The sequence below is a fragment of the Coregonus lavaretus genome, assembly GCF_964263955.1.
Source record: "Coregonus lavaretus genome assembly, chromosome: 1".
In the NCBI taxonomy this organism is placed as follows: domain Eukaryota; kingdom Metazoa; phylum Chordata; class Actinopteri; order Salmoniformes; family Salmonidae; genus Coregonus; species Coregonus lavaretus.
The window spans coordinates 40531158-40675336 of NC_139988.1; the positions used below are offsets into that span (position 1 = coordinate 40531158).

The following is a 144179-nucleotide window of genomic DNA, read 5'->3' on the forward strand; positions in this document are numbered from 1 at the left end:
CACAATCCCCCGACCTCAACCAAATTGAGATGGTTTGGGATGAGTCGGACCGCAGAGTGAAGGAAAAGCAGCCAACAAGTGCTCAGCATATGTGGGAACTCCTTCAAGGCTGTTGGAAAAGCGTGTGGCGGTCCTCATGAGAGCCAGTTCCATTACTGTGCTTGATGGTTTTTGCGACTGCACTTGAAGAAACATTAAAAGTTCTTAATGTTCTGTATTGACTGACCTTCATGTAATGATGGACTGTCGTTTGTCTTTGCTTATTTGAGCTGTTCTTTCCATAATATGGACTTGGTCTTTTACCATATATGGCTATCTTCTGTATACCCCACCTACCTTGTCACAACAACTGATTGGCTCAAACGCATTAAGGAAAGAAATTCCACAAATGAACTTTTAACAAGGCACACCTGTTAATTGAAATGCATTCCAGGTGACTACCTCATGAAGCTGGTTGAGAGAATGCCAAGAGTGTGCAAAGCTGTCATCACGGTAAAGGGTGGCTATTTGAAGAATCTCAAATATAAATTATATTTAGATTTGTTTAACACTTTTTTTATTTACTACATGATTCCATATGTGTTATTTCATAGTTTTGATGTCTTCACTACTCGAAACGTTGACCATGACTCAAGGGGTAGATAGGGGACTGTTGACTACCCACCAAAATGTCCTCCGGAGTCCCTACAGTGTATGTTAATGTTAATACTGTTGTATGTCCCGTGTAGCTCAGTTGGTAGAGCATGGCGCTTGCAACGCCAGCGTTGTGGGTTCGATTCCCACGGGGGACCAGTATGAAAATGTATGCACTCACTAACTGTAAGTCGCTCTGGATAAGAGCGTCTGCTAAATGACTAAAATGTAAATGTATTCTACAATGTAGAAAATAGTAAAAAGAAAGAAAACCCTTGAATGAGTAGGTGTTCTAAAACTTTTGACCGGTAGTGTGTGTGTGTGTGTGTGTTTTATATATCGATAACAGTCACTTATTAATCATTACCTCATCAGTCTCATTCTGAACGTCACATAATCCTTGAACCTGCAAGAACCCTAACCTTACTTATGGGTCAGCAATATACACATTGGCTTAATTATTTATTTACTAGTTAACCAAGTAATAACACAGAATACATACATACTTAATACATAAGTAAAGTCCCTAGCGGACTAACAACAGCATGACTGCTTGGTTATCTAAAAGGGTCAATAGAAGGAGGGATAAAGGCACAAAGAGAGTCAAACTTATCGTACGTACATTTGGAAACTACGCTCACGGTAATCAGAATACTTAGCACCCTAACCACTGCCTGTTTGGGTAACAAATGCAATGTATTTACGCGTAGAATGTCTTCTCCTATGGGTGTAAGGCTCTGGTTTGTCCACCAGAGGTCACAATGTCCTTTGTAGAGCTTCTCTGGTAGTGAAGTGGTTGTTATGGCCAGATACTTCAGATGTATCAACGGTTATCTGAGATGGGGTTATCCTTCCCAACTCGTGTCTTTAGTGAAAGTTCTAGACTACTTTACATGCCAGCTGCAGACTGGTAATGCTACGGTCAAGTGAGTTTCTTCTTCTTGTGTAGAGATTGAGAGTTTGAGTTTCTCACCATTTCAAACATGTGGACTAACGTCTCACATTTCCTGGTCTTACAGTGTCAACCATTTGTAACGTTCAGCTCCCACTGCACGTCTGCTGGTCTGTAGCGGTTCAACCATTTGTAACGTGAGCTCGTGCTTTACGTCGGCTGGTCTTTCTGGTTTAACCATTTTAAGCCGTGTAGCCACAGCTCCATGCTTCCTGGTCTTTCTCATTCAAAGTTCTAACCATTCTAAACGTGCAGTCACCACTCACGTTTTCTGGTCTAATGTAAATTTCGTTACCAAGGCTTTTATATTCGGGTAAAAAGGGGACGTTCCATCACGCCAACACAATGTCTGTGCTGACTGGGCAAAAGTTTATATAAAACAATTATTCATCATATATTTTATACTACATTTAGATGTAAACTTGATAACTACAATGTGTACGCTTTCAGAGTTACAGTTATTTATTTATACCATCCTTAATGACATCACAAATAATAAACAATATGCCATGATTATTATTTAGGGCCCCACTGACCATTCCAAACATTTGGACGTCAGGAATAATGTTCCAAACTATTTATGACCGGTTGTTAAGAGTCATAAAACCGGCCCAACACCCCCCTCTCCTCTCCTGTGGGAGAGAGGGGGGGTCTGGCTATCTGTCAGTCATTTGCCAAGCTGATCTGGCACCTTTGATCCTCACCAAGGAGAGAGTCATAATATCATGACAATAGTCATGACACAAGTCACATACTATACTTGCATAAACAGCAATGTGGTGCTTTGGTTGACACCATAGCTACAGTGACTTCAGAAAGTATTCAACCCCCCTGACCTTTTCTACATTTTGTTGCATTACAAAGTGCGATTTTAAAATGAATTTAATTGTTATTTTTACACAAAATACTCTGTCAAAAATGTATGAAAAATAAAACCCTAATATATCCTGATTTAGATGTATTAAACCCCTGAGTCAATACATGTTAAAAACACCTTTGGCAGCAATTACAGCTGTGAATATTTTTGTGTAAGTCTAAGAGCTTTGCACACCTGGATTATACAATATTTTTGTAATATATTTATTACAAAAATTCTTCAAGCTCTGTCAAGTTGGTTGTTGATCATTGCTAGACAGCCATTTTCAAGTTTTGCTATAGATTTTCAAACCAATTTAAGTCAAAACTGTAACTAGGCCACTCAAGAACATTCAATGTCATCTTGTTAAGCAACTCCAGTGTAGATTTGGCCTTGTGTTTTAGGTTATTGCCTTGCTGAAAGGTGAATTTATCTTCCAGGGTCGGAAAGCAGACTGAACTTGGTTTTCCTCTAGGATTTTGCCTGTGCTTAGCTCTATGACGTTTATGTTTATCCACAAAAAAACTCTGTAGTCTTTGCAGATGACAAGCATACTCATAACCAGATGCAGCCAGCCACCACGCTTGAAAATATGAAGAGTGGTACTCAGTGTTGTGTTGGATTTGCCCCGAACTTAATGCTTTGTATTCAGGACAAAAAGTTCATTTTCTTTGCCTAATTTTTTGCAGTATTAATTTAGTGCCTTCTTGCAAACATGATGCATGTTTTGGAATATCTTTATTCAAATCCAATAACATTTTATTTGTCACATGCTACGTAAACATCTGGTGTAGACTAACAGTGAAATGCTTACTTACGGATCCTTTTAACAAGACATTTTTTTTAAAATAGTGACACGAGGAATAAATACACAGTGAATAACAATATAGAGTAAAAATAACATGGCTATATACAGGGAATAGCAGTACAGAGTATTCTGTACAGGCTTCCTTCTTTGTTTTAAAATTACTATTGGCCCACAGGAGGCTGCTGAGGGGAGGATGGCTCATAATAATTGCCGGAACGGAGCGAATGGAATGGCATCAAACACATGGAAACCATGTATTTGATACCATTCCACCTACTCCGCTCCAGCCATTACCACAAGCCAATTAAGTCCTCCCCAATTAAGGTGCCACCAAACTCCTGTGTATTGGCCTCATGGTGAAATCCCATAGCGGTTTCCTTCCTCTCCGGCAACTGAGTTAGGAAGGATGCCTGTATCTTTGTAGTAACTGGGTGTATTGATACGCCATCCAAAGTGTAATAAATAACTTCACCATGCTCAAAGGGATATTCGGTGTATGCTTTTATTTTTATTTTTTGCCGATCTACCAATCGGTGCCCTTTGCGAGGCATTGGAAAACCTGAACATCTGCTTGAAATTCACCGCTCGACAGAGGGGCCTTACCGAATTCTATGTCTGGGGTACAGAGATGGGGTATTCATAACTAAAATCATGTAAACCACTATTGCACACAGTGAGTCAATGCAAGTTATTATGTGATTTGTTAAGCAAATATTTACTACTGAACTTATTAAGGCTTTCTAGAACAAAGGGTTGAATACCTTTTGACTCTTCAGCTTTTCATTTTTAATGATTTTGTAAACATTTCTAAAAACAAAATTCCACTTTCACATTATGGGTTATTGTGTGTCACTAATCTCAATTTTATACATTTTAAATTCGGCTGTAACAAAACAAAATGTGGAAAAATTCAACGGGTTGAGTGAAAAATAGTGATAATATGATTCTTGAATTGCTAGCTTTTTTCCTGTTTCAGGCTGTATGTGGAGAGGTTGAGCAGAGTGAACGTGTGAAAGAGAAAGTCCAGGAGGAGGTGAACAAACTCAAACAGCAAATTGTTCTCAGGAAACGAAAAACCACGGAGGAAGAGAGAAGTATGTAACTTATTTGGGTTTGAATTTGGCTGCTCAAATTATTGAACCTGTCTTTTAATCTTAGCCTATTTGTCTCTTTCTGTCCTTCAGGACTCCAGGAGGCGCAGAACCCTGAGCCACGTCCCACTCCTGAGGAGAACACAGAGCCCCCGGAGACCTCCCTCCTGTCCAGAGTGGCCTTCCACTCCCCATCCACCCCCGAGCGGCCAGGTCCTTCCGCAAACCCTCCTGCCTACGCAGACTTCCTCTCCTTGCAGGACGACTCGCTTCTCCCCTCCTCGTCCTCCCCTACCAGTGCTGCGCTGCTCCCCCGGCCCCAGGCTGTGGGCTCCCCAGGCCACCCTTCTCCCAGCCCACTGGGTCTGGGCCTCAGTGCTGGTCCAAGCCCCAGTACGCCCTACCTGGGAAACGGGGACGGATCCAGCTCTGACTCCCTGGACAGACAGGCCGCAGGGCAAGAGGATGACGACGAGGAGGAGGAAGATGATGATGATGATGATGACAGCAGCGAGTATGAGAACCTTGTGAGTGAGGTGGGGCAGTTGCCCCCTGTTACCGCCAGTGTGTTGGCGCAGGGCCGCCCAGCCGCCCTCAGTCCGGACGGCGACGCCTCAGTCCGTGGCTCACAGACCTAGTAGATGGGGGGTGACAAAATTAACTGACGCACCGGGATAGGAGGGCGTCCCAACCAATGAAAGATAATTATTCTATATTACAGAGGACGTGCCAGCCCTGAAAATAAAAGGCATGCGCAGGTGGTATATTCCGCTGTGTATATCTGTTTGTCTTAGTTTGATCTCTATTCTGGGGGGAATGTCAGGCATCATGGGGTTTAACTTTTCTGTCTAGCATGGAAAAGCTAGTCCGTTGGAGCCTGGCTCCCTTCAGTGGATGTGTTTTGATTTAGGGACGGAGGACGTTATAATGGAATAAACGCCAACTGGTTTGTCCGACCTCTCCGTATGGATAGACCCACTCCGCTTCTCCTGGATCATGCTGCGTCACATCTGCATCACCAACTTTAAGCATCCAATTGTACCATTACCTCTTGCACTATTTTTGCTTTCTTTTAACAATTTAAGAAAAGCAAAAGGAAAATGTCCTGCGGCCTTCAAACCTTTTTTTTTGTGAGACATGCAAGTGGTTATTATTTTTTCTTTGTTTTTTTTGGGGTGATTTGCTTATTACAAAGAAAGAGAGATGCAGGTAACTGCCAAAGTAATGGAAACACTTGAGTAAATGAGAGGTAGAAAGTCAATTGAAAGCAGGTGCTTCCACACAGGTGTGGTACCTGAGTTAAGCAATTGTCATCCCATCATGCCTAGGGGTGTGTATAAAAATGCTGGGCAGGCCATTATTTTGGCTACTATGGCTATGCCACCATCCACAGGGCACGAGTGGTTACTGAATGGTTTGATGAGCATGAAAACAATGTAAACTATATGCCATGGCCGTCTGTCACCAGACCTCATCCCAACTGAACACTTATGGGAAATTCTGGAGCGGTGCCTGAGACAGCGTTTTCCACCACCATCAACAAAACACCAAATGATGGAATTTCTCGTGGAAGAATGGTGTCGCATCCCTCGAAGTTCCAGACACTTGTAGAATCTATGCCAAGGTGCATTCAAGCTGTTCTGGCCCAACGTCCTATTAAGTCACTTTATGTTGGTGTTTCCTTTATCTTGTCAGTTATATATGTAAACTATAATTTTGTTAGCCTGCACGGTTCTGACACTCAACTTTGAACTGTCATTATTAGGAATTAATTTCCTTTAACAAGCGATGTATTTTTATGAATCATGCTGTTGCCTATTTTGATGACAAAGAATATAGTTTTTATTCAAAGTTTTCCTTTGCCACTACTATAATGGGTGCTTATATTTGTTTTTATGACAATAACTGTTATTAATGTCACTCGATGTCTCATTCTTCTATAATAACACTGAATCTGTATGCGCATTGCTGCACTTAACAAATTTAGCTGATTTCTTTATTGTGCTTTACCAATGGAGTTCAGTTGTGCCACTTGAGTAATACACTTTGACCACCTGAGCAGAGCTAGCACAGCTTTTGTGCATTGTATGGGGTTGACAGGGCGAAAACACAACGTACTTTACTAACCAGACAACGCTGCTGCATCAGAGCTACCACTAAACAAGAAACCGCTTCTACAAAGACCTGTCTGCTTCTTCCACCTCTTGTCCTTGCACTGCTGGTTGTCTCCATTACTGCTGGCACTGACTAGAATGGCTTCTCCCTAGGTAATTCGGATAGAAAGGTTTTCTCCCTGTAGTGTCTATATGTGTGTTACAGCCTGGGAGCAAGGCATCGCCTGCTTGTCTTGTCAAAACCAATAGACCTTACACACTCAAAGCTGATTGGGCTAAATGTGTATGGACCTTTTGATAATGTGACAAAAATGACCTCAATTCAGAGTCCAGTGCCTTCCATTTTGACAGTTACACCGGCTCGTAACTACACACACACACACACACACAATTAAAGCGACTGGAAAGAAGGTTGTTCCAATTGTGGTGAGAGGATCCTTTACCCTGCAGTGTTATCCTACGCCTTGTACATATTTGTCGTGTTGTGCCCTGCTTACCCCACATCACTTTTGGTTCAAATTTGGTTGTTTACTGTCACGTTAGTTAAGCTAACGTAGCAGGCATTAAAGAAACACCTGAAGCTAGATTCCCCATATACTAGTCTTGACTAGAAGAAAAAACACTGTCGGGGGAGGTTCTCTTCTCCACTGTTCAACCATTCCAGTAAATGTGGAGGAGGAGTTAAGATGGAGTGTCGCCTTGTTAATGTCCAAAAGCAGAAGTTGCGTCACATGCTCTTTTTCCATTTCCCCTGAAAACCGGAACATCCGGTTGTTGGGGACTCTGCAGCGGCTACTGTCACGTTGGATGGGTACTGTTAGAAACCAACTTTGCAGTAGACTTGCTTCCTTGACCCTTCAAAGAATCCCAATATTGCTGTTTGAAACTGGAATTACACTGAACAAAAATATAAACGCAACATGTAAAGTGTTGGTTCCATGTTTCATGAGCTGAAATAAAATATCCCAGACATTTTCCATATGCACAAAAAGCTTATTTATTTTGTGCACAAATTTGTTTACTTCCCTGTTAGTGAGCATTTCTCCTTTGCCAAGATAATCCATCCACCTGACAGGTGTGGCATATCAAGAAGCTGATTAAACAGCATGATCATTACACAGGTGCACCTTGTGCTGGGGACAATAAAAGGCCACTAAAATGTGCAGGTTTGTCACACAATGCCAGAGATGTCTCAAGTTTTGAGGGAGCGTGCAATTGGCATGCTGACTACATGAATGTCCACCAGAGTTGTTGCCAGATAATTGAATGTTAATTTCTCTACCATAAGCCGCCTCCAACGTTGTTTTAGAGAATTTGGCAGTAAGTCCAACCGGCCTCACAACCGCAGACCACGTGTAACCACGCCAGCCCAAGGACCTCCACATCTGTCTTCTTCACCTGCGGGATTGTCTGAGACCAGCCACCCAGACAGCTTATGAAACTGAGTATTTCTGTCTGTAGTAAAGCCCTTTAGTGGGGAAAAACTCATTCTGATTGGCTGGGCCTGGCTCCCAAGTGGGTGGGCCAATGCCCTACCAGGTCCACCCATGGCTGAGCCCCTGCCCAGTTGTGAAATCCATAGATTAGGGCCTAATAAATTAATTTCAATTGACTGATTTCCTTATATGAACTGTAACTCAGTAAAATTGTTGCATTTAGCGTTTATATTTTTGTTCAGTATACATCATAGTGGGAAGAAACCCCATACACAGACGGAGAGATAGGTCTGAGCTTGTGAGTCAAGCCTAGAACGATGAGAATGTGACACATTTAGAGATGGCCCAGTGACTTTTTAGAGATAAGCTAGTGAGTGAGGGGAGACTGCGTGAATGTAGGGGACCTTGCATGTTCGAGGCAGACAATGACACAGCTCAATTCTCTATGGATGGGTTTAAGCACTGGTAACTGAAGGACATTTAGCATGATAATGTGCAAACAATAATCTGCAAATTGGCCAGAAGGGATGTAGGGAGGAGGTTTACCATGTAAAGCAGTTTTTCCTTTTTACTGCAGCCAGCTTTTCCCCTGTACAGCCCATGTCTTGTATGTTGCTCTTTCTGTCTTAAGGTCATCTAGCTTTCCTTCATCTCTTAGCCATAATGTCAACTCATAGCGTGGCGGACTGGTACTCCATTTTTTTTTTTTTACATATTAATCACTGAATGACAAAGTCACAACTGATTATAATGACAAAATCGAGAGTGAAAGGAGTGGTTTCCACTTGAGCACTGGAATAAACAATGGGAGTTAAGAACAAGTAATCAATAATGTACACTGTACAGTAGATGGGAGGGGGTAGCATTCAAAAAGCACTTATTTATGAGAATCTCAGTCAGGATGAAAGTGGCTGGCTGGAGAGGAGGGTGAAAGTACTCTAAACAACACGGTTTGGCCCCAAGCTGAAAGTGGCCCCTGAGAGCCTGTAACTTCTCCATGATGCACAAAGTCCCATTAAATCCCTGATGTCTGAACATGTCTGTATCATAGGTGGGACAGGAATAAGCCAAGCTCTTTTGGTCACAGTTGTTCTCTCACAGAGAACACAGTTCTTAAATGGGGTGCGATAAAATAGATATTCTTATTTATTTTGCAGAGTTATTTGTTCAACCTTTCTGCCCACTTTTTTTTAGGCCTGAGTAGAGGGTTGTTCAGAAAGACCAACTGTTAAAGGCCCAGTGAAGTCAAACTAGATTTCCCTGTGTTTTATATATAATTCCACACTATTAGGTTGGGATAATACGGTGACATTGTGAAAATTATGATAATACCCTTTAAGTGTAAGAGCTGTTTGAAAAGACCGCCTGAAATTTCAGTCTGTTTTGGTAGGATGGAGTTTTGGCCTTCCATTGTGACGTCACCATGTGGTAAATTAGTTAATAGACCAATAAGTAAGAGAGAGTTCCAAACCTTTCTATCAATAACAGCTAATTTTCAGTTTTCCCCTCCCCACTCCCAGACAGTCCTAGCAAAATTATTGCCTGAGAAATTACTCTTTGCTAAGAAGCTATTTTTGTTTCTTTTTGACCAATGTAATTGAAAACAATCACAGTAAGGTACTACAATGTTACCCAGAAATGATTTAATATTGAGAGAAAAAAAAAGCTGCGTTAGACTTTTAACAATTCACATCTCTCACATACAAATTCGGTAATTAATTAGTGGGATTTCTGAATTACGGAAAACGATTGTCATTCTCTGGAGTTATTGAAAAAACTTTTTTTTATATAAATGTCCAAGATAATGCTATTATTATTATTCATTTGAGAGAAAAAGTCAAGAGATTGCATGTATTTTTTAAAGAAATCATATGAGCAAATATTACATTAAATACATATGGCATTTCTATAAAACTTTTTTCTGGATTTCCAGAGAATTTCAAGATTCCGTGCGTTCCTATTGCTCTGGACAGTTCCAGAGAACTGAGTGGTCTTCTTCAGGCATCCATATCCCAGGTGGAAGGTCATATATATAGGGGCAATACTCAGTGACATCACTTCCTGAAACAGGTGGTAAAAAATGTATAACGTAGGTTCACAATATTAACATTCAATGTATCAAAATATATGATCATATACAAGGAATGCAATCAATATGTACAGTAATATACATACAATATTCACACAATGTTCATTTAGGATTTGTTTTTAAACACACAATTTGGACGTAATGAAACTATAAAACCGGTTTCAAGTCAAACTCCTCGTTAAGGCCAAGAGGAGACAGTGTGTTGAGCCTGTGGATCCAGAAAGATTCCCTTTGAATAAGTTTCCTCTCAATGTCCCATCCCCTGCGTGACATCTTGACCATTTATATTCCAATGTATCTCAGAGAACTAATAGGATGTCCAGTTTGTACAAAATTAACATCAACCGGATGTTTTGTCTCACCTGTCCGTATATTGCTGCGGTGCTCACAGATCCGTGTCTTAAGGCTTCTGTGGGTTTTCCGTATGTAAGACAGACCACAAGGACATTTCAACATGTAAACAACATTGGTGGACATGCAGGTAATCAGGCCTTTGATCTTAAATCTTTGTCATGTGCGATGTCAATGCTTCAAATAAGTTTAAAGCAGGGTCAGTCTGTCGTTGGCAAAAGAGTCGTGAATGCTATGTTGATTGATGTAGGTCTAGAACTTCCATCGATTACTTTTTTAATAACCACAAGCTGCCCTTCACTGCAGACTGCTGCAGTATTTATTTTTTTCTCCAAAAGATGACGTCAACCTAATATCGCTTAAAGATAACCAGCTGAGATACAGACATGAAACAAACGCCATGATGGTGGCTCCGGGAATGGGGTGTAATGCAATATTCCGTGGTTCATAATTTGAGACAAGACGGCAGAAATGTATTACAGTTTCATATTCTTTTGACATCAGAGACTGCTATGATAAAGCCACAGATATTTCAATGAGTTATACATATATTTGATAAAGCTTTTTAACTATTGGCAACGAAAGACGTATATCATAGGCCAACAGGAAGAATACAGAGAAACTATCCAATCAGCTTGCCCGGTGAATCCAGGTGGTAAATCCTCCTGTTTCTCTCTGGAAGTGTATTTTTTTGGGTTTTTCTAGCTTCCCCCACGCCGCCATTAAAGGCAGACAGAACGGCGGTTGGAAATTGGGATTAAAATGATTTAAAGCCCCGGAGAGACTGCATAGAAGAGAGTGGTTGTGCTATTGCACAGGTCTCGTAGATCCAGACGAACGGAGCACGGAAACGTAAATATGCGGCTTTGCACAGGTCTCGAAGGTCCGCACAAACGGAGCACGGAAACGTAAATATGCGGATTTTGACCAAATAAAAGCTTGACTTCGGGACATACAGATTGGGTTTCGTTGGGAAAGCTCGAGCGATAGAATGTTGGTCTGAAGCTCAAGAGCGGTTTGTTGTGGTTGCGCCTGGAAGAGGAGTGTAAATACAGGAAAAGGTAAAACACAGATACATCTTTGGTTAAGACCAGCAGACTCCACTGTTAAATGTCAGTCACAGTTACGTCTTGTATGAGATATTGTTTAGAACGTAAGCAATAACGGTACCTTTAATGCAATCATCATAGCTACATTGAATAGCTAACGTTAGCTGGGTACTTCACTGTACTGTAGTTGGCTAACCAAACTAGATTATTTTCATATTAGCTAACGTTAGTTAGAATTTGACTTGTCAAAACAAATAGTTTCGCAAATTAAGAAAGACTAACGAGCACAACATTGATTTTCTGTTGAGAAATCTTGTCTTAAACGAATGTGAATTTCGCCGTACATATTAGACAGAGGCTAGCTACCATAGTTTTTTTTCTTCTAGTTATACTTTTTTTTTTACCATTGTTACTTTGTAAATAGCTAGCTATAATCATTGTAAATTTTATTCTACACGCCCAGCCCAATATGCAGTAGCAAAACTAGCTAGCTACAGTAGTTGTCTTGTTACATTGCAATCTACAATAAGTAGACACAATGCACAGATTGCTTAAAAAAATAATAATAATCAGGTACCAATCCAGGCAATATAGATACACACACACACACAGCGAGGCGTGGCTTCACGTGACAACGCCCCCGAGTAGGGTACAGCCATAGGGTATTCCCGTTACTCCCATGTAATTAGCCTAATTTTGGCGGCATCCTAAGCAAACTACTGACATTTTTTTTGTCATTTCAATGAACGTTTTCAGCAGCCTCAAGTATCGTTATTAACATACTTGGCTGTCACAACAACAAATGATTTGCATGATACTTATTCAGCCACTAATTTGTCACCTGACCTGCGAACACTGACAGTAAAGATAGTAAAACTGTCGCATTATACTTACATCAGTTTGTTTACCCCTAGCCTTTTTGTCAGTTAGCTGACGTTAGTTGGCTGGCTTGCGAGAGAACTTAATATCGATCTAATTCCCTAGTCTTAGATATGTCGTAACTACAGTCGTGGTGAAACGTTTTGAGAATGACACAAATATTAATTTTCACAAAGTCTGCTGCCTGTTTTTATGATGGCAATTTGCATATACTCCAGAATGTTATGAAGAGTGATCAGATGAATTGCAATTAATTGCAAAATCCCTATTTGCCATGAAAATGAACTTAATCCCCCCCAAAAAAATTATACTGCATTTCAGCCCTGCCACAAAAGGACCAGCTGACATCATGTCAGTGATTCTCTCGTTAACACAGGTGAGAGTGTTGACAAGGACATGGCTGGAGATCACTCTGTCATGCTGATTGAGTTAGAATAACAGACTGGAAGCTTTAAAAGGAGGGTGGTGCTTGAAATCATTGTTATTCCTCTGTTAACCATGGTTACATGCAAGGAAACACGTGCCGTCATCATTGCTTTGCACAAAAAGGGCTTCACAGGCAAGGATATTGCTGCTAGTAAGATTGCACCTAAATCAACCATTTATCGGATCATCAAGAACTTCAAGGAGAGAGGTTCAATTGTTGTGAAGAAGGTGTCTGGGTGCCCAAGAAAGTCCAGCAAGCGCCAGGACCGTCTCCTAAAGTTGATTCAGCTGCGGGATCGGGGCACCACCAGTGCAGAGCTTGCTCAGGAATGGCAGCAGGCAGGTGTGAGTGCATCTGCACACACAGTGAGGCGAAGACTTTTGGAGGATGGCCTGGTGTCAAGAAGGGCAGCGAGGAAGCCACTTCTCTCCAGGAAAAACATCAGGGACAGACTGATATTCTGCAAAAGGTACAGGGATTGGACTGCTGAGGACTGGGGTAAAGTCATTTTCTCTGATGAATCCCCTTTCCGATTGTTTGGGGCATCCGGAAAAAAGCTTGTTCGGAGAAGACAAGGTGAGCGCTACCATCAGTCCTGTGTCATGCCAACAGTAAAGCATCCTGAGACCATTCATGTGTGGGGTTGCTTCTCAGCCAAGGGAGTGGGCTCACTCACAATTTTGCCTAAGAACACAACCATGAATAAAGAATGGTACCAACACATCCTCCGAGAGCAACTTCTCCCAACCATCCAAGAACAGATTTTTATTTTTTTATTTCACCTTTATTTAACCAGGTAAGCCAGTTGAGAACAAGTTCTCATTTACAACTGCGACCTGGCCAAGATAAAGCAAAGCAGTGCGATAAAAACAACAACACAGAGTTACATATGGGGTAAAACAAAACATAAAGTCAAAAAAAAGAAAAGAAAATATATATACAGTGTGTGCAAATGTAGCAAGTTATGGAGGTAAGGCAATAAATAGGCTATAGTGCAAAATAATTACAATTAGTATTAACACTGGAATGATAGATGTGCAAGAGATTATGTGCAAATAGAGATACTGGGGTGCAAATGAGCAAAATAAATAACAATATAGGGATGAGGTAGTTGGGTGGGCTAATTTCAGATGGGCTGTGTACAGGTGCAGTGATCGGTAAGGTGCTCTGACAACTGATGCTTAAAGTTAGTGAGGGAGATAAGTGTCTCCAGCTTCAGAGATTTTTGCAATTCGTTCCAGTCATTGGCAGCAGAGAACTGGAAGGAATGGCAGCCAAAGGTGGTGTTGGCTTTGGAGATGACCAGTGAGATATACCTGCTGGAGCGCATACTACGGGTGGGTGTTGCTATGGTGACCAATGAGCTAAGATAAGGTGGGGATTTGCCTAGCAGTGATTTATAGATGGCCTGGAGCCAGTGGGTTTGACGACGAACATGTAATGAGGACCAGCCAACAAGAGCGTACAGGTCACAGTGGTGGGTAGTGTATGGGGCTTTGGAGACTAAATGGATGGCACTGTGATGGACTACATCCAATTTGCTGAGTAGAGTGTTGGAGGCTATTTTGTAAATGACATCGCCGAAGTCAAGGATCGGTAGGATAGTCAGTTTTACGAAGGCATGTTTGGCAGCATGAGTGAAGGAGGCTTTGTTGCGAAATAGGAAGCTGATTCTGGATTTAACTTTGGATTGGAGATTCTTAATGTGAGTCTGGAAGGAGAGTTTACAGTCTAACCAGACACCTAGGTATTTGTAGTTGTCCACATACTCTAGGTCAGACCCGTCGAGAGTAGTGATTCTAGTCGGGTGGGCGTGTGCCAGCAGCGTTCGATTGAAGAGCATGCATTTAGTTTTACTAGTGTTTAAGAGCAGTTGGAGGCTACTGAAGGAGTGTTGTATGGCATTGAAGGTCGTTTGGAGGTTTGTTAACACAGTGTCCAATGAAGGGCCAGATGTATACAAAATCGTGTCGTCTGCGTAGAGGTGGATCTGAGAGTCACCAGCGGCAAGAGCGACATCATTGATATACACAGAGAAAAGAGTCGGCCCAAGAATTGAACCCTGTGGCACCCCCATAGAGACTGCCATAGGTCCAGACAACAGGCCCTCCAATTTGACACATTGAACTCTATCTGAGAAGTAGTTGGTGAACCAGGCGAGGCAGTCATTTGAGAAACCAAGGCTATTTAGTCTGCCAATAAGAATGCGGTGGTTGACAGAGTCTAAAGCCTTGGCCAGGTCGATGAAGACGGCTACACAGTACTGTCTATTATCGATCGCAGTTATAATATCGTTTAGGACCTTGAGCGTGGCTGAAGTGCACCCATGACCAGCTCGGAAACCGGATTGCATAGCGGAGAAGGTACGGTTTGATTCGAAATGGTCGGTGATCTGTTTGTTAACTTGGCTTTCAAAAATGTTCGAAAGGCAGGGCAGGATGGATATAGGTCTGTAACAGTTTGGATCTAGAGTGTCACCCCCTGTGAAGAGGGGGATGACCGCGGCAGCTTTCCAATCTCTGGGGATCTCAGACGTTACGAAAGAGAGATTGAACAGGCTAGTAATAGGGGTTGCGACAATTTCGGCAGCTAGTTTTAGAAAGAAAGGGTCCAGATTGGCTAGCCCAGCTGATTTGTAGGGGTCCAGATTGTGCAGCTCTTTCAGAACATCAGCTGTCTGAATTTGTGTGAAGGAGAAGCGGAGGGGGCATGGGCAAGTTGCAGCGGAGGGTGCAGAGCTGTTGGCCGGGGTAGTGGTAGCCAGTTTGGTGACAAACAATGCCTTTTCCAGCATGATGGAGCACCTTGCCATAAGGCAAAAGTGCTAACTAAGTGGCTTGGGGAACAAAACATCGAAATGTTGGGTCCATGGCCAGGAAACTCCCCAGAACTTAATCCCATTGAGAACTTGTGGTCAATCCTCAAGAAGTGGGTGGACAAACAAACACCCACAAACTCCAAGCATTGATTATGCAAGAATGGGCTGCCATCAGTCAGGATGTGGCCCAGAAGTTAATTGACAGCATGCCAGGGTGGATTGCAGAGGTCTTGAAAAAGAAGGGTCAACACTGCAAATATTGACTCTTTGCATAAACTTAATGTCATTGTCAATAAAAGCCTTTGACACTTATGGAATGCTTGTAATTATACTTCAGTATACCATATTAACATCTGACAAAAATATATAAAAACACTGAAGCAGCAAACTTTGTGGAGACCAATACTTGTGTCATTCTCAAAACTTTTGACCACGACTGTACTTCCAGTCTTCACTTGCCCTTGAACGGTCTAGGTATTTAGAAAAGTGTATTCTTGTTGGTTTGCCTATATGGCCTTTCAACTTGCCAGAGACCAGCTGGGGAGACAACCCTGCCAAATGGCCCAAAGTAGCCTATAGCGATATCTACACCTACTTGGTGGAATCTCCAGTTTTGCATAAATATAAAAATGCAGAAGAATATTATAGCTGTTATTTGGACGGATACAGCTCACTAGTCCTAATTACAAGCTAACTAGCAAGCTTTATGGAATACATATAGCTAGTTAGATACAAACAAGTGTTAGTGACTTACTGGTGATTTTTAAGTGCTTCGAACACACAAAAATATTCTGGAGCCCCAGCTTTCCATCATGATCATGGTATAATATACTGAAACCATGAGGTTCGTCTAACCTGGTCCTTGGGCAGTTGATTCAACTTAATGATAGTGTTGGAGACACCAAATTAAGTTTGCAGATGTTTGCAAGATGGCGTATTGAACACACAGCGGTGCGAATCACCTCAAGATAAAAACGTAATATTCAATATCAGTAAGTTAGACTAAATATTAGCACTTCATATACTTCATTAAATCTGGATAACAAAACAAATCATAAGGCTAGAGAAATGTAGCAACAAATATTGCAACACTCAAACATGACGGAGGATAAACGAGGAGAATCAATCTCCAAGAGAACGCGACTCCTCAACGGATACAGATTTATGATTTTCACCACTGGGACTGGTAAGTGTGGAAAACGATCTGTTGAAGTTGATAAATGACAAACTGCGCAGTTGAAGGCGAGTCTTGAAATGAGTGACGAAAAAGCTGTGATAATGGAGAAAGATACAAAAAAGCTAAAAGGGACAGTCACTAAGATAGAAACTGACGTTAAGGAACTTAAAAAGGAGAACAACTTTCTGAGAGAAGCCTTACTAGACATACAGACTAGATCGATGAGAGAAAATCTAATACTTACGGGTATCCAAGAAGAAGGAGAGGTTACCGAAGAAATTGTGAAGGACTTCTTTCTTACAGCGCTTCAAATCCCACTCGATGCTGTCGATAAAATCCAACTCAAACGTGTACACCGTTTCGGACAAAGAGGACCGAGATATGAGCGTCCAATCGTTGCCAAATTTGCTTTCTTTAAGGATAAAGTAATGGTTAAAAGGTAAAAGACTTGCTGGCACGAAAATAGGCATGAATTATCAGTTCCCGAGGGAGATTGCAGAACGGCGCAAAGTTCTGTACCTAATCTTCAAGGAAAATAGGTTAAAAGGGAAGCGTGTTGCTCTCATAGTCGATAAACTGTATAATGACAACCAAACGTTCCATGACACAAAGACTACTCCATGGCTATTCTGAAAGTTCTAATAGAGGAGTCGAATAATGGAACACCCAATACTAGCCATGGTAGGGATTGTAATAATAAAACACATTTATAGTATTTTATAAAGGGATAAGACGGTATTACAAGAAAGGATGACAAGCAAAATAATACATCTTCAAAAATAACTAATTAGAACACAAGTACTCAATCAACATAGTGGAGATAAAAACATAGCAAACCGAAGACATAGAAGGCACAGTATGTGGGTATGTATTGTGATGGAAGTTGTGGTGTGTGTTTTTGTGTTTGGAAAAGTGTGGTGTTAAGTGAGTGAGAAAGGAAATGGTTGCATATCCCAGAACCAATTTGTGTCTGTGAGCAGGGTTTGTGAGAGAGCGCTTTCAATTTTGTGCAGATGAGGGATATACTTTAAAAAATAAAGTATACATCTAATCTATTTTTTTATTGTCCTATCATGATGGAACGGTCCCCAACCCTATATCCTAGACACCCACCTGAGTGATCCATACACCAAAGACAAGTCCCCATCTGTTTTATGGCCATGCTGTAAGTTGCCTATATGCAGCCAAAAAACCAGAAAGATAAATGTGGTCAGAGACCTACTAGAGCAGCACTGACCCCTCAAGATTCTGAGCCTGCCTGGCAGGGTTGGTCCTACAAAGCCAGAGCACCCTGATGGGAGAGCATAATATACAAGGAAATTCTCAAAGCTGCTAATGAGAACCTTGACGACCTTGTACAGTGAGGGGGAAAAAGTATTTGATCCCCTGCTTATTTTGTACGTTTGCCCACTGACAAAGAAATTATCAGTCTATAATTTTAATGGTAGGTTTATTTGAACAGTGAGAGACAGAATAACAACAAAAAAATCCAAAAAAACGCATGTCAAAAATGTTATAAATTGATTTGCATTTTAATGAGGGAAATAAGTATTTGACCCCCTCTCAATCAGAAAGATTTCTGGCTCCCAGGTGTCTTTTATACATGTAACTAGCTGAGATTAGGAGCACACTCTTAAAGGGAGTGCTCCTAATCTCAGTTTGTTACCTGTATAAAAGACACCTGTCCACAGAAGCAATCAATCAGATTCCAAACTATCCACCATGGCCAAGACCAAAGAGCTCTCCAAGGATGTCAGGGAAAAGATTGTAGACCTACACAAGGCTGGAATGGGCTACAAGACCATCGCCAAGCAGCTTAGTGAGAAGGTGACAACAGTTGGTGCGATTATTCGCAAAAGGAAGAAACACAAAATAACTGTCAATCTCCCTCGGCCTGGGGCTCCATGCAAGATCTCACCTCGTGGAGTTGCAATGATCATGAGAACGGTGAGGAATCAGCCCAGAACTACACGGGAGGATCTTGTCAATGATCTCAAGGCAGCTGGGACCATAGTCACCAAGAAAACAATTGGTAACACACTACGCTGTGAAGGACTGAAATCCTGCAGCGCCCGCAAGGTCCCCCTGCTCAAGAAAGCGCATATACATGCCCGTCTGAAGTTTGCCAATGAACATCTGAATGATTCAGAGGAGAACTGGGTGAAAGTGTTGTGGTCAGATGAGACCAAAATGGAGCTCTTTGGCATCAACTCAACTCGCCGTGTTTGGAGGAGGAGGAATGCTGCCTATGACCCCAAGAACACCATCCCCACCGTCAAACATGGAGGTGGAAACATTATGCTTTGGGGGGTTTTCTGCTAAGGGGAGAGGACAACTTCACCGCATCAAAGGGACGATGGACGGGGCCATGTACCGTCAAATCTTGGCTGAGAACCTCCTTCCCTCAGCCAGGGCATTGAAAATGGGTCGTGGATGGGTATTCCAGCATGACAATGACCCAAAACACACAGCCAAGGCAACAAAGGAGTGGCTCAAGAAGAAGCACATTAAGGTCCTGGAGTGGCCTAGCCAGTCTCCAGACCTTAATCCCATAGAAAATCTGTGGAGGGAGCTGAAGGTTTGAGTTGCCAAACGACAGCCTCAAAACCTTAATGACTTGGAGAAGATCTGCAAAGAGGAGTGGGACAAAATCCCTCCTGAGATGTGTGCAAACCTGGTGGCCAACTACAATAAATGTCTGACCTCTGTGATTGCCAACAAGGGTTTTGCAGAGAGTTCAAATACTTATTTCCCTCATTAAAATGCAAATCAATTTATAACATTTTTGACATGTGTTTTTCTGGATTTTTGTTGTTGTTATTCTGTCTCTCACTGTTCAAATAAACTACCATTAAAATTAGACTGATCATTTCTTTGTCAGTGGGCAAACGTACAAAATCAGCAGGGGATCAAATACTTTTTTCCCTCACTGTATGTATATACAGTTGAAGTCAGAAGTTTACATACACTTAGGTTGGAGTCATTAACTTGATTTTCTACCACTCCACAAATGTCTTGTTAACAAACTATAGTTTTGGCAAGTCGGTTAGGGCATCTACTTTGTGCATGACACAAGTCATTTATCCAACAATTGTTTACAGACAGATTATTTCATTATTAATTTACTGTATCACAATTTCCAGTGTGTCAGAAGTTTACATACACTAAGTTGACTGTGCCTTTTAAACAGCTTGGAAAATTCCAGAAAATGATGTCATGGCTTTAGAAGCTTCTGATAGGCTAATTGACATAATTTGAGTCAATTGGAGGTGTACCTGTGGATGTATTTCAAGGCCTACCTTCAAACTCTGTGCTTCTTTGCTTGACATCATGGGAAAATCAAAAGAAATCAGCCAAGACCTCAGAAGAAAAATTGTAGAACTCCACAAGTCTGGTTCATCCTTGGGAGCAATTTCCAAATGCCTGAAGGTACCACGTTCATCTGTACAAACAATAGTATGCAAGTATAAACACCATGGGACCACGCAGCCGTCATACAGCTCAGGAAGGAGACGCGTTCTGTCTCCTAGACATTAACGTACTTTGGTGCGAAAAGTGCAAATCAATCCCAGAACAACAGCAAAGGACCTTGTGAAGATGCTGGAGGAAACAGGTACAAAAGTATCTATATCCACAGTAAAACGAGTCCTATATATCGGCATAACCTGAAAGGCCGCTCAGCAAGGAAGAAGCCACTACTCCAAAACCACCATAAAAAAGCCAGACTACAGTTTGCAACTGCACATGGGGACAAAGATCGTACTTTTTGGTGAAATGTCCTCTGGTCTGATGAAACAAAAATAGAACTGTTTGGCCATAATGACCATCATTTATGTTTGGAGGAAAAAGGGGGTTGCTTGCAAGCCGAAGAACACCATCCCAACCGTGAAGAACGGGGGTGGCAGCATCATGCTGTGGGGGTGCTTTGCTGCAAGAGGGACTGGTGCAAGTCGTCCAGGTCCTGAGGCAGCAAAGCATCCCCAAACCATCACACCACCACCACCATGCTTGACCTTTGGTATGATGTTCTTACTGTGGAATGCAGAGTTTGGTTTTCGCCAGGCATTACTGGAACCATGTCGTCCAAAAAGTTATACTTTTGAATCAACTGTCCATAGAACGTTCTTCCAAGAGTCTTGATGATCATCCAGGTGCTTTTTGGCAAACTCGAGTCAAATTTTTGGACGCGATGGGTCCCATTATGCCTGGCCGAAAACCAAACTCTGCATTCCACAGTAAGAACATCATACCAAAGGTCAAGCGTGGTGGTGGTGTGATGGTTTGGGGATGCTTTGCTGCCTCAGGACCTGGACGACTTGCCTTAATAGAAGGAACCATGAATTCTGCTCTGTATCAGAGAAATCTACAGGAGAATGTCAGACCATCCGTCTGTGAGCTGAAGCTGACGTGCAGTTGGGTCATGCAGCAAGACAATGATCCAAAACACACAATCAAGTCTACATGAAAATTGCTAAAAAGCAACAATTTGGAAGTTTTGGAATGGCCTAGTCAAAGTCCAGACCTAATCCCAATTGAGATGTTGTGGCAGGACTTGAAACGAGCAGTTCATGCTTGAAAACCCACACGTCACTGCGTTAAAGCAGTTCTGCATGGAAGAGTGGGCCAATATTCCTCCACAGCGACGTGAGAGACTGATCAACAACTACAGGAAGCATTTGGTTGGAGTCATTGCAGCTAAAGGTGGCACAACCAGTTATTGAGTGTAAGGGGGCAATTACTTTTTCACACAGGGGAATTGGGTGTTGCATAACTTTGTTTATGAAATAAATGAAATAAATATGTAATTGTTGTGTTATTTGTTCACTTATGTTCCCTTTATCTAATATTAGATTTTGGTTGAAGATCTGATAACATTCAGTATCACAAATATGCAAAAGTAGAGAAAATTAGAAAGGGGGCAAATACTTTTTCATAGCACTGTATATGAGAAGAAAAAAAACATGAGGGATTGGAAATGATCCAGACAATTACATTGATGGAAGTTACAATCTATCTGATATATTAAAGCTGATCTATCCCCCCCCAAAAAATAAGAACAAATCTATTTAACAAAAAAAAAAGTTGGCCGATGACACAACATTGGTAGGCTTGATCACCGACAACGACGAGAGCCTATAGGGAGGAGGTCAGAGACCTGGCCGTGTGGTGCCAGGACAACAAGCTCTCCCTCAATGTGATCAAGACAAAGGAGATGATTGTGGACTACAGGAAAAAGAAGAGGACAGAGCACGCCCCCATTCTCATCGATAGGGCTGTAGTGGAGCAGGTTGAGAGCTTCAAGTTCCTTGGTGTCCACATCACCAACAAACTAACATGGTTCAAGCACACCAAGACAGTTGTGAAGAGGGCACGACAAAACCTATTCCCCCTAAGGAGACTGAAAAGATTTGGCATCAGATCCTCAAGGTTCTACAGCTGCACCATCGAGAGCATCCTGACTGTTTGCATCACTGCCTGGTATGGCAACTGCTCGGCCTCCGACCACAAGGCACTACAGAGGGTAGTGCGTAAGGCCCAGTACATCACTGGGGCCAAGCTTCCTGCCATCAAGGACCTCTATACCAGGCGGTGTCAGAGGAAGGCCCTAAAAATTGTCAAATACTCCAGCCACCCTAGTCATAGACTATGTGCAGAAAACCTGCATGTCACTGTGAGAGCGAAGTATTGCATCTCGCTCATCGCAACATCTACGGTGTTGCTCATGGCAACATCATTTTGCTGAGTCTACCTTTTTAAGGTTCATTATTGGTATGAGTTTGAGTGTTGTCTGGTGTTTTGGTTTCATCTCTCCAGGTAACACAGCTCTTTGCTCTGTGTCTACGGATGCGTTTACGGTGTCAGTTTTAAGAGGCATGGAGGCAGAAGATTGGGTTGCAGCCTGCTTCTCTTGGCTTCTTTCTATGTGGGTTCAGCTGCACTGAGCCTCTCAGGCTTTGATTTACCGTACTGAGAATTAGTGCCGGGTCAAGAGTGCACATCGTTTTAGCTGTTTGAGCAGGGTTGATATGAATGCGAAGGCTGTTTTTCATGACCTGCTCCCCCTGTTTGACAGTGTTTAACAATGACCCAGAAGTTGTGAAATACAAGTGGTAGTGTAGCTTTCTTAGTTTTTGTGTCAAAAAGAGTTTTGAGGTCTCTAATATCAGGTCTGTTACTCTATCTATAATAGTAGGCTTAACTAGCCAAACTAATGATGTTCTTGTTTTACTTATGAAAACATTTCCTTTCAAAGTTGACATCCATTTAAAGTCTAAATGTGTATATTAGGTCTATCTGTGATCTTTATTCTGTGTGTTTCTGCATAATGTGTACAGTGCAGTCAGTCTGTGATGATTACAGACCAGTATTGCCCCTCCTCACCCTATCCTGTGTTTTGTTTTTTCCCTAGCATCCTGCTTGCCTGTGTGATCTCCTTGAGTGGAGCTGCTAAGCAGAGTCCCTCCCAGCGGTGGAGTGACGATGACCGAGCTGGGTGCCAAGTGGGCCTGTGAGTACTGCACGTTTGAGAACTGGCCTTCGGCCATCAGGTGCACCATGTGCCGCGCCCAGAGGCCCAGCGGGGGCGCCATCATCACCGTGGAGCCCTTCCGGAGCAGCCCTGGCCTGGACGCCAGCCGCCAGTGGGAACCCCTGAGTCTGAGTCACAGCAACATCCTGCCCCAGGGAGGCTCCAGCCTCCTAATCTGCCCAGACTCCAGTGCCCGCCCCCGTGTCCGCATCAGAGACTCCCCCGAGCCCCTCTCCAGCAAGTGGTCCTGCCACATGTGCACCTACTTAAACTGGCCCAGTGCCATTCGCTGCACCCAATGTCTGTGCCAGCGGCATCAGGGACATCAGCAGGAGCAGCGCCACCAGGGGTTGGCGCAGCAGCCACGCAGCCCCACTGAGTCACCCCAGACCTCAGGCTCAGGATGCCGACCCGCACCCCCCTCCACCCCTACGGACCCCTGCGAGGAGTATAACGACCGCAACCGTCTCAACACCCACGCCCAGCACTGGCCCTGTGCCGCCTGCACTTATGCAAACTGGCCCAAAGCGTGCAAATGTGTGGTGTGTGACCACTCCAGGCCCAATAGCTTGGCAAAACCCATCGAACTGGCCTCGAAGCCCGAGATCCTACCACCCTCCATACTCAACAAGCAGGACAGTGACAACAGGAAGGGGGGTGGGGGTGTGAGTGTGGGAAGAGGCGGAGGTGGAGTAGTGGGGTGCAGCGGTGGCCAGAGAAGGTCCCCACACACCTCCAAGCGGGAGGCGGAGGTTAAAATGGACTTTCAGAGGATCGAGCTGGCATCGGGAGCCGGAGTGGAGAGCATAGAGGAGCGGCAGGTGGACTTTAAGAGGCTTAAACAGATAAAGAACAGGATGAGGAGGACTGACTGGTTGTTTCTCAATGCCTGTGCAGGTGAGTCAGTGCGTGAGTGGATGCAAGGAAATCAATGTTAACTCGAACCCTGTTTATGTCTCTGCATTGCCTGCTGTGGAGAATGAGAAATAACTCCCCTGTATTTATGTACTTCTGTTGTGAAATGGGAGTTCTTCATCTTGTGTGGGAAAGTATTCTATCTCTGTTGCAACTTAGCAACAATTAGCAGTAAGTGTTATATTATGCATTTTATGCAGTGAGTTAACAGCTTCCCTGCTCATGCTGTGAGAGGAGAGGCTGCCGCCTGTGCAAGCTGAGTGGGTGGATGGATGAACAGTTGGGAACTGCTGTGCTTTGTTGACTGGAGCCAGAGGTTGAGTTCCTGTCTGACTACAGTGCAGATGAATGCCGGATAGGTACCATATCAGCTAACCACATCATATGATATACCAATCTGTCAGGCAGGAACTCGACCATAGTCTATAGGTTCACTATGTTCCTCCAACCCTTATCCTACCCTCCTCCCCCAACAGATATTCTCGTTTGCTAGACTGAACAGCATGTGGGTTGTTCTATAAACCAGGGTACCAGTGAGGATTTCCTACACTGGACAACTTGTTACAGCTGTTGATAAATCATTGATGATAATCTGCCAATGTTTTCATTACATTAAGATTAAATCTGCTGTTTTAACTCTTGTTTAACACTTTCTCATGGTTTGTGATTTGACGGATTTGTCAAATCATGTGACAATACTTTTTAGTTTTCTGTCCTTGTATTTATGGCAGTGTAAGTTGTCGTTATATCATATATTAATCAGTTAAATTAGACATTGAACTTGAACCCTGTGAGAATCCTGGATGTAGCTGAACGGACCGTTTTTGTATGGAGATTTCAGAAATGCAGTGTAACTACCTAACATTTAGTGTCTCTTTATGTTACGTGGTGAAAACAGTTTTCATGGGCACACGCATCCCAAAAATGTTTGCGATTGCAAAATCGAATGCTTCTATCGGAAAAGGTTATTCTTCAATAATTATGCATAATACTTGTTGGATGCGCATTTGGTGTCGCGCTGTTTAATTACACTGTGATATTTTCACACCATCTGATCCAGGAAGGAGTTTTCTGAATGACAGTCAAGTGACAAACAGCTGTTGTGATAGCGCATGTGATGCAACAACAGCCCAAGTGCTAGATAAAAAGGTGTTTGCGAGGAATCTCCCAAATATTTTGGTGTATCATTCGTTACGCCGGTGTGCCTGGATCCATGTTGGATCTAATATCCCTAGCGAATTAATGTTGATCATCTGTTGTCTGCTTGGTTTATAGCAGGTTCTCATTATATTTAACAGAGAAAGCATCAACGTAATGAGTTCATGTTTTCATATGTTTTTGTGCCTCGGATTGGACACTGTCTACTGTGCGCAATTGTGTGGGATAGACTATTGCGCAACACCCAATGCTATTCCTATGAATTATTCTGGATATAATGACAACAAATTACATAGCCTAGTAGGCTTATTCATAATATGAACTGGTAATGAAATAACATGACAAATACATTTTGTTTTCCATGTTAGACCTGCAATTTTAAACAATATAAGGGCCTTGAAAAGGCCAATTTGAATTTGGAGCCCAGAAATTCAAATACTGGAATAGTTTTACCTTAAAAAATTCAGTGCTTGAAAGTCTTAGTAATTATTGTAGCCAATTTATAAGTTCTCCTGCTCCCTTATAATTATCAGTGATTTCATTTCTGATCAGTTTTTATGAGAGATGTGGTCACTTTCATTTGTTTCCCGCCGCTTCAATTGAAGTGTGTTGCGTTACTCTGTTGCAGTAAAACCACGTGCGGGTATTATGAGGACATCTAATGCCAGCTTCAACTTAGCTTTCGATGCATAATCCTTCCATTACTAAAGGAACCTGGTTTTTGGTTGCTTTCTCATTATAAAAACAGCGATGGTGAGATTCAAATGGTGAGATTAATGCTACCACTATTCATGGCTTTATTATGTGTTTCCTGCATCGGCCACATGGGTTACAGAAAGATCGGCATCCAATCTATTTAGTCAGGCAAGTCCACATTCTTTTCCACATTTTAGAATGTAATAATAATTTGAATATCAATGCATTGGCAAAAATGCAGTGTTCTTAAAGCGGTAATGGCCTACTTATTTTACACTTTTTTGGGGTGGTGGGGAGTCTATATTAGGCACTATATAAAAAAAAACTATTTAATGTATATTGTTTAATTTTAGTGACCTGAGTCTTTTAACCAAAATATCACAGATAAGACTAAAATGTTCACCTGCCCCTTTGAGGGTGGGAGGTTACCGTGGTAATGCGACTCAAGTCATGTTTGCTCCTATGCGATTGAGTCTGACTAGTAGAAGCTCTTCCCTAGCAGTTGAAACTCAAACATAGAAAAACAACCTAGCTTGTGAACAAAACAATAGCCAAGAAACACAAGGAGAAAGTCTCACAGTAGACTTTAGTTTCAAGTAAATTAGACCAACTTTTATGCCTGTGCGCAGCGCTTCTAAAAATGAATCTTTCACTCACTGCTTCACTTGCGCACAGCCCCCAGCCAGGCAGTGTTGCAGCGCGATGTGGAATGGGCTGTGTAGGATTTGTAGTTCTTTGACTTTGTGCGATTGAATTTACCAGCTATGAAACAAAACGGTGGAAATACTTTGAAAACAGCTACTGCAGCATTTATTTTACTATACATGTGATTATACTTGACAATTTCTATTGTCAATTGGGAGTGAAATGCTTGCACTGTGGAGCCCTGACCACCAGTCAACGTGGCTGGTGAAATTGACATCTTACCCGCCAATGCCAAAATCTACCCGCATTTGGCAGGTGGCGGACCAATTTTAGGCCCTGCGTGCAACTATGTAGTTTTTCTATACAAAACATACATTAGTGCAACGCATTCGGCAGAATTTGTTTCTCCATCAGATGACAACAGAAGTGCAAAGTGATTTCGCTAACAGCCACAAGTAAATTAGCTTACATTGAAAAAGCAAGGAATTGTTGGCAAAATCGATGCATGGCCATCATATGTCTAATGTTTATCATAGAAAGAATGTAGCCAGCTACATTTCCTATTGTTTAACTCAAAGTTAATCTTGCATTTTAACTTGCTACCAGAGAAACTACACCGGAGGAAAGTAATGGAGAACAGTAGCCAACAGGTCAGTCAGAGCGCTCTCTGGTGATCCAATGATGAGCGCAAAGATATTTAATCAGAGTGGAGAAGTGCAATTGAAGCACGAAATTAGTCCTTTTACGTTCATGATTTGCAGCGACCCTGACTGAAGCCGAGCAGAAGCATTTTAGATCTGCATTTAGAAAACGCAGCAAGATATTTTCTCTGCATTTTATCTTTCCTTCTCTGCATGAAAAACGCAAAATCCTTCGTTAACGTGACCCCTGGTCCTAGGCCCAGGGACGGCCTGTTCAATAGGGCGATATGGGCGACGCACTGCCAAACGGGAAAAGGAAGGGATTTTTTTCTAATCAATTATATCACGGCAACAGTAGTTATCAGTGTTCTAATCTGATCTGACTGCCACTAAATGTCAAATCAGGCTAAAGTCGTGCTTCAAATGGCCCCGCCCGTTTTTGGGGCGATTTCAGTCAGGTTGAAAATCGCCCAGAAGTCTCTCATAGCCTGTCATGTAAAATCTATTTTTTTCAAATTTCAAAGCTTTCAATACATTCTCTATGGGTGTCTGTGGGCTTGCACTTACGCGCTTTCGTCATACGTGACTTAACCATGAACGTAACTAAGAAAATAGCGGCTAGCAGCGTCTCTGTTGCGACCTGCAGTGTGGCGTTATTTTATGTTTTTAATTTGTAGACTTAGTTTACAAACATTCTGCCAACCATGGATTTCCAGTGGTGGGTTTTGGACTGATCTTGTTGATCGTGTACATACCCGCTACGAACGGACTAAATAATGAAAACGCTGCTGGCAGCGGAATCCAATACAGCTGGGAGACTTGGCTGGATGACAGAGTCCCGGACAGAGAAGTGGAGCCGGCCGGCTTCACCCTGGTCAGAGCGGACCGCGATCCTGGTAAGAGAGCGACTCTGTACCCCCGACATTGAACTGCTTTCTGTGTCACTGCGACCTTACTATCTGCCCCGTGAGTTCCCCCAATTGTTTGTTACCGTTGTGTACTGTTGATAATCACAAGTTTACTGGAGAACTGAGACCAAGTAGAGACTTTGGACAGGGTGGATATGGTATAATAAAGGCAGTTTATTCAGAGGTAAAGATATCTGGAATCGCGTGCACGGACCCGTTCGTCAAACTCTTAGGGAGCTATCTGAAGAGAGCCCCGAAAACATTGTGTGCAGACATTTTATACAATAAATGATGTAGGTTGAATCTAGTAGTTCTGATCTTCTGATTGGTCCTGATGAGTTGGGCGAGGTCCCCTCCACTGTTGCATTGGCTCTGAGTCGGGTTCTCTGTCTTCAAATGTTCAGCCTAAAGAGAGGGGATTTTTGTGTGTGTGTGTTTAACAGTGATGATGTGTGTGTGTGTGTGTGTGTTATCAGTGATGATGTGTGTGTGTGTGTGTGTGTGTGTGTGTGTGTGTGTCCTCAGAGCAAGAACTCGTGAGTTGGAAGAACTGAGAGACCTATGGCGTGGGTGTTGTCCTTGGCCACCTGCTGACAAGGCTGACAAGATAGGACTCTTTTGTCCATTGTTATAGGATAGGAACAGCATTGATTGAAAACAAACGCCCAACACAAAATGGGTCATGCACAAGATTTTAGTCAGACCAAGCTATAACATTATATATTTACTACGACAGTACATTCAACCAAAAGCTAATATAACAAAGGCATCAGAGATTATTTATAATCTGTCACAGAAACTGGAATCCATCTCCCCAGATCAGTCAATAAATGCTTCTGGTATTGACTTATATGCTGCCCCTGTCTTCATGTTGTTGCTGGACATATCTTTTTTTTAAATGTGTGTAGGTCACCTAAATCATCAGAAAAATTGCCCCTCCTGAGAATTTTTTCAGGAGCCGCCACTGCCTAGGCCTATGTTGTATTGGTGGAGTTATGGGCTAATTTGCATTCCTCTAAGTGCACGTGGAACTGCATAATCATTTTTATTTTTGTTTCAAACCATTTTAAAATGTGTATCCCAATGTCACACATTAGCCCCATTTTTATTTATAGAAAGACATGTGCGAGGCAGCTATATCTATCCCCCAACCTCTATCATGCACAGTCTAGCGAGCCTGTGTGATGAGTGAAGAGGATACTCTACCTTCCCTTTCAGAGAGTGTCCCTTGAAGCTTTGAATCAAGGGCTTGTCCAATCAGCGGCACTTCTCCTGAAGTTAATGAAGGCAAGCCTCATAATGGTGACTGAGTGAATTCCACTGCTGCTGTCTGGACTACATGGCAGAGAGGATTCCATTGGCTAGCTAGCCTCTCTGCTGTTTATAGTGGAGTTGCTCATCCCAGTCAGTTTGTCAGCTGATGCAAAGGACTCCCCATAGCAAAGACTGTTCTCCCCATTGTCTGAGGGGACCCCACTTAATACTGTGAAGGGGAGGCCAGCATGTCCGTTGTGTGCTGCAGGGGATCCCTCACTCTCAACACACACACACACACACACACACACACACCCTGCCCTTCAGTCCCAGGGGCTGATAAACAGTGGGCCCAGCGTGCGGTGCTAGACAGCCTGGAAGCCCGCAGGCCTTGCACTAAAAATAACTGACTGGTGCACAAGTCAAAAATATACAGGCGTTCACATCGAAGAGGACGTTCAGCCTGCTGTTTGCATGACCAGAGCCCTGTTACGTACCCTCTGCTGGTTTAGCGTTACATGTAATTTGTGTACATGTTTAGGCTACTTGTTTAAACAAGCATCTCACCTGGACTTAATGAATTACATATGAGCCTACGTTAGCTTCCAGATAGTATTTTTCACAATGATCCTCAGTAGAAATGTGTCATATAATTATGTAGGCTAAGCTTTTGAATGTTTGTTTAAAACAAAGCAAAATCTGTAAAATGGGGGCATTAACAATGCATTGTGGGATGTACCCTGCATAAAAATTGCATATCCAGGAGCAGTTTTAGTCATGTTGCTATGATACACTCCAAGCCTGTACTCTCCAGAAGCTAGCGATTGAGGATGTTTGCTCCACTGTAGGACAAGATGCCCATTTTGTATTAAGGGCAGTCTGCATGACTGAGGGCCTCCTTGTCTGCTTTACAGCCCACTGGCTTGTTCCACAGCAGGTTTATTAGCTGAGTTTCTCATCTTTTATTAGACAGACTCTTCATTGCCTGAACACAGCATGCTGGCTTCAAGTGGTCTCTATGCTTCAGGAAGCTTTCGCTGACAACCTGTCTTTCTGTGTGAGTGTGTTTGCAAGTTTCTGTTCTACATAAGGATGTGTGTCTACTTGCCTGTATTACACCTGAATGAATCAGTAAAAGGAGTGAATGCACAGAGGCTGCAATACTAGTCTTGTTTGACATGTGTGAGTGGGTAGATCTATTGGTACCAAGAAGAAAAAACCCATAGACGCGTCAGCCCAGAAGGACTGGAGTTGAATACCCCTGGGCGTAGCTAGCACATCAACTAGGCTACATGACTTGCCTGCAAGGCTGCAACACAACCTGAAACATTAAATATGATATAATTTGATAAATTATTGAACAGGAATCGGTTCCGCGGGAAGAACCTGTTTGGATAAACCCACTGTATGCAATCTATAGAGCAAGTCATCTATTTTCTTTGGTTGCTATCATGAGTAGTCCTAGCCCTGAATCACACACTACCTAACCTAGGCTATATCATGCATACTATCAGTAGGCTAATTTAGCCATGAAGCCATTGTGGAAAGAAGTCGTAAATGGGCACAAACTGATGTAGATGGCATGTTGCCCCCTCTATTCTGAAGTGCTAGCCTGTGTGTCACTGGTTGTCACAGGCTACTGTTGTGGCAGAAGACCTGTGAAGTAGTGCCGACGCTGCCAGTTGGAAATCTGTCAAAGCAATTGGGAGGTACAGTAACACACAGGCCTGTTGCTGACTGTTCATCTGGACCTCTGTCTGTACTTCTTCCTTGACCGACCATTGAGGGCCCTGGGTTTCTGCTGCGTCTGAGATCAATCACAGACTCCTATGAATGCAGGCTCATAGCCAGCCTTTAGTTAATTCAATTGATTTGGTGTTACCGTAAGGGGAAATTCAATCAAAAATTGGCTTTCTCGTAAAAAGTGTGTCCTGACTCTGTCAAATGGAGATCTGGACACACAGGAGAGATAACAAGGAGAGGGGACTGGAGAAAATAAAGGAAAGTGGTAGGTCTAGATGCTTTGTGCCAGGTGAAATTGTATATATTTTTTTGCATACATACAGTGGGGAAAAAAAGTATTTAGTCAGCCACCAATTGTGCAAGTTCTCCCACTTAAAAAGATGAGAGGCCTGTAATTTTCATCATAGGTACACGTCAACTATGACAGACAAAATGAGAATTTTTTTTCCAGAAAATCACATTTGTAGGATTTTTTATGAATTTATTTGCAAATTATGGAGGAAAATAAGTATTTGGTCAATAACAAAAGTTTCTCAATACTTTGTTATATACCCTTTGTTGGCAATGACACAGGTCAAACGTTTTCTGTAAGTCTTCACAAGGTTTTCACACACTGTTGCTGGTATTTTGGCCCATTCCTCCATGCAGATCTCCTCTAGAGCAGTGATGTTTTGGGGCTGTCGCTGGGCAACACGGACTTTCAACTCCCTCCAAAGATTTTCTATGGGGTTGAGATCTGGAGACTGGCTAGGCCACTCCAGGACCTTGAAATGCTTCTTACGAAGCCACTCCTTCGTTGCCCGGGCGGTGTGTTTGGGATCATTGTCATGCTGAAAGACCCAGCCACGTTTCATCTTCAATGCCCTTGCTGATGGAAGGAGGTTTTCACTCAAAATCTCACGATACATGGCCCCATTCATTCTTTCCTTTACACGGATCAGTCGTCCTGGTCCCTTTGCAGAAAAACAGCCCCATAGCATGATGTTTCCACCCCCATGCTTCACAGTAGGTATGGTGTTCTTTGGATGCAACTCAGCATTCTTTGTCCTCCAAACAGGACGAGTTGAGTTTTTACCAAAAAGTTCTATTTTGGTTTCATCTGACCATATGACATTCTCCCAATCCTCTTCTGGATCATCCAAATGCACTCTAGCAAACTTCAGACGGGCCTGGACATGTACTGGCTTAAGCAGGGGGACACGTCTGACACTGCAGGATTTGAGTCCCTGGCGGCGTAGTGTGTTACTGATGGTAGGCTTTGTTACTTTGGTCCCAGCTCTCTGCAGGTCATTCACTAGGTCCCCCCGTGTGGTTCTGGGATTTTTGCTCACCGTTCTTGTGATCATTTTGACCCCACGGGGTGAGATCTTGCGTGGAGCACCAGATCGAGGGAGATTATCAGTGGTCTTGTATGTCTTCCATTTCCTAATAATTGCTCCCACAGTTGATTTCTTCAAACCAAGCTGCTTACCTATTGCAGATTCAGTCTTCCCAGCCTGGTGCAGGTCTACAATTGTGTTTCTGTTGTCCTTTGACAGCTCTTTGGTCTTGGCCATAGTGGAGTTTGGAGTGTGACTGTTTGAGGTTGTGGACAGGTCTTTTATACTGATAACAAGTTCAAACAGGTGCCATTAATACAGGTAACGAGTGGAGGACAGAGGAGCCTCTTAAAGAAGAAGTTACAGGTCTGTGAGAGCCAGAAATCTTGCTTGTTTGTAGGTGACCAAATACTTATTTTCCACCAGAATTTGCAAATAAATTCATAAAAAATCCTACAATGTGATTTTCTGGATTTATTTTCTTCTCAATTTGTCTGTCATAGTTGACGTGTACCTATGATGAAAATTACAGGCCTCTCCATCTTTTTATGTGGTTGAACTTGCACAATTGGTGGCTGACTAAATACTTTTTTCCCCCACTGTAACTCCATGCGGTCATAAGAATGTTGTTGTAGTTTATCTTCTGAGTGTTCTGTGTTTAGTGTAGGCCTACTGATCTGCACCTACATGTACCTAGATTGCTGATGCTAATTTACAACAATGGTCCTCTGTAGCTCCGTTGGTAGAGCATGGGGCTTGCAACGTCAGGATTATGGGTTCAATTCCCAGAGCCACCCATATGTAAAAATTGATGCATGCATAACGAAGTTGCTTTGGATAAAAGGGTCTGCTAAATTGCATATCAATATCACATCAACAACATTTATGGATGTAAATTGATTTGAAAAGGCCCGTTACATGGACATTTTCTGTGGGGGGAAATGAGCACGTTCATTCATTTTCTGTCTTCAATATTTCTCAATGTTCTCCACCCTTCCAAATATAGAGCAACTCTTTTGTATCCATTTCCTTCCTAATGTTTTGTGTATGTGTGCTGTAAATGATGTGTGAGTGCAGGACGGCTGGCAGGCACACCCACTAATGGACTGCTGTGAGAAGTGGTTGTGGTCCTGTCTCTCACATTCCTGTCTGAGCTCTCTCTCCCTCTCTCTTTATTACTCTCTGGCAAGCTCCGAACAGCACAGTTAGTCCTCCCACTCACTTTTTGTCTTGGTTCCTTTCTCCATGTTTCTACTTTTTACTGCAGCTAAAACACACACCCATATACAGAGCATTAGGAAAGTATTCAGACCCCTTGAATATTTCCACATTCTATTACGTTACAGCCTTATTCTAAAATTGATTAAATAGTTTTTTTCCATCATCAATCTACACACAATACCCCATAATGACAAAGCAAAAACAGTATTCTATAAAATTTTTGCAGATTTATTAAAAAAGCTGAAATATCATATTTACATAAGTATTCAGACACTTTACTCAGTACTTTGTTGAAGCAGCTTTGGCAGTGATTACAGCCTCGAGTCTTCTTGGGTATGACGCTACAAGCTTTGCACACCTGTATTTGGGAAGTTTCTCCCATTCTTCTCTGCAGATCCTCTCAAGCTCTATCAGGTTGGATGGGGAGCGTTGCTGGGGAGCGTTGCTGCATAGCTATTTTCAGGTCTCTGCAGAGATGTTCGATTGGGTTCAAGTCCGCGCTCTGGCTGGGTCACTCAAGGACATTGAGACTTGTCCCGAAGCCACTCCTGCGTTGTCTTGGCTGTGTGCTTAGGGTCGTTGGCATGTGTGAAGGTGAACCTTCGCCCCAGTCTGAGGTCCTGAGCGCTCTGGAGCAGGTTTTCATCAAGGATCTCTCTGTACTTTGCTCCGTTCATCTTTGCCACGATTCTGACTAGTTTCCCAGTCCCTGCCGCTGAAGAACATCCCCACAGCATGATGCTGCCACCACCATGCTTCACCGTAGGGACGTTTGGCATTCAGGCCAAAGAGTTCAATCTTGGTTTCATCAGACCAGAGAATCTTGTTTCTCATGATATGAGAGTCATTTGGGTGCCTTTTGGCAAACTACAAGCAGGCTGTCATCAGTGGTGGAAAAAGTACCCAATTGTCATACTTGAGTAAAGGTAAAGATACCTTAATAGAAAATGACTCAAGTAAAAGTGAAAGTCACCCAGTAAAATACTACTTGAGTAAAAGTATTTGGTTTTAAATATACTTGAGGATCAATGGTAAATGTAATTGCTCAAATATACTTAAGTATCAAAAGTAAAAGTAAAGGGGTAAATCCTTTCAAATTCCTTTATATTAAGCAAACTAGACGACACAATTTTCTTGTTAATTTTTTAAAATGGGATAGCCAGGAGCACACTCCAACACAGACATAATTTACAAACAAAGCATTTGTGTTTAATCAGTCCGCCAGATTAGACGCAGTAGGAATGACCAGGGATTTTCTCTTTTTAAGTAGGTGAATTAGACCATGTTCCTGTCCTGCTAAGCATTCAAAATGTAATGAGTACTTTTGGGTGTCAGGGAAAATGTATGGAGTAGAAAGTACATTCTTTTAATTAGGAATGTAGTGAAGTAAAAGTTGTCAAAAAGATCAATAGTAATGTACAGATACCCCAAAAAACGACTTGCAGTGAGGGAAAAAATTATTTGATCCCCTGCTGATTTTGTACGTTTGCCCACTGACAAAGAAATGATCAGTCTATAATTTGAATAGTAGGTTTATTTGAACAGTAAGAGACAGAATAACAACAACAAAAATCCAGAAAAATGTCAAAAATGTTATAAATTGATTTGCATTTGAATGAGGGAAATAAGTATTTGACCCCCTCTCAATCAGAAAGATTTCTGGCTCCCAGGTGTCTTTTATACAGGTAACGAGCTGAGATTAGGAGCACACTCTTAATCTCAGCTTGTTACCTGTATAAAAGACACCTGTCCACAGAAGCAATCAATCAATCAGATTCCAAACTCTCCACCATGGCCAAGACCAAAGAGCTCTCCAAGGAAGTCAGGGACAAGATTGTAGACCTACACAAGGCTGGAATGGACTACAAGACCATCGCCAAGCAGCTTGGTGAGAAGGTGACAACAGTTGGTGCGATTATTCGCAAATGGAAGAAACACAAAAGAACTGTCAATCTCCCTTGGCCTAGGGCTCCATGCAAGATCTCACCTCGTGGAGTTGCAATGATCATAAGAACAGTGAGGAATCAGCCCAGAACTACACGGGAGGATCTTGTCAATGATCTCAAGGCAGCTGGGACCATAGTCACCACGAAAACAATTGGTAACACACTACGCCGTGAAGGACTGAAATCCTGCAGCGGCCGCAAAATCCCCCTGCTCAAGAAAGCACATTTACAGGCCCGTCTGAAGTTTGCCAATGAACATCTGAATGATTCAGAGGAGAACTGGGTAAAAGTGTGGTCAGATGAGACCAAAACGGAGCTCTTTGGCATCAACTCAACTCGCCGTGTTTGGAGGAGGAGGAATGCTGCCTATGACCCCAAGAACACCATCCCCACCGTCAAACATGGAGGTGGAAACATTATGCTTTGGGGGTGTTTTTCTGCTAAGGGGACAGGACAACTTCACCGCATCAAAGGGACAATGGACAGGGCCATGTACCGTCAAATCTTGGGTGAGAACCTCCTTCCCTCAGCCAGGGCATTGAAAATGGGTCGTGGATGGGTATTCCAGCATGACAATGACCCAAAACACACGGCCAAGGCAACAAAGGAGTGGCTCAAGAAGAAGCACATTAAGGTCCTGGAGTGGCCTAGCCAGTCTCCAGACCTTAATCCCATAGAAAATCTGAGGGGGGAGCTGAAGGTTCGAGTTGCCAAACGTCAGCCTTGAAACCTTTAATGACTTGGAGAAGATCTGCAAAGAGGAGTGGGACAAAAACCCTCCTGAGATGTGTGCAAACCTGGTGGCCAACTACAAGAAACGTCTGACCTCTGTGATTGCCAACAAGGGTTTTGCCACCAAGTAGTAAGTCATGTTTTGCAGAGGGGTCAAATACTTTTTTCCCTCATTAAAATGCAAATCAATTTATAACATTTTTGACATGCGTTTTTCTGGATTTCTTTGTTGTTATTCTGTCTCTCACTGTTCAAATAAACCTACCATTACTATGAGACTGATAATGTCTTTGTCAGTGGGCAATAACATCAGCAGGGGATCAAATACTTTTGATCTATTTTACAATAAGGCTGTAATGTAACAAAATGTGGAAAAGGGGAAGAAGTCTGAATACTGATTATGCTTCAAAGCATTTTGTGTGTGAGTGTGGCCCTTTTTGAGTGTTAAACAATAGTTAGCCAGGGAGTAATGTTGTGAAATATGCCAGAGACTGCTGCATGGGTATTCCAGAAATCAGACGGAAAATGATGAGGCTGGTAGTAGCACTGGAAATGTTCTCTACTTTTATCTTCCCCCACACTTTCTATAATGTTGTTCTTTTTCAAATGGTGTTTTTGTTTCAGTACTGTAGTAGTAAAACTACCGCAGTGTCTATGTGGTTTTGGCAAGGAATAGCCTACAAATGATTGGGCAAACTCTAAGAATTTCCACCACGTCCAATGTACAGATAAACTGAGTGTAGAAAACATTAGGAACACCTGCACTTTCCATGACAGACTGACCAGGTGAAAGCTATGATCCCTTATTGAAGTCACTTATTAAATCCACTTCTGTCAGTCTAGATGAAGTGGAGGATACAGGTTAAAGAAGTATTTTTAAACGTTGAGATTGTATTGTGTATGTGTGCCATTCAGAGGGTGAATGGGCAAGATAACAGATTTAAGTGCCTTTTGAACGGGGTATGGTTTTAGGTGCCAGGAGCACTGGTTTGAGTGTGTCAAGAACTGCAATGCTGCTGGGTTTTTCACGCTCAACAGTTTCCCGTGTGTATCAAGAATGGTCCACCACCCAAAGGACATCCAGCCAACTTGACACAACTGTGGGAAGCATTGGAGTCAACATGGGCCAGCATCCATGTGGAATGTTTTCAACACCTTGTAGAGTCCATGCCCCGATGAATTGAGGCTGTTCTGAGGGCAAAAGGGGTTGCAACTCCAATATTAGGAAGGTGTTCCTAATGTTTTGTGACCTTTACACTGAGTTTATGTAGTGTGTGCTGTGTAGCTTGTGTTTTTAACTCCTCACTGATTCCCCCCCTCCTCCCCCTCCTCTCTTTCTGCAGGTGTGGTAGAGGGGGACCTGGCTGCAGTAGAGGCCTATAAATCATCAGGTGGGGACATCGCCAGGCAGCTGACGTCCGACGAGGTGCGTCTTCTCAACCGGCCCTCTGCCTTTGACGATGGCTTCACCCTGGTCCACCTGGCCATCCGCTTCCAGAGGCAGGACATGCTGGCCGTGCTCCTCACTGAGGTCAGGACGACATACAGGCCCTGCCAATGTGTTAGCTGTAATGGTACAGGTCAAAGACCGTTGTCTTTATTCTGCTGTACCAGTTAGTGTAGATTAAATGTATTGGTTAATAGTCACTCCATCTCCAGGTTGAGTTAGGTTCTGCTTATCAATGTTTTGAAGATACCGCTGATGAGCTTTGTTAACCTCTATCTACCGGGAGACGACATAGTGGATGGGATGTGGTGTATGTGTGGCAGATCGATGGGTGCGTAAACATGATCCCAGTTTATCCCGCTGCTGACAGGAGGCTCTTATCCCAGGGTCAGTGAGTGTGTGTGAGCCCTGGAAGGACCGGCAGGATTATGTCCCCTAAGGAAGGACGGGACAGGGCAGGGTCTACCTGGGGCCTGTTCAGGAGGGTGCAGTGTTACTGAACGTTCAAATGGATATGGATTGTGTTAAACATATGATTGAACAGGGAATCGAGTCAGGGATTCTACTCATTACATTTCTCTCTGCAACACTCTGAATGTTTCACCTGGGTTTTATTTGCAGTAGGAAACATTTTATCATTTCTGTGTCACTGTCTAGGTGTCCCAGCAGGCAGCTAAGTGTATCCCAGCCATGGTGTGCCCTGAGCTGACGGAGCAGATACGCCGTGAGGTGGCTGCCTCCCTGCAGCAGCGCAAGGGAGACTTCACCTGCTACTTCCTCACTGACCTGGTCACCTTCACGCTGCCAGCAGGTCAGCCTCCCTCTGACCTACTATATACTTCTGCAGTAGTTTTATTTCGCCTAGTTACTGTGTATAGTTATGTGGCGTCAACTGTTTTGCTGCTCTTCTACACTAAAGCTTCATGTCTTAGGCCTATATGATGGTAGAATACATGTTTTGTGTTAGGGAATTGCATAATGGTATGGTTGTTTCCAACTACTCTTGAGAAAAATATTTTCCCTGGCACCATCTTAGGGTATTGTTGTGTGGCGATTTGGTTGCGTATTTCCACCCTTTGACTTGGCTGTGCGAGTAAAACATTGAATTGCTTGCATCTGTGCGAGCTGCAAATTCTAGCTAGTCATTTCTGTCAACATTTTCTGTTTTTGAGTAGGCTACAAACATGATTTGGTGAAACACAAGGCTCCAAACTGCAACTATTTAGTCACATTTTGCAATCCTTTGACTTGACTGTGCAAGTAAACTTAATTGGACGTATCGGTGCGAGCTGCACATTCAACATGATCACTTCACTCCAAACTTACTCTATTTTTTTTTATGAGGCTAAAACCATGATTTGGTCAAAAAGCATTATCCTCATGATTCCTGTAATGCAAGTGTCTGCCCTGTGCCTGTTTCGCTGGGGCCTGCTGCTGTGATGAGCGAGCCACTCACGGCCTGTCCCCCTATTAGTGCTCCGGGACAACAAAAATACTCTCTGATCGAATAACATTTCAAAATCCAATCCACTCCTTTTTTCTATTGTGTGACGCCGCTGCAAAACTTTGGTGTGACCAAATCATATGCTGGTGCCACCAATTTAAAAACCAGGGGGAAAAGTTAGTCTGGAGCCCATAGGTACAACGTTTTTGGTAGGGTACGCAAGGTTGAGTCTACAGCTATTTTAGTTGAATTCCTACTTGAGAAATAGGCTACGTTGTGGTTAAAGACGAGAACTGCAGGGCTGATAAGCAGTGATGTCTGGTATGCAGAGTATTTGGGGAGCATGCAGATGCATTGGCTTCTGGCCATTATAGAAGCCCCTCTGTTCTGTTGCACAATGTCAATGCATTCATTTATTGAGCTGAAGAATAGCCACTACTGTTGTCAAGGGCTCCAATCACACACAGTAGCCCTGTAGCTTTATTGTGGAAAGAAAAGGCAACACAAAACAAAACATGGTTTGACATTGGATAGAAAACAGTCAAATGTGGTGTCTGTAGTTTGCAGAGACGTCAGCTTGTAGAGTTACAATGCAGCATTGACTCCTGCAACCTCAGGATATTAAACCCTAATCACTTCAGCCTGGCTTAGTTTTTAAGGCGTGTGCAGGTCAAGAGGTGAAGACGGATTCACTTTCTTCTCCAAGCCCTACATTTCATTTCACTGTTGTCAAATAAATACTTGCCCTCTAACTTTCCCTTTTTGGGAAGTTTTTGGATGATGAACTGTATCATGTCTTTTTTGTGTTGTGTATCTCAAGCAATTGAATGCCACCCTGTGTGTTTTTGTCTGCAGATATCGAGGACTTGCCCCCAACAGTTCAGGAGAAACTGTTTGACGAGGTGCTAGACCGAGATGTACAGAAAGGTGAAATATTGACTTACTTCATGTGAATTTCAGTAACTTACAGTGGTTTGCGAAAGTATTAACCCCCCTTGGTATTTTTCCTGTTTTGTTGGCTTACAACCTGGAATTAAAATGGATATTTTGGGGGGGTTTGTATCATTTGATTTACACAACATGCCTACCACTTTGAAGATGCAAAATATTGTTTTATTGTGAAACAAACAAGAAATAAGACAAAAAAACAGAACTTGAGCATGCATAACTATTCACCCCCCCAAAGTCAATACTTTGTAGAGCCACCTTTTGCAGCAATTACAGCTGCAAGTCTCTTGGTGTATGTCTCTATAATCTTGGCACATCTAGCCACTGGGATTTTTGCCCATTCTTCAAGGCAAAACTGCTCCAGCTCCTTCAAGTTGGATGGGTTCCGCTGGTGTACAGCAATCTTTAAGTCATACCACAGATTCTCAATTGGATTGAGGTCTGGGCTTTGACTAGGCCATTCCAAGACATTTAAATGTTTCCCCTTAAACCACTCAAGTGTTGCTTTAGTAGTATGCTTAGGGCCATTGTCTTGCTGGAAGGTGAACCTCTGTTTCCCTCAAGAATTTCATGTGTGTATATATGCTGAGATCATGTGACACTTAGATTGTACACAGGTGGACTTTATTTAACTAATTATGTGACTTCTGAAGGTAATTGGTTGCACCAGATCTTATTTAGGGGCTTCATAGCAAAGGGGTTGAATACATATGCACGCACCACTTTTCCGTTATTTATTTTTTAGAATTGTTTGAAACAAGTTATTTTTTTCATTTCACTTCACCAATTTGGACTTTTGTTTATGTCCATTACATGAAATCCAAATAAAAATCAATTTAAATTACAGGTTGTAATGCAACAAAATAGGAAAAACGCCAAGGGGGATGAATACTTTTGCAAGGCACTGTACAATACCACTATTTTACTGAATTTTGTGTGTGTGTGTGTGTGTGTGAGCGAGAGACCATTGTCATAGTCAACAGTGGGTGGCATCTGTATAGCTTCCTATCCCTTCTCTACTACATGAGAAGGCTGCTGTATAGTGTTGTATTACAGGTCTATTCCCTGCCTGCCATTTTGCCTGCCATTATCGTGTGTGCTTGCATCCATGCTAATCATGCTAATTGAGTTTTAGGATTTCACTGATCCCTAAAGGGCTCTCCACAGTGATTTCACAGTCTACGCAAACGGAGCTACGGCATTTGCGTCGCGTAAAAAAAATTCTGCCGCACAAAAGTACTTAGAACTACGTAGAGAGCAATGCAAACAAACCTCAGTCGGATCCGTTGCGTAGACTGTGTAGAGGCCTTTAGTGAATGACTACTTCCTCCAGTACCTTTAGTAAATGACTGTACTTCCTCCACACGCCGTCAATGGTACTTTTCCACACTGATTGCTCACACTCTCTAGGGTGTCTTGTGACCTGTTTAGCACACCAAGGGTAACAAGCCAGTGTATGGAAGACCAGGTGACCAAAGTCACCCTAGTCACCTCCAAACGCTCCTGTCTTTCGTTCTGCTATGATGAAGCTGCAAGTGCAGGTGTATCACTTTTCATCACACTCGATCCCCTCTTTGAAATATGATCATGCTGGGGTCCTTTCCAGTGCCATCACCGGTCATGTAGAATCAAGGTGGCACCTTCAGCCATCCGCACCTTGTCGTTGTACATAGTGCAAGCCCAGCATCACAATGGTGTCCTTGCTATCACTGTTAGTGATGGGAAGTTCAGCTCTTTTTACTGACTTGGATCTTTTCAACTCATTCAGTAAAAATAATTAATATTTAGACTCATTTCAAATGATGAACTGAAAACTCGAAAGAGTCATGATTCTACAAGCCTGTTGTCGTTCACCATAACGGGCTTATGGAGCTGTCATTTGTGACAGACTTTTAAAATGTGCTTTAAACAATGTGTACATTTGTTGATTGCTATGTATACATTTGAAACAAAGTTGTGGCCGCAAACGGACAAGATTGTGAACGACTCTTGGTGGAATGCATTGCTTGAACGAACTGCAGCACCCCAAACGATTCGTTCTCAAGTTTTTTTTATAGCAAAGACAGTGTATGTTTTGGTTCTATCATAAAATTCAAGAATCAATCAATTCCATTTATTCTTGAACCATGCAATCAATTATGAGTTCTAAACATGTCTTTTTCTTCTCTATGCTGTTATTGCTGCCTGCAGCATGATCTATTTTAGAGTTGTTGGTCGGCGCACGTCTTCGGAGCCACTGAGCCGGAGAAGCGCGTCTTAATCCTTCTGTTGTAATCGTGGCCAGGAGGTCAAACGAACAACAAAATGAACGAAAAACGAATCATGACTCTCGAGTCAGTAAAGAGTCGTTACAAAAGAATGAATAGTTTGCGAACTGCACATCACTAATCACTGTACATCCCTACACATTACAAGACTTGATTAATTGAACAGGGATGTTAGTTCTGGGCTGGAACAAAAGCCTGCACACCATGTAAAACCAAAGAGTGCCCTTTGAAAGCCTCACTTTCCCTCTCTCTCTCAGAGCTGGAGGAGGAGTCTCCCATCATCAACTGGTCTATAGAGCTAGGAACGCGGTTGGACAGCAGGCTGTATGCCCTGTGGAACCGCACGGCCGGGGACTGCCTGTTAGACTCAGTACTGCAGGCCACCTGGGGCATCTATGACAAGGACTCTGTCCTCCGCAAGACCCTTCACGACACCCTGCACAACTGCTCCCACTGGTGAGGCCTGGGTCTGGGGTGTGACTTTGTCTGGGCATGGGGATAGGATGAGAAGGCTATGTTTGTTTATGCAAACCAATTATTTAATTGTGGAAAAAGGACAACCGTTCTCATTGCAAAAGGGTTTAAAGCATTTGAGTAACAATACTTAAATCCAAACTGGTTCTCTAGCAAATTAGTAAGAATGTCTCACCCTATGTTCAAGAATGGCCTTTTTCCCCTTTATTCAGATTACAACCTCTCACTTTCAGTTATCTGAAAAGGAAATAATCTCCCAAATATCACCATTTCTAAAACAAGCCAAAGAAAGTTGGTTGCAATTACAATTTCATCCACCAGAAACTACAGAACAAATAATACAACAAATATTGTGATTAAACTCAAATATACTAATTGATAAAAAACAATGATATTAGGATTATTAAAAAAAAAAAAGTATAATCTTCGTAAATGATATCATAGGTAGGACTGGTGGAGTTATGTCGCACATGCAGCTAACAAAAACATATGGAAATATCTGCTCTACCCAAAATTACAACCAACAAATTGCAGCATTACTGCAAGAATGGAAGAGGAATGTGGTAGGGGGAAAAAGTAAGGAACTTGTGTGTCGGCCCTGCATTAAAGACCATAATTGGTTAAAGAAAATTGTGATAAATAAATAAATATACCAGTTTCATTCAAGGTCCAAAGATTGACAGCCATGCCATATAGATTACAAAATTGTTGGGAAGAGATTTTTGACGTACTGATTCCATGGCACATGGTTTATGAACTGATAAGCAAAACGACGCCGGATTCAAAATGTATAAATTTCTATTTAAATTATTATACAACATTCTTGCAACCAAAATAATGTAATTTATATGGGGAATACAACCTTCCCAGCTCTGCAGATTTTGCTGCGAAGAGATTGAATCATTAGATTGTTGGAAAAGCATTCCAGGTGAAGCTGGTTGAGAGGATGCCAAGAGTGTGCAAAGCTGTCATCAAGGCAAAGGGTGGCTATTTGAAGAATCTCAAATATAAAATACATTTTGATTTGTTTAACACTTTTTTTGGTTACTAAATGATTCCATATGTGTTTGTTCATAGTTTTGATGTCTTCACTATTATTCTACAATGTAGAAAATAGTAAAAATAAATAAAAATGAGTAGGTGTGTCCAAACTTTTGACTGCATCACTTTGATGCAGACAATTACAGTGATGGAAGCTACAATCTAGCTGCAATATTAAAGCTGTTCTACCCCCCCCACACACACACACACACACACACACACAAAACAAAACAGAGGGTCACTGACGTGTGTTCTGTCTGTCTAGGTTCTACACGCGCTGGAAGGAGTGGGAGTCATGGTATTCCCAAAGCTTCGGCTTGCATTTCTCACTCAGGGAGGAACAGTGGCAGGAAGACTGGGCTTTCATCCTCTCACTGGCCAGCCAGGTACACAAACACACACTCACTAATTTCCTTATGCATACATACATACATAAAGCTTTAAGCTTTTTAGGTGGAAGGACTTGACTTGGGATCAGCAGTGTACAAATGTAGAATCTTAATTTGATCACTGTTTTGTTGAGAATTATATATAAAAAAGATTGCACCGCAGAAAATGCAGATGAGCTTTGTGATTTACATAAATTCTGAAAACCCACTCTAACACAAGGTTATAATAACAGTATTGCACTTTTCATGGAACCTACTTTTGGGCTGCTAAAAGCCTAACCACTGATCAAGCAACATTATAGACTAAACGTTCAAATCCTGTTGCTGCAGGATTATTTGGCTGTGACAATGTAGGTGAAATTAAGATCCTACATCTGTACTGTAATATGCTAAAATATGAAAAGCATTTACTGCCCATGAATTATGCAATGCCATACTGCTCTGACCATATAGAAAACCCCAGTGTATGAGAGCCCCCACTGTCATTTTTATTTGACAGTTGTGTAACCTCAACTGTTCCTCTACTATATTAATCATTTAAGATGTAGAACCAACAGAGGCATTGACTTAAGGTTTTCTTTTTAACAATCAAATTATTCTTGATCACATATTTATGGTATAAAGGCATGGTTTTAAGACTCCGGCTTACAGTATTGCTGGATGTACGTCCAATCAGGTTAGCCTAACAGCTAATAGTAAGTAATAGCACAAATCCTAATAGTATATTTTGCAGCTATGCACCACAAAGGTAGTTTGACGTGCCTCTCTCTTTGTGTTGTTTCTCTCTCTACAGCCTGGAGCCAGCCTGGAGCAGACTCATATTTTTGTTCTTGCACACATTCTTCGTAGACCAATCATCGTCTATGGAGTGAAGTATTACAAAAGTTTCCGTGGTGAAACACTTGGGTACACCCGTTTTCAAGGTGAGATGATGTCTGTTTTCTTTGGCCTCAGTCTTCAATTGGGCTGATTTTTAAAGGCTTTTTTCTCTCCCGTTGATGTAGTAAGCTTTGTAGTAATCCTGTCAAGCAAAATGCTCTCAAAATGCACAGTGTTGCAGATTTATCTCTTCTTGTCCAATTAGATTGACGGCCCAGTCTGTGTCCATGGGTTGGACAATATCTGCTGGGTCAGACAAAGCCCTTCTGATTTGAATTAGCCCTAGCACATGAATCGTGGCACAAGGATGATGCTAATTTTCGATTGGGTTTGCTGATTTGAGAGTTTTGCTCAAAGGTCAGTATTCAATCAATAATGGATTTCCGGATAGCACTTTCAGAGGTGTTTTGATTTACACAGCAGTGTGTCACAGGTGGAGGGAGTTGACACTTGATTTAGAAATTGTCAGTCTCGTGGCATGACCCTTAGCATTGCAGATAGAACTGTATTATAAGACACGATTCCCTAATGTACATTACAGAAGAATGTGTTTTCCATAATATAACCTATTCCTTTCTTACTCTTCTGCACGTTGCACCCCAGTGAACACAAGCTGTAGTCCGTATTAGGGGTGTGAGCGTTAAAACATTGTAATGTTTCAACTAAATGCAGATCCTTAATGTTAAGAATCCCTAACCGAAAAACAACTAGGAGCATTGAAGCACGAGGCTCAACTTCCCCACTGTTTTGGTGCCCTGGCTACCACGCTGTGAGCAGTGTGAAGCAAACCTGTGCAGATACTGTGTGTGACAGAGTAGTGTTGCATCTCGCTCATCTCATGAGACCCAAACTGTTGCTGGCAGCTGCATTATCAATTCACATGGAATTTTATAAACATTTCTTATAGTTTTAATGAAAAACTGAGTTTAAACATTAAGAATGTTTTTCCATTTGTCACATCCCTAGTTTGTAGCTGTCCACTACTGAGCCTAGGTGCAGAGTCCCAGTGTGAAATGCCACAAGCGTGTCTGCATACATCCCATTGCTCACATAATCTGTCTTCTCATTCTTACAGGAACTGTAGCCGCATCAAGAATCAGTCCAAGTAGATGATCTGTTTAGTAAAGGGAGGGTGGTTACAATTGTTCGTTGGGATTGTTCCAATGCTGATACAGCATGCATGTGACTCTCTCTCTAAAACCAGTCGAAGAACAATTCTGACAAAATAATCCCACCCCCTAACTATGAAGCAATGCAGGAGCATGGTTCACTGTACATACTGTTAAAAGTATGTCTCTCAGCATATGTTAGCCATCATGAGAAGAGGGAGTGGTAGTGTAAAGCGGGCGTCCAATAAGGGCTGAGGGCGGGGTCCACCTCCGTGGGCCCTAGTAAACAGTCTGGCTTTAATTAGCCTGCAGAGCCCGTGCAGCCATAATAAAAGCTCTCTAACGATGGGCTGCATGTGGTAATGGAGGAATGATATAGGCTACTGTTTGTGTTGCCAAGGGAAGGAGAGGCTTATGGGTGTCCATGGAGGGAGGGAAGGAGAAAGCTCAGTTTTAAATTGGTTGCCAGGTGAACCCAGTAAACACACAATGGCAGACGGTTGAACAGTGAGGGATAGTAACTGTTCTAGATGCTCAAAAACAGTGGTTTGTGGTTTAAGTTATGGTCACAAGGTGAAGTGTCCCATTCACTTGTAGATGCTGTCTAGTGGGTTATGAGGCTGATGGAATAGTCTCAGGGAAATTGTCCATTGTGTTTGGGAAACTGTTGGTAAGCAATATGTCAGCCTGTTTTGACATTTTGGTTTGTCATCTCTCTCTATTTCTCTTTCTTTCCTTCCCCATGTCCCTTTTACCTCCTCCCTTGATTTCCCCCTCCTCTCTTCCTCCTTCACCTCACCCCCTTCCCTCCCTGTCCTCTCTCCAGGTGTGTACTTGCCCCTGCTGTGGGAGCAGAGTTTCTGTTGGAAGAGTCCCATCGCTCTGGGCTACACCCGCGGCCACTTCTCTGCACTGGTGGCCATGGAGAATGACGGCTTCGACAATCGGGGTGCAGGCGCCAACCTCAACACAGACGATGACGTCACAGTCACCTTCCTACCGCTGGTAGACAGTGAGAGAAAGTTGCTCCACATCCACTTTCTCTCAGCACAAGAGGTAGGAGGGAGCTCCCGCTGTGGTATCATGAATATTTATATGGACCCCGACTGGCTGCTTTTCAAGGATTCTGTCATTCATGCTAATTCAAGCTAAGTTCGCTATTCATGCTGATTACACCATCTGCTAAGTGACTATAGTGTAAAACGTATGTAAGTATTTTGCTATTCTCGTGAAGTGACTGGAATGTGAAAAGTAAGGGAGATTGGCTGCACTAATTGCGATTTTCTCAGTATGAGAGCATTCTCTAAAGTATGAGATGTAGTCTCATGGTTGATGGTTTTCTTGTCTGTGTGTGTCAGATGGGGAATGAGGAGCAGCAGGAGAAGCTGCTCAGGGAGTGGTTGGACTGCTGTGTGACAGAGGGTGGAGTGCTGGTGGCCATGCAGAAGAGCTCCCGCCGGCGGAACCACCCCCTGGTCACACAGATGGTGGAGAAGTGGCTGGACGGCTACCGACAGATCCGCCCCTGTGCCTCGCTCTCAGACGGTGAGGAAGATGATGAGTAACAAAACGGGAGTAGGCGGGGTCCCTAGGGGCATGGACAAACTGTGAAAGGGGAGGGAATCATGAGCCTCACTCTACCCTGGCAGAGGACACACACTTAGAGCTATCTGGACAAACCTGAGACTGACAGAAAAAATAACTAGGGATGATCAGAACTAAAGGATTGTAGTTTTCAAATGCTATTGATCTTTATTGATTTTCATGTAAAATCTTTAGGCAAAAGTGTAAATGCATGTGGTTGTTTAAAAAATAAGTATAAGGAAATATACCAGCATCGATTCAAATCAACACATCTTTATATCGGTTTATTATGGGCACTGCCGAAAACACACCCAAAATTACTGTCCTTTTAGTAGTTTTTCCAGTTGAAATGGTTGTCTTGTTTTTTGATGGGCAGGGTCTAGGCCAACATATCTTTGGGTCAGGGCACCCAACAGAGAACTGCTGCAATTGTGTACTATGAACTTAATTCTTAAAGGGATACTTTAGGACGAAGCCCTTTTGTCAACGAAGCCCTTTATCTACTTCTCCAGAGTCAGATGAACCATTTACATTACATTTTAGTCATTTAGCAGACGCTCTTATCCAGAGCGACTTACAGTTAGTGAGTGCATACATTTTTTGAACCCACGGGGATACCATTTGTCTCTGCATCCAGTATGAAGGAAGTTAGAGGTAGTTTCGCGAGCCAATCCTAATTAGCGTTAGCGCAGTGAATAGAAGTCTATGGTATCTGCTAGCAGTTACCAACTTCTTTCAAACTGCACGCAGAGACAAATGGTATCCACGGGTTCATCTGGGGAAGTAGATAAAGGGTTTCATTGACAAAATCCCCTTAGTATCCCTTTAATACTAAGCACTGCACATTTATGACTAACTGCTTGAATAAAGGTAATTTATGAAGCTTTGAAAAGGAAATTCCCTTCACCTCAAAGCTAGTGTCACTAAGGTTTAGGAGATCCAACACATTGATGATTAGTTTACCCTTTTTCCCCAGAATGGCCAAAATGAAGTCTTTATTTTCTTGATCTCCAAACTAATTCTACATATTTATTTGTTTGGGAGCTTTTGAGCTGAGATCTTTGATTCTCTGTATTTCTTTTTGTGGTTTTGTCATTTCTTTCAATCCTGATGAAGACGTTTGTTGCACAAACATTTTTGCTTTGAGGAAAATAACCATTATGAAAGTTTACTTCAGTTCTCATGTAATTTAGTACCTCATTTGGATGTTTGGTGCTTTTTTTGGAGGAGAGAGTAAGATGCATTCAATGTCGACATTAAAACAGAATCACACTAGTTTCGTCATGTTTCTTTTTCTGTCCTGCTATTCTTCCCTGTCAAGTTTAACCCATGGTACCTGTGTGTTTCTCCTCTAATGTATGCTTCTTGTCTATATGTGAACCCATCTTGAATTAAGTTTAAGGTATTTGTGAGACTGCACATAAACCAAAGAATCATGAGTGGTCATACTTTTGCAGTGAAATACCTTTTTGTTGGGTTTCCTTGTCATTGAGTTGAGTACTGTAACTTATTTTGGTGTATTACAATCTAGTTATACACACGTTGAGCATCATGTGTATGTTGCTTTGTAGTTATGCAATAGTTGTGGATTTAGGTAAAAGCCTGACCTCGCTATAGTGCGTGTGGCACAGACAGGGGAAAAAAGAACCTTTTTAATGTCCAATTTATGAAGTCTATAAAACTTCAACTCTATGGTGTAGTTTGAACGTTTCAGTATGCATTGACTCGTGTGGTGCACCTGGTTATACATAGTACTCTCCTTTTTAGACATCCCTATATTAAAATGTAGACTATTTATCCAAAATTATATAATGGTACTCATTTTTATAAATTCTTATGGGAACATGTTTCTAGCAACCCCGTGTGGCCAGTAAACCCATTCCACCACAGAATCCAGAAAGGGTCAACTGAAGGTCATTACATTAAGTTATACATTGGTCTATAAACCGTATGCATAAATAAGCAGCAAAGAAACACTTTCACAAACCTTTCACAGAGCATGATAAAACAGCATTTTTTAATTTGAACTGCACTGAATTGTACAAATACTCACACTAGCAAGACAGGGCTGCTAACAGATTGTTTGGTTTTTAAAGTCAGGGCACTAGGGATGTTGCTATTGCTCACAGAGTGCATGATGCCTCCAAGAGCTTCAACTGGCTTTCATTATAAGAACAGAAAGAAAAGGGTGGTTCACATAATACTATCATTATAAGAACATTTAACTAGGCAATACAAATCTAACAGGACTCTGCAGAAACCTTGAACACCAAAAAACAGGTTTGATTTATAAAAATACCACAATGAAGAAAAGGTGGAAACACGTGAAACGATCCAGACTTTTTTTTCTTTCAGACATAATTTGGGGGAAAAGATTTCTGCAAAAGTTATTTTTCCTGAGTCAGTAACCTCAACTTCCAAACCCTTTCCTGTCTGGCTGGTGCTACTGTGTAGGTCCTTTTGGTGAGAAAAAAAACAGGACATTTTAAGAGAGCCCTCTAGCATACAAACACCTGTGACAATGTCCAAATCCATGATGTGGAGGTCCAGGTAAAAGCAGAGGTGCTTTTGCATGCATTTCTTATTTTGATATTTTTGTGACATACCACCACATGTAATTACTGAATCCGGAGTTGGAATGAAAGGCAATTAATCAACTGTTAAAAGTTTACATTGTCTAAGATTGCGATCATGACCTTTACAACAACAGTCTCTCATCCCCCTTGTGCGTCAGAACCTGGAGCTTTGAAGAAGCTCCTCAGAGAAACTAGATGTCTAAAAAGGAGTATACCAGATCAAAATATTCTCTATAATACATTGGGTGTTCTCAAGGTTTTCAGGTCCCATATTCACTTAAATTGAGTTTGGTTTCTGGATGGCAATTTGGGCTTATTATTTTTGTCTCGTACTGGTCATGAGGCTCAAGAGATCTGGCAACCCTGATGTGTCCATCAAATCCTGTCTGTACATTCAGGAGCCAGCAACCTACAGGGTGAGAGATGGACTAGGACAGGGTATAGAGGTCCCAATTGAGACTGCTGATGCCATTGGCAACACCAATTGTCTTTTTCTACTGTCTGAACTATGTCATTTCTTAATCATTTCTTTTTTCACATTGAAGAACAGAAAGACCGATATTCACTTGTAGGGTGGTCTCAGAACAGGGGAAAGAAAAATAGACACGTGAACTGAAATGATGGAATGGGGCAGGGTGGGGTTGGAGGCTGGCCAGTAACAGATGTCATTGTCCTTCCAAGCTCTCCTATTGGTGGGTCAGTCAAGGTGGACGGGCCGTAACTCTGGCATGCGGTAACAACGTGTCCCAGAAAACAGGATTTATTTATTTTTTTAAGAAAAAAAAAGAGGATCCTCTGAACATGAGTTTTGACGGTCCCCACTTTGGACTAGCAGTTGTGAATATATTCACTGTCCCCACTTGGTTCCGGTGTTCTGTGTGAACCCTAACGATCAGTCTGCTGGTCTAAGAGTGGGTGGGTCAGTTGTGTATATATGAACTCCTTCCTCTCTGGATGCAGAGTTATGGCTCGGTCATGTGCTCTCTCATGGGCTCCCCGTGTTTGGAGGGTTGGTTGGGGGACGGGGCCTGGGTGGGGTGGGTACCGGAGGGAAGGGTGTGGGCGATGGGCACCCCCCCCAGGCACCATCCCCTCCATTGGCCCATGGATCCCACCAGAGGCCACACCAACCACACCAGGGGGGTACCTGTGCCAGGGAGACATTGGTGAGGTCACATGGTACCATAACAATACCTCAGGTTACAACAACCTGATAAGCTACATTTAAAAACATGTGTTGCCTCAGTTTAGAAATGAGGCAAAGGATCAAATTCAGTGGTGAGAAAGTGAAGTCACACATTGGAGAAATAGTGTGGTGCAAAACAGTCATCATGAAATCTGAAAACTGATTCAACTCTTACATGTCAATTCTGGATTCAAAACGACCACAAGACCTCATCTGTTGTTCTTGGGAAACTGATAAACGTATCAGAGAAATATATCTTGATTTACTAAATCACTCAGATAACAAAATATAGTTCTATTTGGCATAAGGGAATGGTGTAGGACTAGGGATGGTAGGTCAAGGAAAGATTCCTGACAGAATATTTCAGGGGACAGACACTGAACTGTGTGAGAAAAAGGGGGGTTTAGAGGGAAAATGATACAAATGTCACAAATATACCCAAGTAGACCTCATACTTCCTGTGCAGGAATATGGAATACAACGCTGACTGTACCTACAATCAAATGGTTGCCATTATGTGCTACCTTGTAATAGATTTTTTAAATTATTTGTCATGGTACAAGTGGCTAGGTTTGGCCACATTTGTTGGTTTTGGGGTAGGAAATGGGGGGGTGCAATGAGAGGTTGGGCAGAGCGGGTATATTGGGTGGGAAATAAAGCAGACACAGACTATACTTTTCAGTATCATGAAAACCAACAGCAGTTCCTGCTTTGATCAGCACAGGTGGGCCTGAGCCCATCATTGTGGGTCAGCATTGGTAGTATTTACCTGGTTCTCTATTAGGTATATAATTTGTCTTGCATTCCCCCCGTTCCTATGGCCTGTACCATGGTTTGGTTGACTCGGCTGTGTAAGAGAAGTAGTTCAGTCCAGTTGAGACAGTAGGTATAGGGTGAGAGACAGAGGTCAATACTGTGACTTCCTGACAAATAATAGCAAGGGATGGTAGTTAGTAACTAATCAATGTTTCCCCCATAGCGCTTCATTTCCACTATATGCCACTACGGAAACTAAAATACCACCAATGTTAAATAGAAAAGACAATAAGTTATCATATTGAATACAGGGAACAAAACAAAACAATTCTGAGCTCGGAAATGACTCCTGCTGTACCAATAAATAATTGTATCCCCCTTTTTATAAAAAAATTTAAGTCCTGCTTATGTGGAATATATACGCAAGAGGAGGTGGACCTGACCAAAAATAGGGGTTCCCTACATAATGGTCTGTTTGGTTGTGATTGATACCTGTATGCGGCACCGTTGAGTTCGGGGTGCATTTGCTGCTGCATTTGCTGCTGTTCCACTGTCCAGGGAGCTGTGGTAACAAAGAACTCCTTGTTGACACAGTTTCGTAAACTGTCTGGGATACGGCCTGCATCGGAAAAACCAAAACATTCCAGTAAAGAATCAGCTCCAAATGAGTTTCTAAGTGTGATAAGTGTGTGTGTGTGTGTGTACCAGTGACGGCTCTGCGTATCTCTGTGGCGGCTGCCTCTCTCATCTCCAGCGAGGCCTGTTCACTGTACCAGGCCGTGTGAGGAGTACAGATCAAGTTAGGAGCATCCTTCAGAGGACCCTGGGTAAAACTACACACACCAGAGAAAGAGATTGGCTAAGGTGAACTGGATAATCGAGTTGATTAACTTATCTATTCACACAGATAAACACACACTCACCTGAAGGGTTCTGACTCATGGACGTCCAGGGCGGCCCCCCGTATCCTGCCCTCTTTCAGGGCCTGAGCCAAGGCCTTCTCATCCACCAGACCTCCCCGCGCAGAGTTAACCAGGAACGCACCCTGACGCATCTTAAACAAAAGTAGATATCTGCAATGAGATTAAGTGACATTCCCTCTCCTGGAGAATACACATGTGGGAGCCCACTTGTACAGTATGTGCCTGTAGTGGTGCTTTCAACCATAAAGCCCCAAGGTGCCCTGCAGTATGCTCCTCGTAACAACAGCTTAGATTCAAATCCCAAAAAGCAAATGGAATAAAACTTCTGTGTACCAAAAGATAGAGACAGAGATTCATTGAGCGTGGATAAAAGTGATCCCTTCATCTTGACAAAAGCTGAAATTCATTAATTAGCACATTAACCAGGTTCTTCCTTGATGAGACCGCCCCTCACATTTCAAAGAGGAAATTGATGTTAGACTTCTATAGCAGCATGCAGTATGAAAAGCTGACTGTAGGTGGCAGTGCTGATCACCAACTAGGCCACGAGGCTGGGTACACAGTACTGTACTGTGCATGGTAAATGATGGCCTATTTTAGGATTGTGTGTGTGTGTATGTTTGCATGCATGCATGCATGTGAGTGTGTGTACCTGTTTGATGGTGAAGTCGTTGATGAGGTGGTGGTTGTGTTCGTTCAGGTTGCAGTGCAGGGAGACACAGTCACTCTGGTAGAGCAAGTCCTGCAGGGTGTAGACACGCTGAACACCTAGCGAACGCTCCAGACCGTCCTGCAGGTACGGGTCGTAGAAGATCACGTTGAAGCCAAACACCTTGGCCCGCACCGCCACCGCCTGCCCTGAACGACCTTTAGACATACACACAAATACAGTGTCAGAAGCGGATCAGAATGTTATGGCTGTGTGGTGTGTATGTGAACCAAGGACTATCACAACTGAGTGCGTTACTGCCAAAGACAGACATCTCCTGTGACTCACCAAAGCCGATGAGGCCCAGCGTTTCTCCTCGGATCCTGGCGGCTCCGGACGCCACCTCTCTGATCTGCTCCACACTCTGGACCCGTGTACCCTCCCGGAGAGCCTGGTACAGCCAGGTGTTCCGCCGGTACAGGTTGAGAATATGGCACAGAGTGGAGTCGGCTGTCTCCTCCACCGCTGCCGATGGGATGTTACACACCGCGATGCCTGGCAAAGAGAGAGGGAAGACAGGATGAGGGAAGTAGAACACCAAAAATAAGTAGAAGCCCTGTGCACAGCAATGTGCTGGTTATGGAAGGAACAACTAAGTATCCAAGAAACATGTAGAAACATGTACCCACTTGGAAAGGCAACGAGTGACATTCATTCAAATTGAAGCTTTTCATAATAATAATAATAATAACAGTTAAAAAAAGGTAAGATTAAAGACACGTTTCACACCAGGCTACTATGTTTAATGAGGATTTTTGTTTTAATTATGAAGTGACATGCCTGGGGCAAAAATGAAATCTGTGGGGGAGTATTTCTTATCAATGCTTTCACAGCTGTTGTCTGTGTATTTAGGGGATAATGCTTCAACTACATGGTATGTATTGAAGTATACAAGTAGTGTTTGGTTTGGCTACATTCCATAAAGTCTTGGCTGCAGTGGGTTGTTGTTGCTGTTTCTATGTTGTGTCGGTCGTATTGGCCGATGCAATAAAATGTCCCCTTAGAGGATCAATACAGTTTGATCTTATACCTCTCTCCTCTATCCTCTCGGTTTCTCTCTCTTACCCATCTCTCCGGCTGCCTTGATGTCGATGTTGTCGTAGCCGCTGCCGATGCGGATGATGATGCGTAGAGCCTTGAATTTCTCCAGGTCTTCTCTGGTCAAGGTGATGGTGTGGTACATCATGGCCCCTACTGCCTCGTTCAGCACCTGATAGAGAAAAGGAGAGTCACCTTCATCATCATCATCATCATTAAAGGCATTTCATCATTATCTTTAAAAATTTTGAATAAACAAATCAAAAGCCCTGCATTATCAGAATCTGTATATGGAAACAAGGTGAGGGTGGAGACAGGCAGGGTCATAAACTGTATTGATGGTTATCCAGATCCCCAGATAGCATAGCAAGTGCACCCTGTCAGGCGCTTTGGGTAAATAATAGCTTTAAATTCTCCTCTGGCTAACTGCATTAGCTTGGCCTGCCAGATTAGCATAGCTGTGACTTTCCATAACATTTTTATTAGAGCTAGCTCGAGTCAGCACTAGATGGTAATTCAAGGTTAAAGCTCTCCTCATGCATTCATCTAATTGCTTAGGCTGTGCTGCTAGCCAGAGGCAAGTTTGGCTGGAGACAACACGTCCTGTGGGTTGTAATGACCAATGCTGTGTGAGTCATTAAGCAAGAGGGGTAATCGCTGAGCAATGTGTCAGACTAAATGGAAAAACTGAACGAGTGATTATTTTTTATAATGATGGTGGACCAGTATTAAAATATACAGTAGTTGTAAAAAAGCAGTTTGGTGTGGAAACCAAGAGACTGCCAGGACAGAGGCTGTTCTGGCGCGAGGGTGCGGGGGGCTCTGACTCCCACAGTGAGACCTGCTCCGTGGGCCATGCTGAGGATCGCTCCAGGGAGGGGGTCCCACAACCCTCCACACCCACCCCACCTTCCCCTGTCCCAGACGAGGTGGTTTCCGGGGCCCCTGAGAGCCCAGAGACCTCCCAGGTGTCAGTTGAACCTGAGCCCACGCAGGAGGGGAGCGAGGTGGGTACACAGGAAGGGGAACAGAGTATGGAAGAGAAGGAGAGACAGCCTGAGGGCCAGGAGGCAACAGGGGAGGCACCAGTGGAGGAGACAGGCAGATAGGACAGCCCCCAGGGCAGGGTTCTTTGAAACAGGCTCCGAGAGGTTCCAGGCCAGTCCAGCAGGTGTTGCAGAGCAGGGATTCATTCCATTCTCAAAGAATTCTCCCTTGCCTCTTTTCTTGACAACTGTCTCCTTGTAGATCTGAAGGGACTGGGATGAAAGATAATTAGATAGCAAAGGGTTCACTTAGACTACCAGAAGGGTAGGGAGTGCTATTGTCATTTTATCTCTTCTTTATTCTTTATTTCCAGTCCCATGATGACTGTGAGAGGGAGAGGTCAAGGGCTGAGGGAAGGAACCAGGATTTCAGAATGGAATCCAGCCTTAGTCTCTAGGGTTGTTTCCACAGCAGTCCAGAGATTGTGTCTGACTGTCTGAGGACTCGATCTCTCAATGGGTTAATAAATAATTATGTAGGAATAGAATTCAGACACCCTATAGGACCAGAGTTCAAGCAGGAACTACACCTGGGGCTGGGAGTCAAAGGTGAAGGGTTGTCTGAGGACTTCCTGGTTCATGGCCTCCACTCTACTTCAGTTGGTCTCGTCATGGCCCGGATGTAAAGCAGCTTATATGCAAGCCAAGTAACGTGTGACTAATACTGGAAATAAAACAATTTTAGATTGTATACACACCTTCTATTTCTATCCACTCAATCACCATGATGATCAGTAAAACCAGCTCTATATAGAGGGAAATGTAGTAGAACAAATTTAAGCATACTGTGATATGACTTGAACAAGAAAGAATACACGCATCCACCTGCTTCTGATCTTTAAACACTCCCACAGTATATGTGCACTACCCCGATAGACCCTCCACGGTTTGTCAAACAACCTCCTGTTAACATTTGCACATACTTGGGTCTGATTGGTGTACAATGTTTTTTTGTTTTTTTTTACAATATAAATGTATGTTTTTAATAATATTACCAATGGTGCTAACGTTTCCTTACGTCCATAAGCAAAGTCTTGCTTAACATGCATTCTGAGGAAATACTTAGTGGCTATACTGTATGTTGATGTTTCCTGTGAGAAAGACATGCAGTAGCCTAGTAGCTATTATAATACCTAGAATGAAGATAGCATATTTGCAGGTTAAAGGATTTGGTTTCAATGCAGGGTTGTAAAAAAAAAAAAAGAAGATAAAAACAGATGTATTCCATTTGTTCACTACCTTATTTAATGTTGCACATACAGTGGGGGTAAAAAGTATTTAGTCAGCCACCAATTGTGCAAGTACTCCCACTTACAAAGATGAGAGAGGCCTGTAATTTTCATCATAGGTACACGTCAACTATGACAGACAAATTGAGAAAAAAAAATCCAGAAAGATTTTTAATGAATTTATTTGCAAATTATGGTGGAAAATAAGTATTTGGTCACCTACAAACAAGCAAGATTTCTGGCTCTCACAGACCTGTAACTTCTTCTTTAAGAGGCTCCTCTGTCCTCCACTCGTTACCTGTATTAATGGCACCTGTTTGAACTTGTTATCAGTATAAAAGACCTGTCCACAACCTCAAACAGTCACACTCCAAACTCCACTATGGCCAAGACCAAAGAGCTGTCAAAGGACACCAGAAACAAAATTGTAGACCTGCACCAGGCTGGGAAGACTGAATCTGCAATAGGTAAGCAGCTTGGTTTGAAGAAATCAACTGTGGGAGCAATTATTAGGAAATGGAAGACATACAAGACCACTGATAATCTCCCTCGATCTGGGGCTCCACGCAAGATCTCACCCCGTGGGGTCAAAATGATCACAAGAACGGTGAGCAAAAATCCCAGAACCACACGGGGGGACCTAGTGAATGACCTGCAGAGAGCTGGGACCAAAGTAACAAAGCCTACCATCAGTAACACACTACGCCGCCAGGGACTCAAATCCTGCAGTGCCAGACGTGTCCCCCTGCTTAAGCCAGTACATGTCCATGCCCGTCTGAAGTTTGCTAGAGTGCATTTGGATGATCCAGAAGAGGATAGGGAGAATGTCATATGGTCAGATGAAACCAAAATAGAACTTTTTGTTAAAAACTCAACTCGTCGTGTTTGGAGGACAAAGAATGCTGAGTTGCATCCAAAGAACACCATACCTACTGTGAAGCATGGGGGTGGAAACATCATGCTTTGGGGCTGTTTTTCTGCAAAGGGACCAGGACGACTGATCCGTGTAAAGGAAAGAATGAATGGGGCCATGTATCGTGAGATTTTGAGTGAAAACCTCCTTCCATCAGCAAGGGCATTGAAGATGAAACGTGGCTGGGTCTTTCAGCATGACAATGATCCCAAACACATTGCCCGGGCAACGAAGGAGTGGCTTCGTAAGAAGCATTTCAAGGTCCTGGAGTGGCCTAGCCAGTCTCCAGATCTCAACCCCATAGAAAATCTTTGGAGGGAGTTGAACGTCTGTGTTGCCCAGCGACAGCCCCAAAACATCACTGCTCTAGAGGAGATCTGCATGGAGGAATGGGCCAAAATACCAGCAACAGTGTGTGAAAACCTTGTGATGACTTACAGAAAACGTTTGACCTGTGTCATTGCCAACAAAGGGTATATAACAAAGTATTGAGAAACTTTTGTTATTGACCAAATACTTATTTTCCACCATAATTTGCAAATAAATTCATAAAAAATCCTACAATGTGATTTTCTGGATTTTCTTTCCTCATTTTGTCTGTCATAGTTGACGTGTACCTATGATGAAAATTACAGTCCTCTCTCATCTTTTTAAGTGGGAGAACATGCACAATTGGTGGCTGACTAAATACTTTTTTTCCCCACTGTAGTATGTCTTAATTTAATTAAAACCTTTAAAATCATTTATTTTGAATTTTTTATTCTCAAATTAAGAACAAAATCTATAATTTGTCGCAATAACTACTTTGATTAAGAATTATGATTCCTGACTTGAAATGACACAACGATATTTCCGTCCTGCTTCCATTACAATCTCTATTTGATTTCACATACATTTTCTCTAAGCTCTTTGTCAAGGATCCAGTTCTATGTTCCTTCCATACCATTGTCTTCAAAAGGGAGATGTTATCTAGGCCTCCTGTAGCTCAGTTGGTAGAGCATGGCACTTGCAACGCCAGGGTTGTGGGTTCGTTTCCAACGGTGGGCCAGTAAGAAAAATGTATGCACTCACTAACTGTAAGTCGCTCTGGATAAGAGCGTCTGCTAAATGACTAAAATGTAAAAAAAATGGATGGACTCAACCCAATAGATGTTAACAGGAAAGTTTTTCAAAATTATGCGAGGAGAGTTTGTGTGGGGGTGGAGTGGTATCGGTACACCACTCTATTGTACAGATAAAAGCTGATATAATGCTAAAGACTCATTTGTATCAATTCACTCACTAACTCATGGTATCAAGTCCACAAACAGATGGTTAAACTTCTTACATTGTTCTGACATCAGAGGGAAAGATAACATGCTAGCATGCTAACCCTTTTGCCCACACAACACAGCATAGAGTGATAAGTCAGCACCAAAACATGATGAGAGCACGCTAGCATTGCTTTGAAATGAGTGAGTCATTGTAACATACAGATTCAGGCTCCTGTCAGGGAACTAACTTGGCTCATCTTTCTCAGGCGATGCATGCAGAGGCAGCAGCGTGTGTGTTTCAGTATGTATGATGAAAGTGTGTGAATTTGTGTGTATGAGAGGTGAAGTGTGTGTATGTGTAAATGTGAGTCAGCATGTGTGTGTATGAGTTTGTTTGTATTTGAGCCTGTGTGTTTGAGCCAACGTTAGTGGTTTGTTTGCATGTGAGTGTGGGGCCATTTCTCCTCTCGTGTGTGTGAAGTGCAACTTCTGCTGTCTCTGCTGACTCGTAGACAAAGGCGGGAGCTCTGTCAATATCTCTACACCCAGGCCAGGCAGCCTCGCTGTGTAATGTATGCGCAAACAATAGCTGTTTGGACAGAAAGGCCTTGGTGTGTGTGAGCAGGGGAGCGGCCAGGGTCCAGAGAGAAGCGTGTCAAAAGTGGTCAACAGAACCCGGGTCCTATTTTTCCTCTCACTTTCTCCTTCCTTCCCTCCATCCATCCAACCCTTTCTATTTTCCAATCTCACTCGCTCTCTCTGTGCATCACACCCAAATATATATTTTTTAATGGTTCAAAATGTCCTTTGCTGACAAAAGATATGTCAACAAACCGTGTTAACAAGAACACAGGCAATTTGATTATCACTGATTATTAGGGTTTTCAACACTGATAAACTGTAAGGTCAACATACACAATATATGGAAATTGTTTTGCTTTGTTAAAGACGCAATATGCAGAAATCGCTACGCTCTAATAGTTCACCTAATGTCAGTTTGTGACAAAACAAGCAGTCATTGTGTAGAGAATCATTGTACCATCTAAACCGCTGTGCAATATATTTTCTATAACCAAATTTGTATTTTCAGCTGTTTGAAGCTGGTGAACAAAACTGAAAGCAAAAGATGCAAAAACTTAACTTAAGAACGGGAAGCATAGAAATAGAGCACATGGAACAGATCTACTGCTTCTTAGACTTGCTTTCAATTATAATGATTTATAACTCACATGTGAATTTGGTTGATCGCCCAAAAAGTGACATATTGCAGCTTTAACAACCTTTTTGCACATTTAGTACTTTACATGAAGAGGGGAAGATTTTATTTTGCACTGGTATATTGCAGATATAGCTAGCTCAGTATACTATGACATTCCTTTCTCATAACCAGCCTCTCTATTTAACAACCAGAGGAGAGGAGGAGCACACTGACACCCAATGACATGAAATCATAATGAAATCACTGGGAGAGCCAATATACTGTACTGCAATATCAGTTTTATGTTACAGAAAGAGAAGAGTGAGAGGAGGAGGGGTGAATAAGGGGGAAAAGGAGGAGGAGAGGGGGAGGAGGAGGGGGGGGGGGCATGAAAAGAGCTACAGTTTGAATTGAGGGTATGCACATTGTTAAGGCTTATTCTTTTGTGGAAGCCCATGTAGTCTCAGTGTGTAGTGTGTAACGTGTGCCTGTATGTGTGTGTGTGTGTGTGTGTGTGCGTGTGTGTGTGTGCGTGTGTGTGCGTGCCAGCGCGTGAAAGAGTGGGCGTACGTGGGTAAGTGTGTGTTGTACCTTCTCATGGATCTCCTGTGTGGACTGGGCGTCACAGAAGGCGACAGTGGCCAGGTCTTTGAGGATAGGCATCTCGACTGTACAGTCACGTCCATCCAACAGGGCCACTAGGGGGCGAGGGTGCATGGGCCCATTCATGATCTGGGGCCGGATACCTACAAAGCGAGAGACAGAGCGAGAGAGAGAGGGAGAGAGGTGTTAATTATGAAGCCTCCCTAAAGCACACACAGCAGTTACAGTAGAGTACTGTAAGACACACGACACAGGAAACCTAATGAAAACCTCAAGGGTCAGAACATTGTCAACAATAAACCACATGGGAGTATAGATTGCCGTGTGTGGAGTCTCTTTTTAACAGGACAGAACCTTGTCAAAGACATTGGATGTGCGTATGCAATCTTCACACGCATGCACATGCACATACACAAGATATTTACTGTGAAGACTGACAGTTTGGTACAATGAATGCTCTAACTCAAACTGAACTGAGTGCTCTTCACTACCATCTCCCTCTAACCTGGTAAGACAGATCAATAACACACTCAACACTTCCTGAAATAACCAACACCTCTTCTGTGTCTCATGATGTGACTCCCGGTAACTCCAGACACCAGGGAACAAGGCCTTTCACCTTATGAGGTCACTCCCACCATTTCACAACCCTGCAGGGGCAGTTTGTGTGTGTGTGTGTGTGTGTGTGTGTGTATGTATGCACACACACCTAAGCAATCACACACACACACTTGTCTTCTGTATCTGTTACAGTCTCATACTATAGACCACAATATCTCGACCTTCTCCACACACCTCATAATAACACCAATGAATCATCCCTGGAGCTTCAACGGTAACACACCAGTGAGCTACAGTACCTAGCCAACTCCAGAGATACAATTCAAGAAGAGACAGAGAGAAAAAGAGAAGAGTGACTGGACAGAATGGAACAAAAAAAAGGAAAGTGGGGAAGTTCACACCACTCCTCCATCGCTCCCTCGCTCCCTACTGCTGTTGTCATGGTGATTACAGGATTTGGGCAGGATTATGAAATATTTTATTTAGTGGCATCTGTGCTGCTGGGGAGCAGATCTGAGATTTTCTCTCAGCACTCTGTCGCAAGAACTGTACCCTGTGCCCGTTGAATGAGAACACAAGATAGCATCAGGAATACAAAAGAGAATACATAGAAATGTGTCAGAATGTAACACCAAAATAATGTGCTTTACGATAACACTCTTTGGTTTTCCATTAGTTTTTAGCAATAACAAAACCCAGCTAACCACAACATCCTAAACTGAATCCAGCCTAATAAATGTATGAAATTTGTCTTGGTGGCAGGAACCAGGGAGGTTAAAATCATAAGGTGATGGTAGGGATAGCGCTGAATGAGAAACATATTTTCATACAGTACACCCTATAGAGCACCTATAGACATCCTGTATAATGTCACAGCTGTGACAGACAGCCAGTATCCACTGAGGTCACCACTAAGCCATGTGAGTGTGGAGGAGTTGGGAAAGGCTAGTGCATAGATTTGATCATGGGCTAGTGTCTCTGTGCCTCTCACTGTGTCAAATCAACTCTCACAGCCTTGTACATGAAGGAGCGCCGAGGAAGGAAATTGCCATGACAATATTGCTCTTTACAATTGAGTGAATAGGGCACCTACAGCATCAATATCCCTGGAAGAGTGGTCAATATAGCTATACATTGCACAGTTCAGGGACTATGCAGGGTGCTCTGAAGTAAAATACTGTTCCACAGACACACACCAGAGTCTCCTAATACCCCCCATTAACATAGCACAGATAAAAACAACCTCTTTCAAATACCCTATTAGCCGGGAGCAGAGGGTCTCTCTCTGTCTCACTGAGCTCTTAAGTACGGGCCATTCTACTGCCAATGTTTGTCTATGGAGATTGCATAGCTGTGTGCTCGATTGTATACACCTGTCAGCAACGGGTGTGGCTGAAATAGCCAAATCCACTGATTTGAAGGGGTGTCCATATATCTTTGGCCATGTAGTGTATTTGCTGCAGTGTGCAGGTCCTATAGGCCTAGTGGTTGAGAAGATATTTTCTCTCTCTCTCTGTATCTCTCTTCCCCCTACTTCCCTCTCTCTCTCTCTCTCTCTCTCTCTCTCACACACACACACACACACACACACAGATAAGAGGCTGGCGGAAAACTGGCAACACTGTAGGAAGTGGGTCAATATACTTATGATTCATTATTACCTTGTGGCTAATAGACTTTCAGCACCCTAATAAGACCGAATAAGAAGCTGTGCTAAATACATGATAAATTGCTGGTTAATTAGCTACTAATGAGAGCCTAATGAGGACCTAATACCTGGTCAAAAATTCTGAAGAGCTTCTTAAAGCAGCCTGGGAGAAAACAACATGAGGCAAGTCACGCCTCCACCTTCTATGAAAGGCAAGTCACGCCTCCACCTTCTATGAAATGCAAGTCACATCACGTCAAATGTGCTACAGCTCCATACTGTACCAGTATGTTCTTAATGCCATAATGCAATACTAATGTATGCATACATGTTCTGGATAATCTGAAAATAGAGTGAAGATGAACAGATACGCACACACACATGTGCAAAAACTCACCAGCACACACACACACACACACTGCTCACAGGCACGCACACACAGTTGGAGTGGATTCATCCAGTCCAGCTGCTCTTGTTGGCTAGCTCTGTTCCCCATGGGATCCCACATCATTACAGAACTGATATGTCCTCTGGGATCTCATAACCACAGCTGGTCCAGGACCAGTGCTTATGCAACCCACGTGGTTCTATGAACCACACTCATGTGATAAGTAACATTGCCAGAGACACCAAGACTTGTGTTAGCTACCCAAGCAGTGATTCTCAACCAATTTGCTACCAGGAACAGACAGCTAATAGGGTCTGACTCTCTCCCTTGAGGATCACTGAAATGAAAACTAGCTCAGGAGATCTACATTTGTGCCAGCTAACATCCCAAGGATCGGGTGCAAGGCCGTACCCAGGGCAAACTGTGAAGTTCCTAGTTGTGGGTCCTGATATCCGCCGCCAGGAACCTGTGCATTCCGGGAACCAAACATGAAGTTACAGTTGTGTGTCCAATCAAACCCACCACCACAGCTGGTCCTGGATCAGCACTTACAGACTTATAATCCAGCCTGGCAATGTGTCTCACCCTCCTCTGTGCTAAATGCACTGGTCTGTTTAGCACCATGGGAATTTGGCAGACTAGCCTGAGCCCCACCCAACACCTGTGTCATAGGAAACCAGTGCAGGGGTAAACACTAGTCAAAACAGGGTGGAGAGCCTACACAGTAGACAAGATATTAGGCTCATTTTGAGGGAGAAAATATTAAATGAGCCCTTTGTTTTAGTGGATAAAGATGCCACTGTAACTTTTGAAGCCACCAAGTTGATACACTTCATAGTTAATAGATAATCATTTACTACACCCTGAGCTACGTAAATACAGGAGATACTATTTGGCCTATGGTCTATGTGCTTAAGTGGAAACAAATGTAGACAATTTTACTCTATTTCCTCTGCATTATTATCAAAGAACACTAACACAACCAATAGATGACGTTGCTCTGAGACTCACAAGGAAGTGTGTCACCACCATGCAGTGTGGTTGTGATACTGCTCCCGAGATGAGCTTGAGATTGACACCAGGCCAGTATGAACGAAGCTGTCAGAGAGCAGAGAGACATGAGCATCCATCCACAGATAAAGCCCAGATGTTCTGCCACTAAAAACCTTTTTGGATTCTGACAAAATAAATAGAAAAAACATTCATAGAAATGTGCTTTTCCCTCAGAGAATACGATGGGGTGTCTAGTTCCCATTTGGAAGCCTGATCATAGTTCTTATTCTCCGCTGCCAGAGGATGAGTCACAGATGAGAATAATTTCCTAAAGAGAGCAAAACAATTGAGAAACAATCCCTCATTTTAATTTTCTCATCAGTTTCTCTTCCGTTTCTCTTGGAACTTGAGTTGTATTTCATTAGTAGCGGCCATACTATTGTATGCCGTCATTTGTAAGCTAACTCACTTTGTACCCTTCTTTAAGTACCCTTCAAATAACAGAATGAGTGATATGCTGTGATATTTCTGTGTGTCTCATTTCACATTTACTTTAAAAGACTAACGGTCAGCTGTTAGTACAAGTTTCCTGACAGAAGACCCAGCTTTGAGGTAGAAATGGACCACCTTGAGACACCAAAGACTGTCTCACATACCCGATACGTTGTTGTTTACATGCTGCATAGTTCCAGTAACAATGTCCTATCTGGAAACAAACAGTTTAGCATACTTGCTAATAGAACAGTGAGATAGTTTGACTAATTAAGGGAGTGTTGCACTCCCCCTGTTCTCCGATCAGGTTTTCCGCAACAGATTATGGGTAGAAATGTGCACGATTATTCAAATATCTGACCGGACGTTAGTATTCGAATACCTGTGTGAGTATTCATTTTTGCAAGAAAAATACATTAAAGGCTTTTTCTAAATTAAATTAAAATATCCATGTGACATTGTTGCATATAAGAATATACCATGACATTTCAAATTATACATTTTATAAAACAACAAACTTTTCAATTGCGTTTTTATGACATGCGCCCCATAAAAAGACTGGTAGCCAACCGGTAGCCTTTACCTGTGTAGCTTGTTGTTTATGTTGGCCAATCAAATCGGCAAAGAGGCTCAATGTGTAGCTAGTGGAGAGTTAGTTCACTAATGCAACGCAAGATGGAATTAAATTATGGAATAAAAAGTTAGCAAAATGAGAAGGAGTAGGCTACAATGAGCAACCAACAGGTAGGCTGTTGTTTTATCTGAATAATTGAGTAGAAAGCGCAGCATGTGGCCTCAAATAGCCTAGCTAGCTAGCTAACTGGCTACTCTAGTCAAGACAGACACTGTTATATGGGATGATAAATAACATTGTGGCTGCTACAAGTTAGCTAGTCTTGTCTGTAGCCGAGTTGCCTCTCTCTCCATCCGTCTGCTCGCTCCCATCTGATCATACACCGGCACCTCCACAGCTGCATCAATAGAGCGCCAGCCTCTCTCCCTAGAACAGCAGTGCTCAGGTTAAAAACGTAAGTAAAAAAAAAAGTTATAACTAATATACAAAAAATACATGTATTTCGAATACCCTGATATCCGCCAACAATGTATGATTCTATTCGAATAGTACAATTCTTTCAAACCCCCATCCCTAATTATGGGAATAGCTGTCTCTTTCAATCTAAACCACCCCCTGGCTTTCATCATCCATCCACTCTCATTCTGCCTTTCTCTAATTCTCTTTCATGGATAAGTGTGAGAAAGATGACAAAACACAGCCCCAATGGCTAAAGTATGTGTGTGATACGTTCAATACATCTACCCTGGCCTCTAGTTACCAGCCCGTTGAACGATAAAACTGAGAAAACAAAAGGAAGTGAGGAGGATTTTCCATGGCGCGGTGATGTCAGGGCTATGCCGCTGTGCTGTCGCCAAGCTCAGAATGGGGTTTTATAGAATCTGCTCTCTTTCCTAATGTAGATAAAGAGCCAAGAGGGGCTCAATGGCTTAGGACCAACAGCTGGTTCTTGTTACCTAGCAACTCCCTAGCTGAGGCCACGGTTACAGGTTGGCTCAGAGTGGGGGTCTCACTCTCCTGACTCAATATGGCAACCAGTGGTGAGACAGACATCTTCACTCAAACTAACAGGCCTCCAAAACTGGCACACCGAAAGAAAGAGAGGTTCTGACTCCAACTAAGAAAACAACAAACGAGAGGTATGTGAATGTGTTATGTCTTTGTGTATCAATATATTCCAGGAGCATGAATAAGAGTAACGTGTGTCTATGGCTGGTCAGTAGCCAAAAGCAGCATGGTTTAAGTCCTGCTGCAGAGACAGTACGTGGATGGGTAGTGACATGGCAGCGTTTCTCTCTGGAGTTTCCTCTCATTTCTACTGGAGCTCTGCCAGAGCACTGGAACATTGCACTGCCTCAGAGGGCCAGCTCCCAATCCACATGCATCAAATAAAAAAAGCACACACACACAATACACATGGACACACAGAGGCACACACATATGCACACACACATGCATGCATGTATGCATTCATGTACACACAAAACACAGCCTCCCGGTGCCCCTCCTCTAACCCCCTATATAGAATAAATAAGGAAAAGGTCAGGACTCACTATTGTACAGCATGAATCAGCACGGGGTCAGAACATGAGCTACGGTACATACTGTGTGTGTATATGCTTGTGTGTGAGCAAGAGAGAGAGAGAAAGAGAGAGCAAGAGGGTAAAGAGCATATCATCTTCTTTTGTTGGCAGGTTTTTCCCTTCCAGACCCTATCTGGACCATATCGGCGCCCTGCCCCCTCTCACACTTCCCAGCACACCCTATCCCCCCTGTAGACACACAAAGCCCCTGCTTGTCCTCCCTCTGCCTGCCATCCTTCCCCACTCATCACCACCCTGCTGCCCCTGCCCTGTTACCAGCCCCACCAACCAACCACTCCCCTGCCAAAAGAAAGAGAGGGCAGAAAGGGGGGCCAGAGAAAGAAAGGGAGAAGAGATACAGGGAAATAAGAGCGAGTGGAGGAGCTGGAGAGGGGGAGAACGAATGAGATATAACGAGACCATGATAGAGAGAGGGAGAAAGACGTGAAAGAAGGTCCTTCTTCCTAAATGGCAGCCTTTGTGCTTCCTCAGCGAGGCTCCCTTTCTAGAGCACAGTTGGGGGCCAGAGACAAAAGCAGGCGACTAGTGGACAGCACACTTCAGCTCCCATTCAACCACACTGGCATTCTTTACACAGGGAACTACCACACATGGACCGTATATACACCACAGGGAGGAAAAAACACACACACACAGCACTGCCTGCCATGTAGACACAGACTCTCTGGGATTTATTGTGGTAATAACTACATACTGTTTACAAAGGAGCTAAACACTGTATAAGATCATGCACCCCACAAACACAGACATCACTCACTCATACTACTGGTAACACGCACAACCATTCTTCAATGACCACCCCCCAACACTCCCGACACCCAATTACAACCCCCCCTCGATCTTCTCTGTTCACTCACTCGCTTTCCTACCCTTTGATTTACATGGTTCACTGGTTTCAAGCCAAGTGGAGAGACAGATGCACACACACACACACATTATTTCATGACACACTTCATTGCAGACAAATTGAGGTTCAATTGCCTCAAGCCTTTACAGACCCCCCTCTACACACATGCTCCCATACATGACACCCCACACAGGTACACTTACACATGCGCGCACACAACACACATACACACACACACACACACACACACACACACAGAGAGAACAACCAACAGGAAACATGCTTCTTGCCTGGGAAATGCGGTCTCCACATTCTTCAGATTAAGAGAGGCACATGGCAGTGGCAGAAGGAAATAAAAAAAAGAGAAGTGGGCAGGGGGGATTCTCCGAGTGTGTCCTGAGGGTATCCCCTCCGCCGCCTCCTCTCTTTTACCCCCTCCCTCCTCTCCTCCTTTTCCCTCTCTCCTTTCTTCTTGCTCAGTCTCTATCTGTCAGTCGTTGTCCAAAAGCACCTTTCACCTTCCCCTCAGCTGTTCCATCCTTGCGAGCCGTGTGGGGGGTGACAGGAGCAGTAGGGGGTTCAGGGCAGGGGGGTCAGGTTGGTTGGATTATGAATAGTCTCGGACTGAGAAGAAGCGTCACTTATTTTACCTCCGGGGCATAAACCGCTCTTTTCCAGTCAGCATCCGCCAGCAATCTCCTCTCTTCTCCTCTCGTGGATCGCAAATATCTTCTGTCTCCGTCTTTGTCTTTCTCTCTCTCTCTCTCTCTCCCTCCCACCCTACTGCACGCTCCGTTCTGGCTATTTAGATCGCAGGCTTTCTCCACCAGCCTTTGTGTGAGGCCGAGAGCGAGAAAGAAAGAAAGGAAGAAAGAAAAGACAGAGCAAACCAGAGAGCCTCAGCTACGCAGGGAAAAAAAGAGGAAAATGAAAAGAAAGAAAATCCCTAAACGAGTTCCAGTCAAAACGAGTGGTGCGGCGCTCCTGGCGCGGACGACTCACTCTTCCGTTCGCTCTGCTTGCACTCAACACATTTTCCTCCCCTCTTTTTTCCCCCTTCCCCCTTCCCCCTTTCCCCCACTCTCCCCTTCGCTCAGTTTTATTATTTGTGATCTGGCCTTCACTGCATTTTAAGACCGCCAGCCCCCTTTTTTCCACTTTCCCTCTCCCTCCTTTTCACACTCTGTTATTTCCCTCCTGCTTCCCCCTTCCCCCATTCTTCACAAAACATCCCATTTATTTTCACACCCAATCACTGAAGTACACATATGGTGTGTTCTTCTCTGAAACCTGCATTGTCCACCTAATGTCTAATGGATCAACAAAAGATTGCAGTAAAATATCAACATCATCACCTGCCAACATTAAGTGTAACAGACACACAAGGGCAAATAAACAGAAATACACAAATGTGTGTGCATGCATACACAAAAAAAAACAAGGAAGAAAAGAATGAGACTGCGGTTAAGGATTACTAAAGGGTTACGTCGACAAAGAACTGGAAATCTGGAAAAACTAGAAATATCACTGGCATGTTTTCGAGCATATTCCCAGGAAAGTAACCTCTCCTACAATCAGCTGCATGTTGTCCCTTAAATGATCACAACCTCGCATGGTTTGGTGGCTTGTGTCACCAAGTTTGTCATGACAATACATTGACGTACACAACCATAGGACATGCACACCTACATACAAACGTGCCCACACACATGCATGCACACGCACACAGTTAACCCTTTTCTGAACCCACTCCTCCAGTGGTCTTGGTGGCAGTGACAGCAGTGAAGGATTAATGAATTCTCAGCCAAACTCAGTCAGACAAAACCAGGTCAGAGACACAGAGGGAGAGTATAGAGCTGAGCTTCCCCTGCTAGAATGCACACACTGTAGAGCAGGGGTCGGCAACGGGCCAAAACCGGGTGAGGGGGATTTTAGTTTTGGTCAAAAACAAAAAAAAATTCACCAGGAATTCAGCTAAAAATGAGTTTGATGTAGGAAATCAGTTCCCAAGTATTCCCACAAATAAAAAAGGAGATGTGATCGTGTCTCAATGTAATCAAGGTAAGAAATGATTGTTATTTTCAAATACAATAATTTCATACCTTGATTACATTGAGGCACAATGTAATCAAGGTATTAAACACACTTGCACTCTGTAACAGTCTAATTAGCCTCAGTGCTGTTCTAAACCCCAAAAAAGGACTAACAGATTGTTTACTTCTAGGGCTAGTAGTCTGAAGGAGTACATTTAAGCCACAGATGGAGCTCACTGACAAAATGCCCTACAACAGGACTTAACAGGATTTATAAATACAGGTTAACAAGTCTGCCTTCAATTAGAGGTTATTCTACAACCACAACACAACCTTCTAGGAACAAACACAAACACCACTTCAGTGTGCGAGAATGGAAAACCATTAATTGACATTAATGTTAGAAATTGCATCTATGCCTAACATATCAATGACAAAGATAGTTTGATTAGGAAGCTTGTTTTCAATGACTTCCTTAACCAAACCCGATCTATAGAGTATACAAAATATTAAGAACACCTGCTCTTTCCATAATATAGACTGACGAGGTGAAAGCTATGATCCCTTATTGATGTCACTTGTAAATCCACTTCAATCTGTGTAGATGAAGGGGAGGAGACCAGTTAAATAATGATTTTTAAGCTTTGAAACAATTGAGACATGGATGGTGCATGTGTGCCATTCAGAGGGTGAATGGGCAAGACACAAAATGTAAGTGCCTTTGAACGGGGTATGGTAGTCCTTGCCAGGCACACCGGTTTGTGTCAAGAACTGCAACGCTGCTGGGTTTTTCACGCTCAACAGTTTCACAGTTTCCCGTGTGTATCAAGAATGGTCCACCACCCAAAGGACATCCAGCCAACTTGACACAATTGTGGGAAGCATTAGAGTTAACATGGGCCAGCATCCCTGTGGAACGCTTTTGACACCTTGTAGAGGCTGTTCTAAGGGTAAAAGGGGGTGCAACTCAATATTAGGAAGGTGTCCCTAATGTTTGGTATACTCAGTGTACATCCACCAATGTGTCAGCCTAGTAGAAGACATGTTCTGCATATTGTCGCTAATTGATGCTAACGCATCGGTTTTGTGAGGGATATATATATATATAGAGAGAGAGAGAGACAGAGAGACAGAGGAGGATGGCACAGCAGCAGGTGGACTCCAGATGTTGTGTCTTGAGGGGAGGGTGTCTCAGCTCTGGAGCTCCTCTTTTCTCATTATGCTCTCTCCATCGCTCTCTTCTGTGTGACATGAGCCATCTGGCCTGGTAACACAGTGAGCAAGAGAGAGGAGGGAGAGAAAAGCTCCCCTATACCCTCCTCCTATACACTGTCTACAGAGAAACGCACAAAGACACACATACAGTAAGTGAAAAGTTATGCACACACGCATGCATGCAAGTACACGAACGCATGCAAGTACACGCACAGGCATGCACACACACACACACACACACACACACAGCTGGGCTCTGTTCCAGCTGAAGGCAGAAAGCTCTTTGGGGAGATGTCAGCTCACAACACCAGGGATGGAGTTACAGGACAACACACACCATTTACACACACACAGCTGGAATAGATAAAGGAGGTGTAGCGAAGCTTGCTTATCAGTGCTGATGTTGTCTTGCCGGAGACCTGATGATAGTGTCCGACTCAGCACTAGAGCCTTAATGAGCTAACACATTCATGTGCTGCTGGTGTGTGCGGAATTAAATCCCAGGTGAGGTCGTTTCAGCGAAATCCCTCACATAAGGTTTAGAAGTTGGATAAGACTTGATAGCGAAATATTAAAAATGTACAAAGCCATTAGATCTAGACACACCAGATCGCATAACTCCTTTTGTCAGGTAGATACCTCAAGATATAAAAGCAACATAAAAGACAGGATAGAATAGGGACAGAGAATAAGGGACGTGTCGAGGTGGAGAGCAAGAATCATAACCTTGAAGGGCTACTCCCTTACAGCTACTACTCTACAGCCACACAGAAAATGAGATTCCCCTTCCAAGATGGCCTCCCTCTGGTAAAACACAGTCAGCCAGCGTAGTGAGCATTTCTCCCCTGCAAAGCCTCTATATTCCCATATATTCTCAACTGGAGAAAACAAGGTTAGTGCAGCCACTTCTGCTCAGAAATTTAATAGCCATGAAGTTTTCATTTTCTCTGGATGAATTATTCAATGTGACTTCCTGCTTGGCAGAGAGATAAAGAGTAAAAGAGAGGGAGAAGAGAGAGTGTGAAAGAGGGAGGAGGAGTGGAGGGGTCGGATAGGGCTTCAAATGTCTCATTTATTTTCTTTCATTTCATTCCCCTTTAATTTTCATTTTCGTACTCCAACTCTCTCTCTCACACTGTCTGTCCTCAGCCGTCCTCACTCTTTCTCAGCTACAGTGAGGGAAAAATGTATTTGATACCCTGCTGATTTTGTACGTTTGCCCACTGACAAAGACATGATCAGTCTATAATTTTAATGGTAGGTTTATTTGAACAGTGAGAGACAGAATAACAACAACAAAATCCAGAAAAACGCATGTCAAAAATGTTATAAATTGATTTGCATTTTAATGAGGGAAATAGGTATTTGACCCCTCTCAATCAGAAAGATTTCTGGCTCCCAGGTGTCTTTTATACAGGTAACGAGCTGAGATTAGGAGCACACTCTTAAAGGGAGTGCTCCTAATCTCAGTTTGTTACCTGTATAAAAGACACCTGTCCACAGAAGCAATCAATCAATCAGATTCCAAACTCTCCACCATGGCCAAGACCAAAGAGCTCTCCAAGGATGTCAGGGACAAGATTGTAGACCTACACAAGGCTGGAATGGGCAACAAGACCATCGCCAAGCAGCTTGGTGAGAAGGTGACAACAGTTGGTGCGATTATTCGCAAATGGAAGAAACACAAAATAACTGTCAATCTCCCTTGGCCTGGGGCTCCATGCAAGATCTCACCTCGTGGAGTTGCAATGATCATTAGAACGGTGAAGAATCAGCCCAGAACTACACGGGAGGATCTTGTCAATGATCTCAAGGCAGCTGGGACCATAGTCACCAAGAAAACAATTGGTAACACACTACGCCGTGAAGGACTGAAATCCTGCAGCGCCCGCAAGGTCCCTCTGCTCAAGAAAGCACATATACAGGCCCGTCTGAAGTTTTCCAATGAACATCTGAATGATTCAGAGGAGAGAACTGGGTGAAAGTGTTGTGGTCAGATGAGACCAAAATGGAGCTCTTTGGCATCAACTCAATTCGCCGTGTTTGGAGGAGGAGGAATGCTGCCTATGACCCCAAGAACACCTTCCCCACCGTCAAACATGGAGGTGGAAACATTATGCTTTGGGGGTGTTTTTCTGCTAAGGGGACAGGACAACTTCACCGCATCAAAGGGACGATGGACAGGGCCATGTACCGTCAAATCTTGGGTGAGAACCTCCTTCCCTCAGCCAGGGCATTGAAAATGGGTCGTGGATGGGTATTCCAGCATGACAATAACCCAAAACACACAGCCAAGGCAACAAAGCAGTGGCTCAAGAAGAAGCACATTAAGGTCCTGGAGTGGCCTAGCCAGTCTCCAGACCTTAATCCCATAGAAAATCTGTGGAGGGAGCTGAGATGTGTGCAAACCTGGTGGCCAACTACAAGAAACGTCTGACCTCTGTGATTGCCAACAAGGGTTTTGCCACCAAGTACTAAGTCATGTTTTGCAGAGGGGTCAAATACTTATTTCCCTCATTAAAATGCAAATCAATTTGAAACATTTTAGACGTGTTTTCCTGGATGTTGTTGTTCTTATTCTGTCTCTCACTGTTCAAATAAACCTACCATTAAAATTATAGACTGATCATGTCTTTGTCAGTGGGCAAACGTACAAAATCAGCAGGGGATCAAATACTTTTTTCCCTCACTGTAACTACGGCCCTTTCTACTGCATGTAGAATTTGGAAATGAGGGATTATAATCTCTTTATTCATTTCTATGGGATTACTAAACCATTGGGTGTGTACCGTATTCTCCCATCCCTCCCCCTTTCCTCACCGTTTCACAAATGGCATCTGGGAATTTCCACTCATCTAATCTTTCACTCTCTGGTCAGGGTTTGATCCCTCCACCCTCTCCTCTCTTTTTTCTTCATCTGCACGACTCAAAACCACAACCACAGTCATCATGAATGAATGTGCTGAGCTGAGTATGGAGAAGCAATATGGAGAAATGTCTCTCATTCTGATGTTTTTTCTGTTACTTTTTTCTCTCCTTGGAAATTAATTTGGACAGTTTATGTTCCATATTCTACAGAAAGATAGAATGAGGGAGTGAGAATGTAATCCTAGTGTGAGGCAGAGTTATAGTAGGTAGATCGAGAGATTGACTTTATATTACCAGTAGACCATTAGTGATAAGAAAAAAAAATAAAAAAATAAACATCTGCTTGGGAATACTCTACTTTCCTACTGATCAAACTTCACACTCGCCACCTTTCAATGACCCCTTTTTTCTCCTCAAACTCCTATACACGTATGCTCAATAGTACTCAATAAAGTATATTTCAAGAATGCAAGCAGCCCTACTGTTAGAAGGACAAAATGAATACCCGTCTTTTTTTTAATTTATTATAATTATTAAATTTTTTAGGGGGTAGATCAGCTTTAATATTGTAGATAGATTGTAACTTCCATCAATGTAATTGTCTGCATCACTTCCAATCCCCCATATGTTTTTTTTCTCTCTTGCATATATACAGTGGGGAGAACAAGTATTTGATACACTGCCGATTTTGCAGGTTTTCCTACTTACAAAGCATGTAGAGGTCTGTAATTTTTATCATAGGTACACTTCAACTGTGAGAGACGGAATCTAAATCAAAAATCCAGAAAATCACAATGTATGATTTTTAAGTAATTAATTTGCATTTTATTGCATGACATAAGTATTTGATACATCAGAAAAGCAGAACTTAATATTTGGTACAGAAACCTTTGTTTGCAATTACAGAGATCATACTTTTCCTGTAGGTCTTGACCAGGTTTGCACACACTGCAACAGGGATTTTGGCCCACTCCTCCATACAGACCTTCTCCAGATCCTTCAGGTTTCGGGGCTGTCGCTGGGCAATACGGACTTTCAGCTCCCTCCAAAGATTTTCTATTGGGTTCAGGTCTGGAGACTGGCTAGACTGTACCTATGATAAAAATTACAGACCTCTACATGCTTTGTAAGTAGGAAAATCTGCAAAATCGGCAGTGTATCAAATACTTGTTCTCCCCACTGTATATAAACCCCAGTCGTACTTTATCAAATGCCTTTTCGAAGTCTGCTATGAAAAGTAGGATGGCTTCCCAGATATTTCATAGTGTTCTATTGTTTCCAGTACTTACCTTATATTATCTCCAATGTATCGCTCATGTAAAAAACCTGTCTGATTAGAATGAATAATGTCCGACAATACCTTTTAAATTCTATGTGCTATACATTTTGCTAGAATTTTTGCATCACAACACTGAAGTGTAAGGGGACACCAATTTTTTAAATGGACTGAATCTTTATATTTTCCACTTGTATCCTGTTTCAGTAATAATGAAATCAGACCTTCTTCTTGAGTGTCTGATAATCTACCATTTACATAGGAGTGGTTAAAACATGCTAATAACGGTCCTCTGAGTATATCAAAAAAGGTTTGGTATACAGTGGGGAAAAAAAGTATTTAGTCAGCAAGTTCTCCCACTTAAAAAGATGAGAGAGGCCTGTAATTTTCATCATAGGTACACGTCAACTATGACAGACAAAATGAGAGAAAAAAATCCATTTTTAATTAATTTATTTGCAAATTATGGTGGAAAATAGGTCTTTGGTCAATAACAAAAGTTTCTCAATACTTTGTTATATACCCTTTGCTGGCAATGACACAGGTCAAACGTTTTCTGTAAGTCTTCACAAGGTTTTCACACACTGTTGCTGGTATTTTGGCCCATTCCTCTATGCAGATCTCCTCTAGAGCAGTGATGTTTTGGGGCTGTCGCTGGGCAACACAGACTTTCAACTCCCTCCAAAGACTTTCTATGGGGTTGAGATCTGGAGACTGGCTAGGCCACTCCAGGACCTTGAATTGCTTCTTACGAAGCCACTCCTTCGTTGCCCGAGCGGTGTGTTTGGGATCATTGTCATGCTGAAAGACCCAGCCACGTTTCATCTTCAATGCCCTTGCTGATGGAAGGAGGTTTTCACTCAAAATCTCACGATACATGGCCCCATTCATTCTTTCCTTTACACGGATCAGTCGTCCTGGTCCCTTTGCAGAAAAACAGCCCCAAAGCATGATGTTTCCACCCCCATGCTTCACAGTAGGTATGGTGTTCTTTGGATGCAACTCAGCATTCTTTGTCCTCCAAACACGACGAGTTGAGTTTTTACCAAAAAGTTCTATTTTGGTTTCATCTGACCATATGACATTCTCCCAATCCTCTTCTGGATCATCCAAATGCACTCTAGCAAACTTCAGACGGGCCTGGACATGTACTGGCTTAAGCAGGGGGACACGTCTGGCACTGCAGGATTTGAGTCCCTGGCGGCGTAGTGTGTTACTGATGGTAGGCTTTGTTACTTTGGTCCCAGCTCTCTGCAGGTCATTCACTAGGTCCCCCCGTGTGGTTCTGGGATTTTTGCTCACCGTTCTTGTGATCATTTTGACCCCACGGGGTGAGATCTTGCGTGGAGCCCCAGATCGAGGGAGATTATCAGTGGTCTTGTATGTCTTCCATTTCCTAATAATTGCTCCCACAGTTGATTTCTTCAAACCAAGCTGCTTACCTATTGCAGATTCAGTCTTCCCAGCCTGGTGCAGGTCTACAATTTTGTTTCTGGTGTCCTTTGACAGCTCTTTGGTCTTGGCCATAGTGGAGTTTGGAGTGTGACTGTTTGAGGTTGTGGACAGGTGTCTTTTATACTGATAACAAGTTCAAACAGGTGCCATTAATACAGGTAATGAGTGGAGGACAGAGGAGCCTCTTAAAGAAGAAGTTACAGGTCTGTGAGAGCCAGAAATCTTGCTTGTTTGTAGGTGACCAAATACTTATTTTCCACCATAATTTGCAAATAATTTCATTAAAAATCCTACAATGTGATTTTCTGGATTTTTTTTCCTCAATTTGTCTGTAATAGTTGACTTGTACCTATGATGAAAATTACAGGCCTCTCTCATCTTTTTAAGTGGGAGAACTTGCACAATTGGTGGCTGACTAAATACTTTTTTTCCCCACTGTACCTCGACTGGTATGCCATTCAACCCTGGAGTTTTCCCAGACTTAAAGTCTTTAATTGCATTCAGATGTTCCTCCTCTGTAATTTCACCTTCACATGAGTCTTTCTGTATGGCTGTTAATTTTACATTATCAATAGAAAAAAAATCTCTACAATTTGTTTCAGTTAGAGGAGATGGAGGCGACTGAAATGAAAACATATTTGTTACTTTGTTTCCTCCTTCAAAATATAATTTGGTGAATCATAGGTGACTCCGTCATTTGTAACCAGTTTTTGGTAGCATTCCTATGTTGAAGATTAAAAAAGAATTTGGTGCATTTTACCCCATATTCCATCCAGTTTGCTTTATTTTTATAATATATTACACTTGATCTTTCTTGAATAAGTTTCTCCATTTCTTTTCGTTTTTCTTCTAATTTATTCTGAGCCTCTGTTACAGTTTTATCTATCTGTTCTGTTAGACTTTCTATTTCCTTTGTTAGTATGGATTCTTTTGACCTAAATTGCTTTTGTTTTCGAGATGAGTACTGAATTGCATGGCCTCTAAAGGCACATTTAAAGGTGTCCCATACAATAAGGGGATTTGCTGTACCTATGTTATGTCGGAAAAAATCAGTTATAAATTCCTCTGTCCTAGTTAAAAACAAGTTATCATCCAATAGGCTTTGATTAAATTTCCAATATCCTCACCCACGTGGAAATTCAGTAAGAGTAATGTATATGCCAATTATATGATGGTCCGACTGCATTCTGTCCCCTATCAACACTTTTTAAACTTTTGGTGCCAACGAGAATGACATAAGAAAGAAGTCAAGACGACTAGCTTGATTGAGTCTCCGCCATGTATATCTCACTAGATCAGGATATTTAAGCTTCCATATATCTACTAGTTCTAATGTATCCATGACATTCATGATTTCCTTAAGAGCATGAGGGTGATTGTTTGTAGTGTGATTTCCTTTACGGTCCATTGAGCTATTTAAAACGGTATTATAATCTCCCACCATAATAATAGAGTCTTGAATTGCTTGCAAGGTCGATAATTTATTATATATATTTTCAAAGAAGTGTGGATCATCATTATTTGGTCCGTAAAGGTTAATGAGCCATATTTGTTTATGGTCCAATAACATATTTAAAATAATCCATCTACCTTGCGTATCTGTTTGGACAATTTGCACATTCGGATCGAAATTACTGTTAATTAATATCATCACCCCTTTTGAGTTTCTTAGTCCATGGGAGAAGCATATTTTGCCCCCCCCCCATTCCTTTTTCCACGCAACTTCATCTAGAATTGTTGAATGGGTTACCTGTAAACAATAGATATTATTATTTTATACCAGTCTTTAACATTACAAGCCAGGTGAATAGAGGGAATGCTGTACCTGTTGGTTCCAAGTAGACACAACTCGACATGACTGTCTGAAGTAATTTACAACGTGTACACACTTTCTAGAACCTATTCATGGCGCCATGTACCCAAAGCTGTGTCATCGGTGCGATGTCAGGCACTTGTCTCTCAGAGGAACAAAAGGTTATCCCACTCAGTGTTTGTACAGACAGTGGCAAGTCAAATTTAAGGACTTTCAATTACTTTTTCAAGCACTAATATTTATTTTCAAGGACCATCAATGTGTAATAGTTCCTATTATGCAATTGTTTCTAGTTGCCACCAGATGTCAGTATATCACAACAACCTCATGAAAAAGAAAACGTACTATTCATCACTACCTTACAAGTTCTACTCAATAATACATGTTTCAATACTTATTTACTAAATACATGAGTGGTAAGTCAGTACTGATGATGTTGACTGATTTCCTTATATAAACTGTAACTCATTAAACTCTTTGAAATTGTTGCATGTCGCGTTTATATTTTTGTTCAATGTACATGATGATATTAAATTGTCTTCATATTTAAATTGTCTTTATATTTCACAAAATGTTACCACAGGCTGTCCCAACACATAATGACATGTAAGTGAATTCTGACAGTGTAAACGGCCCTTAGTTGACTAAAAAATATTGTATTCTACAACTATTTGAAGAGAAGCTATTCATGTGTTTGATAAGATTAAAGATTCTCTCAGGGGACACTATTTACATTTTAGGGGACACCACATGGGTCCCGGACCCCAAGTTTGGGTACCACTGTACTACTAACCTCTCTCCCTGCTTGCTTCATTGCGCCCTCTCTATGTGCATCTCCTTTGCCTCCTTCATTGTGGCCTGACTCACCACTGTCTGTCTCACTACTCCCTATAAAGAAAATGTATTTTGTTATGAGAACTTACAGTAGCCCATCTTTTGATATATAGCTAGCTTAATTTCAGTCAACTGCTCCTGCTGAGGTCTGGCTCCATTCAACGTTACCTTCTAACTTCATCCTTCTAGCTAGCTAGTTATAGATAGCTACCTGGCTAATAGCAAGAGCCCTTGAGCTACCTAGCTAGCTAAAGATCTGACTGAAATATCAGCTAATATTTACTAGTTGTACACTCATTTTCCGAGAGTCAGGAGTTTTTTGTTTGGGGGATGTCTGTTGAAACTGCATTTAAGAAATTCCCACTGTCAGCGGCGTCTCTCTGCTACTTAACACTGTAGGTCTAGGCTAAGGTAGTTTCACCTCTCGGCCTATGTCGTGGGTGAGTTTCCCATTGGGCAGAGTGGTGAATGAATATATATATTTTTTTTTTGTCATTTAGCAGATGCTCTTATCCAGAGGGACTTACAGTTAGTGAGTGCATACATTTTTTTCATACTGTAGCTCAGTTAGTAGAGCATGGCGTTTGCAACGCCAGGGTAGTTGGTTCATTTCCCACGGGGGACCAGTATGAAAAAAACATGTATGCACTCACTAACTGTAAGTCGCTCTGGATAAGAGCGTCTGCTAAATGACTAAAATGTTTAAAATGTAGACGCGATTAGAACTCTGATCAAGAAGCCTTCCAAGCGTTGATCAATGCTGGGAACGCAATAAAAAGTGGTTCAATCTACACACAATACCCTAGAATGACAAAGTGAAAACAAGTTTTTAGACATTTTTGCAAAATACCTTATTTACATAAGTATTCAGACCCTTTACTATGAGACTCGAAATTTAGCTCAGGTGCATCCTGTTTCCATTTATCATCGTTGATATGTTTCTACAACTTGATTGGAGTCCACCTGTGTTAGATCCTATTGATTGGACATGATTTGGAAAGGCACACACCTGTCTATATAAGGTCCCACAGTTGACAGTGCATATCAGAGCAAAAACCAAGCCATGAGGTCGAAGGAATTGTCCGTAGAGCTCCGAGACAGGATTGTGTTGCGGCACAGATCTGGGGAAGGGTACCAAAAAACGTCTGCAGCATTGAAGGTCCCCAAGAACACAGTGGCCTCCATCATTCTTAAATGGAAGAAGTTTGGAACCACCAAGACTCTTCCTAGAGCTGGCAGCCTGGCCAAACTGAGCAATCGGTGGAGAAGGGCCTTGGTCTTCAAAATCAGCAGGGGATCAAATACTTTTTTCCCTCACTGTATGTTGTCTTCTAACACTAATCAAACCCCACAATTGAATAAACATCTTATGAAGCTCTCTAAGCCTATAGATCACATACTGCAAACAAATAATCTGAACTAAAAACTCCACACACACATTTTGACAATCGCTAATCAATATCCAAAACCAGCACACGTTTTGTTCCGCAAACCTGGGGTGCAATCATTATCCAAACAGTCAACTAAAACAAGAGTTCCTATTGGAGAAATTCAGGTAGGTTCCTCCGCTTTTCGCTCCATCTGCTTCCGTTTTAAGAAACGTTTTGCAACAGAATCGGCGTAATGAATACGCCACTGCACATCATAATTGTCTCTCTTTTGTGGCACCAATGTGAGGGGTTATGACAGGGGAAACGGTGTTGCAGTAATCTAGTGTGTGGTCTCAGTTTGGTTCACTTCGGGGGCTCTTTTGAGGGTTCTGAGTTCCTTTGGAATGTGCTCACACTGCAAAGATTTGCTGAAAGTGACCAAGTGTGAAAACACCCTTAGCCACCTGGGGCCTGAATGAGGAGCAGCAAGTGTGCATAACTGTAACGGCGCAAACGTGGTAAAGGCCATCGCGTTGAATGACTGGACCAGACTCCAATGTTTTGGACACAGGCTGCACCTTGTAATCGGTAGGCTACGTGTTACATGTTTTTAAGGCACTTTGACTTAATTTCTATTATAATAATGATTGAGCCTACTTGTACATAATTACACAATCATAAGCTTCCTATTCCAACTGCAGCCTATGACTGCCTGAATAAATAACTAACTTAGGTTATTTAAGAACTCATCATGGTAAAATAGAAAATAGGAACTCAATGTTATTAAATAATTAATTAATTAATTAGTGCTGTGCTCTTTTGAGATCCATGCCATAGACCAGGGTTCCCCAACCGAGGTTCCACAACAGGAAATCGTCTCCAAGTGATTTTAATTTAGGAAATCTGTTCCCAAGTATTCCCAAACATAATAGAGAGACACAAATTATGTTTTATTCAAATATTATACAGTATCTGTTTGGGCTTCTTGTGGTCAATTTGCAGACTACAAATGATTTGTATTTATGTTCCGGCCCCCTGACCAGTCACTCAAGAAAGAAATCGGCCCATGGATGAATCTAGTTGATGATCCCTGCCATAGACTGACTAGGTGAATCCCTTATTGATGTCACTTGTTAAATCCACTTCAAATCAGTGTAGATGAAGGGGAGGAGACAGGCTAAAGAAGGATTTTTAAGACTTGAGTCAACAGAGACAAGGATTGTGCACAGTACATTCGGAAAGTATTCAGACCCCTTCCCCTTTTCCACATTGTTACGTTACAGCCTTATTCTAAAATGGATTAAATAAAAAATTATCCTCAAATCTACACACAATACCCCATAATGACGACGCGAAAACATGTTTTTTGTTTGTGTGCAAATTTATAAAAAATTTAAAGTATTCAGACCCTTTGCTATGAGACTTGAAATTCAGCTCAGGTGCATCCTGTTTCCATTGATCATCCTTGAGATGATTCTACAACTTGACTGGAGTCCACCTGTGGTAAATTCAATTGATTGGACATGATTTGGAAAGGCACACACCTGTCTATATAAGGTCCCACAGTTGACAGTGCATGTCAGAGCAAAAACCAAGCTATGAGGTCGAAGGGATTGTCTGTAGAGCTCAGAGACAGGATTGTGTCGAGGCACAAGGGTACCAAAACATTTCTGCAGCATTTAAGGTCCCCAAGAACACAGTGGCCTCCATCATTCTTAAATGGAAGACGTTTTGAACCACCAAGACTCTTCCTAGAGCTGGCCGCCTGGAAAACTGAGCAATCGGGGGAGAAGGGCCTTGGTCAGGGAGGTGACCAACAACCCGAAGGTCACTCTGACAGAGCTCCAGAGTTCCTCTGTGGAGATGGGAGAACCTTCCAGAAGGACAACCATCTCTGCAGCCCTCCACCAATCAGGCTTTTATGGTAGAGTGGCCAGACGGAAGCCACTCCTCAGTAAAAGGCACATGATAGCCCACTTGCAGTTTGCCAAAAGGCACCTACAGGACTCTCAAACTATGAGAAACAAGATTATCTGGTCTGATGAAACCAAGATTTAACTCTTTGGCCTGAATTCCAAGCGTCACGTCTGTAGAAAATCTGGCACCATCCCTACGGTGAAGCATGGTGGTGGCAGCATCATGCTGTTCGGATGTTTTTCAGCAGCAGGGACTGGGAGACTAGTCAGGATCGAGGGAAAGATGAATGTAGCAAAGTACAGAGAGATCCTCAGGCTGGGGTAAAGGTTCACCTTCCAACAGGACAACGACCCTAAGCACACAGCCAGGACAATGCAGGAGTGGCTATGGGACAAGTCTCTGAATGTCCTTGAGTGGCCCAGCCAGAGCCCGGACTTGAACCCGATCGAACATCTCTGGAGAGACCTGAAAATAGCTGTGCAGCAACGCTCCCCATCCAACCAGACAGAGCTTGAGAGGATCAGTAGAGAAGAATGGGAGAAACTCCCCAAATACAGGTGTGCCAAGCTTGTAGCGTCATACCCAAGAAAGAAGACTCAAGGCTGTAATCGCTGCCAAAGTTGCTTCAACAAAGTACTGAGTAAAGGGTCTGAATACAAATGCATTTTTTTTTTTTTTTACATTTGCAAAAATGGCCCATGTTGACTCAAATGCTTCACACAGTTGTGTCAAGTTGGGTGGATGTCCTTTGGGTGGTGGACCATTCTTGATACACACAGTATTCTGTTGAGCGTGGTTGAGAGAATGCCAAAAGTATACAAAGCTGTCATCAACGCAAAGGGTGGCTACTTTGAAGAATCTCAAATATAAAATATATTTTGATTTGTTGAACACTTTTTTTGGTTACTACATGATTCCATATGTGTTATTTCATAGTTTTGATGTCTTCACTACTCTACAATGTAAAAATAAAGAAAAACCCTCGAATGAGTAGGTGTGTCCAAACTTTTGACTGGTACTGTATATTTTGATGATCATGTTAAAATTGAATGTTTGTTAATACAGTATATAGGTGTAATAATCCTACCTATTATAATTTTGTTCACCTGACCTAGAATTCCTCACAATCAAATGCCGACTGTATTATCTCCCAAGAGAATTCTCTTCGGTTATTGTTACAGCCGTGTATATCCCCCCTCAAGCCGATACCACGTCGGCCCTCAAGGAACTTCACTGGACTTTATGCAAACTGGAAACCATATGTCCTGAGGCTGCATTTATTGTAGCTGGGACTTTAACAAAGCAAATTTGAGAAAAAGGCTACCTAAATTCTATCAGCATATTGACTTTAGCACTCGTGCTGGAAAAACACTAAGACCATTGTTATACTAATTTCTGCGATGCATACAAGGCCCTCCCCCGCACTCCTTTCGGCAAATCTGACCATGACTCCATTTTGCTCCTCCCTTCCTATAGGCAGAAACTCAAACAGGAAGCACCCGTGCTTAGGACTATTAAACGCTGGTCTGACCAACCGGAATCTACGTTTCAAGATTGTTTTGATCACGCAGACTGGGATATGTTCCGGGTAGCCTCTGAGAATAATATAGACTTATACGCTGATTCGGTAAGTGGGTTTATAAGGAAGTGTATAGAAGATGTCGTACCCACTGTGACTATTAAAACCTACCCTAACTAGAAACCGTGGATAGATGGCAGCATTCACAAAAAACTGAAAGCACGAACCACCGCATTTAACCATGGCAAGGTGACAGGGAATTTGGCAGAATACAAACAGAGTGGTCGTTCCCTCCACAAGGCAATCAAACAGGCAAAACGTCAATATCGAGACAAAGTGGAGTCGCAATTCAACTGCTCAGACACAAGACATATGTGGAAGGGCTTACAGACAATCACGGACTACAATAGGAAAACCAGCCACGTCGCGGACACCAACGTCTTGCTGCCAGACAAGCTAAACAAGTTCTTTGCCCGCTTTGAGGTTAACACAGTACCACCGATGCGGCCAGCTACCAAGGACTGTGGGCTCTCCTTCCCGTGGCCAATGTGACTAAGACATTTAAAAGTGTTAACCCTCGCAAGGCTGCTAGCCCAGACGGCATTCCTAGCCGCGTCCTCAGAGCATGCACAGACCAGCTGGCTGGTGTGTTTACGGACATATTCAATCTCTCCCTATCCCAGTCTGCTGTCCACACATGCTTCAAGATGGCCACCATTGTTCCTGTACCCAAGAATGCAAAGGTAACTGAACTAAATGACTATCGCCCCATAGCACTCACCTCTGTCATCATGAAGTGCTTTGAGAGACTAGTCAAGGATCATATCACCTCTACCTTACCTGTCACCCTAGACCCACTTCAATTTGCTTACCGCCCCAATAGGTCCACAGACAATGCAATTGCCATCACACTGCCCTATCCCATCTGGACAAGAGGAATACCTATGTAAGAATGCTGTTAATTGATTATTGCTCAGCATTCAACACCATAGTACCCTTCAAGCTCATCATCAAGCTTGAGGCCCTGGGTCTCAACCCCGCCCTGTGTAATTGGGTCCTGGACTTCCTGACGGGCCGCCCCCAGGTGGTGAAGGTAGGAAACAACATCTCCACTTCACTGATCCTCAACACAGGGGCCCCACAAGGGTGTGTGCTCAGCCCCCTCCTGTACTCCCTGTTCACCCATGACTGCGTAGCCATGCACGCCTCCAACTCGATCATCAAGTTTGCAGACGACACAACAGTAGTAGACTTGATTACCAACAATGATGAGACAGCCTACAGGGAGGAGGTGAGGGCTCTCGGAGTGTGGTGTCAGGAAAATAACCTCTCACTCAATGTCAAAAAAACAAAGGAGATGATCGTGGACTTCAGGAAACAGCAGAGGGTGTACCCCACTATCCACATTGACGGGACAGCAGTGGAGAAGGTGGAAAGTTCCTCAGCGTACATATCACTGACAAACTGAAATGGTCCACCCACACAGACAGCGTGGTGAAGAAGGCGCAACAGCGTCTCTTCAACCTCAGGAGGCTGAAGAAATTTGGTCTGTTACCTAAAACCCTCACAAACTACTACAAATTGAGAGCATCCTGTCAGGCTGTATCACCGCCTGGTACGGCAACTGCACCGCCCACAACCGCAGGGCTCTCCAGAGGGTGGTGTGGTCTGCACAACGCATCACCGGGGGCAAACTACCTGCCCTCCAGGACACCTACAGCACCCGATGTCACAGGAAGGCCAAAAAGATAATCAAGGACAACTACCAACCGAGCCACTGCCTGTTCACCCCGCTATCATCCAGAAGGCGAGGTCAGTACAGGTGCATCAAAGCTGGGACCGAGAGACTGAAAAACAGCTTCTATCTCAAGGCCATCAGACTGTTAAACAGCCATCACTAGCACAGAGAGGCTGCTGCATACATACAGACTTGACAATCACTGGCCACTTTATTAATGCCACTTTAATAATGCTTACATATCTTGCATTACCCATCTCATATGTATATACTGTATTCTATACTAGCTATTGCATCTTAGCCTATGCCACACTGATAATGACATTGCTCATCCATATATTTATATATTCTTATGCAATTCCTTTACTTAGATTGTGTGTATTAGGTTTTTGTTGTGGAACTGTTAGATATGACTTGCTAGATATTGCTGCACTGTCTGAATTAGAAGCACAAACATTTCACTACACTCGCAATAACATCTGCTAACCATGTGTACAGTGGCTTGCGAAAGTATTCACACCCCTTGGCATTTTTCCTATTTTGTTGCCTTACAACCTCGAATTAAATTTGATTTTGTTTGTATCATTTGATTTACACTACATGCCTACCACTTTGAAGATGCAAAATATTTTTTGGGGTGAAACAAACATGAAATAAGACAAAAAAACAGAAAACTTGAGCGTGCATAACTATTCACCCCTCCAAAGTCAATACTTTGTAGAGCCACCTTTTGCAGCAATTATAGCTGCAAGTCTCTTGGGGTATGTCTCTATAAGCTTGGCACATCTATCCACTGGGATTTTTGCCCATTCTTCAAGGCAAAACTGCAAGTTGGATGTGTTCCGCTGGTGTACAGCAATCTTTAAGTCATACCACAGATTCTCAATTGGATTGAGGTCTGGGCTTTGACTAGGCCATTCCAAGACATTTAAATGTTCCCCTTAAACCACTCGAGTGTTGCTTTAGCTGTATGCTTAGGGTCATTGTCCTGCTGGAAGGTGAACCTCCGTCCCAGTCTCAAATCTCTGGAAGACAAACGGGTTTCCCTCAAGAATTTCCCTGTCTTTAGCGCCATCCATCATTCCTTCAATTCTGACCAGTTTCCCAGTCCCTGCCGATGAAAAACATTCCCACAGCATGATGCTGCCACCACCATGCTTCACTGTGGGGATGGTGTTCTCGGGGTGATGAGAGGTGTTGGGTTTGCACCAGACATAGCGTTTTACTTGATGGCCAAAGAGCTCAATTTTAGTCTCATCTGACCAGAGTACCTTCTTCCATATGTTTGGTGAGTCTCCCACATGCTTTTTGGCGAACACCAAACGTGTTTGCTTATTTTTTTCTTGAAGCAATGGCTTTTTTCTGGCCACTCTTCCGTAAAGCCCAGCTCTGTGGAGTGTACGGCTTAAAGTGGTCCTATGGACAGATACTCCAATCTCCGCTGTGGAGCTTTGCAGCTCCCTCAGTGTTATCTTTGGTCTCTTTGTTGCCTCTGATTAATGCCCTCCTTGTCTGGTCCGTGAGTTTTGGTGGGCGGCCCTTTCTTGAGAGGTTTGTTGTGGTGCCATATTCTTTAAATGTTTTAATAAAAAATGGGATGTTCAAAGTTTCTGATATTTTTTATAACCCAACCCTGATCTGTACTTCTCCACAACTTTGTCCCTGAATTGTTTGGAGAGCTCCTTGGTCTTCATGGTGCCGCTTGCTTGGTGGTGCCCCTTGCTTAGTGGTGTTGCAGACTCTGGGGCCTTTCAGAACAGGTGTATATATACACTGAGATCATGTGACACTTAGATTGCACACAGGTGGACTTTATTTAACTAATTATGTGATTTCTGAAGGTAATTTGTTGCACCAGATCTTATTTAGGGGCATCATAGCAAAGGGGTTGAATACATATGCACGCACCACTTTTCCGTTACTTATTTTTTAGAATTTTATTGAAACAAGTTATTTTTTTCATTTCACTTCACCAATTTGGCCTATTTTGTGTATGTCCATTACATGAAATCCAAATAATATCCATTTAAATTACAGATTGTAATGCAACAAAATAGGAAAAAATGCCAAGGGGGATGAATACTTTTGCAAGGCACTGTATGTGACCAATACATTTGATCTGCTCCTGAGTGGCGCAGTGGTCTAAGGCACTGCTTTGCAGTGCTAACTGTGCCACTAGAGATCCTGGTTCGAATCCAGGCTCTGTCGCAGCCGGCCGCGACTGGGAGACTCATGGGCGGCGCACAATTGGCCCAGCGTCGTCCAGGGTAGGGGAGGGAATGGCCGGCAGGGATGTAGCTCAGTTGATAGAGCATGGCGTTTGCAACGCCAGGGTTGTGGGTTTGATTCCCACGGGGGGCCAGTATAAATATATATATATTCACTAACTGTAAGTCGCTCTGGATAAGAGCGTCTGCTAAATGACTAAAATGTAATGTAATGTAATTTGATTTGATGTATAACAATGTTGGAAAATATTTGTTCAATTTGGTTTTGTATTCAGTTAGCGCAGTATGTATTAATTCATATGATCTCATTTTAGAAGTGATGTTCTCTACCCTGACACTTGTTTTAACCATGTCTGATTGAATTACCAATTTTTCACCCAAGTGTCTGAAAATCACTTTTCATAATCGCAATTAGAATGTATTGCCATAAAATCGCAATGAGATATTTTGTCCAAATCGTGTAGCCCTAGGTGTTACTAATGAACATATTGAGGCTATTGGCATATCATACCTAAATATTTATATAGGCTTACTTATTATGGATTATGAAGATGGTATAGAGGAATATAATAATAATAATATAATATGCCATTTAGCAGACGCTTTTATCCAAAGCGACTTACAGTCACGCGTGCATACATTTTTGTGTATGGGTGGTCCCGGGGATCGAACCCACTACCTTGGCGTTACAAGCGCCGTGCTCTACCAGCTCAAATGGTTGAGATATTCCCTATATCATGTTGTCAAATGTCAGAAATTATACTCAGACATACTCTATGCAACCAAAATAACGGTTGACCCTGACAATTTCTACAATGCAAAATGTATTACCTCCCGCTCTCAAAAAGGGCAAACGCCATTACTGTTCTGTGGTCATATTTCAGTACGAGGTGACAAAAATCTCATAATTATGACTTTCCTCTTTCTCACAGTATTAACTCAAGCACCCTTTTTTCAACACATTGGCATAAAATGCTAATTCTGAGCCATTTCCACCAGTCCCCACTCCAGTGAAACCTTTCCCCCGCTCCTTAAAAGAGAAGATAATCTTTGTGATTACGACCAAACCCCTGTTGCCTAGCAACACATAATTAAGGAATATGCTTTCAGAGGCGCTTTGTGGGTGTCCATTAACAGATGAAATTACCTAAGCAACAAATGTCAGCCACATGCACATGATTTTGTTGTACTGAGTGTGTGTTTAACATGAGGAAACCCTTGTCTGCAAAAGCGAACTAGGGTGAGCTAGTGTCATGGCTGCATATTTTTTACAGCAGAGAAAGATAGCTAAAGAGAAAGGGTCCTTTGGACATAAACAGAAGTACCATCTTTTTTTTCATGAGACTAGACAGACTTCATGAATCAATTTGTTCTCAATCTGTAGGGGAGCTGTCGGAGCCCATGGTTATACAGTTGAAGTCGGAAGTTTACATACACCATATCCAAATAAATGTAATCTCAGTTGTTCACAATTCCTGACATTTAATCCTAGTAAAAATTCCCTTTCTTAGGTCAGTTAGGATCACCACTTTATTTTAAGAATGTGAAATGTCAGAATAATAGTAGAGAGAATTATTTATTTCAGCTTTTATTTCTTTCATCACATTCCCAGGTTTGTAGGCCTCCTTGCTCGCACACACTTTTTCAGTTCTGCCCTCAAATGTTCTATAGGATTAAGGTCAGGGCTTTGTGATGGCCACTCCAATACCTTGACTTTGTTGTCCTTAAGCCATTTTGCCACAACTTTGGAAGTATGCTTGGGGTCATTGTCCATTTGGAAGACCCATTTGCGACCAAGCTTTTTTTCTGATGTCTTGAGATGTTACGTCGGGTAAGCTTGGCGTCGGGTAAACTTGGCTTTATACACAGCTTGGGCTTTGTCGAGTAAGGCTTAAACTATGTATTTAGATTGTAGTTAGGTATTGTAGGTAGTTATCGTGGGTTGTTGTATGTAATTATTGTAGGTTAGTATTGTATTCGGCTGTGCCCGGTGTAGCACGAAGCTAGCTAGCTAACCCACCACCTGGACTAGCTGGCGAGTAGCTATTAGCAACGGTATAGTTGTTTCACGCCTGAGAGTGCCTGTAATTACGCCAGCTGGCTGCCTACAATAATTACATACAATAATTGCCTACCATTCAGCTGTTTTCTAACCTCATTGTCTGAACCGTTAACGTTAGGTAGCAAGTGGCTACTGTGCTTGAAATTTAGCTAGCTTGTTGCTACCTGGATAGCTACTAGTAAACAATAGCTGGAACAACCGAGCGAACAGACGCGAACTGGCTGAGTCAATTCAGTGGCTAGCTTTGCACTTGGCTAGCTAACAGTAGCTGCTAGGGGTAAGTCATAACCTACATTTGTGTTTTTTTTTTTTCATATTGATAGCCCGAGTCGTTCAAGGAATTCAGGACATGGGTGACTAGTTAACGTTAGTTTGGCTCTCTGTGTGTTCGTGCCGTGAAAGGAGGTGTTCATCTTTGTCTGAAAGCAATGGCTAGCTAGTTTGCTAACTATTCTAGCAAACTAACTGGCTGAATAAGTTGACGACGGACTCGCTCAAGCTGTCGGGACTAACCCACAACGTTAGACACGGACACGAACGATCTGCTTGCGTGTTGATACACTGGTGGTTTGTTGTGGCCGAGTATTGGCGCTAAACCGTGTTGTTGGAGTCCGGCATGCTAGCTGGCTCTGGCGTCTTATGACTAGGTGCCCGGACGATTTTCACGGAATAATACTGCACCTAGTTAGCTAGCTGAATAAACTAAATTAGTCTATTCCTAGAAAACATTGAACCGCTGTAGTTTAGAACAATTATAGTTTCTGAGGTGGAAGTTGGGAGAGTTATATTTGGGAGTTGTGGTGAGGGAGGCCCCGCTCTCTCCTTTCCCAGATGTTTAGTTCATTTCATTCCGATCTCCTCTGCATTATTGTAGCCATCTGCTGCAGCCTGTCAACTATGCCTCTGCCTATCCCTGTTCTCTCCTCTCCGCACAGGCTACACAAACGCCTCACACCGCGTGGCTGCTGCCTCTCTAACCTGGTGGTCCCTGCACGCACCACCCACGTGGAGTTCCAGGTCTCAGGCAGCCTCTGGAACTGCCGTTCTGCTGCCAACAAGGCAGAGTTCATCTCAGCCTATGCTACCCTCCAGTCCCTCGACTTCTTGGCGCTGACGGAAACATGGATTACCACTGAAAACACTGCTACTCCTACTGCTCTCTCCTCGTCTGACCATGTGTTCTCGCATACCCCGAGAGCATCTGGTCAGCGGGGTGGTGGCACAGGAATCCTCATCTCTCCCAAGTGGACATTCTCAATTTTTCCCCTGACCCATCTGTCTATCTCCTCATTTGAATTCCATGCTGTCACAGTCACTAGCCCATTTAAGCTTAATATCCTTATCATCTATCACCCTCCAGGTTCCCATGGAGAGTTCATCAATGAGCTTGACGCCTTGATAAGTTCCTTTCCTGAGGATGGCTCACCCCTCACAGTTCTGGGGGATTTCAACCTCCCTACGTCTACATTTGACTCATTTCTCTCTGCCTCCTTCTTTCCACTCCTCTCCTCTTTTGACCTCACCCTCTCCCCGTCCCCCCGTACTCACAAGGCAGGCAATACGCTTGACCTCATCTTTACTAGATGCTGTTGTTCTACTAATCTCACTGCAACTCCCCTCCATGTCTCCGACCACTACTTTGTATCCTTTTCTCTCTCCCTCTCCTCCAACACTACTCACTCTGCCCCTACACAGATGGTAATGCGCCATCGCAACCTTCGCTCTCTCTCTCCCGCTACTCTCTCCTCTTCCATCCTATCATCTCTTCCCTCTGCTCAATCCTTCTCCCTCCAATCTCCTGATTCTGCCTCCTCAACCCTCCTCTCCTCCCGTTCTGCATCCTTTGACTCTCTATGTCCCCTATCCTCCCGGCCGGCTCGGTCCTCCCCTCCAGCTCCGTGGCTTGATGACTCATTGCGAGCTCACAGAACAGAGCTACGGGCAGCTGAGCGGAAATGGAAGAAAACTAGACTCCCTGCGGACCTGGCATCTTTTCACTCCCTCCTCTCTACATTTTCTTCATCTGTTTCTGCTGCTAAGGCCACTTTCTACCACTCTAAATTCCAAGCATCTGCCTCTAACCCTAGGAAGCTCTTTGCCACATTCTCCTCCCTGCTGAATCCCCCCCCCCCCCCCTGTGGATGACTTCGTCAACCATTTTGAAAAGAAGGTTGACGACATCCGATCCTCGTTTGTTAAGTCAAATGACACTGCTGGTCCTGCTCACACTGCCCTACCCTATGCTTTGACTTCTTTCTCCCCTTTCTCTCCAGATAAAATCTTGCGACTTGTGACGGCAGGCCGCCCAACAACCTGCCCGCTTGACCCTATCCCCTCCTCTCTTCTCCAGACCATCTCCGGTGACCTTCTCCCTTACCTCACCTCGCTGATCAACTCATCCTTGACCGCTGGCTATGTCCCTTCCGTCTTCAAGAGAGCGAGAGTTGCACCCCTTCTCAAAAAACCAACACTCGATCCCTCTGATGTCAACAACTACAGACCAGTATCCCTTCTTTCTTTTCTCTCCAAAACTATTGAGCGTGCCGTCTTTAGCCAACTCTCTTGCTATCTCTCTCAGAATGACCTTCTTGATCCAAACCAGTCAGGTTTCAAGACTGGTCATTCAACTGAGACTGCTCTTCTCTGTGTCACGGAGGCTCTCCGCACTGCTAAAGCTAACTCTCTCTCCTCTGCTCTTGTCCTTCTAGACCTGTCTGCTGCCTTTGATACTGTGAAAAATCAGATCCTCCTCTCCACCCTCTCCGAGCTGGGCATCTCCGGCGCGGCTCACTCTTGGATTGCGTCCTACCTGACCGGTCGCTCCTACCAAGTGGCGTGGCGAGAAGCTGTCTCCGCACCACGTGCTCTCACCACTGGTGTCCCCCAGGGCTCAGTTCTAGGCCCTCTCCTATTCTCGCTATACACCAAGTCACTTGGCTCTGTCATATCCTCACATGGCCTCTCCTATCATTGCTACGCTGACGACACACAACTAATCTTCTCCTTTCCCCCTTCTGATAACCAGGTGGCGAATCGCATCTCTGCATGTCTGGCAGACATATCAGTATGGATGACGGATCACCACCTCAAGCTGAACCTTGGCAAGACGGAGCTGCTCTTCCTCCCGGGGAAGGACTGCCTGTTCCATGATCTCGCCATCACGGTTGACAACTCCGTTGTGTCCTCCTCCCAGAGTGCGAAGAGCCTTGGCGTGACCCTGGACAACACCCTGTCGTTCTCCGCTAACATCAAGGCGGTGACCCGATCCTGTAGGTTCATGCTCTACAACATTCGGAGAGTACGACCCTGCCTTACACAGGAAGCGGCACAGGTCCTAATCCAGGCACTTGTCATCTCCCGTCTGGATTACTGCAACTCGCTGTTGGCTGGGCTCCCTGCCTGTGCCATTAAACCCCTACAACTCATCCAGAATGCCGCAGCCCGTCTGGTGTTCAACCTTCCCAAGTTCTCTCACTTCACCCCGCTCCTCCGCACACTCCACTGGCTTCCAGTTGAAGCTCGCATCTGCTACAAGACCATGGTGCTTGCCTACGGAGCTGTGAGGGGAACGGCACCTCCGTACCTTCAGGCTCTGATCAGTCCCTACACCCAAACGAGGGCATTGCGTTCATCCACCTCTGGCCTGCTGGCTCCCCTACCTCTGCGGAAGCATAGTTCCCGCTCAGCCCAGTCAAAACTGTTCGCTGCTCTGGCACCCCAATGGTGGAACAAGCTCCCTCACGATGCCAGGACAGCGGAGTCACTCACCACCTTCCGGAGACATTTGAAACCCCACCTCTTTAAGGAATACCTGGGATAGGATAAAGTAATCCTTCTACCCCCCCCTTACCCCAACCCACCCCCCCCCCCCCCAAAAAAAAACAAAAAAAAACATTGTAAAGTGGTTATCCCACTGGCTATAAGGTGAATGCACCTATTTGTAAGTCGCTCTGGATAAGAGCGTCTGCTAAATGACGTAAATGTAAATGTAATGTTGCTTCAATATATCCACATAATTTTCCTTCCTCATGATGCCATCTATTTTGTGAAGTGCACCAGTCCCTCCTGCAGCAAAGCACCCCCCAAGCATGATGCTGCCACCCCCGTGCTTCACGGTTGGGATGGTGTTCTTCGGGTTGCAAGCAACCCCCTTTTTCCTCCAAACATAACGATGGTCATTATGGCCAAACAGTTATATTTTTGTTTCATCAGACCAGAGGACATTTCTAAAAAAAAGTACAATCTTTGTCCCCATGTGCAGTTACAAACCGTAGTCTGGCTTTTTTATGGCGGTTTTGGAGAAGTGGCTTCTTCCTTGCTGAGCGGCCTTTCAGATTATGTCGATATATGACTCGTTTTACTGTGGATATAGATACTTTTGTACCTGTTTCCTCCAGCATCTTCACAAGGTCCTTTGCTGTTGTTCTGGGATTGATTTGCACTTTCCGCACCAAAGTAAGTTAATCTCTAGGAGACAGAACGTGTCTCCTTCCTGAGCGGTATGACAGCTCTGTGGTCCCATGGTGTTTATACTTGCTTACTATTGTTTGTACAGATGAACGTGGTACCTTCAGGCGTTTGCTCCCAAGGATGAACCAGACTTGTGGAGGTCTACAATATTTTTTCTGAGGTCTTGGCTGATTTCTTTTGATTTTCCCATGATGTCAAGCAAAGAGACACTGAATTTGAAGGTAGGCCTTGAAATACATCCACAGGTACACCTCCAATTGACTCAAATGATGTCAATTAGCCTATCAGAAGCTTCTAAAGAAATGACATAATTTTCTGGAATTTTCCAAGCTGTTTAAAGGCACAGTCAACTTAGTGTATGTAAACTTCTGACCCACTGGAATTGTGATACAGTGAATAATAAGTGAAATAATCTGTCTGTAAACAATTGTTGGAAAAATTACATGTGTCATGCACAAAGTAGATGTCCTAACCGACTTGCCAAAACTATAGTTTGTTAACAAGAAATTTGTGGAGTGGTTGAAAAACAAGTTTTAATGACTCCAACCTAAATTTATGTAAACATCCGACTTCAACTGTAGCTCTAGTACTGGGGAATCCAAAGATGCCAGCCTAGTCCAGAAATTATGGAGTGGATCTGTGGATTAGCAGTATTGTAAAACGAGGATCTAAAGGATTAAACCCCTTTCGCTTCTCATTACAGTTACTCAGAGAAAAGACACATTTGCTGATCATCACATTAATTTGATTTCAGCAGCACAGCTAGGATGCCGTCCAACCCGATGGATGCTGTCCAATAGCAGCAGCTCTCTCTTCATATGCATTTTTTATTGAACAACTTTGATGATGAATCAGACTTGTTGAAATCATAGCTAGTGCACATCTTCCACATTTATGTAGCGACAACATTATTAGAGAGCTACAGTAAACAATATAGTTCATTTCAACATTTTCCACATAATTCCTTTTCATTCCCTACAACGGTCACTGCTGCACCTGAACAGAGAAAATAACAGTGTATGCAACACTACACCCAACCTACTGCTCCAGGCTACTCCAATGCACTATAAGCAGAATGATGCTGCAACCACTAACCCTTCCCACCAGGCCACCAGCCCTGAAGATTATGCTCTGTGTGGACAATTATGCCTTTGCTCTGTGTGGACAAGCTTCAAATGCCTACAGATGAGGTGACGGGCAGGGAATACAGCAAAAACAGCTCTCTCTCTCTCTCTTTCTCTCTCCCACACACACACAAACAATGCAACGCACGCAGGCACACAAACTCATGGCTCCAATTCTCCCACTGTCTCCCACGTTTAACAGTGACCATGGAATACTGGCCACCCAGATTGGTTGGACAAAGACAGCTACTGACAGGCTGTTTCTGCTTTAAAAGCAGCGTTACCTCAGATGACAGCTCACACCCTACCACATCACACTGTCCTTGCCCCACTCCAAACCTCCATCTTGGTCATCACAACCATTATGTGTGGCAAAAAAAACAATACAGAGAACAGCATGCATCTCAAAGATGATTGACAGTACACATGAGTGTCTAAAACACTTAATTCAGAAAGAGGTAGGTAGGCCTACTCAGAGCTTTTCAACAGGGACAACAGCTGACTATAAATATCTAGGGCATGGGGAGGATTAAAGGCTGACATTGTTAAAAAGTTATCCTTTTAGGCCATTAAGCCAGTCACCAAAAAAAAAAAACATTATCTAGAATATGTATATACTGTAACTAAAGCCATTCACAGAAGATATGGTAGTCTTAAGTTGAGATGTTTATCCATTGTCAATACAATACAAAGACACATACACAGGTTAACAACAAGCATAGCTCCACACAGCCAAAAGGTAGATTGAAATGATGTGAAAGCAGCAAAGAGATAAATTCATCCCAATCTACCGAAAAAGTATCTCAAAACACCATATAAATGGCCCTTTTTGGGCACTTGGTTTAAGAGCACAGCATAAGTTTCATAGCCTTAAATATTCAATCGTTATTTGAGAAAGGGGTTATTCCTGACAAGGAAGGGTATAAAAGAAGAATACATTTTATTGCACAATCACAATACCTAATCATTGTCTTACAGTGCGGAGTGAATGGTTATCTAAGCAGAGCTTTCATTTCAAATAGAAAAAATCTATAACTACAAAAATGTTTATATAACCCAAGAGAAACCATACTCCTTCAGTAACCATACTCCTTCAGTAGCCAACAAATACACTACAGCCAAGATACATTCTATACAGGAGGACTAGGAGAGAGGAGGAAGAGGAGGGAATGGACGAGGGGATAAAAGTATGCTTTACTTGTATCTGGTGATGCCATGGTGGAGACGATGACAGGTGGGCCGGTACGGCGGCTAAGCTTCTGGTTGGTGGCCATAGCACTCTGGTTCTGCATGGTGGTACCCACGGGCATCATGGCTCCATCGGACGGGGTGCCCCCAGCCTTGCGTATCATCTGAGGGTTGGGGTGGGCGCTGTGCATGGGTGACATGGGTTGCAGGCTGCGGCCCCGTTTCATCAGCTCCATAGGCACTGTGTAGTTGGTGGAGTATGCCTTCGGGGCCTGCTGAGGTGACGGCTGGGCAGGCATGGACACTGGCATTTGCTGTTGTTGCATGGCTTGCATCTGCTGGGGCATGGCAGCCATCATCTGCATGCCCGGCGGCATGGGGACACCCGGGTGTTGGGAGAATGCAGACATGGGCCGGGACTGGACAGGGACCATGGCGCCATTGTAGGTCCCTGGTGTACGAGGTCCTGGGTAGCCCTGTGTGGTTTCTAGAAGGTGCTGAGAGGGAGCACTGTTGGGCCTCCTGGCCATGGCCTCGGCTATCGTGGGGGAGATGGTCTGCATGGCACCAGGGGTCTGTGGTGGCATCAGCCGGGGGTCCATGCCCATGGCCTGCTGGTGCTGCTGCTGCTGGAGGTACATGTCAGAGCGGTGGCTGAAGCTGTTGGAGCGGCCCCGCATGGGGTCCTGTTGCTGGGGCGTGGGAGGGGGCTCTAAGGGCCTCTTGACGCTGATGGCTAACCGTGACAGCACCCGCGCCTGCCCTAGGTTGGGAGCCACAGAGCGCACGTCATTCTCCTCCATGACTGCCAGCATGCCTGTTGTGTCAAAGCCCTGCTGGATAAGTGAGGAGATGGTACTCTCTGAGAGACCCTCATTACGAAGCAGAGCCAGGAACTCTGGGTCAGCGTTCCTCTTGGGATCCACTGAGGCTGCAGGCGTCTGGTTGGCTGTAGGAGGTGGAGGGGGGAGGGCTACAGGGGCTGGTGGGAGAGGAAGAGGGGCAGGAGCAGGTGCAGGAACAGGGGAGGAGAGAGGAGGGTTGGGGTTGTAGACCTGCATGTTGGGCTGCGGAACTTGTTGTTGAACGCTGTAGGGCAAAGTGCACTCCTGCCTTATCATCATACCTCGCTGCTGCATGCTCCCATCCAGCCCCTGAGTGTTAGGGTCCACCACCAGGCAGGTGGCTGCAGGCTGCTGCCGCCGAGGGACCAGGGGATGGCCGTTGACGTCAGTGTAGACCGGCTGGCCGGCTAGAGGGGGTGGCTCAGATGCGTAACGAGGTGAAGAGGGTTGTTCCATCCCGTAGTGAGCAGGAGAGTGTTGGCCATCTGGCATCATCTTGGCAGCAGCGGTAGCAGCTACAGCTGCAGGCTGACTGTAAACCTGGTTAATGCCATGGGCAGTTGGCGGAGGAGGGGGAGGAGGAAGCGGAGAAGCAGATGAAGGACCCGGAGGTCCGGGCCTCCCTCCATGTCCCTGGTCCCATGGTGGCCATCCCACTGGGTTCATCCCGTAGTGGGACGGGGATCTGTTGAGCGGGTGAGGCTGCTGCTGAGGCTGCTGCTCCACCCGGTAGAAGCCCAGGGGGTCCTCTGGTGGTCGGGGAACCATAGCAGGGTCATGGGGATAATAGTCCTGGGAGACGATGGATCCTCTGTGACTGTGAGGCATTGGTGGACAGTCGTAGTGGTTTAGCTCAGGGACTGAGCCCTTTCTCATTCCCCAGGGATCAGTAGCGTAGCCCTGCTGGCTGTACAAAGAGTCCTGGTAGGAGTAGGTGTCTCGTTTCAGATCCAGGTCCGGAGGACACATCCCAGGGGTAGGCTCGTAGTAACCTCCTCCTTCTCCCCCGTAAGACAGCGAGTTTCGTCGGCCCGCTATCCTGCCTTGTTGGTCGTAAACATTTTCTCCCCCGGCCCACTGACCCTCATTCCCTCCCAGGGTGTCCCAACTGTGGGAACGACCGATCCTCAACTGCTTGCTGGCGACGAGCATTTGGAGAGAAAAAAACTGAAGACAGCTTTACACAGGGAAAAAAAAAAAGCAGGGAGTAGTTGGTGTTTTCTTTCAAGTCTTCAGTTACAATTTACATCAAAAGAGTGGAAAGGAGGGAGGGAGGACAGAGGAGGAGGAGCAAAAAGAGATGAAGCAGTGGGGTATATCGTTTCACCTGATATCCAGCTGTAATTTTTTTGGCTCTCCTGAAGTCCTTTCTATTCAGTGGCTCCCCCTTGACAGGCAATCCTTGAATAATTAATTTATGGAAATATTGTTGCTGGTTGTGAGAAGGTAAAGAGGACACCACACTGTGCAAATGTTGCAAAGGCAGCCCCAACTACTCCATTGAACCACAATGACAGGGTCCGTGCTTGTGCTGGCCACCAACCATGTAGGCTACCCGATGCGGTGAGAGGAAAAAAACTTGAAAGGAGGGAATATTGGAGGGGATGGGATGGGGTAGTAGGCAGGGGCTTGTACTAATCCAGTAGGGTTTATCCTTCCCCTACTCTGGGACATTTTACTCACTCCGGCGATTGCTGAGGGATTACAGTCTAAATAAAGACTGCTTAATTCTGCTGCCCATCGTGATGTTACGTGAACCAAATAAAAAGTATCTCTGAGGATTCTGTCCATTTACACGAGGGCACACCTCCATCTAAATCCGTGGCCCGGGACACTTACCTGGGTCTGATCACTTGATTTTGTTGTCAACGAGTTGCAGGGCCGGCTGGGTCTCGTTCATTGAGCAGGAGAGATTTACACTACACCGCTAGTAGTCCTCAGGGAGGGGAAGGCAGGCAGGCGGGTGATTGAAATGAATACAGATCTCCCTGCTAAGTCTCATGTGCTGTCAGGAAACATCATATCCACTCTGATTGGACACTAATCCGTTGCCTGGGCCGACGCTGACAGAGTGACCACGCAACCGCTATGAAACTCCTGTCACACTCTCCCCCCTCACTGAGACGACCTGTTAAATGTCACGAGACGACTGGGACTCTGAGACACAGAACCCACAGGGGGCCATGGGAAACTGACTGCTAAAAACATACACACTTTGAAAACATTATTAGAACCTGCCACCCTTTACAAATAATAAGCGTGAAAGAAACTGACAAAAGCAAGGCTTGTCCTCAAAGCAACAATTTAAAATGTACAATTGTTGGACTAAAGCCATTTGTTCCAACCACATTCTGTCTACCTGCTGTTACCACAGCACTTCACCCAAAGCCTTGTTGATCCCCTTTACCAAGCGAAGCTCTAATCTGGATGTTGCCCCTTGTCAGAGAGACCTGGGGGGAGAATGCACTTTTTGTCACTACACACGCACTTCCCTAAGCAATCCCTAAAACCCTCTGTGAATCCTTCCTATCCTCCCAGTCCCCCTTTGGCACATCATTCTTAGGCCTACCTACCTGCCTGGCCATCTGACACTTGATCCCTGTTGCTCCTGTTAACTAATGCATGAGAACAGATGTTAAGGCGGAGAGGACGCCTCCATTTTCATTAACCCTGTCCTGGGATCAGTGCTGGGGCCTCATGTTTTCTGTTGCTATGACAGCTAGGGGACCCTTCAAATATCCCACCACGTTGACAAACTAGGGTTTACCCTGCATTCGGTTTTTAGACCATCGTGAAGATCCAGATTGGCTGCTGGATTGCAGTGGTGGATCGTGCTATCGTTCTTTAATCAGTGTTGCGTAATTAGGAAGAGAAGCAATTACACTGGACAAGATGTCAGAGGAAATGCTAAAGCGCCCACTGCTGTTGCATTATGGGTTGAGAGGAAAAGGGGCATTATCATTGATAGTGGAATTGACTTCAGACCAACTGACGTTTTCCCTTTGTGTTTTTATACTATATAGTTCCAGGAAACCATAGTTGACAGAAGGAAATAAGGCAAGTGAGATAGAGAGAGAGGGAAATGGATGGAAGAGAGAGCGAGAGACAGAAGGCAGCTGGGGGCACTGATATTAAAATGAGAGCGAGAGTTTCTCAATTCAGTTTCATGCTTGAATGAATAGCAGGGTGAAAAGTAAACTAATTAAGTCTTTGGGGACTTTGGGGAAACCAAAAGTCATGCACATACGTAGAAGCATGCACACATAGTTATCTATAATACAGCAACCCTACGTAGCATATGCCTTGTGGGAATAGGATTAAGTTCTCTTTGCAAAAAACTAACAATAATATTGGTCACCGGAAGCCCTTGTCCTGCCACCAACACACACTCACGTAGACTGTGTACAACAACCCGTTTTTCAACTCCATCTGGGATAACCTAAACAGAGCTATTCCCCTCTTTGATTGATTTCCTTCTGTGATCTGGTTCCCAAGAGTGTGTTAGCCTAGACTACACATCTTTATCAAACAGTCAGGGTGAAACAGTTCTATATAGAGTATGTGTGTTCTGGGTTTGTAGATCAAATCATACAGTAACACGAGGCAAAGATTCTGTCGACAAACCAAGGATGAAGTATCCCTATACGCCTGAGTATACACAGGACATCAATGGGATCGTTCACTCACTCATCTTTGCACGCTCCTTGGAGCATAGCACCTCGACAAATGGATCTCCACGCTGTCCTATTCTGGGCCAGGTCCGAGGCTGGTGTGGTGTTGAGTCCCAAGTTGTGTAGGTCGTCACCCAAATTACAAAATTACATTGGTTCGATCTACAAATCGATTCGATTTCAGTATGCTGTAAGTAACTGAAATGCTAACTGTAAGTCACTCTGCATTTGAAACAGTAGCCAGGTAAACAAAACCAAAGCATGGATTGCTGTCATACCTTGTACATAGACTGCTTACAGGCTAAAGAAAACAAAATGTAATTATTATATTTTTGTGAACTCTCCCTTTAAAACACAGTGTGACATTCAAATGCACATACTTGTGGAGGCACATACACCATTATGTGAGAGAAGACACAAAAGTGAGCCACTTGTACAAACCCAGTATTATACGTTACAAGTGGAAGGTGAAAAAAAAAAATCTATACAAAGCAGAAATACCTGTCACCACATACGTGGAGGTAGCACAATATGTCTTGGTACACCTTGGTATTGTAACTGCTATTCTCATTGTTCTGCCACTTGAACAATATAGGTCTTCCTATTCAACTGTGGCTTGGCTAGCATAACATGTGTGAGCGTTGCAAAATAAATATACACATATATGTTTTTCAATCATTTAATCCAAACTGCTCACGCGAGTCAATGAGTGTCTGCGTAGCCAGGCGCTTAAAATAGAACTTGGTTCTATTTTTGACGTGCTGCAAGTCCTGCCTCTCCCATCTCCTCATTGGTTTTTAGGAGCATATACACACATGGGTGATTGAAAGCTGAACTGCGGGCCACACTCCAGTCCAGTTGGTGGTGGTAATGCGCCTTAAAGTTGGTTGCCAACCACCAAATAAAGGAAGAAGAAGAAGACGACTGAAGAAGGAGAGATTACTAGAAACTAAGTTTCCCCTTTTATCTGTGGATTAATTGTCAGAGTAGAGAAAACACGATTTTGTGTGACTCAAAATTGGTACAAATTCTACAAAGATCCAGGAAAAAAAGGACCTTGTGCATTTCAGGTAAAATAAGAACCCAATGTTTATATCCCAGGACAAATTAGTTAGCAACGTCAAGCTAGCTAGTTACATTTCCATGAATGTTCCATGTGTTTCCACCTGTCTCCAAATTAATATAGTTGGTTCAGAGTTAGTTATGATATTTCAACCTGGTGTCCTGATCGCGTCTGGTGCGGATGGACAAAATCAACATGCACGCCTGGTGTAGTCAGCATGTTAATATTCATCTATATCGGTTCACTCATTGCATGATTATAATGTTAAACACACATTGACATATGCATGAGCTGGGGCTGTAAGGGAGAGATAGAAGAGGGATTCAATTACACAGGACGGATTGACCTCAATGCATTGTATGTTGCTATGCGACTCTGATAGCAATACTGTGACTGCCTTGTGACTGAATCCAATGGAGATTGATCAGATTGTAACAGAGCATGTGGATACTCATGCTAATTGTGGTTGGTCTTAGCTAAAGTCATATCATGTTAGTTACTATGGTATGTTTCAACAACATCTCTCCAAGATTCCTACAGTGCTCAGAGGGGGGCAGCTTGAAACGGAAAAGAAACAGAAACTAAACCTGATGGTAATGATTTCCTCTGAGTCAGCCCTGTTCCAACTGTCAGATCCTGCATCCCACAATGCTCATCTATCCACGGTCACAATCTCCCATTAGTCCCTCCTCCTTCCAGCCCAGACACAGCTCTTTTAAAACAGCCTACTGTTTTCTCTTTGCAGTAGATTTGTCTTTCCGAGAACTAATTTCCAAGTCTTGAGCACTACCACACATACAAGCTAGCTCCCACAAATACTGTAGAATGTGTGCGCACACACACACACACACACACACACCTCAGCTTTCTTCCAGCCTGGCCACTTAAACTATGGTCATCCTACCCTGGGTTTTGTGAGATTATGGACCCCAGATGAGTTTTCCTCCTACTCCCCCAACATACAGTCCTCCATGACTGTCTCCATAAGCCCATAAAGGGGCTGTGGGGCTTGGCTGGGATCCTGGGGGGGGGGGGGGCAAACCCAAAGATTGTTGGTTGAGATGAGTTCATAGCCTGACTGGATGCCAGGAGCAGGGGGTTGGAAGTATCAGGGGTTTAGGCTGTGCTTACAGTCTGGGTAGAAGGCTCCTCTATTAGGGAAGAATACATAAGGATAAATCTCTCCTTTTCTCTATCTCTCTAAAAATGTTATCATGGCTGTTGGCACAAATACCCCTCACCTCTCCACTGCAATAGCCAATTAATGGTTTAACATCTGGTGTAAATGTAATGCCATGCATTACCCAGGCAGTTGCTGCAAATTGGTAGTAAATGTTTTAAGTGACCCACTAACATTGTTAAGAGGTTTTGAAACAAAACATTTGTGGTGATTCTTTTCATGTACAAGTATTTGAAAAGAACCACATTCACCAACTAGTTTGTACCATCACCCTCACCTCCTCACCCACCCCCCTCTGCCCTCACCTTCACCCCTTCAGCCTACAACGTCACTTAGGTCTGACTAAATATTGTGGCACTATGTTCTGGAGTGCTACCCAGCAGCCATAGAAGTAGCAAAGCCAGAGCATGCTGGGTACACAGATGGGGAAGACAGACGAGACAAGGGGGCGAGGGAGGGGGCGCTCAAGTGTTGGGGAAGGTGGGGTAGAGGGCGAGGTCGGGCAACAAGCCGCTGCAGCTGGGCCAAGAATAGGATGATGCAGTCACTTGTCATACGCAGATGACAACTAACATTTCTAACCATCTCCTCATTAACACTTTATACTCGTACCCGCATACGGGTTGAAAATGGCAGATTTGGACACTGATAAGCGCCTAAATTGGAACGCAGTGGCTGTACAGTAACATGCTATACATGACGTCAGAGCTCAGGGTCTCCGCTTCACAGCTCTGTATGGGTTTTGACTGACAGCCGTTCTGAATATGAGCACCAAGCGCGACAAGAAGTTGCCCCCATCCCTCCCACTAATTGGGCAACTTTAGCAAATTGTTTGTTGTCTGAGTGAGGGAAATGTTGTAAATTACGAGGACTCAATGTATTTTGAAAGATGAGATAAACCAAACACCCGTGAGTCCAAATGTGCACTTCACATTTGCATATCATGTAATATACAGTGTCAACGTTCATAATCATTATGTTTGATGTACAGTTACAAGATGACATGGCGTTATACTCTGGGTTGTCCTGAACAGAATGAGCCTGTTTGTTTTATTGTGAAGAAAATTGGCTGCGGACCACGCTTCTGAATGCACTCATGACTTAATTCTATGCGTCTCAAAATGTGTATCTGCTTCTCTGAATTGCCTTATGAAAGCTTAACACTGTAAGATCGTATTTTATAATTTATACTGAACAAAAATATAAACAACATGCAACAATTTCAACGATTGTACTGAGCAAAATGATTATTATTTTTTCCACATAAGGGCTTTATTACAGACATAAATACTCCTCAGTTTCATCAGCTGTCCAGGTGGCTGGTCTCAGACGATCCCACAGGTGAAGAAGCCAGATGTTGAAGTCCTGGGCTGGCAGGGTTACACGTGGTCTGCGGTTGTGAGGCCGGTTGGATGTACTGCCAAATTCTCTATAACGACGTTGGAGGTGGCTTATGGTAGAGAAATTAACATTACATTCTCTGGCAACAGCTCTGGTGGATATTCCTGCTGTCAGCATGCCAATTGCATGCTCCCTCAAAACTTGAGACATCTGTGGCATTGTGTTGTGTGACAAAACTGCACATTTTAGAGTGGCCTTTTATTGACCCCAGCACAAGGTACACCTGTGTAATGACCATGCTGTTTAATCAGCTTCTTGATATGCACACCTGCCAGGTGGATGGATTATCTTGGCAAAGGAGAAATACTCACTAACAGGAATGTAAAGACATTTGTGCACAACATTTTAGAGAAATAAGCTTTTTGTGCATATGGAAAATTGCTGGGATCTTTCATTTCAGCTCATGAAACATGGGATCAACACTTTACATGTTGCACTTATATTTTTGTTCAGTACAGCTAGTCATGTTGGCAATACAACAACCTTTCAAGCTATGCCCACCTGACCCAGATTGCGATATATAATGGACCATTTTTTGGATTGTATAAACAACAACAGTAATTGTGTAGGGCTGTTTTCCTTGCTCGAGTTCCTCAACGGCACAGCTAGGAGAGCTCAAAAAAGCACCTTATAGTTGAAGACTCAGTCATAAAAGTGCATTGAAATTACCTAGGAACTGTGCACATTTTGGAGAGGTGTGTGGCAACTTGGAAACACCAGTAATTTGTCTTATGTTGCAACTACCCCAAATTTCCAATAATATTCTTATCATGTTACTGAATGTATCCAGTGTATTTTCAGATTTCATTATCAACAAATGTGACAAAAAGTACAGTAAATGTAAAATGCACATACAAATCAGGTGAACTGCTGTGTCCTCACCTTTAGTCTAATCACTTTTTCATATTCTGTAGTTGCCATGGCGCCCTAGTAGCAGCCTAAGCAGAGAGCTCCTTTAAATATGTAGCTACATATTTAAATATTTGTAAGTGTTTTTTTTTATTATTTTTTTATTTTTATATCAGCTGTTTTGTTTTTGATAACATTGAGTTTTATTGCATATGTCTGGTGGTTCTGACCCACAGATTTGCAGATGAACTCGCAGGTCAACTCTTTTTGGCTTGGCTAGCTATCTAGCTGGCTAATCGTTTTTGTTCGAATGATGCATCTTGACACTGTACCAGCTTTTTTGTTTCACCTGAAGCTTGAGAGGAATGGGAGATGCAATAAAGGAATGAGGTGCTGAGGCAGAGGGCTCGTAATGAGGACGACTGGCTACTACTCTGAACTGTGTGTGGTGAGCTTTATAGCGCCCAGAGCTGCTGAGGCATCATCCAAGTGGGTGTCATACATTGTGAAGGAGGAGAAGTCCAGTAGCTACATGACTCAGGCTGGTTCCCAGACTAGTCCTCTACATGATTGTCACCAGACACTTCATCAACCATCTCCTTGACCACCTTCCTCTGATCAAGCCATGAACTGTCCCTCTCCATCTTTGAAGGATGCATGCACTCAAAGACTTGCCCTCTATTGGTTGGCCTATCTATAGTTAGGCTACTCATGATGTACTGCTTGTTTGTTTTTTGCTTTTGAAGCACTTTGAGATCGTTATGAAAAGCACTATAGAAATGTTTTCAATTATTATTATAATCTCCAAACTGTCCTTTTAAATTGCTGCCATGGTTATGCATATGCTTTCCATATTTATTCTGTAAGAAACATTTCAATTTAGCCCTACCCATATAGGCCAATTCCCACGAGTGTAAGGGGTTAAAGGTCAATTCTGTAACTTTCATGGTAATGGTTCTGGTAATAGATTCAAGCAGCTGGTTTGTTTACCTTGTCAAGCTTGTTCTAATGAAGGAAATAAAATGTGTGTGCACAGAACATTTCTTGCTTCAGATTTGTTCCCCACATACATCCAAGCAAAGAAATACACTAATAAGACACTCCTCTCTTCACCATACTGAGCAGCACCTACCCCTTACCCTAAACCGGGTTCAAATCTACTGTAAATCCCAACCCTCCCCATACACTGATACATCACTCTTTCCCTTCTTTGAGCCCACCCCTCTCTTTATTCATGTCTTGTTTAGTCTGTTTCATTTAGACTTAAAAATATATAAATTGTAAAGCGACTTTGGGTCCTTAAAAAGCGCCATTTAAGTCCCATGTATTATTATTATTTTAAATGATCCTCTTGGACTAGGGAAATGCAGTCTCTTAAAATGGCCATGTCATCATTATTCTAGAGATGAACGCACTACTCATTCAAGTACTTTGCAAGCATGGTTGTGTGGAATTATTTACATACCATGATAGTCTAAAGCATTTCGTAACAAAAATATACTTGATGGTTCATATGATCTCACAAAATGTGTCTATCAAATAGACCGGAACTGCATTATATCACTAATTAACATCATGTCCATAAAGGCCATGTACTGTATGACCCACGGCCTACTTCACATGGTTTTGCATCGCATGTTAAAAACCTGATTGACCCATCCACAATGTGTGAAGGTCATGAATAAGCATAATTTACCACACAGTTAGATTCAGAGCTGCAGTGCAGCAGAACAGACCCATTATACAGTGCCTTCAAAAGGTATTCACACTGCTTGACTTTTTCCACATTGTTGTGTTACAGCCTGAATTTATAATGGATTCAATTTAGCTTTATTGTCACTGGCCTACACACAATACCCCATAATGTCAAAGTGGACTTACGTTTTTGTAATTTTTATAAATTAATAAAAAATGAAAGGCTGAAATGTCTTGTCTCAGTAAGTATTCAACCCCTTATTGCAAGTCTAAATAAGTTCAGGAGTAAAAATGTGCTTAACAAGTCACATAATAAGTTGCACAATAATAGTGTTTAACATGATTTTTGAATGACTACCTCATCTCTGTACCCCACACATACAGATAATTGTAAGGTCCCTCAGTCGAGCAGTGAATTTCAAACACAGATTCAACCACAAAGACCAGGGAGGTTTTCCAATGCTTTGCAAAGAAGGGCACCTATTGGTAGACACCCAGTCACTACAAAGATACAGGCATCCTTCCTAACTCGGTTGCCAGAGAGGACGGAAACCGCTCAGGGATTTCACCATGAGGCCAATGGTGACTTTAAAACAGTTACAGAGTTTAATGGCTGTGACAGGAGAAAACTGAGGATGGATCAACAACATTGTAGTTACTCCACAATACTAACCTAATTGACAGAGTGAAAAGAAGGAAGCCTATATAGAATAAAAATATTCCAAAACATGCATCTTGTCTGCAACAAGGCACTAAAGTAATACTGTCAAATCCAATGCAACACATTACGGAGTACCACACTCCATATTTTTAAGCATAGTGGTTGCTGCATCTTGTTATGGGTATGCTTGTAATCGCTAAGGACTGGGGAGTTTTTCAGGATAAAAAAAACAAAAAACAGAATGGAGCTAAGCACAAGCAAAATCCTAGAGGAAACCTGGTTCAGCCTGCTTTCCACCAGACACTGGGAGATTAATTTACCTTTCAGCAGGACAATAACTTAAAACACAAGGCCAAATATACACTGGAGTTGCTTACCAAGCTAACATTGAATGTTCCTGAGTGGCCGAGTTACAGTTGTGACTTAAATCTACTTGAAAATGTATGGCAAGACCCGAAAATGGTTGTCTAGCAATGATCAACAACCAATTTGACAGAGCTTGAAGAATTTTCAAAATAATAAAATGGGCCAATGTTGCACAATCCAGGGGTGGAAAGCTCTTAGAGACTTACCCAGAAAGACTCACAGCTGTATTCGCTGCCAAAAGGTGCTTCTACAAAATATTGACTCAGGGGTGTGAATCCTTATGTAAATTAGATATTTCTGTATTTCATTTTCAATAAATGTGCAAAAAATTCTAAAACATGTTTTCACTTTGTCATTATGGGGCATTGTGTGTAGATGGGTGAGAAAAAAATCTATGTCATCCATTTTGAATTCAGGCTGTAACACAACAAAATGTGGAATAAGTCAAGGGGTATGAATACTGTATCTGATAGAATGACCTAATTGTTTGTAAACAGAGGAAATACTGCTTTGCCAAATCATCCAATGGCCACGAAGCAAAACACCAAAAGCACAGTTATATATGTTTATTATATCAACCAATAAAGTGAGTTGAAACCATTATGCTTCTGTAAAAGACAGGCTGGAAAAGCATTTCCCAGGGTGGAGGGTTAGTGGCTTGGACAGGCCAGGGATTCACATGTGGCTCTCATTTCTGACTGGCGGAGAGAGATGCATTATGTATTTTTTTTAAGGAACTCAGTCCGGCTTTCAACTTACTCCTGAAAGTTGTAATAGTGAAATGCACAAGGTGCAATTTTGAAATTGGGTAGTGCATCAGCAGTTTTCCTCTTGTCATGTCAGTCATTGCAGAACTTAGAGAGCTATTTATAACTTTTCATGAATGTCATAAATGCCTACGTCAGCTAATGTTTTTTAAGTAGGTTTTTTATCCCATTGATTTTGTTGTAATGTTTGTGTCACTCAAATATCACATGAACACACACAAGACATGACAACATGTGTAGAATTGTAGGAAATTAGCTTTAAAACTGCTGAATTGTCTCTGCACCCCATGACAAAATGTGTAGAATTGCAGGAAATGTGCTTTAAAATTACAACAGAAAATCTCCATTACATGACAAAATGCATGGGATTGCATGAAATAAGCTTTTCAAATAGTACTGTAGTGCTGGTTTCATTTGACTTTCCCGCCATGCACAAGCACACGCATACGAATAAGCATACACTCACACATGCATACGTGTCTTTTTGTAGAGCAAAACTTTTTGTGGAAGGTACTACAACGCACACAGACCCCCTCATGCACTCAACGTCGTCGAGATACGTCGAGTTTTCTTATTGGCCTATTTGGCAGGGAAACTGTGAAGCCAGCTATACAACCTATTTCTGTTTGAGTTTTTTATTAAAGACTGTGATACAATGTTGTTTCTGTTTGATCCTTTTCATTAAATCATGCATAGCTTTTCTTTATATGTCCTAAAATTAATGTGTTCATATGGGCAGAATATTATCTATAGGTTATAGCATACAGAACCTATCAGTTAAGATAAAAATTGATCTGGTAAAAGGCCAACATTTCAATTAAAAACACTGTATGGATGGCTTCAATAGTCCAGCAATCGAATTGCAAGTCGTTCATATGCAAATAATCCAAATATTCTGCTTAAAAAGATCTTACACTGCTTCCCTCAGCATTCATTATTCTCAGAGGAGCCGAGCAAGCAATGGAACCCAAATGTATCCTCTCTGTGTGTAGAAAAAATATCCTGGCACATGAAGGCTACACCTACAAACGAGAACGACAGACCACAAATAAGTCCTCCTGGAAGTGCACCGAATATGATGCTTTCGAATGCTGAGGTCGCATAACCCTCACTGAAGGGGTTATCTCAAAGTTATCTGGAGAACACAACCATAACCCGGACAATGATCGGATTCGGATCCAAAAGGTGATGAATGGTCTGAAGGAGATAAGCCTGGAGACCCAGGATGAAACCGACCAATTTTCATACATAGCACGGCGTTACTGTAACGGGTCGATAGCGACAATTGATAAACTTCCAGACAATTTAAAAAAGGGTCGCATCAGAACCGTCTGTACCTTTTCAGACAGTAGAATTCTGGTCTGGCATAGAATGTTCGGTATTGTTTCCCTGACAACAATAAACGTTGCTGATTGATGTGCTGTTGTGTTGTGTTTCTGCTGTTTTTTATGGTAAGGTAGATAGATGTGTTTTCTTTCTACTAAATGTATTGGTACGTCATTGTATTTAACAAACTTCAAAGTACTTTTCTTAGGAGTGAGTGGTCTGCAGACAGGCAGCTTAAGATAATTGACAGTTCTGGTTGCCTAGTGATGGACTTCAGTCCCGCTTCAGAAGCGGCATTCCTTTACAAACATGTTAAATGCCCATTCAGTGGCACTTCCAAACTATCTCCAGGGAAGGTTTCGTGGGGGCATTTAAAAAGCCGTAGTGTACCCTTTCAGACAAACAAACATGACGTAGCCAAGGCACTTTCAAGGCGCCACACTTTATATACCCATATTAACTAATTTATATAGGCCTAGGCTACGATATTCTGCTCATATGAAAAACATTTATTTTAGGCCATGACAATATTTGTAGCCATACATGATTTAATAAAAAGGAGTCAAAATACACATTTAATAGACTCATGAAAACAATCATAGTTAGCAACAGTTAACATACAGAAAATTGTTTCACATTGTTTCTTTAATAACAGACACATAAACACAATCATGCAATAGGCTACAGCTGGTTTCACAGCTTCCCTGGGAAACTCGATGTATTGTAGCCTCACGCGTGTACGAAAGAGTAGCGGAGAAAGAGTTTGCTTCTGCTGCAGTGTTCGTGGTAAAATATTACCAGTTGTGGCGGTGCTTCGCTCATACACACCCAGTGCCTCTCATGAAACAGAAAATGACTGTCAGAGCCGAGCGCTGAGAGAAATCCATCCTCTCTTTCTCTTGCTCTCATACACACACAAACACACACAGATATGCACACACTGACACACATAATCCCTTTATTACAAACTCCCTACTTCAGCTCAGCAGCAAACAGCAATCTGGAAACATCAAACTAGATTTTAAGAGTCTCTCGCCAACCCACTTCCAACCTCCTATACCCCCTCTCTCCCCCTTGCTTCCCTCCCTCCCTCTCTCCTTAGCCAGGCCTGAGGCTCCTTACCCACTCTCCCAGGCCCTGTAAGACAACCATCAAAGCTGTGGTTTGGAGGGCTGGCAGGTCCGTTGGTCCCAAGGGTCTCTCTCTCACCACACACACACACAAAAGGCAGTTAAAGATTATGTGGGCTGAGCAGGGCATGGCAGGCTGAGGCTCTGGAAAGCTACAGTACAGTAAAGGGGGGGTGGAAGTGGTGTGTATGTATAACATAGCTGTTTCAGTATACATATCCAATAATGGTTCCTGTCAGTGAGAGAGTGTGTGTGGATGTTCCTCCAAAAGCTCAGCCAGGCTAAACAATAGTAACCCAATCACCAGCCTGAATAACCCTTATGAAGGTACTACAAATCCCTATCACATGAGGTGGAAAAGTATCAAAGCTTCCTTCCAATCCCGCTCACCCACAAATACTATCCTAGGAACAGATACTCCCTCTGGCTTTCCCGGGAAATTCTGCCATTGGCCTGGATAACTCATTCCTAAAGATAAACGTCACAGTCACGCCCTGTTGTGACTAACCATCTCTCTCACCGACTTGTAGTGTGAGAGAGAGTGGGGGAAGAGAGAGAGAGCGAGAGATCTTCTCAACCACTAGGCCTATATGCCCTGCACACTGCAGCAAATACACTACATGGCCCAAAGTATGTGGACACCCCTTCAAATTAGTGGATTCGTCTATTTCTGCCACACCCGTTGCTGACAGGTGTATAAAATAGAGCACACAGCTATGCAATGTCCAAAGACAAACACTGGCAGTAGAATGCACCATACTGAAGAGCTCAGTGACTTTCAACGTGGCACTGTCATAGGATGCCACCAAATTTCTGCCCTGCTAAACCTGCCCCGGTCAACTGTAAGTGCTGTTATTGTGAAGTGAAAACATCTAAGAGAAACAACGGCTCAGCCGCGAAATGGTAGGCCACACAGGCTCACAGAACGGGACCACCAAGTGCTGAAGCGCGTAGCGCGTAAAAATCGTCTGTCCTCGGTTGCAACACTCACTACCAAGTTCCAAACTGCCTCTGGAAGCAACGTCAGCACAATAACTGTTCGTCGGGAGCTTCATGAAATGGGTTTCCATGGCCGAGCAGCCGCACACAAGCCTAAGATCACTATGCGCAATGCCAAGCGTCGGTTGGAGTGGTGTAAAGCTCGCCGCCATTGGACTCTGGAGCAGTGGAAACGCATTCTCTGGAGTGATGAATCACGCTTCACCATCTGGCAGTCCGACGGACAAATCTGGGTTTGGCGGATGCCAGGAGAACGCTTGGTGGAAGAGGAATGATGGTCTGGGGCTGTTTTTCATGGTTCGGGCTAGGCCCCTTAGTTCCAGTAAAGGGAAATCTTAATGCTACAGCATACAATGACGTTCTAGATGATTCTGTGCTTCCAACTTTGTGGCAACAGTTTGGGGAAGGCCCTTTCCTGTTTCAGCATGACAGTGCATACATAAATAGTTTGTCGAGATCATTGTGGAAGAACTTGACTGGCCTGCAGCCTGCACAGAGCCCTGACCTCAACCCCATCGAACATCAATGTTCCAACATCTAGTGGAAAGCCTTCCCAGACAAGTGGAGGCTGTTACAGCAGCAAAGGGGGGACCAACTCCATATTAATGCCCATGATTGTTGAATGAGATGTACTTTTGGCCATGTAATATACTTCTTCCAGTGGAACAGATATGCCTCAGGCTAAGAACACCTTTGTCTCATTACTGGGTGATTCAATTTCAGCAGTATGACAGAGAAGGAAAAAGGGGGAAAGTAGCTAGGAAAAGAGAAGTGTCTCTTACCTTCACAGATCCTGTCTAGTCGTTGGCGTTTCACTTTGTGTTTGTCAGGCAGAGCCATGCTGGCACTCCTCTCCTCCTATTCTCCTCTGTTCTCTTTTCCTGCTGTCAGCCAATCTTCAGGAAGCTAGCACGCTACCCAGAATGCCCCACGATACATGCCGCCACACCACACACCTGTAAACACACAGAGGAAAAATAGAGAAGGTTACACAAACACTAACCTAACGTAGCAGGCATAAGAGAAATTCGGTTCCCACATTCGGTTTTCAGCAGAAAAGGAAGCTAGGTTGAAAAAGGCTATATCCCTAAAACCCAGAACATCCGGTTGTTGGCAACTCCGCAAAGGCTACAAACACACCAATCATCATCAGATCCATCCAAAAAACATTCAAACATGTGGACACTAAATGTGGAACAAGAAATTAAAACACTGAGGGAAAAAAGATTTTCAGATCTCCGGAGCTATTAATTTATTTGAATTTCACCTTCAAAATTCACAATTAAGGGACCACAGCAAGCCCATATTAAATGTTTTCATTATAAAAAGGGTAAAGAAAAGAGCTGAGGTGAATTTGGGATTATTCTCTTTATTGTACATTTTTTTTGCTTTTCTTTCATAAGAAATATTCCAAATGATAGTACCCTGCAAGGACTTATGGTGATCAGTAGAGGGAGTGCTATCTCGGAGCGCTGTGCAAAAATCTTACTGTCCCAGCCAGACACCAAAAGCAAACAAAAAAACACAGGCGTACCCAGATGAGTGAAACACCAATTATCTCTCATTGGTCAGATATTTCCCAATTCAGAGATACTGCAGTTTCCCCTCTAAACCCTTAGGCTGAACACAGACACCACACCGCACACACAAAGATACAGACATGCAACCATGTGCTCTCACCCTCCCCACACACTTAGAAGCACTTCCCCTAAGGACATCCAGTCACACTGTGTGAAATGTGGGTCAGTTATAGTCAGTAGACATTGGGACTGTCTTAGCGAAAAATAGACAGAGGGAGGCAGAGAGAGTGGCCAAGTGAGAAAGAGAAAGAGATGTGCTAAACTACACTTTGAAAAGCTAAATGAAAAAAAGTAGAGGGCAACTAACAGCATCAGCCAGCCAGGTAGGTGTGAGACGTGTAAAGTTAATCGATCTCTCTACAGTGATTAGGTTTGACATTTAAACCCTGCGCACACACATTCTCCTCCAATATTTTCTCATTCCCACCACTTCACCGCCTTTCTCTTCCCTTTATCCTAATTACTGTCTCATTAATCACTCCATATCGTCATCTCTCTAATCACCCAGCTCATCTCCTTCACATCTAAAGTGTTGTCTAGGATAATAACCTTCAACCATGTGTCCTAACTGACCAGTGGTTTTGTGTTGAGGTATTGTGTGTGTTATATCTGAGGTCTCCCAGAGAAGCCATAGTGAAATATTGGCGTCTAATGCTGACAGGTCAAGCTTTCCTGGCTTCCCTTACAAAAACTGTTTAGCTAAAAAAAGTTGACAATGGAACAAATTCTGCTCTGTTCTCTGTCATCTAGTAAATCTTTCAGCAGTTGGTCAAAACAAAAAAGAGAAAGACGGAAGGAGTGAGAGAGAGAGAAAACGAGAGAGCGAGAGAGAGAGAAACCCGAGAGAGAAACCCAAGAGAGAGAGAGAGAAACCGAGAGAGAGAGAGAGAAAGAGAGAAACCGAGAGAGAGAAAGAGAGAGAGAAACCGAGAGAGCAAGAAAAAATGAGAATGAGAGAGAGAGAGAAGGAAGGAAGCCAAAAGGTGTAGTCCCATAGAGACTATAGACAGTGTATCAGGTGACAGTGGTGGTCATGAGCCTTCCCTGGGGTCACAGCAGTGCAGAGGAGGTGATGCTGTACACACACTTTATTATATGGCGAATGGATGAAAAATCATGAAACTATCCCTTTCATTGACATAATGTTACACCCACTACAGAAAAAGCTGAAATGTCAACTCCGTTGAGAAGGTTGAAAAGTAAACATCAACAACATTTGAGTGGAGAAATAACCAGGAGAGTGCAAGAGGCAACAGTCACTCAAGAGGCCCTTACTGGATACACTGGTGAGTTGTAACTAAGTGAACTTGGGTACTTTAACTAAACAATTACAGGGGCTTGTTCTGACAGGAATACACAGAGGTGCAGGCTGGGAAAATAGTGTGTTGACCCCCCTTGAAACCCCTCCACAAATACACAAGTGCCCAAGCACACACACAAACACACAACAAGTCATACAGAAGTGTCCAAGCAAGCACATACAGTACACAAAAATGCACACAGCCTCAGGGGTTGTCAGACTCCACAGCCAAGCGTTCAGCAACAATTTCCTGTGTGTGCTCACAGGAAGCGCTCCTTTAAAAGACCTGAGAACATGATTCAGGAACAACACTGGTTTCTGGCCCATGAAAACACACACACACACACACACACACACACACACTAGGGTTTCCGTTGGGAAAAGGTGGTGCCGGACATTTGACCAGCAGCATTTTAATTTACCAGACATTTAATACATTTACTGGATCCATATGCATTGGTTGCAACCCGATTAGGGTGTCCACCCACGGTGCTCAGAATGCCAGAAATCACATTTAGTTAATGGTAATTCATCTTAACAGAACATGTGTCATTCTTACCGAATTCCGATGAGCAATTTGAAGATGTTAGAATACATAGACGGCACATCCATAAGGCTAGGGGAAGCTAAACTGTCCCTAAAGTACATGTAATTAAATTGCCAAAATTATACAGCATTATTAGCTTACTCCTGTCTATATAGAAATAAAATAATTCAAAATAGGCTACTACACCAGAAAGCATGATTTGGCCAGAGGATCATTAGCTTCTTAAAAAAAGAAGCGGTAGATTGCTTTAAAATCACATAGCCTACAGGACTCCAATCTGTCTTTTAATTATCAAAATTCTCAACTTAATTGAGCGAAAGGTATCATATTGGCAGCAGCGGAGAACATTGGCCATATCCCTGGTGAGTGTACATATTCACTGTCTTTATCATTGTGTCAGTGACACTTTTGTTTGTTTTTGGACAATAATTTCCTCCTCCAGGTTAGACAGACGTCATATTGTATTTGTGTCTCCACTTTTTGTAGGCCCAGAGTAGGCTACCCTGTAATTTTTGTTGTATAAAAAAATATTCTGCTAATGTCTCCAGTCATATAAAATATAGTAGAATTGCATGAAATGTGTTTATGAAAGGCCAACATCTTCCTGTGATATAGCCTATAGCCTGTCTACTCTACGCCACTACGCACTGCATTGAACAGTCTTTTTTGCGAACAGTGATTGAGTTATATGGTTCTCTGTAGCTCAGCTGGTAGAGCACGGCGCTTGTAATGCCAAGGTAGTGGGTTCGAACCCCGGGACCACCCATACACAAAAAAAATTATGCACGCATGACTGTAAGTCGCTTTGGATAAAAGCATCTGCTAAATGGCATATTATTATTATTATATTAGCCTAAATTATGACTATCCAATCTAATCATCACATTAGGAATAATAGTATATCTTACATAAGTCTGCAAATGTGAGGATGCATGGAATGCTTTATTATAATGGTGAATCTTTATGGTGAAAATTAGCTTCCCCGCCTATGTTAGAATAACTGTCCACATTTACTTTTCCTCAGCCAATAAGATGAGTAACGAACAGCAGAATCACTAGCCTATTTCAATCTACTTACCCACATTGTAGAAGTGTACCTATTCTATTGGTCAGCTTGTCATTCTGTGCGAGAAGCCTATTTCAAACAGACTCTGGGACAGTTGTGGGATGATAGTTCCCAAATTCATCCAACCGGTAGCCTAGGCTACATCCAAAACACGTTAAAAAGCGATGAGGCTGATGCACCAGATCAGACCGTTTAGCTTAAAATGTTGATCAACTATTATTTCTTCACATTATAAGGGCAGCAATGCGCACAAAGCAATAGTCTAGGATTGTGAGAAAAATGCTACTTGTTTCAATGGCATATGGAAGTCTTTATAAAATAATTGCCTGCACGTTTGGTTAGATTTGTTAGGCTACTTTGAAGCAAGGTAAAACACGCCTCAAAATATGTAGTAAAACGTTCAGGTTTCAAACAATTAAGTATATGTTTTCAAAATGCGTACTGCCTCCAGATCATTGCAAAGTGGTGTGTGACGCACTGAAGCCTGCCTAGTTGCCTATGCACTTGAATGGCGAATGGGAAGAACGCTTCAATTTACCAGTTGAGAAAAATATATATTTAGGCCTAGCGCTTTTTAATCGTGGCCATGTTTTCTGTTTGGTTTTTCTTTACACAAAATTGCCTTTAGAATTGTTGTGCAATGACTTGGCTTATTAAAGCACGTTTCACTCCAGAAGCAACAAACAGCTGTTTGATGAGCTGTAGCAGCATCTCTCGCGCTACATCGACTGGTATTTCAATCAATGAATAAGCTAAAATGCATTATTTCACAATGTGATTTTTTTTTTTTGGAGGGCTAAAAATCTTTTTAGCCAGCTAAAAAGCTGGTCCCACGGGTCTCTCACTCACCTACACTCACACTCACTCACTACCTCACCATTTTGGTTGTTTCTGTTCTTTCAGCACTCCCTAGTCCCTTTTAACTAACATACCACTAACTACATCTCACAGTACCCCCAATACAGCGAGCCAAGAACAACATGGCAGGGATAGAAGAACAGCAAAGAACTGAGCAATAAGACAATACACACACGTACGCACACGTACGCACACACACACACAGACACCACAGCATGTTGGAGTTCCTAGAGGTGCAGTCATTTGTTTTGGCACCTTCACCATTAAACATTTGACATGTCAGATCGCACACGTTGTCCTGCCAGTGTTGTCCTGCCAATAAGTGTTTCCACAGTTATTAGGAAGGAATGGACGGTTTCTTTAACCAGGGAGGTACTGAGCATGTGGATGTAAGGTCATGTAAAATCAACCACACATAACGCACACATTTACACAAACATGACTGTCATCATAGGGGAAGTTGACACACAAGCATAAAACTTATATAAATGGATGGAGAGGTCCTAAGCAGTGGTGCAATGTCTCTCACACACACACATCCATAATTATTGGCACCCTTGATAAAGATGAGCAAAAAATAATGTATAAAATAAATAATACAAATACTGAGCTATATTGTATGCTCCAAAAATTTTTAAAATTCTCTTATTTTATACTTACTAATACAATTGCTCAGAGAAAGAGAGAAAACAAAATTATTGCCACCCCTGTTGTCAATACTTCGGCACCCTCCCCTTGCGAAGATAATGTCACTGAGGGGTTGAAGTCCAGAGACAAAATGTTGATTTTGTGGTCAATTAACAATTTCTTTGTGGATTTTGATGTGTGCGTGGGGTTATTGTCTTGCTGGAAGAGCCACTTGCGGCAACCAGGTTTGTGGCTAAAATGTCCTGGTACTTGGTAAAGTATTTTACCGTAGGTATGAGGTACTTTTCTGGACATGCTTCTGTTTTTTTTACATACATACATACATACACAGCGTGTGTAGTGTCGCAGATGCGTCATTGTGACCACTACAAGCAATTGAGCTGGCTGTTAACTTGTGATAATAATAATTAGTAGGTAGGACACCAGAACTAATGGAGCAACATTTATTCACTTTTAATCTGAATTTTTCCCAGAGAATATGTTTAACAGGGAGACACCAACTCTGGGAGAAACATTTCAATCTCCCATTTCATGTTGGTATCAAAAGGGTGATGTCAAGTTTTCCTCAAACTACTACACACTAAAACATACAATTTTGCATGTCTGATCTCTGCCTCTCTTTCTTACACTCTCTCGCTCTCTCTCTTTCTTTTTCTGAGAGACTTAAGATGAAAGCCATCTGCCCAATGTCAGGGGAGACCAGGCACAGAAAGAAGTCTTTGTGAATATCAAAAAAGAGGTTAAGAAGGAGAGAAAGAAACCTGTGAAAGCTAGACTACCCAAGAGGCCTAGTCCGTGTGAGCGATATTAGCTCAACACGGCACCAGACTCAGAGAGCGTGAATGAGAGGAGCAAGAGAGCGAGACAGAGCGTGCGCGAGGGAACTGCGTAGATGGAGGGGAGGGTAGAATCTCATGGGACTAGTTCTCCATAGGAAACCTCTAGAATGTCTGTGGGTTTTGACTAAGTCAGTGAACACATCAGGAGGGAGTTGAAGAATTAAATAAAACTACTACAACTAACTTTGTAGTGGAGCTCATGTACGCAAAGACCAATCCTTTTCTGCTTTGATATATCAGCCTAGTTAGTAGTGAGTATATTCCTGAAAGTGCAAGATGGCAGGAAAAGCATAAATAGTAGAGAGAAAATAAAAATGCAGTTAAGGTTTCTATCTGGTCTCATTAAATGGTGGCAGTTGAGGCTCTGAGGGCCATGTAAAGCTGTCATTCAGACCAGTGATTTAAACCTCTCTCTCCTGCCTCCTATCCCAACCACTATAGAGTACTCCTGAGTGGCGCAGTGGTCTAACTGTGCCACTAGAGATCCTGGTTCGAATCCAGGGTCTGTCGCAGCTGGCCGCGACCGGGAGACTCATGGGCGGCGCACAATTGGCCCAGCGTCGTCCAGGGTAGGGGAGGGAATGGCCGGCAGGGATGTAGCTCAGTTGATAGAGCATGGCGTTTGCAACGCCAGGGTTGTGGGTTCGTTTCCCACGGGGGGCCAGTATAAAAATTACAAAAATGTATTCACTAACTGTAAGTCGCTCTGGATAAGAGCGTCTGCTAAATGACGTAAATGTAAATGTAAATGTATACGCCACCAATTACTGCTATACTCTGTTGCTCTCTTCATCACCCTCTTTTTCTCTCCTCTCATTGTCCTGTCAGCATCTGGCCACGTCTCTTCCTTTCATTTCCTTTTTGTATTCCTCCCTTCTTTCATCCCCCCTCTATCTTTTTTTTTCTGAAATGTTCTCATTTCATTATTTCTCTTGGTTTAACAGAGTGCTTTCTTGCCATCACTCTCTTATTCTCTCCATCCCCGTCTCGCCCCCCTCACGATTCTAACGTAATGGGACTGCAGCATACAAAACTGCTGACTTGGGCTAATGCACAATTTTCTAATAATGCCTATTCGTTTAAGTCACACAGGAAATGCATAAAGGCGGCAATACTTTGTGCAGCCTGTTAGGCCAATAAATCACTTGTGTCATTAGATGTGCCTGTTTTTCCTCAGTGCAACTGATAAACTCAAATAAACTGTTACATGAACACCCTCCAGCCAACACAAAGTGGTTATGTTCTATGTTAACTAGGGGTATTCACAATTGGTTCTACTCAGAAACCTGATAGAGGGATGATGTATGGCTTTTACACCTTTAACTGATAACAAAAGTCAAGCACACAGTCTTCATGGAGCCCTAAACATGGATGGAGCTGACGAAGGAATGACACACCTAATGAGAAAGTGTTGATCAGCATCATGAATTTGTGCACTTGTGTGCTTGCACACACACACACACACACACACACACACACACACACACACATTGCTAGCTGACATGTAGGAGAGGCTGTGCTGTTGATGATGACTTTATTTCAGTTATAAACCTTTTTGGGCAATTTTCCTCTCAAATATTTTCCTCACTTAGAAATCCAATTTCTTCTCCCTGCACAGTGCACTCTGTGCTGCTCAAAATCACATTGGTCGCATACACATATTTAGCAGATGTTATTGCGGGTGTAACGAAATGCTTGTAGAGAGGAACATCAGGGGGATAAATCTACAGCCCAGCACATTAATGGATACTACCAGTGCCTGGTTAAAGCCTGAGTAGAGGAGATATTCAAGCCCAAATCTCCTAAAAGTCACCAGGGGATAGGAGGAGAAGTGCAATTCTTAGAAGCCTTAGTAGAATCCTTAGTATAAAGGCAGTCGACTCGACCCAAGGGGCCTGTTTACGTTAAATGGAAGGCCAGATGAGGAGAGAACTGTTCGCCACCAACCTAGATTAATACCAACCAACCAGACATTGCCACGACGACTCTCCACACTCTGATTTCCTGTTTTCTTTGTGTGAAATTACTCTGTCAGGTTCAGCTGGGCTGTGAGAATGGCTGTTTGTGTGTGTGTGTGTGTGTGTGTGTGTGTGTGTGTGTGTGTGTGTGTGTGTGTGTGTGTGTGTATTGTGGTGGAGTGTCAGGGCACAGTGCCCACTCAGTGTGAGCGGATTAATGAACCCTTGTGGAGGATGTATGTTATGTAGCAGGCAGGTTAATTACACTGGAATGCTTCTCTGACCAGCAACAGGGGATAAATTCAACAGATACCACAAAGAATGCCACATAGAATGACTGGGAAGGACAAGGTGACCTTCAACCACCTGCAAACAACAAACAGACAGGGATAAACAGCAACAGAGAGAAAGTAGGAGTGAAACAGACAAAAGAGCAAACAATAACACATACTTGGGAAAGGGGGTCGAGGAGGGGACAGAAACAAAGAGAAAAAGAGAAGAACACCTTCATTTCCAAGTAGGAGTGAGAAATAGAAAGACTGACAAAGTTGAAAAATAAAAATACATGATAAATTCAAATAAGAGTAAGTGGTATTCTTTAGTCTCCATTTCCAACAAGATCTGCTGAATCGGCTATGTTTCTCTTCCTTTGTGCTTATCAAATGCCCCAGCAAAGTGGCACTCCTCCATACATTTACATCATTTAGCAGACGCTCTTATCCAGAGCGACTTACACCTCATGGTAGTCCCGTGTAGCTCAGTTGGTAGAGCATGGCGCTTGCAACGCCAGGGTTGTGGGTTCGATTCCCACGGGGGACCAGTATGAAAAAATGTATGCACTCACTAACTGTAAGTCGCTCTGGATAAGAGCGTCTGCTAAATGACTAAAATGTAAATGATATTACTCCTGCAATAACAGCACTCTAGAAAACTTTTCCCCAATCAGAAAGTGTTTTTGACTATGATTAACGACCTAGCTAAAGACACTAACAACCTTGTGCTTTAAAGCTAATGACTTACAATGTGATTGACATTATAGGCCATGTTACAATGGCTGAGGCTGCTGCCTTCAAGCAGGCGACAAACTCAGCTACCATACTTTGTAACTGTCAGTAGGGGTAGGGGTCAGTAGGGGTGTAACCTAATAATATTATATGCCTCATCAGCAGATTCCTGCAAACACAGACCACATACAGAGAGCATGGCTATCATGGATACTAATGGACTCCTCTGTCTCACATCATCCTATAGTTAATGGAGTTTACTTTGAGAACAACATAGAAAGGGGTCATACAGTGAGTCTATTGAGCTACAGTACTGTAGGCCTATATTTTGTAATTGTGGAGACTGGAGAGTACTACCTATATTGTCAAAAATAGAAAGGATAGCTAAATCTGTTTTCATAAAATGTGGACAACTCATCCCACTTCATAAAAAAAGAGCAGTAAATGATGGGTAGGAAAACAATGATACCATACAGGCAAGCATCTTATCTTAGTTCTGGCACACTGTAAAACAAACTCTTGAAATACATTTTGGTATGATCCCTAATAATCAAAATAGAAACTTTTAGATAAGCCAAGACAGTTGAGTAGGAGGTACTAGAGGGTGAGTCTGTGGGGCCTTAGCTCCTTGCTACGCTAGCTCAGAAACACATTCCCTACACGTTTGTTCAAGATTATAAATCAAACATATCTATTTCAGGGAAATCAAACATTGCCATATGGACAAGCAGACAAGTTAAAAGTCAACCATCCCACTGTGCTGTCCAAAGCTAAGTATCAAAGGATTACCCTGTAGGCATGCCAAATACTCCTGTCTATCCATATTCATGCAGGAAACGGGGCAATAAGATCCATCCATTCTGTCACATCAACCACTCTGGCAGCACTTCTGTCACTTTGTTGACAAGGAGATATGCTATGCTTTCAGAGGGGAGATGAAACATTTTGCGAGTGGCAGTTTTCTAGTCTTTCATACTTCTCGGCAACAAGCAATACATAGATAACTAGTGCTCTGTAAAGATGTTTGACAGACATATATGCAGTGTGCACTGATGCTTGCTCCCTGTCAGCAATACACTGATGTTCACATACAGTCATGGCCAAAATTGTTGGCACCCCTGAAATTTTTCCAGAAAATGAAGTATTTCTCACAGAAAAGTATTGAAATTACACATGTTTTGCTATGCACATGTTTATTTCCTTTGTGTGTATTGGAATAACACAAAAAAAAACAGGAAAAAAGCAAATTTGACATAATTTCACACAAAACTCAAAAAATGGGCCGGACAAAATGATTGGCACCCTTAACTTAATATTTAGTTGCACACCCTTTGGAAAAAATAACTGAAATCAGTCGCTTCCTATAACCATCAATAAGCTTCTTACACCTCTCACCCGGAATTTTGGACCACTCTTCTTTTGCAAACTGCTTCAGGTCTCTCATATTGGATGGGTGCCTTTTCCCAACAGCAATTTTAAGATCTCTCCACAGGTGTTCAATGGGATTAAGATCTGGACTCATTGCTGGCCACTTCAGAACTCTCCAGCGCTTTGTTGCCATCCATTTCTGGGTGCTTTTTGAAGTATGTTTGGGGTCATTGTCCTGCTGGAAGACCCATGATCTCGGACGCAAACCCAGCTTTCTGACACTGGGCCCTACATTGCGACCCAAAATCCTTTGGTAATCCTCAGATTTCATGATGCCTTGCACACAGTCAAGGCACCCAGTGCCAGAGGCAGCAAAACAACCCCAAAACATATTTGAACCTCCACCATATTTGACTGTAGGTACTGTGTTCTTTTCTTTGAAGGCTTCATTACATTTTCGGTAAACAGTAGAACGATGTGCTTTACCAAAAAGCTCTATCTTGGTCTCATCTGTCCATAAGACGTTCTCCCAGAAGGAATTTGGCTTACTCATGTACATTTTGGCAAACTGTAGTCTTGCTTTTTTATGTCTCTGTGTCAGCAGTGGGGTCCTCCTGGGTCTCCTGCCATAGCGTTTCATTTCATTCAAATTTCGACGTATAGTTCGCGCTGACACTGATGCACCCTGAGCCTGCAGGACAGCTTGAATTTCTTTGGAACTTGTTTGGGGCTGCTTATCCACCATCCGGACTATCCTGCGTTGCAACCTTTCATCAATTTTTCTCTTCCGTCCACGTCCAGGGAGATTAGCTACAGTGCCATGGGTTGCAAACTTCTTGATCATGTTGCGCACTGTGGACAAAGGAACATCTAGATCTCTGGAGATGGACTTGTAACCTTGAGATTGTTGATATTTTTCCACAATTTTGGTTCTCAAGTCCTCAGACAGTTCTCTTTTCCTCTTTCTGTTCTCCATGCTTAGTGTGGCACACACAGAAACACAATGCAAAGACTGAGTCAACTTCTCTCCTTTTTATCTGCTTTCAGGTGTGATTTTTAGATTGCCCACACCTGTTACTTGCCCCAGGTGAGTTTAAAGGAGCATCACATGCTTGGAACAAACTTATTTATCCACAATTTTGAAAGGGTGCCAATAACTTTGTCCGGCCCATTTTTTTAGTTTTGTGTGAAATTATGTCAAATTTGCTTTTTTCCTGTTTTTTTTTGTGTTATTCCAATACACACAAAGGAAATAAACATGTGCATAGCAAAACATGTGTAATTTCAATACTTTTCTGTGAGAAATACTTCATTTTCTGGAAAAATTTCAGGGGTGCCAACAATTTTGGCCATGACTGTAGTAGGAAATAGAGTATTTTACCACACAGCGATTATTGGTCACTGGCCTCTGGACTCATGCCAGGATCGAGTGTATACAAAGCAGCTGAGGCAGTAAAGAATATAGACAGAACAAATACAGTAATAAGTCCCTGAAGTTTAGATAATAGTATCTGGTTATCAATGTCTGTATTAGTGTCAGCATATAGGATATTATCTAGAATGTTTCTGTTGCATCTTTTGTTTGTATTCTTCTGTGAATGGTAAACAGTTCAAGTAATGGAGAGTTTCTCAAGAAAGTATTCCACCACCAGGTCAAAGTCCACAGATTCTGGGCTCTGGTTTCCCTTGGCGTTACCCCATCTAGGCCATTAAACAGCCAGAACCTAGTGTTTCACTACAGGATTGCGCTCCCAAAACCCTAGGGGCCTGCTGGGAGTCTGCTCAATGTGCCACACAGCAACAGCAGACTAGTAAAACAAGCTGTAAAACTTGAACTACGACATACAGTGGGTTCCGGAATGATTGGATCCCTTGATAAAAATGAGCAAAAATGACTATATAAAATAAATAATACAAATCCTGAGCTTTATGGTATGCCATCAAATTTGAAAAGTTATACTATTTTATACAAACACAGTTGCTCAGAGAAAGAGATTTTGTTTAACAAGTAATATATATATATTTTTTAATCTAAGGGTCAAAATGATTGGATCGCCTGTTTTCAATACTCCAGCACCCTTCCTATCCTACATCTTGATTTTACCAGGTTCTGACAAATAGATGGTGCTGTTCCTGCTATTAGGTGATTATTTGTTAAAGGGATAGTTCAACCAAATTACAAAATTACATTTTGGTTTCTTATCCTGTCAACAGTCTATGGACCATGTATGACAGTAATCCATGCTTTAGTTTTGTTTACCTGGCCACTATTTCAAATGCAGTGAGTTGAAAGTTTTCTGAATGTGTGGCACAAATCAAATGCAAGTCAATGGTACCAATATTAGACTTTTCGGGCATCATATCCAAATCATCTTTATTTAACATAATTGAGTTACGCAATCAATTTGTAGATACTTTAAGATGATTTGGACATGAAGCGTGTGAATGATGCTGAATAGGCGTACTAAAAAAAGAGCTCTTGAGCAAGTGTGAAAAACTTTCAAGTGGATTTTCTGGTGCTTGTCTACAAGGTGGAATAACAAGTTTATCACATTTCAAATATGCATAACTTTCCCATTGTCGTGGAAATTCTTACACAGGGACACCCGAAGAGAGCGCTAACCCTGAATGAGGGACACCTGTCTCTAGTCTATTTTACCCTTACCTTATGGGATACAATTAAATTAAGATGGAGTCATCAAGGGTTGTCATTCTAATTGTATTTGTTATTTTGATTTAACAGGCAGTGTTTTTTTGTCACAATGTGAGTCATGTGTCCAAAGGGGGAATTACCAGTCCCCTTGGGCCCTGGCCCTTGGGTGGGCCCTGGCCCTTTGGCAAATATGCACATATATTTTATTCGCGTCTGCCTATAAAAGGAAGAAATATATGTTGGTAATGGTTGACAATTACGCCAAATGGATTGAAGTTTTCCCCACCTCGAGTGATATATGTGTATTGCTGTTGTTGTTTTCTTTTTTGTTTTTGTCTTGCTTCAATAACAAATCTCACCAGATTGGGTCTGCTGGATGGTCTGGATTTCTCCCTAAGGATTAGCCCTCTAACTCCCTGACCCTGTAACTCTGTGGTGAGATCGCAAAGATGATAGGGGAGTATAAGACAATTTGGGGGAGGAAATTGGTTTCAACTGTGTGTTGTTATTCTCTTTGACCTTTTTTAATCAGACATTTGTATTTAGAATATTGGTAGTAGTAATAATTTGTCATACAGTGAATAATTTGTCATTTGTTATACAGTAAATAATTTGTCTGGATTTCATGAATCAGAAATGCCCTAAACTAAACTGTTGTTCTGGTCTGTCCTTTCTCGATGTTATGTTGAAGGTGATCACAGATGGTATCTAGATGCATGGAAGGGATATCGTGGAAATGTTTACACAGGGACACCTGAAGTCAATCTTAAAGGAATCATTCTTTATTATCAGCGCACTGAAGAGGTTCCAACCAACTCAATGCACCATGTACACATGTCGATCAGGAGCTCTCCAGGGGAAGTCCCGTAAGTTCCCTTATAAAATGGTTACATGTACATTACATAGGCATAGCTCATAGGGTTGGTTCCGGCATGTGTCTCCTATCTTAACTTAAAATAACATATTCTGGGCGTTCTGCCAGTTCTGCCACTAAACACAAATGCTTTGTTTGTAAATTATGTCTGAGTGTTGCAGTGTGCCCCTGGCTATCTGTACATTTAAAAAACAAGAAAATTGTGCCGTCTGGTTTGCTTAATATAAGGAATTTGAAATGATTTATACTTTCACTTTTGATACTTAAGTATATTTAAAGGGGAATTTCACCCTGGCTCTGCCACGGCAGATAGTCACATTACTATATTAACAACATTACGTTTTTTATCATAAACATTACAATTATCCAAACCACAACCTAGAGCTCGCACATTTTCATTTCACTGGGAGAATCGGGAAGTTTCGATTCCCTGTGTATTCGTCTGGTCATAGTGAAAGACAAAGTCTGCATTCATAGAGAAAGCTGATACCGCCCACTAGGTAGCAGGGGCGTGCCCACAAACGTGAATTAATGCCGTTGTTTACTTTGAATGACGAACACACAGTAATCTCAGAACTTCTCTAGGCAAGATATTTTTTTTAAATATTTGTTTTTCACAACTGTCATCATTCCCGTGTGGTGTTCTGTAATAATTACAAACAAGAGCGAAAATTAGTTACCTTTCACCGTTCTACCTACCAGAGAGTCACCCCGATTTTGCTAGTGACTTGCGGCTATCAAGAATGATGCAGTGACCAAAGATTATCAGAGAGATTTTCAGGCTGAACTGATTGGGAAGCCATTTCGATGACAGCTTAGAAGTGATGCGATAATTTTTTTCCCTTTTACAACAAAACGTTAGATTCTCAATTAGAGGTAACCTAACGTTAGCTAGCTTGCTAGCCTAGCTGGACTAGCTGGGTAAGTTAGCTAGCTAGCTAACGTTACAGTCCTGTATTGAACTCTGAAAGCCATCAGCTAAATCATATAGCTATCTTTTGGTATACACACTGTCAATCAATTTTGCTTACGCCACATTACTGGTAGTCACTGCTAGACAGCAGATTAAACATGTTTGTTTGTTCATTCTATCTTTGACTGACATTAGCTAATGTAAGCTAGCTAATGTTACTCTTATTTGGTATCTCAATTTTGTAGCCATCTATTCCACCCTTGTCTGGAAAACACTCGGTTACAAAAAATTGAATTGTCGATATAGCTAACTCACTCTCTGCTTGTGTGTTGGTAGGAATGATGAATGTGTATAAATCATCTATGGTTGGTTGGCTGGTTCTCAGACAGTCTCAGCTGGCTAGCAATCTTGCTGTCAATTTAGTTATGCTAGTTAGCCAACAGCAAGCTGACAATATTGAAATATCCATGTTAGGTATGGTTAGCTAGCCAGTCTAATAGAGATCAATACAATTAGTGGGGTGGTTAAATTGTGTATTGTTCTGTATTTTCTTTAGGTAGTACATAATCTGATTCTACCAACATGCGCTTCCAAGCCCTAGATCTGCACAAGGTGGAGGTAAGTTGGCGAAAAAATTTACAAGCTAACGGCTAAGATAGCTCAATTTACAGTAAGCATGGTATAAACATGAATTGGGTAAACATTGAAGGTCCCCAAGAAAACAGTGGCATCCATCATTCTTAAATGGAAGAAGTTTGGAACCACCAAGACTCTTCCTAGAGCTGTCCGCCAGGCCAAACTGAGCAATCGGGGGAGAAGAGCCTTGGTCAGGGAGGTGACCAAGAATCCGACGGTCACTCTGACAGAGCACCAGAGTTCCTCTGTGGAGATGGGAGAACCATCCAGAAGGACAACCATCTCTGCAGTACTCCACCAAATCAGGCCTTTATGGTAGAGTGGCCAGACGGAACCCACTACTCAGTAAAAGGCACATGACAGACCGCTTGGAGATTGCCAAAAGGCAACTAAAGGACTCTCAGACCATGAGAAACAATATTCTCTGGTCTGATGAAACCAAGATTGAACTCTTTGGCCTGAGCGTCACATCTGGAGGAAACCTGGCACCATCCCCACGGTGAAGCATGGTGATGGCAGCATCATGCGGTGGGGATGTTTTTCAGCGGCAGGGACTGGGAGACTAGTCAGGATCGAGGGAAAGATGAACGGAGCAAAGTACAGAGTGATCCTTAATGAAAACCTGTTCCAGAGCACTCAGGACCTCAGACTGGTGTGAAGGTTCACCTTCCAACAAGACAGCGATTCTAAGCACACAGGAAAGACAACACAGGAGTGGCTTCGGGACAAGTCTCTGAATGTCCTTGAGTGGCCCAGCCAGAGCCCAGACTTGAACCTGATGTAACATTTCTAGAGAGACCTGAAAATCGCTGTGCAGCGACGCTCCCCATCCAACCTGACAGAGCTTGAGAGGATCTGCAGAGAAGAATGGGAGAAACTCCTCAAATACAGGTGTGCCAAGCTTGTACAGTGCCTTGCAAAAGTATTCACCCCCCCTTGGCGTTTTTCCTATTTTGTTGCATTACAACCTGTAATTTAAATTCATTTTTATTTGGATTTCATGTAATGGACATACACAAAATAGTCCAAATTGGTGAAGTGAAATGAAAAAAACTACTTGTTTCAAAAAATTCAAAAACATAAATAACGGAAAAGTGGTGTGTGCATGTGTATTCACCCCCTTTGCTATGATTCCCCTAAATAAGATCTGGTGCAACAAATTACCTTCAGCAGTCACATAATTAGTTAAATAAAGTCCACCCGTGTGCAATCTAAGTGTCATATGATCTGTCACATGATCTCAGTATGTTTACACCTGTTCTGAAAGACCCCAGAGTCTGCAACACCACTAAGCAAGCGGCACCATGAAGACCAAGGAGCTCTACAAACAGGTCAGGGACAAAGTTGTGGAGAAGTACAGATCAGGATTGGGTTATAAAAAAATATCCGAAACTTTGAACATCCCACGGAGCACCATTAAATCCATTATTACAAAATTGAAAGAATATGGCACCACATCAAACCTGCCAAGAGAGGGCCGCCCACCAAAACTCACAGACCAGGCAAGGAGGGCATTAATCAGAGAGTCAACAAAGAGACCAAAGATAACCCTGAAGGAGCTGCAAAGCTCCACAGTGGAGATTGGAGTATCTGTCCATAGGACCACTTTAAGCCATACACTCCACAGAGCTGGGCTTTACAGAAGAGTGGCCTGAAAAAAGCCATTGCTTAAAGAAAAAAATAAGCAAACACGTTTGGTGTTCGCCAAAAGGCATCTGGGAGACTCCCTAAACATATGGAACGAGGTACTCTGGTCAGGTGAGACTAAAATTGAACTTTTTGGCCATCAAGGAAAACCCCATGTCTGGCGCAAACCCAACACCTCTCATCACCCCGAGAACACCATCCCCACAGTGAAGCATGGTGGTGGCAGCATCATGCTGTGGGGATGTTTTTCATCGGCAGGGACTGGGAATCTGGTCAGAATTGAAGGAATGATGGATGGCGCTAAATACAGGGACATTTTTGAGGGAAACCTGTTTCAGTCTTCCAGAGATTTGGGACTGGGACGGAGGTTCACCTTCCAGCAGGACAATGACCCTAAGCATACTGCTAAAGCAACACCTGAGTGGTTTAAGGGGAAACATTTAAATGTCTTGGAATGGCCTAGTCAAAGCCCAGACCTCAATCCAATTGAGAATCTGTGGTATAACTTAAAGATTGCTGTACACCAACGGAACCCATCCAACTTGAAGGAGCTGGAGCAGTTTTGCATTGAAGAATGGGCAACAATCCCAGTGGCTAGATGTGCCAAGCTTATAGAGACATACCCCAAGAGACTTGCAGCTGTAATTGCTGCAAAAGGTGGCTCTACAAAGCATTGACTTTGGGGGGGGGTGAATAGTTATGCACGCTCAAGTTCTGTTTTTTTGTCTTATTTCTTGCTTGTTTCACAATAAAACATATTTTGCATCTTCAAAGTGGTAGGCATGTTGTGTAAATCAAATGATACAAACCCCCAAAAAATCCATTTTAATTTCAGGTTGTAAGGCAAAAAAATAGGAAAAATGCCAAGGGGGGTGAATACTTTTGCAAGGCACTGTATGTATGTATGTATGTATGTATGTATGTATGTATGTATGTATGTATGTATGTATGTATATAATAATAATAATAATAATAAATATATGATACCCATGTTCTATTTGATTCTGTGGTGTAACCTGGGGTATGTGTGGGTCTAAGAGGAAGAGGTAAATGCACGTGCAGAACGAGTGCAACAAGGTAAACTGTTTTGGCCGTGGTGTACACCGTGTGTTGCATGGACTACAGACATCGTTGTTGGTATGAGTGGGTGGCATGTGCCTAGTGAGAGACAGAATAACAACAACAAAAATCCAGAAAAACGCATGTCAAAAATGTTATAAATTGATTTGCATTTTAATGAGGGAAATAAGTATTTGACCCCTCTGCAAAACATGACTTAGTACTTGGTGGCAAAACCCTTGTTGGCAATCACAGAGGTCAGACGTTTCTTGTAGTTGGCCACCAGGTTTGTACACATCTCAGGAGGGATTTTGTCCCACTCCTCTTTGCAGATCTTCTCCAAGTCATTAATGTTTCGAGGCTGACATTTGGCAACTCAAACCTTCAGATCCCTCCACAGATTTTCTATGGGATTAAGGTCTGGAGACTGGCTAGGCCACTCCAGGACCTTAATGTGCTTCTTCTTGAGCCACTCCTTTGTTGCCTTGGCCGTGTGTTTTGGGTCATTGTCATGCTGGAATAGGCTCTATGCACGCATCACTTCCGCATTGGCGTAAGGATGCTTGGGCATTTCCGGTTACCGGAAAAAAACAGACAGTGACAGTAGACCGTTATGATGGCAGAGATTAAGTTCACAAGGTGTTTGCTGGAGTTGCCTAAAGTATCTGTTAATGATATACGGAGGGTCGTCCGGACATCCAGTACGACACCACGTAGCAAACTGGATAAAGGCTTCAAATTTTACGTTTCTTCTTTTCTTTGCAACTTTGAAGGTAATATGCTAACGCTAGCTAGCCTGAGCTAGAAGCCTTGCTTTGGTGTTTTAAGTCATGACTCCGTCCTGCTTCAGGTTAATCATGCTTTAAATAAAGTTTAATCATGTGTATATACCTCTCACTTCATGTGTTTGTACTTTTATGAAAGTATCAGGTAAAAACAGGGCTACAAATGAGATCTCTGTGAGAGCCCACTGCTACCGCTCAATGACGAAACTAAAGCCACCACACCAGCTGAGAGTAGGACTAGATTAAGTGACACGTTCAAAGTTCTGTTGAACTTGTTCAAGGTTCCGTTCAACACGTTTTACTCGTTTAATGTTACCACAGCTTTGATTGCCATTGCCATTGCGTTTTCACGATAGCTGAACAGTGGTAGCCTAATACAGACCAGGGTAGCTGAGTGGGAATTGCCATGCTTTGTTGTTGGGTCTGTTGTAAACAAATTGGAGTTTGGTTTGAAATGTAAACAATAATGAGATTACTACTTTTTCCTGACTTGATGACTGCAATGACAGTAACATATTCCACTCAGCTATTATTCAAACTGCTGATGTTCTACTCAAAACTGTCCTGTCATCTTTACCTCTTTCTTTATAAACATATGGCCCAACTTCCTTGCGTTTGTACTTGATGTTTCTACTTTTCAAGAGGAATTAGGAGCAAAACCTTCACTCTACGTTATTGGTACTAGGCTACAATGTTGCACCACTCACCTACTGCTCTGCCAATACTGTTTGAAGGTAGGTAAATTGCACAAGACAATAGGTAAGTGGTGGGAGACAGTATAGCCAAGTGGTGCAAGACAGTAGGAAAGAGATGCAGAAAGCACAAAAGTGACACGAGACAGTAGATAAGTTGCTTACACCAGTAAAAAGTAGAAAGAACAGGTTTTGCTCCTACTCCTGCTGCTGTAGACCCTCGTCTTTCAAAACCCATTAAATGATGCTTCTGTGTATTTCAGATGACATTGCGTGATTCACAGCCAGTTGTGCTTGTTAAAAGCTACTGTTCCTGTGTGGCTGGGTGTGGGATATGCAATCATTTGGTTGCATTACTATATCAGACTGCCCATTACTCTGAATGTGGCATGTCTGTCGTCCCTCCTGCACTTTCGTGCACTGAAACTGAGCAGAAGTGGCATAAACCACGAACAATGGTTTGTATCATTTCAATACCAGACAGTTGTGTCACATGCATACTAGCATCTCTCCTAATACCATCTCATAAATAAATAGGGAGTGAAGCCAGGACCTGTGGATGCCATGGTTGTAGTGAAGCCCAAACCAGATGCTACTCCGGCAAGCGGAATTAGGTATGCAGAGTCCAATTAAATAGGCAGACTACAATGTGTTGCGAAATAAATGTTATTAATCGCTGTTAGATTCTGGTGTATTTCCTAGTGAACCCTTTACTTTTCCTGATATTGTTATTCCAGAGCTACACTTTACAAGGGCTACAGCGGTGAGCTACCAGACCCATCAACCCTCAACCCACTACCTGCCTATGCTGACATGGAACCAGACTCTCTTCCCCTTATCTGCAGAATGAACATCACATCTGAAAAACAACTCATGGACTCCATTTTTGGCAAGGTAATAACTGGCAGTGTCCTGTCATATCAACACCCACCACCTCCACCTGACAGTGTTGTCATCCATGAGGATGCACCACCGTTCCCAAAAGTGCCACTGGACGGTTACCATTTACAACCAACAGACTGTTCATACGAGATCATGACGGATCAAGAAAAGCTTCACCTCAGTTCTCTGTCTGTGACTTTGTCACAGTCACACCTGATTGAGGAAGCAACCAGATGCCAAAGTGAAACACCTGAGTGGCATTCACTGAGGAAGGAGAGAGTGACTGCTTCACATTTCCGGGAGGTAAGCCATGTTAGAGGTACAAGCACAGCAGAAAAACTGGCAGAAAGAATTATCAGAGGGACAAGACAAACACCACTAATGAAAAGGGGGCTGTAAATGGAAGCAGGTGCATTGAAGGACTATGCAGTTCAAAAAAATCTTAATCTGACAAAGTGTGGGCTAGTCGTGCATCCGGACGCACCTTGGCTGGGTGCATCGCCTGATGGGCTGGTATATGACCCACTTGAGCGACCATCATTTGGTCTAGTTGAAATGAAATGCCCAAATGTAGCCAGCTACATAGACTGCAAGTTCCTGAGATTTGACCATGGCCTACACAAATTGAAGGAAAGCCATTGTTATTATTGGCAAGTCCAGGGACAGTTACTAATCACAGGCATGGAACAGCTCCCTTCTTCAGACGTCTGCGCCAAGCTGGAGTCGGAGGCTCTATCACATCTTCACTTAGAAAGTGTCGGCTGCAGACTCGTGTGTTTGTTGTAAGTAAGTTGACTCGTCGAATGTTAATCACCCACCGTCACTGTCTTTGGGAAAAGTAAAAAAACTAACAGAAGAATTGCATCTGGCAGACACTGTACATTGCGGCACACAGCAGTGATGGCTGGAAGAGCTGTCATCCCGTTTTTGAAAGGACACTTTCGTACGTTTACACGTCATCGTATTATAAGTCAAGACGAAGTATTACAAGTAAAAACATTAACATTAAGATAAACAACAACAACGAAAATTAGCTGTTTCGGATGTTTTTGACGACAAGCATTCAATGCTAGCATACGGTAGCACAGCATTCTACGATAACCGGAAGTTTACATCCATCCTGAGATTTAACCGGAAATACAGTGAGGGAAAAAAGTATTTGATCCCCTGCTGATTTTGTACGTTTGCCCACTGACAAAGAAATGATCAGTCTATAATTTTAATGGTAGGTTTATTTGAACAGTGAGAGACAGAATAACAACAAAAAAATCCAGAAAAACGCGTGTCAAAAATGTTATAAATTCATTTGCATTTTAATGAGGGAAATAAGTATGACCCCTCTGCAAAACATGACTTAGTACTTGGTGGAAACACCCTTGTTGGCAATCACAGAGGTCAGACAATTCTTGTAGTTGGCCACCAGGTTTGCACACATCTCAGGAGGGATTTTGTTCCACTCCTCTTTGCAGATCTTCTCCAAGTCATTAAGGTTTCGAGGCTGACGTTTGGCAACTCGAACCTTCAGCTCCCTCCACAGATTTTCTATGGGATTAAGGTCTGGAGACTGGCTAGGCCACTCCAGGACCTTAATGTGCTTCTTCTTGAGCCACTCCTTTGTTGCCTTGGCCGTGTGTTTTGGGTCATTGTCATGCTGGAATACCCATCCACGACCCATTTTCAATGCCCTGGCTGAGGGAAGGAGGTTCTCACCTAAGATTTGACAGTACATGGCCCCGTCCATCGTCCCTTTGATGCGGTGAAGTTGTCCTGTCCCCTTAGCAGAAAAACACCCCCAAAGCATAATGTTTCCACCTCCATGTTTGACGGTGGGGATGGTGTTCTTGGGGACAGGCAGCATTCCTCCTCCTCCAAACACGGCGAGTTGAGTTGATGCCAAAGAGCTTGATTTTGGTCTCATCTGACCACAACACTTTCACCCAGTTCTCTCCTCTGAATCATTCAGATGTTCATTGGCAAACTTCAGACGGGCCTGTATATGTGCTTTCTTGAGCAGGGGGACCTTGCGGGAGCTGCAGGATTTCAGTCCTTCACGGCATAATGTGTTACCAATTGTTTTCTTGGTGACTATGGTCCCAGCTGCCTTGAGATCATTGACAAGATCCTCCCATGTAATTCTGGGCTGATTCCTCCCCGTTCTCATGATCATTGCAACTCCACAAGGTGAGATCTTGCATGGAGCCCCAGGCCGAGGGAGATTGACAGTCTTTTGTGTTTCTTCCATTTGCGAATAATCGCACCGTTGTCACCTTCTCACCAAGCTGCTTGGCGATGGTCTTGTAGCCCATTCCAGCCTTGTGTAGGTCTACAATCTTGTCCCTGACATCCTTGGAGAGCTCTTTGGTCTTGGCCATGGTGGAGAGTTTGGAATCTGATTGATTGATTGCTTCTGTGGACAGGTGTCTTTTATACAGGTAACAAGCTGAGATTTGGAGCACTCCCTTTAAGAGTGTGCTCCTAATCTCAGCTCGTTTCCTGTATAAAAGACACCTGGAAGCCAGAAATCTTTCTGATTGAGGGGGGGGGGTCAAATACTTATTTCCCTCATTAAAATGCAAATCAATTTATAACATTTTTGAAATGCGTTTTTTCTGGATTTTTTGTTGTTATTCTGTCTCTCACTGTTCAAATAAACCTACCATTAAAATTATAGACTGATCATTTCTTTGTCAGTGGGCAAACGTACAAAATCAGCGTTTTTTCCCTCACTGTACATACACACACACACACACACACACACACACACACACACACACACACACACACACACACACACATATATACAGCTCTGGAAACAATTAAGAGACCACTGCAAAATTATCAGTTTCTCTGGTTTTACCATTTATAGGTATGTGTTTGGGTAAAAATAAAATGTTTGTTTTATTCTATAAACTACTGACAACATTTCTCCCAAATTCCAAATAAAAATATTGTCATTTAGAGCATTTATTTGCAGAAAATGACAACTGGTCAAAATAACAAAAAAGATGCAGTGTTGTCAGACCTCGAATAATGCAAAGAAAATAAGTTAATGTTAATTTTTAAACAACACAATACTAATGTTTTAATTTAGGAAGAGTTCAGAAATCAATATTTGGTGGAATAACCCAGATTCTCAATCACAGTTTTCATACGTCTTGGCATGCTCTCCACCAGTCTTTCACATTGATGTTGGGTGACTTTATGCCACTCATGGCGCAACAATTCAAGCAGCTCGGCTTTGTTTGATGGCTTGTGACCATCCATCTTCCTCTTGATCACATTCCAGAAGTTTTCAATGGGGTTCAGGTCTGGAGATTGGGCTGGCCATGACAGGGTCTTGATCTGGTGGTCCTCCATCCACACCTTGATTGACCTGGCTGTGTGGCATGGCGCATTGTCCTGCTGGAAAAACCAATCCTCAGAGTTGGGGAACAATGTCAGAGCAAAAGGAAGCAAGTTTTCTTCCAGGACAACATTGTACGTGGCTTGATTCATGCATCCTTCACGAAGACAAATCTGCCCGATTCCAGCCTTGCTGAAGCACCCCCAGATCATCACCGATCCTCCACCAAATTTCACAGTGGGTGCGAGACGCTGTGGCTTGTAGGCCTCTCCAGGTCTCCGTCTAACCATTAGACGACCAGGTGTTGGGTAAAGCTGAAAATTGGACTCATCAGAGAAGATTACTTTACTCCAGTTCTCCACGGTCCAATCCTTATGGTCTTTTGCAAACCTCAGCCTAGCTCTTCTTTGCTTCTCATTGATGAAGGGCTTTTTTCTAGCTTTGCATGACTTCAGCCCTGCCCCTAGGAACTTGTTTCGAACCGTCCTCGCCGTGCACTTCACCCCAGCTGCCGTTTGCCATTATTTTTGTAGGTCACTTGATGTCATCCTACAGTTGTTGAGTGACATTCAAATGAGTTGGCGGTCATCCCGGTCAGTAGAGAGTCGTTTTCGCCCTCTGCCGGTCTGTAGCTTTGTTGTCCCCAATGTCTGCTGCTTGACCTTGTTCTTATGAACCGCCGTCTTTGAAATTTTAAGGATGGAAGCAACCTGACGCTCACTGTATCCCTCTGCCAGTAAAGCCAGAATTGAACCCTTCTTTTCCTCACTCAAAACGTTCCTTTTCAACTCTTTTGGCATGGTCAATAGTTATTTTTTGATTAATATTACTTTTGAGGTACCATTAGCACTGTTTTTACCATCCAGCTGGTCCTATTGCAAGAGGATAGTAATGACCACAGCAGTGTTTTTATACTTTTCCTCATTAAATAAGATTTGGTTCAGGTGATCACCTAATCAGTACCTAATTCAGTAGAATGAGGTGTGCCTGTGTTGGAATTCAACAGACACTGGAATGGAAGTCATACATGTAGAGATGCTGATTTAAGAAACATTTGCAGTGGTCTCTTAATTTTTTCCACAGCTGTGTATATATATATATATATATATATATATATATATATATATATATATATATATATATATATATATATATATATATATATATATATATATATATATATATATATATATATATATATATATACATACACATACATATACATACACACAAACACACACAGTGAGGGAAAAAAGTATTTGATCCCCTGCTGATTTTGTACGTTTGCCCACTGACAAAGAAATGATCAGTCTATAATTTTAATGGTAGGTTTATTTGAACAATGAGAGACAGAATAACAACAAAAAAATCCAGAAAAATGCATGTCAAAAATGTTATAAATTGATTAGCATTTTAATGAGGGAAATAAGTATTTGACCCCCTCTCAATCAGAAACATTTCTGGCTCCCAGGTGTCTTTTATACAGGTAACGAGCTGAGATTAGGAGCACACTCTTAAAGGGAGTGCTCCTAATCTCATCTTGTTACCTATATAAAAGACACCTGTCCACAGAAGCAATCAATCAATCAGATTCCAAACTCTCCACCATGGCCAAGACCAAAGAGCTCTCCAAGGATGTCAGGGACAAGATTGTAGACCTACACAAGGCTGGAATGGGCTACAAGACCATCGCCAAGCAGCTTGGTGAGAAGGTGACAACAGTTGGTGCGATTATTCGCAAATAGAAGAAACACAAAAGAACTGTCAATCTCCCTCGCACATATACAGGCCCATCTGAAGTTTGCCAATGAACATCTGAATGATTCAGAGGAGAACTGGGTGAAAGTGTTGTGGTCAGATGAGACCAAAATGGAGCTCTTTGGCATCAACTCAACTCGCCGTATTTGGAGGAGGAGGAATGCTGCCTATGACCCCAAGAACACCATCCCCACCGTCAAACATGGAGGTGGAAACATTATGCTTTGGGGGTGTTTTTCTGCTAAGGGGACAGGACAACTTCACCGCATCAAAGGGACGATGGACGGGGCCATGTACTGTCAAATCTTGGGTGAGAACCTCCTTCCCTCAGCCAGGGCATTGAAAATGGGTCGTGGATGGGTATTCCAGCATGACAATGACCCAAAACACACGGCCAAGGCAACAAAGGAGTGGCTCAAGAAGAAGCACATTAAGGTCCTGGAGTGGCCTAGCCAGTCTCCAGACCTTAATCCCATAGAAAATCCGTGGAGGGAGCTGAAGGTTCGAGTTGCCAAACGTCAGCCTCGAAAACCTTAATGACTTGGAGAAGATCTGCAAAGAGGAGTGGGACAAAATCCCTCCTGAGATGTGTGCAAACCTGGTGGCCAACTACAAGAAACGTCTGACCTCTGTGATTGCCAACATGGGTTTTGCCACCAAGTACTAAGTCATGTTTTGCAGAGGGGTCAAATACTTATTTCCCTCATTAAAATGCAAATCAATTTATAACATTTTTGACATGCGTTTTTTTATGGATTTTTTTGTTGTTATTCTGTCTCTCACTGTTCAAATAAACCTACCATTAAAATTATAGACTGATCATGTCTTTGTCAGTGAGCAAACGTACAAAATCAGCAGGGGATCAAATACATACACAGTGAGGGAAAAAAGTATGTATGTATGTATGTATGTATGTATGTGTATATATATATATATATATATATATATATATATATATATATATATATATATATATATATATATACATACATACATACACATACATATATACATACATTTACATTTTAGTCATTTTGCAGACGCTCTTATCCAGAGCGACTTACAGTTAGTGAGTGCATACTTTTTTTTTTTCATACACACACACATACACACTATTGTACAGTTTGAACAACAGTTGAACCGTACCAGCATAACATCAACATTAGGGTAGACTAGTTGAATATGCATGCATGTGCACAGGCACAGAGATTACATTTACAACAATATCTAGCCTAATAGAAAGAAATATGCCATAACCCTCAACCTTTGCACAGTGACCAGACCATACAAATTAACCTAGGTATGTAGGCTATCAGGCATGTTTAGGAAAACATTTTTATAGTAAAACCAGCTTCAGTTGTAGAAACTTACAACAGTAAATTGTTGTATTATTGTTTCTCCTCACTGTTTGCTAGTAAATTTAGCTAGCAAGCTTGCTGGATATGCAATACTTGTTAATTAAATCAGCCTATAAAAATGATATAAAAATGGCGCTGGAGGGTATGGCTGCCGTTTTACGGGCTCCTAACCAATTGTGCTATTTTGTGTGTTGCATTGTTTGTAACTTACTTAATACATAATGTTTCTGCTACCGTCTCTTATGAACGAAAAGAGCTTCTGGATACAAGAACAGTGATTACTCACCTCGAACTGGACAAAGATTTTTTATTTAATGAGTCTGACACAAAGGATATACTGCTGCTCCCGGACCAGGCCAAAATCCCCATCATTCGCATTAAGAGAAGACGGAGATACAGGGGCCGCAGATCCGGTTGCCTTGTGAGAATTCTTCGACGAGTGGGTAACCCGCCTCTACCATCCGTCCTATTGGCCAACGTGCAATCACTGGAGAATAAACTGGATGAGCTCCGTAAGTCTCTAGGTTTTCTCGCCTGAGGTATTGTACCCCATGATAAGCTGTAGACCACACTATCTACCAAGAGAGTTTTCAATCTATATTTTTCTTTAAAGCAGGCAAAATTAAATCTGCTTTTCCTAATTTCTACCGGCATGTCACATGTGCAAAAAAAAACCTTTAGATCACCTTTAATCCACACACAGAGATGCATACAAAGCTATCCCTCGCTCTCCATTTGGCAAATCTGACCATAATTCTATCTTCCTAATTCCAGCTTACAAGCAAAAACTAAAGCAGGAAGTACCAGTAACTCGCTCAATACGGAAGTGGTCAGATGACGTGGATACTAAGCAACAGGACTGTTTTGCTAGCACAGACTGGAATATGTTCTAAGATTCATCCGATGGCATTGAGGAGTATACCCCCTCAGTCACCGGCTTCATCAATAAGTGCATCGATGACGTCGTCCACACAGTGACCGTACGTACATATCCCAACCAGAAGCCATGGATTACAGGGAACATCCGCACCGAGCTAAAGGCTAGAGCTGCTGCTTTCAAAGAGTGAGACACTAATCCGGACGCTTATAAGAAATCTCGCTATGCCCTCAGACGAACCATTAAACAAGAAAAGCATCAATACAGGACTAAGACTGAATCCTACTACACCGGCTTTGACGCTCATCGGATGGGACAGGGCTTGCAAACTATTATGGACTACAAAGGGAAACCCAGCCATGAGCTGAGCAGTGATGCAAGCCTACCAGACGGGCTAAATACCTTTTATGCTCGCTTCGAGGCAAGCAACTCTGAAGCACGCATGAGAGCACCAGCTGTTCCAGACGACTGTGTGATCACGTTCTCCGTAGCCGATGTGCGCAAGACCTTTAAACAAGTCAACCTTCACAAGGCCGCGGGGCCAGATGGATTACCAGGATGTGTACTCAGAGCATGAGCGGACCAACTGGCAAGTGCCTTCACTGACATTTTCAAACTCTCCCTGACAGAGTCTGTAATACCTACATGATTCAAGCAGACCACCATAGTCCCTGTGCCCAAGAATGCCAAGGTAACCTGCCTTAATGACTACCGCCCGGTAGCACTCACGTCGGTAGCCATGAAGTGCTTTGAAAGGCCGGAAACCCTAGACCAACTCCAATTCGCATACCGCCCCAACAGAGCCACAGATGACGCAATCTCAATTGCACTCCACACTGCCCTTTCCCACCTGGACAAAAGGAACACCTATGTGAGAATGCTGTTCATGAACTACAGCTCAGCGTTCAACACGATAGTGCCCACAAAGCGCATCACTAAGCTAAGGATCCTGGGACTAAACACCTTTCTCTGCAACTGGATCCTGGACTTCCTGACGGGCTGTGCCCAGGTGGTAAGGGTAGGCAACAACACATTTGCTACGCTGATACTCAACACGGGGGCCCCCTCAGGGTTGCGTGCTTAGTCCCCTCCTGTCCTCCCTGTTCACCCACGACTGCGTGGCTAAGCACGACTCCAACACCATCATTAAGTTTACTGACGACAAATGGTGGTAGGCCTGATCACCAACATTGATGAGACAGCCTATAGAGAGGAAGTCAGATCTGGCAGAGTGGAATATGTATTTATTTGATTTCCCCCCACTGTATGTGGACACCCCTTCAAATGAGTGGATTTGGCTATTTCAGTCACACCCGTTCTGACAAGTGTATAAAATCGATCACACAGCCATGCAATCTCCGTAGACAAACATTGGCAGTAGAACGGTCTTACTGAAAAGCTCAGTGACCTTCAATGTGGCACCATCATAGGATGCCACCTTTCCACCAAGTTAGTATGTCAAATTTCTGCCCTGATAGAGCTGCCCCAGTCAACTGTAAGTGCTGTTATTGTGAAGTAGAAACGTCTAGGAGTAACACAGAGTTCTAAAAATCGTCTGTCCTCGGTTGCAACACTCACTACCGAGTTCTAAACTGCCTCTGGAAGCAACATCAGCACAAGAACTGTTCGTCGGGACCTTCATGAAATGGGTTTCCATGGCCGAGCAGCCGCACACAAGCCTAAGATCACCATGCGCAATGCCAAGCGTCGGCTGGAGTGGTGTAAAGCTCGCCGCCATTGGACTCTGGAAATGCGTTCTCTGGAGTGATGAATCACGCTTTCCCATCTAGTAGTTCGACGGATGAACCTGGGTTTGGCAGATGCCAGGAGAATGCTACCTGCCCGAATGCATAGTGCCACCTGTCAAGTTTGGTGGAGGAGGAATAATGGTGCTTCCAACTTTGTGGAAGGCCCTTTCCTGTTTCAGCAGGACAATGCCCCAGTGCACAAAGTGAGGTCCATGCA

At 43.0% G+C, this 144179-nt stretch overlaps 3 protein-coding genes across 4 annotated transcripts in view; 2 read left to right on the plus strand and 1 right to left on the minus strand.

Moving 5' to 3' along the window:
- The window catches only part of abraxas2 (abraxas 2, BRISC complex subunit), a 12856-nt gene extending 5425 nt beyond the window's left edge, over positions 1–7431 (plus strand). For both annotated transcript variants that reach the window (XM_084169990.1, XM_084169989.1), the window contains exons 8-9: positions 4226–4343; positions 4434–7431. In XM_084169990.1, coding sequence (XP_084026116.1) covers positions 4226–4343; positions 4434–4978 — 663 coding nt within the window. In that variant the 3' untranslated portion in view covers positions 4979–7431. The remainder of the gene's footprint in view (positions 1–4225; positions 4344–4433) is intronic.
- Positions 7432–11013: 3582 nt separating this feature from the next.
- Positions 11014–49244, plus strand: LOC311131411 (ubiquitin thioesterase Zranb1-like). The gene is made up of 10 exons (XM_084164378.1): positions 11014–11391; positions 23090–24106; positions 37731–37918; positions 38492–38645; positions 40134–40205; positions 42751–42949; positions 44274–44394; positions 45191–45320; positions 47212–47441; positions 47744–49244. The coding sequence occupies exons 2-10, from the start codon at positions 23161–23163 to the stop codon at positions 47948–47950; spliced, it is 2247 nt and encodes a 748-aa protein (XP_084020504.1). The 5' UTR covers positions 11014–11391; positions 23090–23160; the 3' UTR covers positions 47951–49244.
- A 2170-nt stretch (positions 49245–51414) lies between these two features.
- On the minus strand, positions 51415–114498 carry LOC311131418 (C-terminal-binding protein 2-like). The gene is given in 10 exon segments (XM_084164392.1): positions 51415–51624; positions 51626–51692; positions 52980–53106; positions 53193–53320; positions 53411–53541; positions 54063–54277; positions 54408–54614; positions 55185–55329; positions 61388–61542; positions 114352–114498. Coding segments are annotated over 10 exon segments (1350 nt in total). The 5' UTR covers positions 114410–114498; the 3' UTR covers positions 51415–51507.
- Positions 114499–144179: the final 29681 nt, after the last annotated feature.

Coding starts and splice junctions, on each gene's coding strand:
- LOC311131411 (XM_084164378.1), top strand. CDS start 23,161: ATGACCGAGCTGGGTGCCAAGTGGGCCTGTGAGTACTGCACGTTTGAG. Junction 37,919..38,491: donor TGGCCGTGCTCCTCACTGAG/GTCAGGACGACA, acceptor GTCACTGTCTAG/GTGTCCCAGCAGGCAGCTAA. Junction 42,950..44,273: donor CTGCACAACTGCTCCCACTG/GTGAGGCCTGGG, acceptor CTGTCTGTCTAG/GTTCTACACGCGCTGGAAGG.